At 49.4% G+C, this 121,896-nt stretch overlaps 1 protein-coding gene across 1 annotated transcript; it reads left to right on the top strand.

Annotated features, from left to right (window-relative positions):
- Positions 1-251: 251 nt before the first annotated feature.
- Positions 252-61,826, top strand: LOC147736712 (uncharacterized). Its single transcript, XM_086953436.1, has 4 exons — positions 252-1,497; positions 60,205-60,827; positions 61,248-61,486; positions 61,769-61,826. Exons 1-4 carry the CDS (start codon positions 252-254, stop codon positions 61,824-61,826), a joined length of 2,166 nt encoding a protein of 721 aa, XP_086809562.1.
- Positions 61,827-121,896: the final 60,070 nt, after the last annotated feature.

Below are 121,896 nucleotides of genomic sequence, written 5' to 3'. Positions count from 1 at the left end.
CGTATCACGTAAGGGCAGCACTGAGCGGGGTTTAGATGTGTAGCAGGGTAACTCCTGATGTCCTCGAGGACAGCCTGACCTTGAGCAGGGTAGATCCTCTCCAGCTCTTGAGACAGTTTAGTTCTTTCGAGCCTTAGCTGTGGTGAGACAGGAAGGAGTATTTTGACCTAATTGTCCTGTGATAATGTGTTGTCTTTTCTATTTTCTTCCCCTTCACAGACACCTGAGGACTTGAACATCAGAATTTCAGAATGGAGAAAAGGCAGATTCCAAGACAAAAAGGAGAAGTGCGGTGTCCACCTGAACCCGTAGGAGTTGCACTCCCTTCTTCTCTTACCCATAATGTGTCATCTTCAAGATCCCAAACTGATGCTCAGAGGGACTGTGAGATGGAAGCGCTATCGGGGAACCCGCCTAACATGATCCTTTTATCTATGTTGGAGCAGTTGGAAGCCAAACTGGATAACTTGCAGAATACCCTAGAGGACGTGCCGTCAAGAGTCGCTGGGCTCATGGAGCAAATCTGGATAGCAAAGGGTCTAGATCACCTTGAAAATGGGGGCGTGTCTTTGGAGAGGGTCAGTCCGGTGGTGGTTAGAGATTGTCCTCTCAGTAGGGCCCCTCCGATCAATCTTTCAGTCAGGGCCAAGGATGTGAACCCATGTCTTCAATCTACATCTTCACCTGGTCGTGATTCACAGCCGAATCCGTGTCTTCAACCTCTGTCTCCTCATGGGCATGAACCACAGCATAGCCAGTGCCTCCAACCTCTGTCTCCGGCTGGCCCTGGACCACAGCAGGATGGTACTGGCTCCAGGTGCCCTCCTCCAGATGCTCAAGTTATCCCAGGTCTTCCATCAGTGTTTGGTGATGGCCATGAACCACAGCAAGACCACTGCATGCAACAAGAACCAGAGGAACACATGAAGAAAGAACCATTGTATGCAGATAGTTGGGGAGCACAACAGAACGTCTGCCCGCAGCCACTGTTTTACAAGGGACATGAGCTACAGCAAAACCAGTGCAGACAACCAGTGCTCCCAGATGGGGAGAGACCAAGTGAACTCCTAAAGCAAGAGTTGTTGTGGTTTGAGGGTGAGGGTCAACGGCAAAACCTCTGCAGACTACCAGCATTTCAAGAAGACCAGAGTCTGCAGCTCAACACATGCCTGCAGGTTCTTTCTGATGCACATGAATCGCATCAGAACTGCAAGACCGAACCAATGCACCTTGAGGCACTCAGTCCAGATAGCGGCTATAAGCTAGAACCACTGAGTCCTGAGGACTACGATCAGAACTACAAGCAAGAACCACTGGGCCCTGAGAACCGAGATGGGAACTCTGACCTACAACCCACATGTGCTGATGCGCAGGGCCCATCTGGAGCCTCATCATTCCTGCCACAGAATGCTCCTTATACTGATGGAGCTATCGCTAGAGACCCATTGGAGAGAGGAAATACAGACGCAGATGGATTGCTGCTCAAAGCCATCCCAGGTATTTGTTTCGTACTGAATGACCATGCAGAATGTCTACTCACTTGTACAGTTCTGAGGGAATGTAACATAAAATATCTCCAAAGTGGATCTGCCCAGATTTTTAGTAAGACCTGCAGGGGCCCAAATCTGAGTTGTGTGGAGTGATATCTTTGGGGGCGGGGCCTTGAGTACACCAGAAGCGGTTATGTACCTGGTATCTCCTTTATTTTCGCAAAGGTGTTTTGCATTCCCGTTCAGTGATAGGCTAAGAATTGGGACTCTGCATATGAAAAATGACCTGAAATCTGGTCCATGCATGAGACACCCCATTCCGGGCTCAGGACCTCTGAGGAATTATGTGGCAGAATCTGTGATTTCAATCCAAGCTCCGCGATACTCACCATCCCCTAAGTGTGAGATGAAAGTGAGGTGTTATTCACCGAGAGTAACAGTGCCCTTTTTTGTTGCTAGTGCAGACTAAAGCACTTTAGAGATGGGGCTGGGTCCATGTGATGTGTGAGTGCACAGATTGTAGAAGGAATTCTGGGGCAGCCAGGGTCTGCCGCATAAAAGGGGAGGAAGGCAGTGTGAAGAGGAAAGGTGAGCTGTAAGTCAGGTCTGTAGTGGTGGGATGGGTGGGGATTAGGTCCGCTGCACCCCAGGGCCTCCGGTAACAAGTGGTCTATTTCTGTGGTGTGTAGGTACATGTACATAGAACTGGGGGGCCTGCAGGTCAGAGAGGGCTGGCTGTATTATAACATACTACATCATGTAGAACAACGTACAAGTTCAAAGAGGTTTCAAGATTAAGTGTTGTCTGTAGGGTTAGGTGCACAGTACAAGGTGGTCTGAATATCAAGCTGGGTTAGTTCTATTACAGTATACAGGATTGGGTGATCTATTTTCTTATGTGTATTTTATCTAATATGGGCCCCATTAAAAGGCCTTAGCTATGTCTGCCTTTATGTCTCCTATTACATTTCCCTCACTTTTTCCTTTCTCTAAGTCAGCAATATCAGCATTTAAAGAAACTCTGCTGGAGGGTGGGTGAAGTAAATGGTGATTGCTCTGAGATATGTGGAATTACTGTGGAAATTCAGCATCTGATTCCCCCAGTCATTTCAGAGTACTATGATTGCATAAGATTATTGGCTCTGTTATGATGCCTGTGCGAACAATAGCTTTACAATATCACATGCATCTTTTGAAGCCCAATTCATCTTTCTTCCTTCTTTATATAGCTATTGTGTCTCAGCCCCTCTTTAGACATTTCAGTGCACATTACGATGACCAAATCATGCAAATTTCCGCCTCTCGGTACAAAATGGTGCCATGCAGTGTGTTGCGATAAGCTGAAAGCATAGCCCTTGCAGCATCTTCCACTTTGATACCGGCCATGAAAAAACCCTGATTGACCAATCTGTTCATCCTCTCTGCTTGGCCATTACTCTGTGGGTGATGAAGACTAGCACATTTATGCTTGATACCAGTTCCATCCAAATACTGCTTCATCTCCCTCAAGACCAATTATACACCATTATCCGAAACCAATTCACCCTGAAAACCCTCTCTGACACGTACAAATCGTACTTGCAACCAATTCGACATGTAGTCTTCAAGCACAATGGCAAATTTCTGATGCACAGGAAGCATCTGAAACAGACCTAAAAAAATCATTACATTCATGGTCCCGTCCTGTCAGGAAAACCCACTTCTGTCATAAGCAGAACTGTGTACATCATCCTTTTATCATTTTGCAAATGTTGGACAGGCCACCAATGTTAGACGGGCCGGGAGGGTCGGCCGAGGACAAGGGGAGAGGTCTCCGGGGAGAGCCGTCTCCAGCGATCGTACAGATGAGTAACTTCCCCCCCACAGATGTACACCACACAGAGATAAGGTTTAACGTTCTTTATAAGCAATCTTAAGTACGGTGGAATGGTACAAGGAGGTCTGGACTCAGGGGTCCCCTCAATTCTAGTCTCTTGGTTTGGGGTAAAGGGGTAGCGGGACAGTCTTGTTACCAATCTGGTAGATGCGATGATAAGATGGATAGCTCACAATCCTCGAGCTCGGCGTTCTAGAGGATCGGGCCGTGGCGGAGCCAGCAGGTCCCGAGATGATCGATGATAGCGACGGTCCGCGGCGAAGCCAGCAGGTCCCGATGAAGGTGGTAGTTACAAACGGTCCGCGGCCACGCCAGCAGGTCCCGACGACGATGAAGGTTTCAGAAGGTTGCGGCAGCACCAGCAGGCAGGACGATAGTTCGCAAGGCAGGGCTACGGCAGCGCCAGTAGTCCGTCAAGGATGAGTTCCTCACTGCGTCTCTCGACTCCAGGATACAACTGCCTTCCTGCTCTGGAGCTGCCCCAGTTATAGGTCTGGCGCCCTTTGATGTCCGGACCCTCGCACTTGGAGGTCGGGAGGTCCGGGATGAGGGAGTCCAGACACCCAGCAGGGGGGTGGAGCCAGCGCCTGGGGGAGCTGGGGGCGATCGGCACCTGGCAGGGGAGAGCCATCGACACTTCTTTCTCCCATTGACCTGCCAAGTAGTCCGCTCACCTCCTGGGTAGAGGGTGGTGCCGGGATGTCGGGGTCTGGCCAGGCCCAGGGTTAGGGTCGATCGGAGGCCACGCGGCCTCGTGGTGCTGTGTCCAAGATGGCGTCCAGGCCGGGCGAGGGGGCCGGTAGGGATTCGGGCCCATGATGTGGAGATGTCCAGGGGCAGGGGTCCCATAGGAGACGGGAAACGGGTGGTTATTGCGTGTAACACCTGGAGGGCCGGGCTCGGGCCTGGTCATGCGGGGAGGGAGCAAGCCTTTCACGTGGCCTGTCCAACATGCGTCCCCCCCAGCTGAAGGCGGGGAGAGTCACCCATCCTCTTGGGGACTCTCTTCGTCGAGGCGGAAAAAGCGTGACAGGCCATCTGCGTTGGCGTGGTCTTGCCCGGGTCGATGTTCCACAGTGAAGTCCATCCCCTGCAGGGAGATGGACCAACGCAAGAGTTTTGGGTTTTCCCCCCGCATCTGCATTAGCCACTGCAGGGGCCGATGATCGGTCTGTACCCGGAAGTGGGTACCGAAGAGATAGGGCCGGAGCTTTTTGAGGGCCCACACCACTGCGAAGGCCTCCCTCTCGATGGTGCTCCAGCGTTGCTCTCGGGCCAGGAGACGTCTGCTGATGAAAGCCACTGGTTGGTCAAGTCCTTCGGGGTTCAGCTGGGAAAGGACTGCCCCAATGCCATGGTCGGAGGCATCCGTTTGGACGATAAATTCCCGACTGTAGTCGGGGGCCTGGAGCACCGGGGCGGAGCACATGGCGGCCTTCAGCTTCTGGAAGGCCGCTTGACAGTCTGGGGTCCAGTTGACCTTTGGTTGGTTTTTGGATGTGAGTTCCGTGAGGGGCCCCACCATGCTGCCATAGTCCCTCACGAACCGCCGGTAGTAGCCTGTGAGTCCCAAGAAGGCGCGGACCTCGGTCTGGGTGATGGGGGGCTGCGAAGACTGGATGGCAGCGATCTTGAGTTGCAGCGGGGCCACCAGACCGCTTCCCACCTGGTGCCCGAGATAGGTCACGGACCCCTGGCCAATTTGGCATTTGCTGGCCTTGATCGTGAGGCCGGCTCGTTGGAGGGCCTGCAGAACCTCTCGGAGGTGGTTGAGGTGGTCGGACCAGTGGCGGCTGTACACAGCGATATCGTCCAGGTAGGCGGCGCTGAATTCTTCGAGTCCCGCCAGGACCTGGTTTACTAGCCGCTGAAATGTTGCTGGGGCATTCTTCATGCCGAATGGCATGACCTTGAAGTGGTAGTGGCCATTAGGGGTGGAGAAGGCAGATCGTTCTTGGGACCGGGGTGTGAGACCGATCTGCCAGTAGCCCGCTGTCAGGTCGAAGATGCTGAGGTAGCGGGCAGCTCCCATGCGGTCGATTAGTTCATCTGCTCGGGGGATGGGATGTGCGTCGGTTCTGGTGACCGCATTCAAGCCCCGGTAGTCGACGCAGAACCGGAGCTCAGGAGTGGTGCCGGGGGCGGCCGCTTTGGGGACCAGTACCACTGGGCTGGCCCAGGGGCTGTCTGAGGGCTCGATGACCCCGAGCGTGAGCATCTTGGACACCTCCTCTTGGATGCAGGCCCGTACCCGATCTGGTACGCGGTAGGCCCGCTGTCGGATAGGGGGACTGTCTCCAGTGTCCACATCGTGCAAGCACCAGGGGGTGACCCCTGGGGTGAGTGAGAACAGGGTGGCGAACTGCAGTAGGAGGTCTCGGCAGCCTTGGCGCTGTTCCAGGGTGAGGGCCTCCGAGAGTCGGACCCCGTCCACGGAGCCGTCCTTCTCCCGAGTCCGTAGGAGGTCAGGGAGGGGCTCGGAATCCTCCTCGGCTCCGCTGTCTGTTGCCATCAGGAGGCTGAGCTCCGAGCGCACAAAGTGGGGTTTTAGTCTATTGGCGTGGAGGATCCGGAGGGGGTTCCGTGAAGATTCCATATCGATGAGATAGGTGACAGGGCTCTTGCGCTCGACCACTTTGAAGGGCCCGGTCCACTTGTCTTGCAAGGCGCAGGGTTCGGTGGGGGACAATACCCACACTTGTTGGCCTGGTTCAAATTCAATGGAGGAGGCATTTTGATCGTACCACCTTTTCATGTCTTCCTGACTGGCCTCCAAGTTTGCTTTTGCCATTTCTCTGAACCGTCTGGTCTGGTTGCGTAGGGTCAGGAGGTACTTAAAAACATCTGGAGGGTTCTTCAGAGGGGGCATTTCCCAACCTTCTTTGACTAGGCTGAGCGGCCCTCGCACAGGGTGTCCATATAAGAGTTCGAACGGGCTGAAGCCGAGGGACTTCTGGGGGACTTCTCGATAGGCAAAGAGGAGGCACGGCAGTAGCACATCCCACTGGCGACGGAGGGGCTCTTCCAACCCCCCAATCATCCCTTTGAGCGTGCGGTTGAACCGCTCGACTAGTCCGTTTCCTTGAGGGTGATAGGGGGTCGTGAATCGGTAGGTGACCCCACACTGTTGCCAGAGGGACTTCATGTATTTTGAAATAAAGTTTGTGCCCCGGTCGCTGACGACTTCTCGGGGGAAGCCCACCCGGGAGAAGATCCCCATCAAGGCCCGGCCGACTACCGGGGCTGTCACAGTTCGCAGGGGAACAGCCTCGGGGTAGCGGGTGGCGTGGTCCACCAGTACCAGGATGAACCGATGTCCTTGGGCTGTACGGGGGTCCAGGGGCCCCACAATGTCTATCCCCACCCTCTCGAACGGGGTGGTGACAACTGGTAAAGGTTGCAGAGGTGCTTTAAGCTTGCGGCCGCTCTTCCCGCTGGCCTGGCACGTGGGGCAAGACCGGCAGTGATGGAGTACGCCGTTCCTCATCTTGGGCCAGAAAAAGTGGGTCACCAGGCGACTGTAGGTTTTGTCCTGACCCAGGTGACCAGCCAGGGGGACATCGTGGGCCAGGTTTAGCAAGAAGTCTCTAAAGCGGAGGGGCACCACTAGCACTCGACTGGCCCCTAACTCTGCGATTCTCTGTTCGCTGTACAACAGGTCGTTGTCCCAATAGACCCAATGGGTTCCGGAGGTATCCCCTGCGCTCTGGGCGAGGGCTTGTTGGCGGAGTCCCTCGAGGGAGGGACAGGTCTTCTGCTCGTGGCGAAACTGTTCCTGACGCCACTGAGCCAGGTCGGGAAGGTCCTGGGGCTGAGCGAGCCCCTCTGGAGTTTGCTCTGGGGGGACAGCACGGTCGGTGTCTTCTACGGGAGCGACCGGGGGAGGAGGTGCCGGCCATTCAGGTTCTTCGGGTCGGGGGATGGTACGGGCAGCCATGGACCGGGTGGTTACGCACGCCCAGTCCGGGAGGCCCAACATCCCCAGGTGCTCTCTTCTCTCTACGGCGGCCCACGGGGAACTCTCAAGATCATTTCCCAGGAGACAGTCTACGGGGGCATCATCTCGGACCGTCACCTTCAACATGCCGGAGACTCCTCCCCACTCGAAGGGGACGCAGGCCATCCGACATAGACTCTCCGAATTGTCGGCTGAACGGACAGGGCAGAGAATGTTCGGCAGGATCTGTTCTGGGGTCACCAGGTGACAACGGACGGCTTTTACACTGGCCCCGGTGTCACGTAGGGCTTCGGCCCTGTGTCCATTAATGTTCACCCACTGACTGTACTTCCTGGTGTTGGCGGGTAGGGGGGCCTGCGGGACCATGTCTTTCCCCCCTAGGCACGCTAGAACCATGGCGGCTGGTTCCCACTCTTGGTGTTCTTGCTCACATTCCTCGTGTTCTTCGGAGATTTGTTCTTCTCCCAGGGCGGCGGCAGCCATCTGGCGGGGTCTCGGAGTCTGGCTCTGTGGACAATTCGGGTCATTTGCGTAGTGGCCGACTCGCTGGCATCGGTGACACGTGACATTGGCTCGGTACCCCGGGCGCGCCGGGGGGTTGCCCCGGTTGGCCGGGGGTGGGGTGCTGGCCGCGGGAGCGGCCGGGGCGTTGTCTCTTCCTCTTCCCTGGCCTCCTCCTCCTCCTCGGGGACGGTGCTGACCTTGGTTGTTCCTGTTCTGTTCATGTGACCCATTTCGGCCGACTCGGGTAATTTCCCACCGGTCAGCCTCGACGGCGAGCTGCCGTGGATCAGTCAATTTACTGTCGAGGAGGTGCTGCCTGAGCTCGACGAAGCAGTTGTTAGATAGATGCTCCCATACCATGAGATTGAAGAGTTGCTCGTAGGTCGTTACATTGCTTCCCTTGATCCAACCCTCGAAGGCTCGGCTGAAATAGTTCACGTACTCCACCCAAGTTGTACCCGGGATCCGGGTGCAGTCTCGGAACCTCTGGCGGTACATTTCGGGTGTGAGCCCATAGCGGGTGAGGAGGGTAGCTTTCATGTGGTCATAGGAGGTCATCAGATGGTCTGGGAGCTGTAACAGGGCATCGCGGCCCTCATTGACGAACCTCCCCCATAGGCCGGCTCCCCAGTCACTTCGATCGATCCGGTGGGAGGTCATAGCGATCTCGTAGTCCTTGAACCATTGTTGTATGTCGTCATCTCGGAAATATTCTCGAACGACATCCTTGGGGATGTGTACTTTCTTTTCTGTTGCTCCCGGGGTGCGCGGTTGCTCGGGCACCCCTAATTCTTTGTTCTGCTTACGTAAGTCTATCTCTGCTAGGTTGCGCTCGTGTTCATATGCCAGTCTCTTCTCTTCGAGCTCTCTTTGTCTCTGTTTCTCTTCCCGTTCTTCTCGGAGCCGCAGATGTTCTAGGTTCAGTTTTTGTTCGGCTAATTTGAGTTCGCCATCCATTTTGAGCCGGGCCATTTCTAATTCATGTAGTCTGCTTCTTTCTCGTTCTTGGATCTCATCTTGTGAGAGACCCGTTCTTCGCTCCTCGGGAGCCGCGGTGTTCTTCTCTGCTGCTGCAACATTTTGGTCCGGGGTCTGACGGCCCCGGTTTCCGCCCATGACTCAATGGCGTGCTTGAAATCGTCTTTAGTACTCAGACCGGTGGTAGCGATACCTAGTTCAATGCAGAATTGTTTCAACTCACGATGGCTGTACTCTTCCAATTTCTCCATCTGGAATTTCTCGGTGGATCCGCTCTCTTTGGTTGTCATTGTGGTTTCGTCGTGGGGTGAGCTACTCTCTGTAGGATTACACGTTGATTCGGATCGCGCCGCTGGCCACCAATGTTAGACGGACCGGGAGGGTCGGGCGAGAATAAGGGGAGAGGTCTCCGGGGAGAGCCGTCTCCAGCGATCGTACAGACCAGTAACTTCCCCCCCACAGATGTACACCACACAAGGATAAGGTTTAACGTTCTTTATAAGCAATCTTTAAGTACGGTGGAATGGTACAAGGAGGTCTGGACTCAGGGGTCCCCTCGGTTCTAGTCTCTTGGTTGGGAAAAGGGGTAGCGGGACAGTCTTGTTACCAATCTGGTAGGTACGGTGATAGATGGATAGCTCACAATCCTCGAGCTCGGCGTTCTAGATGATCGGGCCGCGGCGGAGCCAGCAGGTCCCGAGATGGTCAGGGTAGCGACGGTCCGCGGCGAAGCCAGCAGGTCCCGATGAAGGTGGTAGTTACAAACGGTCCGCGGACACGCCAGCAGGTCCCGACGACGATGAAGGTTTCAGAAGGTTGCGGCAGCGCCAGCAGGCAGGACGATAGTTCGCAAGGCAGGGCTACGGCAGCGCCAGTAGTCCGTCAAGGATGAGTTCCTCACTGCGTCTCTCGACTCCAGGATACAACTGCCTTCCTGCTCTGGAGCTGCCCCAGTTATAGGTCTGGCGCCCTTTGATGTCCGGACCCTCGCACTTGGAGGTCGGGAGGTCCGGGATGAGGGAGTCCAGACACCCAGCAGGGGGGGTGGAGCCAGCGCCTGGGGGAGCTGGGGGCGATCGGCACCTGGCGGGGGAGAGCCATCGACACTTCTTTCTCCCATTGACCTGCCAAGTAGTCCGCTCACCTCCTGGGTAGAGGGTGGTGCCGGGATCTCGGGCCTGGCCAGGCCCAGGGTTAGGGTCGATCGGAGGCCACGCGGCCTCGTGGTGCTGTGTCCAAGATGGCGCCCAGGCCGGCGAGGGGGCCGGTAGGGATTCGGGCCCATGATGTGGAGATGTCCAGGGGCAGGGGTCCCATAGGAGACGGGAAACGGGTGGTTATTGCGTGTAACACCTGGAGGGCCGGGCTCGGGCCTGGTCATGCGGGGAGGGAGCAAGCCTTTCACGTGGCCTGTCCAACAATGGGGATCTTCTCCCGGGTGGGCTTCCCCCGAGAAGTCGTCAGCGACCGGGGCACAAACTTTATTTCAAAATACATGAAGTCCCTCTGGCAACAGTGTGGGGTCACCTACCGATTCACGACCCCCTATCACCCTCAAGGAAACGGACTAGTCGAGCGGTTCAACCGCACGCTCAAAGGGATGATTGGGGGGTTGGAAGAGCCCCTCCGTCGCCAGTGGGATGTGCTACTGCCGTGCCTCCTCTTTGCCTATCGAGAAGTCCCCCAGAAGTCCCTCGGCTTCAGCCCGTTCGAACTCTTATACGGACACCCTGTGCGAGGGCCGCTCAGCCTAGTCAAAGAAGGTTGGGAAATGCCCCCCCTGAAGAACCCTCCAGATGTTTTCAAGTACCTCCTGACCCTACTCTCAGAGGCCCTCACCCCGGAACAGCGCCAAGGCTGCCGAGACCTCCTACTGCAGTTCGCCACCCTGTTCTCCCTCACCCCAGGGGTCACCCCCTGGTGCTTGCACGACGTGGACACTGGAGACAGTCCCCCTGTCCGACATCGGGCTTACCGCGTACCAGATCGGGTACGGGCCTGCATCCAAGAGGAGGTGTCCAGGATGCTCACGCTCGGGGTCATCGAGCCCTCAGACAGCCCCTGGGCCAGCCCAGTGGTACTGGTCCCTAAAGCGGCCGCCCCCGGCACCACTCCTGAGCTCCGGTTCTGCGTCGACTACCGGGGCTTGAACGCTGTCACCAGAACCGACGCACATCCCATCCCCCGAGCAGATGAACTAATCGACCGCATGGGAGCTGCCCGCTACCTCAGCATCTTCGACCTGACAGCGGGCTACTGGCAGATCGGCCTCACACCCCGGGCCCAAGAACGCTCTGCCTTCTCCACCCCTGATGGCCACTACCACTTCAAGGTCATGCCATTCGGCATGAAGAATGCCCCAGCAACATTTCAGCGGCTAGTGAACCAGGTCCTGGCGGGACTCGAAGAATTCAGCGCCGCCTACCTGGACGATATCGCTGTGTACAGCCGCCACTGGTCCGACCACCTCGACCACCTCCGAGAGGTTCTGCAGGCACTCCAACGAGCCAGCCTCATGATCAAGGCCAGCAAATGCCAAATTGGCCAGGGGTCCGTGACCTATCTCGGACACCAGGTGGGAAGCGGTCTGGTGGCCCCTCTGCAACTCAAGATCGCTGCCATCCAGTCTTGGCAGCCCCCCATCACCCAGACCGAGGTCCGCGCCTTCTTGGGACTCACAGGCTACTACCGGCGGTTCGTGAGGGACTATGGCAGCATTGTGGGGCCCCTCACGGAACTCACATCCAAAAACCACCCAAAGAAGGTCAACTGGACCCCAGACTGTCAAGCGGCCTTCGAGAAGCTGAAGGCCGCCATGTGCTCCGCCCCTGTGCTCCAGGCCCCCGACTACAGTCGGGAATTCATCGTCCAAACGGATGCCTCCGACCATGGCATTGGGGCAGTTCTTTCCCAGTTGAACCCCGAAGGACTTGACCAACCAGTGGCTTTCATCAGCAGACGTCTCCTGGCCCGAGAGCAACGCTGGAGCACCATCGAGAGGGAGGCATTCGCAGTGGTATGGGCCCTCAAAAAGCTCCGGCCTTATCTCTTCGGTACCCACTTCCGGGTGCAGACAGATCATCGGCCCCTGCAGTGGCTAATGCAGATGCGGGGGGAAAACCCAAAACGATTGCGTTGGTCCATCTCCCTACAGGGGATGGACTTCACTGTGGAACATCGACCGGGGCAAGACCACGCCAACGCAGATGGCCTGTCACGCTTTTTCCGCCTCGACGAGGAGAGTCCCCAAGAGGATGGGTGACTCTCCCCGCCTTCAGCTGGGGGGGACGCATGTTGGACAGGCCATGTGAAGGGCTTGCTCCCTCCCCGCATGACAAGGTCCAAGCCCGGCCCTCCAGGTGTTACACACAGAAACCACCCGCTCCCCGTCTCATATGGGACTCCTGCCCCCGGACATCTCTGCATCATGGGCCCGAATCACTACCGGCCCCCTCGCCCGGCCTGGGCGCCATCTTGGACACTGCACCACGAGGCCGCGTGGCCTCCGATCGACCCTAACCCTGGGCCTGGCCAGGCCCCGACATCCCGGCACCACCATCCACCCAGGAGGTGAGTGGACCACTTGGCAGGTCAATGGGAGAAAGAAGTGTCGATGGCTCTCCCCCGCCAGGTGCCGATCGCCCCCAGCTCCCCCAGGCGCTGGCTCCACCCCCCTGCTGGGTGTCTGGACTCCCTCATCCTGGACCTTCCGACCTCCAAGTGCGAGGGTCCGGACATCAAAGGGCGCCAGACCTATAACTGGGGCAGCTCCAGAGCAGGAAGGCAGTTGTATCCTGGAGTCGAGAGACGCAGTGAAGAACTCTTCCTTGACGGACTACTGCCGCTGCCGTAGCCCTGCCTTGCGAACTACTGTCTTGCCTGCTGGCGCTGCCGCAACCTTCTGAAACCTTCATCCTCGTCGGGACCTGCTGGCGTGGCCGCGGACCGTTTGTAACTACCACCTTCACCGGGACCTGCTGGCTCCGCCGCGGACCGTCGCTATCATCGATCATCTCGGGACCTGCTGGCTCCGCCGCGGCCCGATCCTCTAGAACGCCGAGCTCGAGGATTGTGAGCTATCCATCTTATCATCGCATCTACCAGATTGGTAACAAGACTGTCCCGCTACCCCTTTACCCCAAACCAAGAGACTAGAATCGAGGGGACCCCTGAGTCCAGACCTCCTTGTACCATTCCACCGTACTTAAGATTGCTTATAAAGAACGTTAAACCTTATCTCTGTGTGGTGTACATCTGTGGGGGGGAAGTTACTCGTCTGTACAATCGCTGGAGACGGCTCTCCCCGGAGACCTCAGCAAACAACTGGTAACTCTCTCTAATGAGTTTTTCCACATCCCTGTCGATGGCAGGCGACCAGTATTGTATTGTCAGTCGTTTGTTTTTCGATATCACAGCTAAATGTCTCACCTCTGACAGCATTAAATTTGCTATTGGTCTACAGTTTTCACAACAAATCGTTTTTCTTTTGGCCATTCTTTCCACATGAAATGAATCACTTTCAATAAAATAGAATCTTCATCCAATGTCTTTCTCTACCTTTGCCTCCACACACACACACAGACAGTCTTGACCCGGCCAACAAATACTTGCTGCAGTACATTCCACATCTTCACAGTCAATTTTCCATTTATAGTCTTTATTCGGTACTTAAAAAGACACCATAAAAGCACATATACAATATACACACAATATTACATACAAATTTTAGTTTAAAAGGAGATATAAGTGAAATGTAGCTAAAAACATATTTCATTAGACTAGTGGAAAAGGAGTAAATTTTAAGGGATTGAGTGATATTAAGGTCAATTTTCTCTGGTGTCCCTTAACCGCAGTGCTACCCGGATAAAATTTACAGTGCAAAATAGTGTATAGGCGTCTTCAGCTTCCTGTAAAAACTTTAGTGCCAGTTTTGCATGTCTGAGTTTTGATTCTTTCAGAATCCCCACTAAAAACTTACGTCTTGGGGCAGAATAAAAGGGACATAATAAAACAAAGTGAAGGGTATCCTGCGGAGACCTAGTGTCGCAGCCGCAGGTACCCTTCGCCTCCACTGTAAGGGTGAACCCTGAAGGAACCGCAAGTATGTGATGAAGCATATTGAGTCTGAAGCGGGTCATGTAATAACGATCCTGCGCATTATGCATGACCCTCAGATATGGTTCCATTCCTTGCTTTGCTGTAAGTTGACAATAGGATGAGACAGTGGGCTTGTGTCTTTCACTCTCTGCCCTAATCGTCCGTAACCGTTCTAAGAAAAGTTTTTTTACCATCGTTTTACTCTCAACAGTTATGGATTCTGGGGATGTGAAGAAGTTTGTACAGTCAATCTCTTCTAACGAGTCCTTAATATACTTCAACCAGGGAATATGGTGTCCTTTATCCCGTTTGAGGCAGTCTGTTATGATTTGTCTCGTTAGGTCCGCCTCGGGGTTAGTCCATATTTCAACCCAGGCCAGAAGGGGTTTAACTTTAATCCGGTCTTCGATAAAGGGCTCTCCCACTTCCTCGTGAATAATGTAGGCCGGGACACTCTGTGGTAGTTTCAGGATTCTTCTCAGGAATTTGTTTTCTTCCACCTGTATTTGTTGTAGTTTATTGTCTATATAACCCCATACTTCCGCACCATAGGTGACCTTCGCACAGCAGATCGATCTGTACAAATTTAATATTTGTTCTGGAGACCACCTTCCCAGTCTTTGACCATACCCCATAATGGCTCCTCATGACGCCGCCAATTTAGTTGCATGTTTCTCCACCAGGGGTTTAAAGTTCAAGTGGTTATCAAAGAGTACACCCAGGTATGAGAAGGTCTTGACCTGACCAATCTTGTGTGATCCGATGTTATAAGTGAAGTTTCCCTTTTTCTTTGCTCCTGTTGTCATGATATAAGATTTTTCAAGGTTTGTCAATAAATCAAGTTTGGCCATAAAATCGACAAAACCATCAATCAACTTTTGTAGACCTAAGGGAGTTCTGGCCAATAGTACCGCGTCATCGGCATAAAGTAATACCGGCACTGCGCGTTGGCCAATTTGTGGCGAGTCTACCTTTAGCTTTAGAAGCTCTTTTTCCAGGAGATTAATATATATAGAGAAAAGGAAGGGCGCTAAGATGCAGCCCTGCCTCACTCCACTGGTGCAGCAAAAGGGGTCGGTCTTACTTCCCTCTTGATTATACCTCACACTTGCAGATGTATTCCAGTGCAGGGTTTGTAGGGTGTCCACAAGGGGTTGATCCACTCCTAAATTTATCAGTAATGACCAAAGTTTTTCTCTGTTTACGCAGTCAAAGGCCGCCGAGAGGTCCATGAATCCCATAAATACATTCCCATTGCGAGCGATGGTATATTTTGCTGCCAGAAGGTACAGGTTCAGACATTGATCAGTGGTGGATCTACCTTCCCTGAAGCCGTATTGGACGTCTGAAAAAACCTGATGCTCCTCAGCCCAATCCTGCAGACGATGTAAGATAACTCGGCCCAGTACTTTCGCTGTCACATCTATAAGAGAGATGGGGCGATAGCATTGGGGGTCGTCACGGTTCCCCTTTTTGTAAATCGGAACTCTGGTTGCTGTTGACCAAGAACGAGGCAATCCTGCTACCACTGCCTCGTTCAGGACCCTCGTTAGTAGCGGGGCCCACAGTTCAATTTTGCTCAGGTAGAGATCAGGTGGTATTCCGTCCGGGCCTGGTGCTTTGTTTTTACTGAGCCCTGCTATTCCCAGTTCAACTTCTTTCAGGGAAAAGTCCAGTTTTAAGGGCTGTATTGGTCTTATCTTTTCCCCCTGGGTTAAATGTCCTGTGTGATTGTAAAGGCTCTTGAAGTGATTCTGCCATTGGTCGGGTAAAATAGTGTTCATTATTTTTGGTGCTCTTTGATCCTGGAAGCATGGGGTGTTGATGACCTTCCAGAAGCCTGATATATCTCGCCTTTCTGCAGCATCCCTTAAATCCTCCCAGGCTTGATTTTGTAAGCTCTTTTTACGACTGTTCAATGCTTTTTTATATTCAGCTCTATTCTGTGCAATCAAGAGCTTATCCCTGGGTACGGCGTGAAGGCTAAGTTTCAGTTTTTTATGCGCCTTAGTACAAAGGGAGTCGAACCAACGAGGGGTAGAGGGAACTTTACTTGATTTGTAGGTCGTCAGGAGATTGTTTACATGGCATGCGATTTCTTCAAATGCGCTGACCACTAGAGCTCCCTCCACCCTAGGATCAAGGCATGTGTTTATTGCGTTTAGACCCTCTGCGATCAATTTTTTGTAAAATCTATCCCCGTCAGTCCTAGCCCACTAGATTCTCCTTCCTTGATCCACTGCCTTTTCTATCACATCTGTTCTCTTTGAGACTGTTTTAAAATCAAACCCTTTTAATGTGAGTGTCACAGGGTTGTGGTCACTGAAGATGCTTGCATCTATGGCCATATTACTGATGTTTCTTTTTAATAGAGGCGAGACTAGAATATAGTCAATATAGGACTGGCAACCTCTGCCTCTAAATGTTGGGTTGAGGTCTCCGTTGTCGCCCAGTTTGGCAAGATCCAAAGTGTGGACCAAGTTATGCCTTTTGGTTAATTTCTCGAGATCCCGTCCCTCTCTTACATGAACAAAATGTGGCCCTTTCATTATGGTGCATCTAGACCAATCTTTATTAAATGGTTTTAATTTGTCACAAAGGTGACAATTTAAGTCCTCTAAAAGTATTAAACTTGGAGGGTTTGGTGTCTTATTTAAAGAAAACAGTTTTTCTAGACAGGAGTCCAATTCATTAACAGCGGCTCCCGTTGCCATTGAGTTGACAGCGTTATACCAATTGAGTAGGAGGAGGTTTAATCTTTTAGAACGAAACCTTACTACTTGTAAGTTATGTGAGTCCCAATTGAATTTTGACCATACTCCCTGAATATGTAAATTTACGTAAATTGTAAGTCCCCCACTGGCTCTCCCCGATGATACCTTTGTGGCCGGGACAGAAAAACATTTGTATCCCTCAAGACTGTAGTCATTTGGCTCGACCGCCCATGTTTCTTGCAAGCATACAATTTGAAATTTATTTATATAGTCGTGCCTTTCTTGAGATTCAAATTTGGCTGCTAGGCCTGCGATATTCCAGGATACAATTCGAAGGTTTTCGTGGGTATCCACTCTAGGTTGTTCTAGTAAGCCTCTTAATGGGTGTGCTTCCTGGTCTACTTCTGTAGTTGGTGTATTAGTGCGGGGTTGTGGGCTGATGTTGCTAGCCGGTGTACTTTGTTCAGTGGTTATCCTGTGATCTGGATGTTTTAACAATTTACACCTTCCCTTTTGAGTTTTTAGACTCTTTTTACCACCCCCTTTCCTGTCCGTGAGTCCTATACTATTCTCAGTGCCCATTCCTGTTATCTTCGGCCCTTCCTCCCTTGATCTTATGGGTGTATAAAAAAGGTATCCCCGGGCGTGTCAATCAACCTCTTCGAGTGCACTGAACCTATTCCAATGTGCATGCTGCATTAAAAAAGAATCATAATTTGGGGTCGCATGGTATGGCATTTGCCACTGGGCCGATCTATATTGGGGTTCCATCTGATAGAACCTGTTCATCGGGATTTTATTTCTCTGCACAGGTCTTTGGGGAGCATAAGGGTAAAAGTATGCTAGATGTACAGGGTGGATTTGTGAGTGGGCAGTGCTAGGGGGTGCATTGCAAATAAAGTTTACTGCTGCAATGTCTCTAAAGTTCACTGTTATTATGTCCCCTGCTATTGCTTTTGTTCCTCTCCCAATCCACTCCCCCCTTCTTACTGAAAGAATTTCTCCATGAATATTAGGGGGTAGCGGTCTATGTATTTGTAGCCACTGTGCACATTTGCATACCATCGGGTGACTCCTGAGCTGTTAGCCCAGGCCCTGGTGAACCATCCTCCTTCCTACACGGGTGATCTGGAGTGTGACCTGGACACCCTGCAGTCCTGGCTCTTAGCTAGACTGAATGAGTTGGCCCCTCTACAGCCACCCAGATCTCTCACTAAACGCACGTCGGCCCCCTGGTTTTCGGCGGAGTTGGCCCACTCCCGGAGACAATGTAAAGTCGCCGAACGGGCCTGGAGAGCCCAATACGATGCTGAGGCGAAACAGACTTATAAAACCAGGATGAAATCGTATCACGGTTTAATTCTAGAGGGAAAGAAGGACTACTTTGCTAAAAAAATTGAGGAAGCAGCTAACTCCTGTAAGGAGATCTTCTTCTCGATCGTGCGAGAATTTACTACCCCTCGCTCGAGCATAGATCAGGAGACTCCGGATGAAACCTGGGCTGACACTATTGCTAATTTTTTAACGACCAAAATTAGACAGATTCAGGACTCCTTTCTTCCGAGACCGACAGTTGCTCCTTGCGTATTGTCGAATGAGATAGTCCACCAGCCTACCTCTGGTCCGGTTCTGTTGAATTTTCCGCCTCTCACGATTTCCTCATCTTTAGCATTGATGAGGAATCTCAAATCTGGTTCACCTTGTGATCCCTGCCCGGCAAAATATTTAGCTAGAATGGCAGATGTTGTGAACCCCCTAGCTAACCCTACTCTCAACCTTTCCTTGAGTCAGGGGGTTCTGCCTTCATCCTGGAAACAGGCCATGGTGATCCCTCTCCTTAAAAAGCCCAACCTTGCCCCGGAAGCCCCGTCCAACTATCGACCAATTTCGCTCCTTCCTGCACTTACTAAAATCCTCGAGAAGCACGTTCATAGCGTGCTCTCCAACTTCCTGGAGTCGAATGAGCTTCTCCATGCGTCTCAATCGGGCTTTCGATCCAACCTAAGCACCGAGACGGCACTTTTGGAAGTCTCAGAGACTGTGAAGGAGGTGCTGGATGATGGAGGCAGGGTGATGTTAGTCATGTTAGATTTGTCGGCGGCTTTTGACACCGTTCCCCATGAGGATCTCCTCACAAGACTACATGACATCGGTCTAGGGGGGACGGTGCTCAATTGGTTTAGTTCCTTCTTAGCCAACCGCCGACAAACGGTCTGGGCCTCGCCTGGATCTGCCGAAATGCCGCCATTGGGAGTCGGAGTTCCTCAGGGCTCAGTTTTGAGCCCTACTTTATTTAACATCCTCATGACCCCTCTGGCGGATTTGGTGGAGTCCTACGGGGCCCGGATCGTCTCTTATGCTGACGACATCCAGCTCCTTTTTACCTGCTGCAAGAGCGAAGAATTCGATGGCAAAAGTATCCGTGAGTGCCTTGGGGCTGTTTTTAATTGGTTTCATCTGAACAGCCTCAAGTGTAACTCGGATAAATCCGAGATACTTTTCTTTGGATGCCCTGTGGAACCGGACTGGCATGGTTGGTGGCCTGCTGACAAGTTCCCTCCAGCCCAGTCTTCTAAATGGGCCAAGAACCTGGGAATTAAAATTGACAACGGGCTTTCGCTCAAATCCCAGGTGGCAACCTTGACTGGGACTTGCTTCGGGATTCTCAGGATGCTCCGAAAGTTTTTCCCTCTGCTGTCTGAGGAGCATCGGAGAATAACTGTGCAGGCTCTCATCGGATCCAGATTGGATTATGCCAACATTCTATATCTGGGTCTCCCAGAATACCTTTTACAGCGTATGCAGGTGACCCAGAACGCCGCTGCGCGAGCCATTTTCGGCCTGCACCGTCGAGCCAGTGTTTCAAACCTGCTGCAATCCCTCCATTGGCTCCCTATACGGAAGAGGATAATGTTCAAGGCCTTGACATTAGCCCACAAAGCACTGCATGCCACGGGTGCAAAATACCTTCAGAAGAGGCTAGAATTCTATCGTCCGACTCGATCTTTAAGATCGGAGTCTCTAGCTCTGGCTGCAGTTCCCCGTATAAAGAGGGCACGTCTGGGAGGGCGATCTTTCAGATTCCTGGCCCCTCAGTTATGGAACTCCCTACCACTGTTTTTACGTTCCACATCCAATCTGTTAGCCTTCAGGAAGGGTCTGAAGACTTGGTTATTCGCTAGGTAGAGTTCTGTTTCCTTTTCCTTTGTCTTCTTGTTTGCTGTTATGTTCTTCTTTAGTATCTTTTCTGGGTCTGGAGCACAAAGCGCCGGGACACTCCTTTGGAGTAGCCATTGCGCTATATAAGACCCATTAATAACATAACATAACATAACATAACATAACTGTGCACATTTGTTTTTTAATTCCACTTGTGTTTCCCTTTTACCCTCTCTTAGGGGAGGCACTCCTGCCTGTCAACACGACTACAAAGGGCAGAGCTTCAGGGGGTAGATTAATGGTCCTGAATCGAGATGAAGTTTTGTTTTCTGTGGCCTTTGCTGGTGGGGTGGAGTTTGCCTTAGATTTATCTTTTGAAGTTTGATCTTTGTTTCCGTGTGGTGTTTGGACAGTTCCTTGGCATGATTGTTTTATTTGGGCGTTTGTTTGCCTACTATTATTGCCAGTACTTTGCGATGTTGTGACATTTTGTACATCTTTTATATTCGTTTGTGGGGCTTTCGGGGGGTTATTTGATGCCAGTTCAGTTGTTGGGCTTGCCTTGTCTTTTATTGGTTTTTTGGTTGGGCCCCCGTCCTGTCTTGCTTTTGTAGAAGCATTATCTTGTGCTAGTTGGCTTTTTGGGCCAACGCCCTTATTATTTATCAAAGAGGTTAGCCTGTCAATTTTGGCCATGAGGGGTTTAATCGATGCCGTGATGGTCTCTTCTAGATCTGCTTTTAAATCAGCCACCATATTAGTAATCCAACAGGGTATTCCAGGTGTGAGTGGATTTACAGGTGTCACCAAGTTGTGATTTTTGGTATTACTTTGGCCTTTTTTCCCCCCGCGTTTCGAACATTCTTTGGGCCATTTGTTCTCCATGGTGTTTGATATCGTCTTTTTTGTGTGTGTGTCCATTGACTCCCTCCTGTTTTCGGTGGGGGCCTGGGCGCACGGGAGATCAACAAAGGAAGAGGAGGTAACAGCCAGACTAGTATTAAGATCCTCTGTGGGGTCTATGGTAACTACAGAGAGGTTGATAGCAGCTTCCTGTGTATCTTGAACAATAGTCATGGGTGGTAAAGACATCCTTCTCTCCGTATTAGCTATAGTGTTAGTTACAGCCCCTATTGTTTGCTTCAACATAATGTTAATGGCAGTTAGTGTAGGTACTGGTTGTGGGGGGTCTGATTTGGGTTTTGTGCTTGATCTCAATGTGGGCATTTTTGACTTTTTAGCCGGTTTCCTCATAATAGAGCACTAGGCAATGCGATATGAATAGTTTGTTGCACGAGCAGTTACCTTGTGAACTCGATGGTTTGATGGTTGTGCTGCCTTTTAGGGGGGTGGCCCAGCCCAGCCTCTTCTAGCCGATGAGGGCCGTAGAGGGCCCGCCCTTTTCCCGGGCTTCGCCCGGCGTCCCGCTCGCGTCCCGCTGAGCGTTGGTCTAAGCGTTATATAGGCGGCATTGCGAGCGTGGGGCGTGTCTCCCAGCGGGCGCGTCCAACAGCAACACCTGGTCAGCGCAGGGACTCCTGGTCTAGAGAGTCCCTGCTCGCGCTCCGCCTCCCAGGCTCCTCCGGTCTTCCTTTTACCACAAAGGCAGCCTCTGCCCCTCACCGCTAGCCGCGAAGTGGCACCCGCTAAGCGGGTGCTGCGAGTTGTAGCGCAAAAGCGGTGGTGTCCCCCAGCAAGGGGGAGAGGGCGGGCTGCACGGATTCAGTTCCTCCAACTGCAAAAAAGGTATCAGCGTCTCAGCGTTTGGTCGTTCAGTGTCCCGCTGAGCTCCGGGTGCTCCCGCCTTTTGGTCAAGCGTGGGGCGTGTCTCCCAGGGGGCGCGTCCAACAGCAACACCTGGTCAGCGCAGGGACTCCTGGTCTAGAGAGTCCCTGCTCGTGCTCCGGTCTTCCTTTTACCACAAAGGCAGCCTCTGCCCCTCACCGCTAGCCGCGAAGCGGCACTCGCGAAGCGGGTGCTGCGAGTTGTAGCGCGGAAGCGGCGGTGTCCCCCAGCAAGGGGGAGAGGGCGGGCTGCACGGATTCAGTTCCTCCAACTGCAAAAAAGGTATCAGCGTCTCAGCGTTTGGTCGTTCAGTGTCCCGCTGAGCTCCGGGTGCTCCCGCCTTTTGGTCAAGCGTGGGGCGTGTCTCCCAGGGGGCGCGTCCAACAGCAACACCTGGTCAGCGCAGGGACTCCTGGTCTAGAGAGTCCCTGCTCGTGCTCCGCCTCCCAGGCTCCTCCGGTCTTCCTTTTACCACAAAGGCAGCCTCTGCCCCTCACCGCTAGCCGCGAAGCGGGTGCTGCGAGTTGTAGCGCGGAAGCGGCGGTGTCCCCCAGCAAGGGGGAGAGGGCGGGCTGCACGGATTCAGTTCCTCCAACTGCAAAAAAGGTATCAGCGTCTCAGCGTTTGGTCATTCAGTGTCCCGCTGAGCTCCGGGTGCTCCCGCCTTTTGGTCAAGCGTGGGGCGTGTCTCCCAGGGGGCGCGTACAACAGCAACACCTGGTCAGCGCAGGGACTCCTGGTCTAGAGAGTCCCTGCTCGCGCTCCGCCTCCCAGGCTCCTCCGGTCTTCCTTTTACCACAAAGGCAGCCTCTGCCCCTCACCGCTAGCCGCGAAGCGGCACCCGCGAAGCGGGTGCTGCGAGTTGAAGCGCGGAAGCGGCGGTGTCCCCCAGCAAGGGGGAGAGCGCGGGCTGCACGCATTCAGTTCCTCCAACTGCAAAAAAGGTATCAGCGTCTCAGCGTTTGGTCGTTCAGTGTCCTCACAGTCATTCTCTTTGTTCTTATGTTCCACATCTTCCTGCCCTCAGGGCAGTCGGGGCAAGCAATCAGTATTTTTGTTTCTCTCTCCTGCAGTGTGTTCGACCTCAAAATGATGTTTCAAAAGTTTCAAACTTAACCTCACCAACCTGGCAGTAGCCTGCTGGTGTTCACATTATTACCATTCAAAAGAGGTTTATTATCTGTTCATATTCTGAACTTGGCCCCATATAAGGATGACTTGATCTTTTAAGTTGCCCACGTGCAGTCCTACATCCCACGCTCAATGGTCGAGTGTTTACGTTCACGTGGTCGCAGTGTGTGTGATGCCATTGCACATTCCTCATTTCCTTCGCCGTGAGTCACTCCAGTGCCAATGCCAATGGTACAAGTATCTTCAGTGATACAGCACTCATTGCCTGGTAGAAATAGACTCAGTAGTCCTGCGTTTTGCAGTTTTCCCCTAATCTCAGCAAATGCACCTTCCTGTCCCCAAATCCCTCAAGCATTCCTTTTGAAAAGGTTGTGAAGTGGTTCAGCAATCACCGCAACATTTTCAGTACATTTTGAATAAAATTCATACATCCCTGTGAGGAGGACCCCGAGAGTAGGGCCCTGAACCCCCGTTACCCATCCTGGAAACCGGAAATACCACGGAAAGCCGGGGGATGGCAAGGGTTAACCCGTTGCTCCCGACCTCCTCCTTGCAGGAAGAAGGAGGTGGCATTACGGAGAAGGACCAAGCAGGAAGGCCTACAAGAAAAGAAAAGGCGGAGATGGAAGATGCGGAGAGACCCAATGAGGAGGTGGCTTTACGGAGAAGGACCAATCAGGAAGGCCGACAAGAAAAGAAAAGGCGGAGACGGAAGACGCGGAGTGTGCATCGAGTTGTATTAGCAGGATGCCAGAGGAGAGAAGAGGGAAAAAACGTTGAGAAAACGGGACGATGACGGCAATGATAACCCGGACGAAGGAGAGGAGTGGAGCTAGGATTGGTGGATCCCCACCTCCCCCAGGAGGTGCGAAAACGCCACCGCAGCTCAGGAGAGCTGCAGCTAGGACGGTGAGTGAACCTGGCGAAGTGAGGGCATCAAGCTAGCAGGGGAGAGCATATTGAGGTACAGGGAGGCAGTCAAGGGGTGGTTGTACTGCACCAAAGTAAGCCACATATTTTCTTTTCTTTCATGAGGATATTTCCTTGGTGTCTGCCTTTATTTTTCTTTCACCGTTTACAGATGTCTTGGGCTAATACTCGTCTCTGGGGATTCCCTTCCTATAACTCCTGAGTGACTCGGCTTGAATTACCTACACGGGGGAGGGCCACGTTAATTAGGCGTTAACCACCTCTTCATGCACAACGTGGTGTGGTGACGGACACAATCCCATCTCCTGACCTAAGACTTTTCAGAGAATCCGAGTCTCACCATCCTTTTTTGTTCTTTTCCTTTCAAGCCATCTGGGTGACGGACAGCCGAAGTGGATATCGGGAATTACCACGAAACAGGAACACACACAAGAAGAGGCCCTCCGACCACCCACCATGGCAGCAGCTCAAGAACTTTTTTTTTTGTTGTTGTAAAAACCTTTATTGTACAGTTCAATAAAATTACCATCACAAGCCAACAACCGCAGGGGCCGGCCGCAACACAAGAATAAGATCCAATGTATTATCTAATGACCCAGCTCTTCAGCCGACAACCCTGAGGTCCGGCAGCAAATAAGGATAAACATTTTATTGAACTTACAACACGTTGCAGGAAAAGACAAAGGTTTCATTTTATGTTTAACCCCCCCCCCCCCCCCCAACCAAAAAAGCAAGGAAAAAGAAACAGACATATCTGGTGCCGTACCTTCAAACACTATGATAAAGTGAGCGGGTGAAAATAGAATAGTCACAGATCAATTTAAGGGAACGACCGAAACGCCGGTGCTAGTAAACACAAGACAGGATATACGGCTAAGCGATCTATAACACAACGCAGCCGCCCGCACACAGACCCCGCACACCCATTGACACCAGGATAGAAAAGGAAGTATGGTTACCAGATACTGGAATAAATACGTTCAGGATAATTCGCCCACGTTATGCATATAGAAGAGACCAAAAGAAAATAAAAGGACAAAGAAATCGCAAAAGAGGAACACAGACAAAATAATAAACCCATCCCCCCACCCTGCACCCCTGCATATGGCTCTCGCCTAACCCCAACTAGCAGTGTGCATGTCGCCCCAGCTAACTAAGTTCTAAAAGAAGAAAAGAGAAAGAGTGGAGGAGGATAGTTCCAAACAGTCTCCCGGTCCTCTTCCCCCCGCCAGAAACAGTAAGCCCAGGGATAAAGCTACAGTCTAACCAATAATAAAAAGAAAACAGATCAGGGGAGCACTTAAAAATACCGCCCGGCCTCCCGTGTGCCCAACAGTATAAATCCCACTTCCAGGAGGACCCTAATACTAACCCTAGGCCATACGTCTCAGCCCGGACCCTTCCGCACCTTCATAGGAACCCCTCCTGGTAGAACCACTGAGTCGACACAAGCAGCCGCATGCCAAGAGAGTTCAAAAAGTGTGTGACCGAGACAAATCCAAAACCTAGGATCCTGAACAACCCCATCAGCAGCTAAACTCTCCCTCAATGACAGGCAGTCTCGATGTTGCTTACTCCACAGCCACACCGCAGCCATGGGGGAACAGGATGAAGAGAAGGCACCAATATAGTCAGCGACAGGAAACTCAAGGAAAAGAACGTCAGTCAAGTCTCGAACCCGCAATGGAGACGATGCACACTGCAGAACGTTCCAAGCATTAGGGTCACAATCTTCCGATGCACTGACCAAGGGCTCCAAACACTCTTGTCACACAGGGTCCTCATTGGGAACCAACATGGCGGTCTCGGGTGTCGTAGCCGGGCGCAGGTCATGTAGCGAAGCAGTGTCCGGTCCCGCAAATCCTTTGTCCGTTAAGCCCGCAATCATTCCGCACATGAGGGCGTCCATACGAGCGTGAAACGCCCCGATGGCTGCCATTACTGTTGCAGGCGACACCTCACGCTCCGCCCGATTCATCACTCCACTTACAGAAATGGACATTTACGTACCCTCCAGAGACCCCGGGCTCTCCGGGGGAGCGGATAATGGCAGTGCGGACGGCTTTAGAGGGTGGCCGCACACTTCCTGCACCTGGAAATAGTACCCCGCTGCCGCAGGCGGAGACCCCGACCGCCGAGCCCCGGCGGGGGCCAAACCGGGTCCACGGGACGAGGACCTCCGCCCACAGACTCAGTATTGCCGCTGCACTCCTCTCACCAAAGTTGAACACTCCAAAGTGATTGCCGTCGAAATTGGGCTTACAATACTTCCACCGCTGTAGACCAGACCCTGGTCGCGACTGGCAGCCGATGTTGTTCAACTGCAGCCCGGCCAGACCAAAACTCGAGACCCCGGCTTTCCAGCTGAACTAGGCCTTCAACTCGACATAACTTCGTCAAATCAGCGAATTAAGTTTCCGGGATAGCACCATCGGAGCATACATAGATTCATACACCTTGAAGTCGGGCGCAAAATCAGGATTTTCATCAGAGTCAGCTGGCGGGGGACGGAGGTCGACGGAGCCGGCAGCCATCTTGTTTGCGAGCGTAGCTCCTCCTCTCAAGAAGAACTCTTGATTTCTCTACAAACTACAAATAAACTGGAACAATTGATAAACTCCTAAAGCCTCCTAGCTTCTATTTCCGCCCATCCCTCCCACAATTTCCTTAAACTCAAGTTGTTGGTCACAGTGTTTTGGAGCAGGTGTTTCAGTTACTGTCAACGGTCTGGCCATATTGAAATCTCTTTAGCTGAAACCACATGCCCAACATTTTCAACCAATCATACATGTATCTATTTTTTTAAAAAATCTCAAACCTCTTTCTTTTCAGGAAGGCTCTCAAGATATTCTAAGTGTACGCATATGCTTATCTAAATCTTTGCCGAAAATCAAAGCATTGTTTTGGAAAACCAAAACTTCAGAGAGACCATTCCCCTCCTCTGCCATCCTCCTTTGGAATATGGCTGCTGCAGGGGCGAGACCAGATGGCATCGTGTGAAACTGATGTACTCCATCAGGAGCCACAAATGTCCTCATCTGTCTTGACTCCTTGCTCAATAGCCCTTGATGATACCCTGAGGCCGAATCCAATTTTGAGAAGAGTTTTGCTCCAGCAGGTGTTGTCATTTCATCTTTTATGGGTAAAGGATGATGTAGGACAGTGCCCTTTTTGTATGGTAACCCCTGCGCCCCCACACCTTTTTCCCAGTGCTGATGGTTTTGACTCTGAAATTGCGTCGAGACCTGCTAACCAGACCCCTGAGCCTGTGCTCTCTCCCAAAAACTGTGACATGTGAATTGGTAACCCCAGTTGGCAAGGACTTTAACCCGCTTATAAGTCACTGGTACGTGGTACCTTTGGTACCCAGGGCAGAATGTGAAGATATCATCCCAGGCTCTCTTAAACAGAAAAACCTTACTAGCTATGTACTAAAATCAAAAAATGATAAGCATAAACTATAACACAACAATAAAAATTGATATCAAAAGGATTTTTTAATTTAAAAAGAGAAAGTAATTTCACATTTGTGTCTTATATACATAATAAATTGGTTTAAAACGTATATTTTTAAGCATAAAACATATTTGATTAAAAAAGCGTTCAATAGACAATGTTATTGTCTTGTGTATTAATGCTGCGGCTGTAGTCTGCCAACGCGTTTCGACACGGCGTGGTGTCTTCCTCAGGACAAGTTATTTTGCAGCCCAATACTCTAGAAAGAACAAAACATTTTCAGTTTTTGTTTATTTCTATAAAAAAGAAGTGTTATAGTGCATGATCACATTTTTAATACTTAACACATAAAAGAGGGAATTGCTATTGAAATACCGATTATTATTAAATTCTTTGTAAGCAATGCCTCTCTCTCTAAACATAGCATAGTCTTGGATTTATATAAAAGATATTCCATTGGAGGTACACAGGAAAAGGGGTTTTACGAATGTAGGTCCTAAAGGACTTGAATACATATTCATTTGATTTAACACCAAAACTAGATAGAACGGCATCTTTCTTCTATACAGTTATTTTCCATACAGTTATTTTCCCATATTTTGATACGATGTCTACTCTTAGTAACCATTTAGATGAAAACATATTGATAACGTTTTGGTCAAAAACTCATTCTAAGTTACATAAATGCTTTGCAACCCATACGAAAACCATACTCCAAAATGTAGGGTATTTTTTTCCCCCAAATTTATTAAGGAAAAGAAAGTTCAAATGGATAGTTTATGAAAAAATAGAACAAGAAATTCAGAGAAAAGAGAGGGTCTATTCGTGTTTTATCGGTGGCCAGTATAAGACGTGAAGTAAGGATGACTGAATTCTTGTTTCAATCTTTAAACTATATATTTATTTCTACTTTCTAATATCCCTGACTTTCCCTCTTCATCTATTTTTATTTATCATGTAACAATTTTATAATTTCCTAAATTTATATATTTGATGTTCTGTCTTTTTTACCTTATGTAAACTTTATTCGTAAAAACCTAGAAATCTCCGTGTAGTCGTAGCAAAGAGTGAGGCACCTTTGAATATATATTTCGTGGTATGTGAAATCTGAAAGGACAAGATCACAATTGTAGGTCTTTCTTCTATATTCAAGTATTATTTTGTGACACCTAAGTGCTTAATTTGTATAATCAGCCAATATAAAAAGAAATGAGACCCTGAATAATTAGAATAGGATTACATTGGAACATAGGTAGCCTTCTGACAACAATCGGCTTAGATAGGAGTATAACTTTAAATAGGGGCGGGGCCTAAAATGCCAGTCATCAGAAACTCAGAGTATAAATACCAATAGGAAGGTGTTTTACAAATCCCTTCCGTGGAACATATGACCGGTACCTGGTGGTAATACGAGAACAGAACATTTTGAAGGTAAGCGTTACTCTGCCCCTGACCCTCGCTTTTTAAGTAGTTGCTTTCGAGAATAGTGGGATACCACAATACTAATTTCCTGCTGTTATATTCTCATAGATCCCTTTAAGAAGAGCACTACGTCCTTTTGGACGTCAATGCAACGCTACGCAAGACGCGACAAGACGGGTTGTTTACAAACGCGAGAGACCCCGGAAATAGACGATACTGCGGATTATCTCCCGCGAAAAAAGTGTTTTTGTTAAGGTAGGAAGACGTGTCGCAACAGAATGAGAATAGCGTTAACGATAATCGTCCAAAATAAATAAGAAGACTCATTAGAGTTTTTTTCTCTATAGGGTTACAACAGGAATATCTATTTGGTTTGCAAACGTTTTGAGCGAACCATTTATCATCATTACCCAGTGTGTACCGGCTTCACTGACTGTTCCGCTTTATACTAAAAGCAAACCTCGAGGCGGTAAGAATTCTAGCAGCAATTTAAGCTGACAAACCTCTTTGAAATCTGATTTTAAAGTGTTATACCAGTCTGTAACCGAATATGTAATCATATTTCCCAACAGAGAACGCAGGTCTTTTAAAATAAGAAAAAGACGTTCCATTTTTTAACCGCATAGAGTGAGATGGGAGCAGTGAAATCTTAAACAAAAGGTAACGCGATATTATATAAATAAAAGATCGCGACTATACAAATTAAGCACTTAGGTGTCACAAAATAATACTTGAATAGAAGAAAGACCTACAATTGTGATCTTGTCCTTTCAGATTTCACATACCACGAAATATATATTCAAAGGTGCCTCACTCTTTGCTACGACTACACGGAGATTTCGAGGTTTTTACGAATAAAGTTTACATAAGGTAAAAAAGACAGAACATCAAATATATAAATTTAGGAAATTATAAAATTGTTACATGATAAATAAAAATAGATGAAGAGGGAAAGTCAGGGATATTAGAAAGTAGAAATAAATATATAGTTTAAAGATTGAAACAAGAATTCAGTCATCCTTACTTCACGTCTTATACTGGCCACCGATAAAACACGAATAGACCCTCTCTTTTCTCTGAATTTCTTGTTCTATTTTTTCGTAAACTATCCATTTGAACTATCTTTTCCTTAATAAATTTGGGGAAAAAAAATACCCTACGGTTTGGAGTATGGTTTTCGTATGGGTTGCAAAGCATTTATGTAACTTAGAATGAGTTTTTGACCAAAACGTTATCAATATGTTTTCATCTAAATGGTTACTAAGAGTAGACATCGTATCAAAATATGGGAAAATAACTGTATGGAAAATAACTGTATAGAAGAAAGATGCCGTTCTATCTAGTTTTGGTGTTAAATCAAATGAATATGTATTCAAGTCCTTTAGGACCTACATTCGTAAAACCCCTTTTCCTGTGTACCTCCAATGGAATATCTTTTATATAAATCCAAGACTATGCTGTGTTTAGAGAGAGAGGCATTGCTTACAAAGAATTTAATAATAATCGGTATTTCAATAGCAATTCCCTCTTTTATGTGTTAAGTATTAAAAATGTGATCATGCACTATAACACTTCTTTTTTATAGAAATAAACAAAAACTGAAAATGTTTTGTTCTTTCTAGAGTATTGGGCTGCAAAATAACTTGTCCTGAGGAAGACACCACGCTGTGTCGAAACGCGTTGGCAGACTACAGCCGCAGCATTAATACACAAGACAATAACATTGTCTATTGAACGCTTTTTTAATCAAATATGTTTTATGCTTAAAAATATACGTTTTATACCAATTTATTATGTATATAAGACACAAATGTGAAATCACTTTCTCTTTTTAAATTAAAAAATCCTTTTGATATCAATTTTTATTGTTGTGTTATAGTTTATGCTTATCATTTTTTGATTTTAGTTCATAGCTAGTAAGGTTTTTCTGTTTAAGATAGCCTGGGATGATATCTTCACATTGTACCTTTCCCTGACCCAGGATCTTTATCCTCACCAGGGGGCCCTTGATACACTACAAGAAGTACCCAGGGCAGAGCCATTAAAGGGATCATTAGGGCCTGAAGCTCTGTTTGTGCCACCCCGAGTGACCCAACTAATCCGATGTTAGCAGGTCTGGCATTACAGACTGGGGAAGCAGTACAAACGTCTCAGACTCGACTTTGTTTTCCATGGCATCTTTCTTTCTCTGTCTCTGTTAGTCTTTTCTGCTGTCTGTCCCTATGTTTTCCTCTAATTTTGTATCTCTATCTTTTCCATAACTTGTCTCTGCCTCTCTCTGTGCCCCAGAATCTGTCTTTTTAACTGCGCCAGTGTCTGCCTCTTTTCAGCTTTTCCACTCTCTCTCTTCCACTGATGGTGTCTGCCTCTTTCAATGCCCCAGTCTCTGCCTCTCTCTTTATCTTTTATTTATGGCCGTGGCGTAGCCTGCCAGATCTAAAAACAAACCACAGAAATATTTCCTTGCAGTTAAACAGCACTCCCATGCAGCAACTTCACGTCGCACAAACAAAAACACGCTGGGGTTATGTTAGAAACAGGTAGTGTGGTGCAGAGCGGGTGGGTCAAACTCCGGAGGAAATGTGTAAAGCATCATCGCAGCACACACAGGCGACACACAAGGCACACTACAAAAAGAGACTCCACACCAGGTTAGGTGAAAAACAGTATGTGTATTGTAAAATAAACACATCAGAAGGGAATCACAGGTGCAGATAAACTGTGCCAGCCTGCACCGGGGAATAATTCACAGGGGGACTATATAGAGGGCAGCGCCAATCGGGCCGCTGCCAGAACCATCAGAACTCCAAGGATAACTGAAAGTCCACAAGCAATAACGTCTCACCGGCCGTACCTCCTGGTAAGTAGACATGCACTTGGCATAAATCACTTTAAGCATTTGTCAAGGTAGGCCTAAACCAGCCACGTAGACATTAGGGAAAAACAGTAGCATAAAGGCATTAATCATGAAAACACATTACGCATAACTTCAGGCATAAGTCATCGTTGCCGTAGCCTGGAATGGTAACCTCATGTTAGGCATAGTATGCCGAACACCAGCATTGCAGCCTTAGGGGTAAAGAAACCATTCGCACTAGGCATGAAACACACAGTGGTCAGGCATAAAGCCTGAATCAACACCTTAGGCCTACCGTCACAGTGGACCTGAAAACACGAATACATTAGGCATAATGGGTGAGCATATTCTGCATATCATTAGGCACACCATACTCAGCTGGGGCCTAAACCATGGGAGCATTAAATCACCATAGATTTGGCACTTTACGCAGGACCCGCACAAGGTAGCATTAGGGTAAAAGCATTGCCAGCATTAATGCATTAGGCATACAAACAGAATGAATAACCTATTGGGTGGGAAAAGCATTAGGCATCAACCTGTGAGCATAAACATAGGAGGCATGAAGCCTTCTCATTAGGGTAAAAACGCTAGGCAACATCACCTTAGGCATTAGAGATGCATAAGGCACCTCCTGCGGTACATGGGGCCTAATCATACTAGAACGGGGCAAACACATGAGGCATTTCATCATGGCGCACATTAGGACAGAACATTAGCATAATGGTGCATCCCTAGTAACCCCCAAACATCCTGTAAGCATTAGGGGGGAAAGAAACCATTAGAGATATAACTACATGCATTAGGCATAAGCAACATTAACAGTACACTTTATGCAAATACACCTGGAATAGCTTCCCCAAGGTTGCAGATTCGCTTCAGGCGCTACTGCGCCTGGGGAGCCCCTACTCGGGGGCTCTCAAATTACCAATGGCCCAAAATCAGCACTGCACACCGGAGGGAAAAGCATTTGTTATCATCCTAGGTACAAATGCATTATGCAACAGTATTATGCAAGTAATCATATGGGGCAGTAGGCCTCGCCAGCATAAACACATTTCGCCCCAATCGGGGGCACAACACTATGAAACTGGCCCCAGGCCAACTGGCCTCTCTCCGGGGCTCAAATGCCCTATATCCCGCAAAGTCGGAGCTGGCTGCAAAAACAGCAAAAACAAAGTGCGCAAAGTACTGGGGCAGGGCAGGAGTGTCTCTCACTCCTCTCTCTCTTCTCCTGAGGAGTACAATGCCCCCCAAAATGTTGCAGCTGCCCACTGTCAACCAAGCAGGCGGGGGGGAATCCCACACACCGAGATCCCCTCGTAGCGCTTTAGAATCTCGGCACTGCAGACATCAGCTCCTCTTCTCCTGTGCACAGTTGTAGCGCCTTGGCAGCAAGCAGAGCACAGTCAATGTGAATAAGGCACTCTGGCAGCACCACAATGCAGCACACGCGCAGGGGAATTGAAATATAGCGCTTTGACAGCACAGCACTGAAGGCGTCCGCTCCTCTTGTAAATGTAAATGTAAATGTATTTGAGCTTATATAGCGCACAGCTACCCGCAGTGGGTTTCCCGGCGCTTGCTTAGAGAACCCGTCCTGGTATTCCCCTGTGAGATAACCCCAGCAGGGTATCCACAAGGTGAAAGCCAGGCATCCCGCCGCGAGGGGCCGTAGTGGAGATTAAGCAAGCTATTGCCCAGAGTCGCAGAGTGTGAACCCGTGAGTCGAGAAGGCACCGGAGCGAGAATTCTCGAGTCCGTGGAATTTTTTGAGCCCAAGACCCGCCGAGGCGGGGAATTGAACCCTGGTCCAGGGCCGATCTCAGCTTCCGGGTCTGCCGCCTCTAACCCCTGAGCCACACTTCACTTCTTCCCGTGGCACCTTGAATATAGCACTTAAGCTTCAGGGACAAGATCGCATAACTCTTCTGGTAATCAGGAAAACAGTGCCCCCCAGGCTCTAGAGAGCAGGAAGAGGAGCACAGCCACTGCGAGTATGGCACTCATCAGGCGCTAGGTGACTCACAGTTCCAGGGTCCCACCCGTGGGAGTAGCGCCCTCGCTCCTCATCTCCTTGGAGTGCAGGCAGTCAAAGTATAGCGCTCACGAGGCGCTAGGGCAGCAGAGCAGGCAGGCCAGGCTGGGCAAGATCAGCAGACAGTGGGCACTCATCAGTACAGGACAGCAGCTCCTAGAAGCAGTAATCTCCCATAAAGCGACACTCCTCCTAACATAGCAGTCTTCACTCCAGAAAAGGCTCTCACTGGCCCTGTGGACAGCAGAGGGGTACAGATGGGCTCAGGAGCCAGCACACAGGCTCTTGCGGCCGTACCTCCTGGCAGGGTGTCCCCTCTCATTCCAGTCCACCCTCAGTCTGAGCACATGGCATCTCTACTGCTCTACATATATCTCCCCACCTACCAGAAAGAGCTGGAAGCTTCTAGAAGGTCCCTGGCAGTTCCAGCCTCCACTGTCAACGTGGGGAAAGTGTAGAGCACCTTGTCACTTCAAACACTAGACAGCCAACCCACCACAGGCAGGCGGCACAAGCAGACAGAAATGGCGACCATTTTAAAAGTGACATTCCTGCAATGGTGAAAATAAAGGTGCGTACACTATTACACAGCATTTATTATTTTCCTCTCATACCACACATGGCATATACTTCGCTTCGTTAATCTTTATTTCGGCAATTTTGCCATAAAAGATACAGCATAAAATCAATACAGATGAAGAATCAGACATCACTGCTACATCAATAGCGGGGTAACACACAGGTACAGGCTAGTGGTTCTCAAAGACAAGGCCCCAATACACAACAATCTATACTGTTAAAACAGTCGGATGATTCAGTACTGATTAATTATTTAAGAACAATCTATAATATCTTATTTAACCTCTTTATCTCGGATCTCTCTGCGAAATTGAACCACTGCAATGCCCACCCACCGAAATTTGGCGATTTACAGCTCACGCATTTGGCTTATGCAGACGACATTGTCCTCCTGAGCCTAACAAAGGTGGGGTTAACCAGATTAGTAACGGAACTGTCGGACTTCTTGATGGCAAACAAGTTGTCATTAAACATTTCAAAAACTAAAACCATGTTGATTACTAATCGCCGTGGATTGCATCATGATATATGGTTAAAAGGAAAACCTCTAGAGAAAGTCTCGGTTTACAAATATCTGGGATTCTATATAGATGACAAACTTAACCTAAAAGAACAGAAGAACTATCTGACACAAAGAGCGGGTGCTCTGATATTTGGACTAAGTACTTTGGCAAAAAAATTGGAAGGGCCATCACTCAAACCCCTTCTAACCGTGATGGCAAACAAAATCCTCCCAACCCTGACCTATGCAAGTGTGGCGATGCACGGAAAGGATGCCGACCTCCTAAACATCCTGACAACTAAAATATACAAAAAAGTATTATGTCTCCCACGCACGACATCACCAGCGCAATTGCGACTTGAATTTGGACTAAAAAACGAAATACCGGGGAGACAATACTCGTATATTAAGGTCTGGTACCAGATCAAGCAAAAAGCAAGTAATAACAATCTGAATACCTACCTATGGCAAGAGTTTAAATCCCAAAAGAATTCCAAAGCAAATCAATTTCTCATGCAAGCTTTGGAGACAACTTGCTCAAAAACCCTATGGGATAATAATCTGTCATTTGTTGTCCTAAAAAAGACCCTAAATAAAGTGGCCAAACTTCATTAAGTAATCTTGGACAAAGAAATGTTCTCCCATCGTTCGCATTCATGGGCTGTGATAAATGGCTATAAGACATTGACAGCTGCAAAATACCTGGAAACAACTTATTCTATTTTTATTAAGAAAAAGCTGATGGCGTTGAGACTTGGGGACTTTCCCACACGAGCAAATGAACCTGCCTGGAAATTGCCTGACGACGTTTCTTGTCGACTGTGTGGTAGCCCTAAAGAGGATCTAATACACATAATTTGTCACTGTAAGATGCTATCCAAGGAACGGTCACACCTAAAGGAAAGTTATCGGTCCATGAAACTACGAACATGTAGATCAGCCATTATTGGAAGCCTGGATACTACTGCTCCAAGAATACACTGCAAGCTGGTGAAGTTCTTGCAGGCATTTGAGAAACGTATAAAAACAATATGAACAATTAATGCTTTGAATTTTTTTTTTAACATTGGTACATTTTTTTTTTTTTTAGCAACAAATTTATAAATTTTATAACTATGTGTGACATTCATCAAATTGTTATGGTTTTAAGTAACTAAACAATAAAGTTTAAATTTCAAAAATTTCAAATTTCCATGGGACCACCGGGCGAGACCAACGAAAGAATCAGCGCATTTTGATCGCTGTCAGTTCTTTGCACTACCGCAAAGTCAGAAACCTTGTTCCAGTCCGATGTCTGAACAAGGATATAGTCCAGGGGAGACTCCTGCCCTGGTTTATTAAAGGCGGGTTTCGAAGGAATGTCACCCTTAGTACGGCCATTACAAGCCCTCAGGGAATTGCTGAGGGTGAGTGCCAAGATTTGGGTTGCTAAGGGTGACCATGGCTTAGCTGGGGGCCCTCTAATTGCGGAATTCTCCACTGGTCATCCTCCTCCAGAAGTGCTCCCTCCAAAGTTAAGATTAGCGGCTCATACTGACAGTTGAAATCACCCCCCAGGAGGACCCTAGCACCCTGAGGTATTGTGGGCAGAAATAGAGAAAGCTCGTCGAAGGTGGGTGAGGGCTTTGTTATTCCCATCGGTCTGGAATACACATTTATCAGCGCGAGTTGAGTATGGTTTGGCCATTCCAGCAACACGCACTGAACATCCAGAGAGTTAGCTTTAAGGACCCTAGCCTTACATCCCAGATGGGATGCCACCCATATGCAGAGACCCCCCCGAAGGCCGTCCCTTCCCCTCCCACTTAGCTGGAATTGACAAGGCTGCATAGCCTGATCGCCATTTATCCTCCCTTGCCCATGTCTCCTGAAACAGGCATACATCCTGTGTGTCGATAAAAGACCCCCACTCGGGGGAGTCTAGTTTGCCCTGAAGTCCCGCCAAATTCCAGGAGAGAATGGACAAGCAAGATATATGCTCATTAGGAGAAATACCAGGGAAGTCGAGCGCGGTAGCAGCAGTGGTGTCCACCAGCTCGGTGGGAGGTTCAATAGGTTGGAGTTCCGCACAGGTAACACCCTCAGCGGGGGGAGAAGAGAGACAATATGAGGTTCCCCGTGTAGATCTAGTTGCCATATTTGGCCCCCGGGGCAAGGATGACATAGTTTGTGTTGGAACTACTTTGGGACTCTCATAATCTGTGCCTTCAGGGCCAATGGCGTTTGGTTGGCCACCCGTGCCCCGTTTAGACTGTAATCTTCAATCACAAACGTCCATACCTGTGAACGCATCAAACCTATTTACTGTCTCCAGTGGTGTAAAGGGTCTCAGGTGATCCATTCTCCTGTTGGTATTTCTAACCTAGGAGGTACCATGTTCCACCCAAAGGGATCAACAACAGGTGAAGGGTATGGTACATGTGACAAGTGCCTGGTATTGTACGGTATTGAAGGGATAGTCTGATTGGGTGCCTGACCACCGGTATAGATGGGGGTGAACACTAGGGATCTGGGGTAGAAATGGGTCAAAGGACGAGGGACGATGCAATTGCTGCCACTACCTAGAGGCCAGTTTAGTATATAGTTGACCGCTCGTGGGTCTCTGAAATTTACAACTACTAGGTCTCCCTCGATGTCTTTGGCCCTACTACCCAGCCAAGGGAGTCGCCGGACGTACACGATCTCACCGTTGATGTTGTGTGTGAGTGGTCTGAATTGGCTGAGCCAGTGCATAATTTTATTTTCTAGCTGAGGGAACCCTTCCCTCTAATTATCTGGCAATGTAGGGACCCCTGTCAGAACAACTACGAAGGGGACAGCTTCAGGGGGTAGTTCTACTTGGGGCCCTTTGTGCGTTGGTGCCCTGGCATGTCTGGTGCTTCCCCACTCCTCCCGTGTGTTTCCTACAGATACTTTTTCAGGTCCCCTCGGAACTTCACTAGCTGCATTTGCAACTGGCTTGTTTACCTGCTTAGGGGGTGGAGCCCTCTGCTGCTTGGGGTTTGTAAAATTAGCAGGTTGGGATGTAACTTTTGGGACATTGGGAGTATGCGAAGTCACCAAGGCTGTGGGTGGCACAACCCCACTCACCAGTGCCTTAGTTGGTCCATCGTTATTACAAATTGCCGACTCAATATCCTCAAGCCTTTTCTCGACCCTCTTTATTATGGGTAGGATAAAAGACCTTATTTGGTGTTCCATACTATCCAGTGAGACGGCAGAAGGTACTTCCTTTAGCAGGGAGTCAGCAGGGATAACAGTTGGAACAGTAGTGTGCGCAGCCTTTACAACTGGTGCCAGTGGTAGGGGAAGTGCCGAGTTTGACATATTAACTGGTGCGCCCATTGAGGCCGGGGCAATTCTGGTGCTATACTTTGAAGGTTTGCCAAAGTCGGAATGACTGATCTTTTGATTTTGCGGGTCCCCCACCCCTTCCGTCTTCTTTTGCTTGGTGGTGGACCATGGACCTTGGCAGGCACCGGTTTCTTCGGCTTGTTTTGAGCAGGTTTGCCCTGGACGGGAGTCCGGGTGGTCGGGTCGACATCTATGCTAATGAGACTGGGAAGAAGAGTATCACTTATAGGCTGGTCAGTAAGGACCAGGGGTGTGGGAGTGCAGTCTTGTAACAAGAGTGGGACACTCTCTAGGGATAGAAGGTCTTCTTTGCTACCAGTACATCCTACACGGGGGAAAGGGCATGGAGCGGGAGGACTATGGGAGCCCTGTTCTTCATACATTCGACAGAGCGCCGGCGCTCTGCCCGGCGCTCTGCCAGAGAATTTTCCCTGTCTAGGTCAGTGGGAACCCTTGTAAAATAATTGTCAAGTGTGCCATTATTTGTCCCCCCATCTTTTCTGGGAAAGCTTTGTCGGGACTCTGGGCTATAACGGACAAGTACACCTACTGTTAAGGTCAGTAAATGAGGTGAAAGAGCGTAGGCCCACTCGGCCTCTGAGGGCCTAGGAGGGCCCACCCTTTGCCCAGGCTTAGCCCCGGGCTATGTCCTGCGGCGTCCCGCTTCCGCGTGATCTGGATTAACAACAGGCAGAAGGCGGGGGCGGGAAGAGGACCAGCTGCGGCAGATGACCAGCCGCGCAGCAGGCTGGTCCTCGCAGTCCCGCAGATAGCCTGAATGCGTGAGGAACCCTCGAGACTCTGCATGAGCGGCACCCGCGAAGCTGGGGCCGCGAGGAGTGGGCTCGCAATCAGCAAAAGCAGGTCCTTGGAGGAAAACAGCAGTCCAAATGTCCAATTCCCGGCAGGAAACTGAGGGGCTCTGTGAAACGCTTGCTTCCACCAACTATTAACAGGCAGGGGGCGGGAAGAGGACCAGCTGCGGCAGATGACCAGCCGCGCAGCAGGCTGGTCCTCGCAGTCCCGCAGATAGCATGAATGCGTGAGCAGCCCTCGAGACTCTACAGGAGCGGCGTCCGCGAAGCGGGGGCTGCGAGGAGTGGGCTCACAATCAGCAAAAGCAGGTCCTTGGAGGAAAACAGCAGTCCAAATATCCGATTCCCAGCAGGAAACAGAGGGGCTCAGTGAAACGCTTGCTTCCACCAACTATTAACAGGCAGGAGGCGGGGCGGGAAGAGGACCAGCTGCGGCAGATGACCAGCCGCGCAGCAGGCTGGTCCTCGCAGTCCCGCAGATAGCATGAATGCGTGAGCAACCCTCGAGACTCTGCAGGAGCGGCGTCCGCGAAGCGGGGGCCGCGAGGAGTGGGCTCACAATCAGCAAAAGCAGGTCCTTGGAGGAAAACAGCAGTCCAAATGTCCGATTCCCGGCAGGGAGATGTCCCCTAAATGGGGGGTGGGGGGGGGGGTCCTCATATAACTATGTAAGGCAGAAAGCACACACACTTTGCACTGGTAACCAGCGCAAAAGTGGGCAACATCCTGAACCCTCCAATTCCATCACAGCAAAAGGGATAGGGGAAAGGCAAAAAAATTCGGGATGACCAAGCAGGGCCAAGTCCAACAGGTTAGTTCCAACAAACGAGAAGAATATCCTCCTGTCAAAATCAAGGCCTATTTATAATTCTTGGTTTGTGGATTTAGCACTTTATTTTTAAAATAATTAGGAAAGTAGCAATTTAGTGAAAATGCAATAAAAGCAGGGGGTGCAAAGTCTGATTTGCTGCCTGAAAATTAATTATTTTTAATACCCCGAACAGCTGTTTCAAAGCTTTTCCTGTTGAGCGAAGAGAAAATAAAATGTGAAGATCCATTTTTTTGTAAGTAACTTTTTTTAGTCTATGCTGACCAATATTAGTAAAGACTATTGGTCCAAACAGCAAGGCCTATTGTCTGTGCCAACGCTTGTTTTAATTAGGCTCTGGATCCGCGGATCTCCACCGATTCACGCGGGGGTGCGCGCAGAGCGGCGTGGTGGATCCTCCTGCGGCAAAAATACTATGTTTTTGGACAATTTCTTTCCCAAGAGGGGCCCCCCATAGACCCCTTCATCAGTCCCAGGGGGTCAGGATACCTCTATCCTGACCCCTCACATCCTATTTACACTTTATTGCCCCACCCCGAAACCCCTGTCTCAATTCACAAAATGGCGGCTGCAACTTTTCTCAAGGTTTCCAGCCAGACAATCACAGCATTGCTGTTGGCGCGTGGATCCGCTCCCAAGATATACATTAATCTTTTTTCTTAAAGAACTCCAAAACTACTGAACAGATTTACACCAAATTACAAAGAGCTCTTTCTGGTCCAAGATCTAGATTTCTGCCAAATGTGGTGTAATTCCGTTCAGCGGTTTGGGCTGTAGTCGAAAATCCCATGGGAATTTGCATGGGGAAAACGTGTTTTGGGTCCCCCCCCCACTCACTTTTTCGTTGGTCCCTGCTTGACGAATCACCCCGAACCTATCTCTCTCTTTCTCTCTGTCTTAGTTAGGTGTTGAAATAAGGTAAAAAGGAACAAAAAACAAACCTGAAGTTCGCCAGGTATAATTTACTGAGCTAACCATGACATGTGCCCCCACCATGCACTGCTTATACCCTCACATATTACATTAATCATGATATGTTAAATTACATCATTGATGAGATCACTTTTTACCTCTCAAACAGCATTACTGATGACATCACTGATGACATCATAGTCATATGCAGCATAAGGTGACTGAATGTACATGTGGAAATCAATAGCATGAAAATAGTCTAAGCCCAAGAGACACGTGTAAATATGCATTTTAAAAACTATACTGTGCGTGCTTTTCAAATCACTAAAGTTCAGATGGAAGAATTACTCCATGGTGAAAAAGGTAATAGCTGAGTGCACCTGACGTGGGTTACAGAGGTATATTTGAAAGTAGGTTGTGGCTTAACGTGCATTCTAAAGAAAATCTGTGAAAAAGGCCAAAGTAGCTGTTGACAATTCATTAACAACCTGGATTTCTGGCCCAAGTTAAGTAGTTGTGATCCAGTGGTCCAGAGACATTTTATAAGCTGTGCATATTTATTTCCAGAACTTAACTAAAGATTTTCAGGCATTACAGATTATTGAATAATATAACGTGTAGGGGTGTCCCACTTAGAGGTGCTTTATCTCCTTCTAGTGCTGTAGGCATGACTCTAAGGTCGCAGTTGTGATGCCCATCTCCAGACGTGTTCAGTGTATTTGACTCATCTTCTTAGCGCTGAGCCCAAGGAGCCCTACAGAAGCAAACGTATACTTGTCAACCTCTGGACTTAAAATTTGGATCCATCCGAAGTCTTTAAGTTGATAATAGAAAATTGTCAAGCATGTTGAATTACTTAAAGCCAACACACTCAATAGGACGGTGTCATAATGTCTGTATGGTGTCATCAGTGATGTCATCAATATTGTCAGATGTGATGTAATATATGAGGTCATAAGCAGTGCATGGCGGGGCTCAAGTTCTACTTTGGGTTATAGTTGTTAAATATTAGTGTTTGTTTTGGTTATTTAACATTAGTTTTTGTAGTACTTCAACACCGAACTATAATGTTACTTTTAACCTTAAGTCAAACGGGACTTGAGTTATTAGTGATACAAAAACACTCTTCCTATGGAAACTCAGACCTAAATATAACTGCTGCCACTGCGCTTTGTGTGCTCGTAACTCGTATTTCCTCAACTCCCCACAAAAGAGGTCCAAGCCAGTACTCCTGGACGCCTAATTTGTGTTCAGCAAGTGTCGTAGTGATGCGTTGTGGCTTAACAACAAGCCTTTCTCTACCCCAAGTGAACTGCCCTAATCTCCATAGATCTGCGTCTATTGGTCCGCGATAAACAATCAATACTCATTGGTACTCCTTTTCACATCATCAATCACAATCATTTTTAGGATGCATTTTTTGTGCACCAATGCACCATACTAAAAACAGGTTCATTATAATCCTCTTTGTTCATTCCTACAGTGTTTAGAGCTTTACATTCATTTTCAAGGTATTCGGTATCAGCTTTGGTTCTGTCATTAGTTAACATAGAAATGGGACTTAAACTCGACCTGTCACAAATGTATAATTAAACTATTGTTTCTATAGCATCCAGCAATTTGTTTCTACTATGTAAATGCATGTGGGTTCATCAGATGATGTCATTCTTTTGTGGTGGATCATAATGAGTCCAAGCAATAGAGCCTGGCCCTTAGCAGCTTAGCAAACTAGAGGGGAGGGGGTGAAATGAGAACTATGGCAGGCAAGTATCACAATGTATTATTCGATGCTCTGTTCCATTGCAGAAGAGTCGAACCCTATCTATGAATATATCGCTTGGGACTCGACAGTGAGGGTATAATTATACAATGCAAGTCATTGCGGTAATACTAGAGCGAGAACCCCAGTGGGCACATGCTTTCCTACAATCACATATTGGCCACGTGTACACAGTATTCATACTGGATCAGATCCTCTGATATATTCAGTTTCACAGACCCAGTGGGCTCTATTCTCAAAAGCGGGCATTGCTCAATTAATCTGGAGTTTGTATAGTGCAGCTACTCACCCCTGAGGGTCTTAAGGCGCTGAGCGGAGTGGGGGAGGGGTACTGATCCTCAGGGCGTGGAGGTTCAGTCGAAGAGCCGGGTCCTGAAGACCTTCCTGAACTGGATCAGCAACGGGGATTGCCTGAGGTGGAGGGGCCGGGTGTTCCATCTCTGGGCGGCAAGGTAGGAGAACCGCTCTTCCTCCGGTTTTGGTCTTGTGGATCCGTGGGACGGTGGCCAGGGCAGGTTGAACGGAGTGAAGTCGTCTGGCGGGTATGTGTAATGTTAGACGGTGGTTCAGGTATGCTGGTCCTATGTCGTGGAGAGCTTTGTAGGCATGTGTGAGGAGCTTGAAGGGGATTCTCTTGATGATTGGGAGCCAGTGGAGTTGTCTGAGGTGCTGTGTTATGTGGCTGCAGCAGGGAATGTCCAGTCTGGCTGTGGTGTTTTGGACGTTCTGTAGTTTATTGAGCGGTTTCTGAGTGACGCCGACGTAGAGTGCGTTGCCGTAGTCGACTCTGCTGGTGATGAGTGCATGGGTGAAGGTGTTTCTAGGTTCTGCGGGGATCCATCTAAATGTCTTTCAAAGCAGGATGAGGCTACAGCGATGATTTGACGGTTCATATTGTGAATGAGGAAACGAGTATAATGCAGAAGTTGTGTGCGTGGTCCATAAGGGTAGGAGGGGGTCCTAGTGTGGCAGACTACCAGGAGTTATCCCAGGCTGAGGGGGCGGGTCACATGATAAGTACTTCGGTCTTGTCTGAGTTGAGCTTAAGGGAGCTGTCTTTCTTTCAGGTGGCAACGGCCTTCATTCCGCTGTGAAAGTTGAATCAGGCGGCTGTGGGTTCATTCGTGAGGAAGAGGATCAGCTGGGTGTCATAGGCGTAGGACTCGATGTTGAGTCCGTGGTTTCTAACGATGGCCGTGAGGGGGGCCATGTAGACTTTGAAGAAGGTGGGGTTCAGGGAGGAGCCCTGGGGCACTCCACACCTGATTTCTGTAAGTTCTGAGAGCAACGGGATAGTCTGAGACACTGTGTTCGGCCTGTCAGGAAGGAGTGGATCCAGTCCAGTGCCTTGTCTTGTGATTAGGGAGCTTTGGGAGATGTTGCTGAAGGCCGCCATGAGGTCCAGTAGGAAGAGGGCGGCAGTTTCGCCCCAGTCAAGGAGGGAGAAGATGTAGTCGATGGCGGCGAGGAGTCCAGTCTCGTGCTGTGATTGCTTCGGAAGCCGGACTGGGAGGTGTTCTGGATGTGGTTCTCTTCGATTAACTTGGGGAGGTGGGCGTTGATGGCCTTTTCGATGACCTTGGTAAGAGAGGGGAAGAGGGAGATAGGTCTGAAGTACTAGAGGTCTGTCGGGTCGGCAGACGGCTTATGTAGCAGGGGGTTGATCTCTGCATGTTTCCAGTCCTCGGCGAAGGTGGCAGCTTTGATGGAGCAGTTGATGGTGCTGCAGCTGCTAAATGGAAGATGTGATATGGGCAAAGATCCAGTGGGACTCTGGAGTGGATGCTCTGCATTGTCTTGAGTGTGTAATCTGTGGTGAGTGGAGTCCAGTTGAGCACGATCTGTTTGGGTGAGGCTTCGTTGTGTGCGGTGGTGGCAGGCGTTATAGTAGAGTCTTGGGTGTCAAAGCTGTTGTAGATCTGCCTGATCTTGTGGTGGAAGAATGTGCTGAGTTTGTTGCAGAGGTCTTAGGGAGGGTGAAACATCTGTGGGCTCGCTGTTGGGGCTGGCCAACTCATTGACGATGGCGAAGACTTCTGTGCTGTTGTGTGCATAGGCATTGATTCTGTCTTTGAGGGGCCTTTTTCTTTGTGGTTTTGAAAAGAAGGTGGTGTGCGTTGACAGTGGTTTTGAAGGGTGCGTGGGTTTCTGGGATTTTGTTATTCCTCTATCTCTACTCGAGTTGTCTGCTGGTATGTATGGACTTGTGGAGGGCGGGAGTGAACCAGCTGGCTTTATTGAAGTTTTGCTTGTTTGGTGTCTTTTTGAGGGGTGCCGGCGCAGAGCGAGTTGGAGATCCATTGGTGAAGGTTGTGTGCTGCGGTATTGGCGTCTGCTGGTGGTGCGGTCATGCTGAGAAAGTTGACGAGAAGTTCTACGGTGGCCTTGTTCCAGCTACGGCCGATGGGGCGGGGGCAATGAGGGTGGTGGTGAACGGTGGGAATGTCGAAGGCGAAGTACACACAGTGCTGGTCGGTCCAGAGGATTTCGGTGGTGTGGCTCTAGATGATGATCCTGCTGATGGAGAAGACTAGGTCGAGCGTGTGTCTGGCTATGTGGCTCAGTGCGGTGACTTGCTGCTTGAGTCCGATGTTGGCGAGGTTCTCCAGTAGGGAGGAGGTGTTCTGGTCACCTGGGTTGTCCAATTGGAATTTGAGGTCTCCGAGTAGGAGAGTAGGAAGTAATCGGTGGATGCGAGAGCCTGGGGTGCAATGAGGTCTACAATGGCGTCGTTGAAGGCCGCGCTGGGGACTGTGCCTTGGAGGGTGGTGTTGGGGTTGCTCTGGATCTGGAAGGGGAGGTGTTTCATGGTAGTCATTGGGTCATTTGAATAAGTGGTCAGTTGGAGGTTGTTCTTGTGGACGATGGCTATGCCTCCTCCTGGTCAGTCGACGTGGTACTTGCGGGTGATTTTGTAGCCTTCGGGATGGCAGTGGCATCACTGATTTTAAGACAAACTTCTTGTGCCTTCGTGGTGAGCATTATCAATCTAGTATGGTTGTATGAGGTATATCCCCCTTACCCTAAGTAGTGCACTGAGAAATGTAAAGAAATTATATATTTTTAATCTTGCAAGGAAATGGTTGTTTTTTTAACATGTGTTCAAGAGTGTGTCATTAGTGGGAAAGTGTGCAGATTACCTAGCATGTGTACATATATGTCCTTTCGACATCAGTAAGCATTCTATGTGCGCGTGTAATTCCTCATCTTTATTCAGGCCCTTGGCTTCCCCGGGACCCAGGTCTGTATTATATCTTAAATCGATTCTTTTCAATTTCTTCTCTTGATCACCTCCTCTGATATAAGGCCAAAGAAACTGAGCGAGTCTACAATACTATCATGGCATTTTTCAAAATCTCCAGACACTGGGGAATTTTTGTCAGCGTGTTTGATGCCTCTCATGTGCTCCATCACTTAGCAATAGGGAAAATCAAGTTGATCTGTGCTACAGGTTATGAATTGATTGCTTTTCCTTCCTGTTCTGCAGAATAACCTCCTTTATTTTGACACCAGATTTGCAAGCCATACATTTCCCTCATTTTCTGAAACCTTTTAGGTTAGATGGCCCCTTTCTCTCATTGGACTATCTATATAGCTATGGTCTTGTTTGTCCTTTAAGGATAGGGCTTTACGATACGTGATAGAGCGATGTGAGGTAATATCATGTCCAGTCACCTGATCAGCTTTTAATATTTTCCAATGTTTAGAATTTGTCTTGCTGCTGTGTATCTCGTATTGTATGTAAGGATTAACCCGTCGGTAATATCAGGTCTTTCCTTTGGTGTCTCTGATTTGAAAGTAGTTTATTCATGTTCTGGGTTATCGCTTGGTTGCTGGCCATGTACTTTTTTCTTCCTTCTCATACACTTCTTGGCTTTCCCTTTTTCGACGGGTCCGTAGCGTTTCACCATAGGTGATACTTTCTATCAGTATCTGTGGATGCACGCTATTCACAACGCCCTGCTTTTTCCTTTCTATGTAGGCTTGTGACCATGTGTGCTTCTTTAGCTCAGTATGGATAGCCAGGTCATTTATAGATTTATTTCTGATCTAATGAGTGAATTTTAGGTTGAGATCAGTTTTTGTCTGTCTCTGGATTAATCTTTTAGACATTTCCCTACTTCCATCCCACAGCAGGGAAAGGTCATCTATATACCTAATCCAAATCAGCGCATGGTATGTCATGTTTTCATTTTGTGATGTCCAGACCACCTGTTATGTGCTCGGGTTAGGTCCATGTAGCGAAGTAGCTCATTTCATATGTTGTCCTATTTTTAGGTCTCGTCCTCGAGACCTATTGCTGCCGAGATGCCTCTCAAGGGAGACAAACTGGGGCACACGCAGTGATTCTGGTGTGTGGACGTGCACGTCCAGCCCGGCGCCGTGTCCTGTCCCACATTCACATCTGCAGCCTCTCGCCTCTCTCAATCACGGGGGCACACACACAGCCACACTCACGAATGCACACACACGCATGCACACAGACGCAGACACACACACGCAGGCACACAGACCCCCCCCAGTACTTACCTGACGATACCTAGATCTTACCTATTCAAGACTGCAATGGAAGTCCACGGTGCAATCCCTGAGTGTAGCTTCTCGTTTTTTGTAGCCCCATGTATCCAGAGTAGACTCCCTCTAGTCTCCTAGGGAACTCGGGGGTGAACTCTGGAGCTGCTTACTGGTTTAGGTAGAGCTAGCGTTGCAGCGCGCTGGCGATTCCTGTTGGGGTGGGGTGTAAAAAGGCGACAGGAGCTGGCCGCGCGCCGACAAGCGCTGTGAAGGCGTACGGCGCCGGCGTCAGCTTCTCTCGCGTTAGCACAGGACCTGTGCACGAGCCAGCCGACAAGCACTGTGAACGCATGCGGCGGCGTGCGCTTGTTTTAGGTATCCAGTCGGGTCTGCAGAATGGAATAACAGGTTGCATAAGGGAAGCAGCGTGCTTATCATTTTGACATGATCGTGTGAAGATTGACAAAGTAGACGACCGTGACGAAGAGACGTGGGGCAGAGCAGAAAGCAAACGCTAATCCGCTATGATCTGTGCAGTGGCGTAATCAAGAGGTCTCCGTATACTCGTGCACGTGGCAGTCAGTACCTGACTTTCTACCCACGTATACAAGTCCGGTGCAAATGACATGTAGGAAATGAGTAAAAAAAATGGATGGACTACTAAGGGAGACGTGATGCCGTTGTCATGTCTCACCAGTACAGGAACGATAGAACAAATGTCAGTTTGGAACTTTATAAACATATGTTAGCATTTATTAGCAGACCCGAGAAATTGAAGTTCCAGTCTCACTGGTATTGGCGGCACCTATTAGAAGGCTCATTCAAGAAGTAAGTGATAACACAGGAGTCTTTAAAGTAGACATCATAGGCTATCGTGCAGCAGCTACCTTGCAGCGAAGTAACCACTGACGGCAGGGAGGGCAAGTGCTAACTATAACTTGCAAAAGAGAAAGTTAGTTTTCAGCTCCTAGCAATACACCATCAACCTTCGCTACTTACATGAAGCCAGCTCCCCCAGTCACCAACACACGCTTTGTAAAGCTTCTGCTAGGAGTCGCCATCTCACTTTCAAAGTCAAGTCTGCAGCCCGGACTCAGTTCACCGTACTTATTAGAGCCGGGCATACTGGGACAAACCGCCCAGCCCATCCCACACTTACGTTCGCACTCAATACTTATAGGAGTACGAACTGTTCTGTTCCCAGCTCACTGTTCTACGGGGTAGGATGGAAAATGCGCTCAACGTCCCTTGAAAACACGACCAAAAAGAAAATGATCCCCGGCAAAAAAGGTCCGAAACAAGCTCAACCCAGAAATGACATCAATGGGTTAAACAAAGATGATTCCGAATGAAATTAACATAGGTAAGGATTGAACTTGATGTGACAAGTACCACAGTATATTCAAGAGCAGATGTTGGACGGCCAGAGCTGCAGACTTTGAACGTAGGAAATCGGGTTCCATTCTTAGCGTCGGCTCGACATCTTGTGATTCTGGCCAAATCTCGTTATTACTCCGTGCATACTAAAAACAAGCATTTGCAATGCAATAGGTCTCGCATTTACGCGAGTTTAAGATATTGGCATTATAAATGACAATGCCTTTTATTCATGTTTTAAAAACAAAAACATAAATAAAAGGCACTGTCATTTACAATGGCAATAGCTCAAACTCGAGTAAATGCGAGACATAGTGCATGAAAAATGCTTGTGTTCTCCTGGCTTTGTTTATCATGTTTCACTTTCTGCTTTATGTCAGTTTGTGTATATAAGCAGGGGCACTGGAATTATGCTGCAGTGGGGGAACCAAATGATGCAGGGTGGCTGCATAAATTATGCGGCACGGAAAGGCAAAATATATGGCACCTCTTTTCATTAACAGCTCTCAAAAACTCTAATGCCACTTATATTTTAATGCCCGTTTCCCTAAGAGATACTGAACGATTGAATGCTTGCGACCTAAAGTGATATGCAACATGCGTGTAGTGCTGCTAATGTCAGAGTGATCTGTTGAAGTACCTGCAGGTTCGAACCAGTGCCTGTGAAGTGAACATGACTCAAATGTGAAAAATGCATGGCAATAATGAACTCGTTCTGCCCTCTTAAATTATATTAGATTATTACATGTTTAGATAAATTCCGATCATTGGTCACCTCTTTAAATGTCTGATCATAGCAACCAACAGCTTAAGTTTAGTAATGAACTTTTTTAAAGCATAACTTTATTAACTTTTGAGCTGCTTTAGCTACAAAGAAGATTAATAAAACCTGCAAATTGTGCAGCAGATGAGGGGCTATGTGATGAAGGCAGTACATTCATTTTATTAATATATTTTTACTTCAGCTTGTGATAAATCAACTTTGACTTGAACTAGCCGCTTTTCGCATCAGCTGGGAGATTGAACACTCACCTTATTTTGCCCTCTGACCTGGACCTGGACGCTGGGCATTTGCAATCTTTCTGCGCCGAGGGAGAAGCTGCATATATTGCCGCTGGGGGACTACAATCCTCAACCTCACTTGCGCCTGGAGTCTGCCTAAAACACTGTCGCAGGCCTGCTGCGTGCGTAGCCGCTTTTCGCGTCAGCGGGGAGATTTAACACTCACCTCATTTTGCCTTCTGACCTGGACCTGGACGGTGGGCATTTGCAATCTTTCTGCGCCGAGGGAGAACCAGCAAATCTTGCCGCTAGGGGACCACAATCTCTAACATCCCTTGCGCCTGGAGTGTGCCCAAAACCCCGTTGCAGGTCCTGGCGCGTCCTGCGCCGCGGGCCGGGCAGGCCCGTCCATGCCCGTCCATGCCCATCGGAACCCAGAGGAGGCGGGCCTGGGCCCTCCCTCTAACTCCTGATATAAGAACCGGATCACTGAAATAATATCGAGGGACAAAATATCGACTTGCCAAAATATCGTGGACAAAATATCGACAGTCAAAATATCGAGTTTGTATCTACAAACAGGTAAGTACAAAAATATCGAGTAAAAAATATCGTTAACAATAATATAGATGTAAAAAATATCGACTTTATTAAAAACAGTGTTAAATTAAATTAATATTAAATTTTAATTACTAAAATATACTTAAAACTACTTAAATTAAATTATAATAATTAAATAATAAATGAAAATAATAAAAAAAAATTTACAATCTTATTTGTTGACCCTGAACCCTAAAAATACCCCTTTACCCAAAAACCCAAAACTGACCCTGAACCCTAAAAATACCCCTTTACCCAAAAACCCAAAACTGACCCTGAACCCTAAAAATGCCCCTTTACCCAAAAATTGAAAACTGACCCTGAACCCTAAAAATACCCCTTTACCCAAGAACTGAAAACTGACCCTGAACCCTAAAAATAGCCCTTTACCCATGAACTGAAAACTGACCCTGAACCCTAAAAATACCCCTTTACCCATGAACTGAAAACTGACCCTGAACCCTAAAAATACCCCTTTACCCTAAAACTGAAAACTGACCCTGAACCCTAAAAATGCCCCTTTACCCAAAAACTGAAAACTGACCCTAAAAATGCCCCTTTACCCAAAAACTGAAAACTGACCCTGAACCCCAAAAATACCACTTTACCCTAAAACTGAAAACTGACCTTGAACCCTAAAAATGCTCCTTTGCCCAAAATTTATCAATATTATTTAATTACCAATTAATTATTAATTAACAATAACAATAAAGTAAATATATTAGAACATTAGCTGTAATTATTTTAATAATTAATATTATTTTTTCCAAATTAATTACTTAAAAATAACACAAAATTATATATATTAAAAATGTACTCTAATTAATGTAATTAACTAATTACAATTAATTAATTAACAATTAATTACTAATACAAAATATGTTCAAAATTATATTAATTAATTAACTAATTAATATTAATTAATTATCAATTAATTATTAATTAAAAATATTAACAAACCTATATTAATTAATTATTATTAAATTACTTCCCACCCTATTCCCCTATAAACCCACAACCCGCTACAGAATTACATTACGCAATTATTATAAAAACAAAATTCATTTAATAAAATATTTTATAACATTAATACACACTATTCACACATATTATTACATAAAAATACACTATAAAATATTATATATTATTAAAAATTCGATATTTTTGCTATCTATATTTTATACAGTCGATATTACTTCACTTACCTGAAAAACGATATTTTTGTAGTCGATATTATGTCCAGTCGATATTTTGTCCAGTCTATATTTAAAACTCGATATTATGTCCAGTCGATATTTTGGAGTCGATATTTTGTCTGTACACCATAAGAACCTTCTGAAGACCGCATGGGGAAGAAAAAGGTAAATACACCAACAATTGAGGGAGGACATATTTCCACACTGGACTCCTTTTTAGGTCTCAGCCTGACGTGACAACGCATGCGCTGCTCTCGTCATACCAGAACTTCTTGGAATCAATACAGATTCCAAAGCTCTCTCAGGCGGAGTTGAAGCCCCGCCCATCTTCCTCATTTGCTGGCGTCATCCTGCATGCAAAACAAGGGTCACGATTAGAAAGGAGGCTTCTTAGTCCCTCCTTGTTGCCGCCTTGTCTCCTTTTGGCCCCGCCCACCGGGATTGGATCGTTTACTGGCGGCGTGTTACTATGTCCTTTGATTACAGGGTGAGGACTTTTTTCGTCATTCCTGCTGGAGCGAGGCTCTCGCTGTGTACTTATTGTCATTCACGCTTTGTCCATGTTACCTTTAGACCCTCCCTGCCCTCTTTGTCTCGTCGTGCTGCGGGTCGTTGGGATACCAATCCGGATCAGAGGGTCACATCGTGCTTCTGGTATCACACATGCATACTGAAAGTTTAGCAGATATGAAACAGTCATTGAAGTGAAGAAACAAACTTTTTAAATTCAGCAACATGTTGCTTTACTTCTATCCTTTAAAACTGTGCCAACCTCACTCGGAACCGACCCTACTACTTTCCACCCAAGACTTCGGGTCCAGGCCCGGAACATACAGACACCATCCGCCTGATGAACTCCATCCACTCTGGATCACCTACCGACCCCTTTCCCCACCACATTTTCAACAAAGCAGACTCCATCATCGCACCCCATCTCCGCGATGTCATCAACTGCTCCTTCGACTCCGCCACCTTCCCGGAAAGCTGGAAACATGCCAAACTCAGCGCACTTCTGAAGAAACCCACAGCAGACCCCTCAGAACTCAAGAACTACCGCCCCATCTCACTCCTCCCATTCCCTGCCAAAGTAATTGATAAAGCCATCAACAGTCAGCTCGCCGCCTTCCTTGAATCCAACAATTCCCTCGACCCCTCACAGTCTGGCTTCCGAGCCAAACACAGCACCGAAACCGCCCTCATCGCAGCTACAGACGACATCAGAACACTACTGGACAACGGAGAGACAGTCGCCCTCATCTTACTCGACCTCTCCGCCGCCTTCGACACAGTCTGTCGTAGCACCCTCATACAACGCCTCAACAACGTCGGAATACAAGGAAAAGCTCTGGATTGGATCGTCTCGTTCCTCACCGGGAGAACCCAGAGAGTACGCCTTCCCCCATTCAAATCAGAGGCCACCAAAGTCATCTGCGGCGTACCACAGGGATCATCACTCAGTCCCACCCTCTTCAACGTCTACATAAGTCCCCTCGCTTCCATCGCAAGACAACACAACCTCAACATCTTTTCCTACGCAGACGACACCCAGCTGATCCTCTCCCTTACCAAGGACCCAAACACCGCCAAAACCAATCTACACAAAGGAATGAAAGAAGTAGCCGAATGGATTAAGAACAGCCGTTTAAAACTGAATTCAGAGAAAATGGAAGTTCTCATCCTAGGATCATCCCCCTCATCCTGGGACAACTCATGGTGGCCACCGGCCCTAGGTACAGCACCCATACCTACAGATCACGCACGCAACCTGGGATTCATCCTGGACTCCTCCCTCTCGATGGCCAGACAAGTCAACGCCGTCTCATCTTCATGCTTCAACATCCTACGCATGCTCAGAAAAATCTTCCGTTGAATCCCCACCGAAACAAGAAAGACAATCACCCACGCACTGATCACTAGCCGACTGGACTACGGAAATACCCTTTACGCCGGAACCACTACCAAACTACAGAAAAAACTCAAAAGCATCCAAAGGCCTCAGCCAGACTCATACTGGACATCCCCCGTCAAGCTCACATCTCCGGTCACCTGAAAGACCTTCACTGGCTCCCCATCAACAAGAGAATAACGTTCCGTCTCCTCACCTACGCACACAAGGCCCTCTACGACCTAGGACCCGAATGCCTCAACACTAGACTGTCCTACTACACACCCACCAGCCAACTACGATCATCCAATCAGGCACTCGCCGCAATTCCGCACATCCACAAATCCACCATGGGAGGAAGATCCTTCTCCTACTTAGCGGCCAAGACCTGGAACTCTCTCCCCACTCACCTCCGCCTTACACAGAACCACCTCTCCTTCAGAAAACAACTAAAAACTTGGCTTTTCGATAAATAATTCACCTCCCTCCCTCAAGCGCCTTGAGACCCTCTGGGTGAGTAGCGCGCTATATAAATTCCTGAACTTGAACTTGAACTTGAACTACAGGCAGGCTCCAGACTGAGAACCTCTTCCAGCGCATGCATACCGAAGTAGCCGGCGACCCCTGGTCCCAGCCCGAGGAGAGCTGGTGTACTATAGAGCTCTGTACCCTATCGAGCTCTGTACCCCCTCCCGTTTTGCGCATGCGCAAGAATGGTGCGCATGCGCACATTACGACACATGACATCCCACCACGTCCACCATCATTCCGTGTACCCCCTAACGTTTTGCATTTGCGCATGCTCTATTGAAACATGCCCTGGCCTTGTGCGCTGCGGGTGCTGCTGCGCCGCTGTTCTGCAGAGCCCGCTTCGTGCCCAATGGAAAGTTCAAGGTGCCAGTAAGTTCAAGGTGCCACTGATGAGCTCGGCGTACTGTTGATCCCGAGCACGTGCAGTGCGAGCTGCGGAGGCACGGTGTGCAGACCCGCTTGGGACACCCCGGGCTCCTGCATCACTTTGTGCCAAAAAATGCATTTGCGGGGGCTGCAGACGAATGTCCGAGCATTTGGAAATACTCCAAGAAGGTTTAACATACAAGTGGTGCAGGACACCTTTTGTGCTTTTTTTCTCCCCCTGCACTTTGACTGTAAATACATGCTTGCTGTTTGATATATTTGTGAATATTAATGCTTCGTAAACTAAACAGCAGCCTAGTGCTGCTGTTCAACCGGGGGTGCAAAGCTTGATGGGGGAGCGGCGGCAGATAGGCCGATTCTATGGAAATCTGCCCCCCCCCCGTGACGTAGGGGGTACAGAGCTCTATGGGGGTACAGCGCTCGATGGAAGACCAGGAACAAGACTTGCCCAAAGCCAACCCCCTCTGAGTAACGGGGCTGCAGTGTGTCCTCACCGGCGCCGCCATGGAGCGCAGCCTCCCGACCCGCTGCCAGCAGCTGCTGCACACTTGCGATGAGGAAGACTGCGAAGGCGCCTGGCGGCTGCTGGAGCCAGAGGGCGGTGGCAGCAGCTCGTCCCAGTTCGGCGGGCGTCTTCCTCAGGAGGTCCAGCCGGAGGGTTTGTCAAGCTCCATCCTGCTGCCGCCAGTGGACTGCATCGACGAGGACGGCAACACAGCGCTGAAGCTGGAGGCTGCCGGGGGCTGGGAGCCCCTGGTGCGCTTCCTCCTGCGCAAGGGGGCAGCCATGGAGAGCAGGAACCACTGCGGCCTCAGCCCGCTAATGCAGGCGGCCAGGCACTAACTATCCCTGGGGGTGGTGAGGGCCACAGACCCGCTTGTCGTCTGGGAAACCGTCCTGGGATGCGCTTTACTTTCTTTCCCCTTGAGTTGTCTCTCCGTGGCCCAAAGTCCTCACTTGCATTCATTGGACTTGAGCGTATAGGGGGGTGGCCGACTTTATTGTGAGTCGCTCGCTTACAGTTTGTACAAATATCTGAGACAGCAAAACTACAAATACGAGGGTGCAAAGAAAGTTCAGGAGTGGAGGAGTTGGTTACTTGTAGCTAAAACTGGACAGCTTGAAATCTCAGAGACTGTATATGTTCCTGAATTTCGAAGATAGTAGCAGGTTGTCGTCGACTTCCTAAGTGTCTTTTTCCCTGAACATTCCACATATGCAGTACAATTCACGTTAAACTAGGTGGTTTAGCGGGCGCGTAAAAGAGTGGCACCGAGTCATCCAAATTGTAGCAGATCGTATCACATATTTGCACAATGACACTCATGAATGCTGACTTCGACACGTTTCAGAAAGGTGCTTATAGATTTAAAACCATTTTCAAAAGCGCTGTGGGATGGATTTATCTGATGTATCAATGATAAAAGTAGCCTGTCAACTCCAGCTCCTTGTATGCAGGAGGGCGACTTTACTTTTAGAAGCCTGCATCTTTGACGTTTTATTTCTGAGCAACACACTTACTAATTCTGTTTCTTTTAAGGTTGCATCAAAAATCTGCAGTGATCAGGAAAAATGTAAATCATATAATATTGAATACAATGGGATTTATTTGGTACATGTCTTTCCCAACACAACTAAGTGAGAACACAAATGAGTCAATGTGGCATACTGTCGGACAAAGTAAGCGGTATGAAAGGTTTTGACTACACCATTTCCTGCTGAAAGGCAATATTTCTCTTCATGTGTTCCCAGTTTGGTGCTTACTTTCCCTCAATGTTAAAGAACAGTAGATGTTTAGCACCCAGGCTAATGTGCTGCATAGCTAAATACACATGAGGTTCCAAAGGCGAGACCGATGCATTGCAAATGCTTGTTTATGTTAACATTTCTGCTGTGACCTTTTGCACATATTTGCATGCACGACAATGTTGGAGTAGTTTCTCTGAGACTACTTTGTTTACACATCTAGCTTCACACAAAATTATCACGATGCCTCTAACACCATGTACAAGGCCTCTTGACGCACTATGTACAAATGTTGTATCTTCATCCACAGGGTGACAGGGCTATCTACATATCTAGAACACAGACAAATCTATACGTACATCACAAAGATGCTTTCTATTATAAATAATGAGCATCCCAATTGATTAGTAGAGGAGGCGCTACAGCTGACACCGAGGATCCGTGCAGGCTGAGACTTCACTCTGCAGCGGGCTGGCATCTCCGTGAGGGGGAGTTTAGTTTGTAACCCATTCGTGGCCTGCATTCTCTCCTGTCATGTCCCTTAGTGGGGATTCTTGGCTTCACACCCACCCACATTCTAGGTACACGCAGAGTAGGGAGTGCATAGTAGGAGTCCGCCTGATTACTGCCTTGCTTATATGCCTGCATATATACACTGTTTTAGCACCATGATTGAACTATATCTACTATTTACGTGTTTGTAATCACTTTCAACTGCTTCAATCTTCTGATTATTGCAGCTTATGTATTCTATACAAGAATAACGTTGGTTCAATAAATAATTGAAAACGTCCCACTGTGTATTCTTTGTATATTTCTCTGAGAGCAAGTAAGTTTGCGTGACTGAGCAAAAGGTTCTGTTCTGTTTCCACGATCCATGAGGGGTCAGGGTTGTCTCGTTCAGTGGTTGCCAGAAACCATTGGCTTCCTGGTAAGGTTAGGGAGTCTTATGGTGGCCCTGTGAGCTAGCTGGTCTCTAGGCCAACCCATCCTGCGGAGGTGCCCGGAGCCAGTCTAGGCACCTCATCCAAAGTTTATGTTGTCCAACAAACGCGCAGGTCCTACGGATTAGTGGGAACTACACGACACACCTGTTCCTTCCACCAGACCACAAATACATTTGCATAGCTGGGAGAACAGGTGCCCATTGCTGTCCCTGAGATTTGTCTGTAATATCTATCTTTAAATATGAAAATATTGTTATTTAGGCAAAAGTCATGGTCCTAAGCATCCATGTATAGTCATATGGAGATATTGGTCTATTGCAAAAAGCGTGTTCGTATGCTCTTAGATCTTGCGTGTGTTTTGTACATAATTAGCAAGATCACATCCTAGGTAATTGTCAAATATGATTGTCTCCTGTGTATATCTTTTGTAGAAAATTCTCTCTATCTATACAATATGATTGGAGGCTCTCCACAAGAATCAGCAATAAATGGTTTTAGTTTATTGCTGTGTTTTCCAGTGAGCTATTGTTGGAGGGCACTAAACGCCCCCCCTGTTCTTGCATACATTTGTTAGAAGGTAAAAGCATGGTACAGTAGAGGGTAGTGTTTTACACAAATGAAAATGTTGCCATTCCCATTTCACAACAATCCGTATTTAATTATTATTGAAAAGCCTTTTGTTCATAATTGCAAACAATCATTAAAACCACATTCTTGCCCCTTATCGGATGACATTGGTACTTATGTTGTCATTACGGAATGTGTTAATGGCCTCCCTTTGTCCGTTACTCAAGTTGGATCTGATTCTTTCCTTCTTGCCTTGACTGGTGAACAATTTATTTGAACAAGTCGTTGGCGACCGAGTCACTAAAGACACCCAGATTATCATGAGGCAAGGAGGAGTTGTATGTAGCTTGCTTTTTGAAGCGAGTTAGGCTTCCCTGATCTATCTGTGCCTCCTTTCCGAGCAACGCTTCCCGCTCTTTCGTTGCACATATATTTCCATCATCCAGACCAGCCGATGTCATGAAGTATCAGCGTCTCTTGAACTCAAGTCATGTTTTCTGTATTGGGCTCCTCTATTCTCATGTTCATTGGCTTGGGTCTGATTTTATGTTGATATCTTGGAAATGGAAATATGTCAATTCTACATGAACTGCAATCTAAGTTCCTCCTGGGGCAGAAATTTAAGCCAAGGTTCTGGATATTTAGTTCATCCACTGTCAGTTAATGTTGTGATGATTTAATAATGGAGATTTAATTCATATCTCGTCTTGCTCTATCACCTTTCTCTTCCTATGGGGTGTTATCTTTTTGTCTTCCATTTGCTCTTTCCTGTCTTTCTCTTCCTCTGTTTGTGCCTCTTGCTTTTGTTTTTCCTTTTTTATGATATTCCATTGTCCATCCTTGTCTGTCAAGTAGTTTTTTTTCTAGGTAGTTGCTAGCAGAGTCGTCTGAGTCACCTTCTGAGCTTGATTCATCTGTCAGAAGTTCATGTGTTTTTTGTGTCAATCAAATTGTGACTGCTCTCCTTACTTATTCGTATCATCTTACAAAGTTTAAGACTCTTCCAGGACAGTAGTCTTGCTTTTCCCTTTAAAATGTCCTCTTTAGTAGCTATTGCCTCTTTCTTATCACTTGTTCATCATTCTCGTTGTCCTTAAGTTCAGCTCTTATTTTCAAGTGCAACAAATGTGAGGTTGGAGAACTCCATCGGACTGCAGACTTAGAACTGTAACAAAGAAAAAAAACAAGTTAGCAGGCCTTTCCCATCTATGAACTCATGATCTGGAACAACATCCCTGTATCCATCAGGACCGCCCGACATTGCTCTCGTTTAGGAAAGAGTTAAGGACTCACTTCTCTAAAAATAACTTATGCTCATCTTTGGCCCTAGCTGCAGGCTTGGTTTGTAGTATAGAAATAACATATACATACATACATAAAGAAGCTGGCCTAGCCTACACAAACGTTTGAATACTTTCGAAAAAACTCTTGTGAAAATGTTCATGGGAGAGTTGAGAATGGTTATCCTACCAGAGCACCCCTGGCATCCAGTTAAGATTTTAATGTTGTCTTATCAAGAGTAACAAGTCTACCTTTTAAGCCACTACATGACTGCAAGCCTTATCTACCTAGTAGCAGTCACTTCCTCAACCAGTTAGCAAATTACACGCCCCATCAGTAGATGAACAGTTCCTGCAAGTTTACAAAGACAAAGTTAAATATGCATCCAGTGTTGAACATGCACTCCTGCTCTACATTACCAGAATTGAAAAATAAGACCGTTTTTTGCACCGGCACAATTTGGCATATGGTTTTCTACTCGTACGGAGACTAGGGGTGAGCGGAATTTCCGTAGTCGAGTTACCCAAAGCTCAGCGAAACTGTAAAAAATCTCTGAGAGCCCGCAGAATTCTGCGAACACGCGGAATTGTTTGTTCCGCCCGTTCACGATGCTTTTTTCCTGTTTGCGTGCTCGGGGGGAAATATCTCATGAACACGCATTTTAAAAGCGTGAAGAAGCAAAAAATTCCACGGATCGTGGAAGTTTTGGCAATTCGGTGTTCTCCGCGGAGCGCAAAATTACCCAAATTCCGTAAGCGGAACTTCATTTACTGCCCCGGCCTAGCGGAGACACCACATAGAAATAACACAGGCTGAGTCCATGTGTGATAAAGATGCACCCATGGCTTTTCTACCCAAAATACCTCTAGTAGATATTTGTAAAGCAGAAACATGTGGTTCTGTGCATCCTTTCATAAGATATTTCTCTGGTGACATCAATGCAAGGAAGATACCCAAAAGTGCTTAATTGTTCTAAGCATATTAGTAACTCAATTAGCCATTCTTTCCTTTCAATCAATCAATCAGCGGTTTATAGAGCACGCTACTCACCTGTGAGGGTCTCAAGGCGCTGGGGGGGAGGGGGAGGAGGAGGAGCAGCTCTGGATCAGTCGAAAAGCCAGGTCTTGAGGTCCTTCCTGAACGTGTGGAGGCTTGGGGAGCGTCTGATGTTGACCGGGAGCTCATTCCAGGATTTGGCTGCGATGTAGGGGAAGGCTCTCCCGCAGGATCTGTTTCTTCGGATGCGAGGGACCTCTGCCAGGGCGAGGTCAGTGGAGCAGAGGTTCCTCTTGGGTACGTGGACATCATACTCAGTCGTTGTGGTATGTGGGTCCGATGTTGTTGAGGGATTTGTAGGCGTGGGTGAGGAGTTTGAAGGTGATCCTCTTCTCGACGGGGAGCAAGTGGAGGCTTCGTAGGGGTTGGGTCATATGTTTGTGGCGTGGTGTCCCTAGAATGAGCCTGGCTGCGGCGTTCTGGATCATACAGATTCTTTTAAGTTATTGCACAACCTGTGATGTGCCACAGCTTGCTGCAAATGGAAAATGTTACTCTCTTGCAAATACTATCAGCTTGTCATATTGCAGGCTCACATGCATCACCCACTTGCTGTATGGTTGCAAAGTATACAGGTTGCTTAGATTAAGTAGTTTATTTTTTATATTTTACACAGATAAGCAGTCGTACTCCAATGGAAAAAAAACACAATGATTTTAATTGGAGTCTGCGCGCTGATGCATTATGCCTTTCTGGTATGGGTTTACGAGTCGTTCTCCAGATCAAAACTCAATCTTAAATTAATTTTTTTTTAGTAGTCAGAACCCAACCCATGAGAGGTCACCACATGTGAACTGTAGAACTACAAGCAGCAAATGATTGTTTACAGGTAGTAACATTTTCCTTCCTTCCTAGATATTGCTGTCCACCTTTCTCATATTATAACCGTGCATTTCTTTCAAGAAATATTTCCCGTGTGTAATTCTCGGTGTTCATTTCATTCTGCAGCCCAGCAGCCGACGACAGAAAGTACGGATGGGAAAGAGAAACGTAAAGCTTCCGGAGGAAGGAAGAATTTTTCTTGTAAAATCAATGAAGGAAAACACCAAGGAATACACAGGACGGAGAATTTTAACAATAAAACACTACTTGCAAGGCAGAAAAGAATAGGCACCGGCCTAAGAGCGTATGTCTGTGCTGAGTGTAAGAAGACATTTGCTGGAAAGACGCATCTTTTACTGCACGAACAAACACACACAGATCGGTATCCCTACACTGAGCATGAAATGAGGTTTGCTGATAAGGCAACACATGAAAAAACTCACAGTGGAGAGCGGCCCTTTCACTGCAATGTCTGTGAGAAAAGCTTTACTCAGAAGGGACATCTTCTACAACATCAAAGCGTACACACAGGAGAGAAGCCTTATCACTGCACTGTGTGTTCCAAACCCTTTTCTCAGAAGGCACACCTTGTACTGCATCAAAGAACTCACACAGGAGAGAGACCTTATCACTGCAAAGTGTGTTCCAAACCCTTTTCTGATAAGGAATCCCTTGTACGGCATCAAAGAACACACACAGGAGAGAGGCCTTATCACTGCACTGTGTGTTCCAAACCCTTTTCTCATAAGGCAAACCTTGTACTGCATCAAAGAACTCACACAGGAGAGCGGCCTTATCACTGCGCTCTGTGTTCCAAACCCTTTTCTCAGAAGGCGACCCTTGTACGGCATCAAAGCGTACACACAGGAGAGAGGCCTTATCACTGCACTGTGTGTTCCAAACCCTTTTCTCGGAAGGCAAACCTTGTACGGCATCAAAGAACACACACCGGAGAGAGGCCTTAACACTGCACTGTGTGTTCCAAGGGGTTTACTCTTAAGGCCGCCCTTGTACGCCATCAAAGCGTACACACAGGACAGAGGCCTCATCACTGCACTGTGTGTTCCAAACCCTTTTCTCATAAGGCAAACCTTGTACTGCATCAAAAAACTCACACAGGAGAGCGGCCTTATCACTGCGCTCTGTGTTCCAAACCCTTTTCTCAGAAGGCGACCCTTGTACGGCATCAAAGCATACACACAGGAGAGAGGCCTTATCACTGCACTGTGTGTTCCAAACCCTTTTCTCGGAAGGCAAACCTTGTACGGCATCAAAGAACACACACCGGAGAGAGGCCTTATCACTGCACTGTGTGTTCCAAGGGGTTTACTCTTAAGGCCGCCCTTGTACGCCATCAAAGCGTACACACAGGAGAGAGGCCTTATCACTGCACCGTGTGTTCCAAGGGGTTTACTCTCAAGGCAGACCTTGCACGCCATCAAGTCACACACACAGGACAGAGGCTTTATAACTGCACTGTGTGTGAGAAGAGGTTTTCTCGGAAGGCGACCCTTTTACTGCATCAAAGGGTACACACAGGACAGAGGCTTTATCACTGCACTGTGACCCTTGTACGGCATCAAAGCGTACACACAGGACAGAGGCTTTATCACTGCACTGTGACCCTTGTACGGCATCAAAGCGTACACACAGGACAGAGGCTTTATCACTGCACTGTGTGTAGCAAGAGCTTTAATCTTAAGGCAAGCCTTGTACGCCATCAAAGAGCACACAGGCGACAGCCATGACGCTGCACAGGGCATGGAAACTGCTGTAAACAAAAGGTGGTGCTCAGCAACCTCAAGTAACACATACAAGATGGAAGCCTTCTCAAATCACTGCCAAAAAACCTTCATTTAAAAAAAAGAAATGTGATCTTTTACATCATCTAAGAATCTACAGCTGAAGTTAAACCTCCCATGACATCTAACGATCCTTCGGGGCAGAGATCCTCCCTTTCCTCTGAATGTCAGAGGAGCTTTGAGTTAAAGGACAAACTCCAACGTTCGCAGCGTCTCCAAACAGAATGTAGGTTCTTCAACGTCACTAACGTCCCTTCACCAAGCAACGAACTTCACAGAGGCTGCTTCACTGCGAAATAAACCTGTCCGACTCTCATGAAATGTATGCAGTGTTGAGGACCTGTTACCAAGTGTGGATCATAAACTATCCTGATAGACATAACTTCTGGGATTCAACAAAAAAATATTGAAAGACCTGAGCACATGGGAAAAAGAAACTAGGAGAAGAAATGGGAATCAAAAACCACTTGAGGACAAAAAATATCAACTCCTTTCATCACTAAAGCAGGAGCATCTACTCCCCATCAGTATCTTCAGACCGGCTGTGTAAATATTCTGTACAACCCATCCAGGCTGAGAGATCAAAAGAGGATTCATGGCTGTCCAGATTCGAACAACTTACAAAGGTGGCACCAACCATATCATTCTGCAGTTTCAACAGCCGAGACCGTTACACAATTCATAATGTTTTGAGATGGTTTATTCTGGTGAGAAGATAAATCAATTTTATTATCATTTTGAGAAAAAAAAGACAGCATACATCTTATACAGTAAAGCCAATTCCATCTCCAACAGACAGTAAAAAAAACACTGTGTAGGTAGAAGTATTTATGCAAGCCACCCAAGCTGGAAGCAGCACCCCGTTACACGGGAGAGCCAAAGCTGGCAATTTAAAACCGTAGGATCAGCCATTTGCCCCAAGCCCTATGGAACCTCTCAGGACAACCATGTGTCTCAAAGAGGGGTTCCTCTTGGGCCGTGCACCAATCCACCCAGGCCGCTGCAATATCTTGTTTAGCCACAGCGACCGCCGTTCCTAGCCTAGGCTTTGAGTGAGGCTCCTCTTGGGTCACTCGGACACCAGTGCCCAGGTCGCCACCCACATTTGTGCGAATGCTCGGAGCTTGCTGTAGCTGGTAGCAAGCCCTGGATCTGCAGTGACGTGTGTAGGAGAGTAGGATCTGCTTCTTATAGTTACCCCCACTTTTTGCTGATGTTTCAATGTTTTTCGACTTTAGTCTGGCTGGGGCCCTGCTATCCAGGACCACAGCCTAGCTGCTTCCTCTATAAAATGATTCCAAGTACTTTAGGTACACTCCAGTGTTGTGTATCGATTTAGATTCCGTATGAATTTCCCGATTCATACCCTTATATAGGTACATTTCACATTGCCCTTATATAGGCATAGAAATCCAGTCCTTATTTAGACATAGTCCATGCTACCCAAATACAGTCATGGCTACTTACTTCCATTCATCCACGTCACAACAGGTTCCTGAAAAACCAGACACTGAAGCCTTTAGGACCTCCCCTTGCTTGGATATTGATTTCTCCAAAAACTCATTTATTATGCATAAACATCTATTCCTTAGGTGTTCATTCATGACGTTCTTTTGCCTGACTTTTAAGTCAATACTGGCATTCCTAAACACCTTCAAGGTATAAATATACCTTCACTTGCTATGGCAAGGCAGAGTGCGGTTCGGCTACCTACTTGCATGACGCGGCTCGCCACAGCAAGTCCGGAAGGAAGTCAACTCCCCAACTGACGCGCTGACCAGACGCTGTCATCCTCCTCGCCGAGAATCCAGCTCCAGTGTTTCTGACTCCCCTTGCGGTGTGTTAGAGATCGAGTCCTGGGAAAGAGATACCAAGCTCTCTCATTGTAAGGTATGGAGCTGATTGGGACCTAGAGAAATCTTTGGCAATTCTTGGCACAACTGAACTAAATTATAGCTAAAACAGCACCTACTTCTTCCCTCGTACTAGACGTAGGTTAGGTACACTGTGGTAGGATTATTTTAGAAGCACCAGTTGAGTATTTTAGCCTGTTATTTCTGTATGTATTTTTATATATGTCGTAGTTACAGACCATGCTATTACAGTATTATTTTATATTACTGTTCACGCTGTACGTATTATGCTTCGCATTCTGTCTTACGATTGTAGCAGTTCATATCTCTTGCATGAGAAAGAAGACTATTCAATAAACTCTTTTTATTGAAACGCCCGTCTCACTGTTTCTGTGCAACACTGTAGAAACGAAACATGCACAATTAACTGAGTGAAACAGTTATCTGTTGTTTCCACGACTCCGAAGATATTATTCAGACTCTAGGGGGAAACAAAGTTGCGGTTGTCAGAAACAAATCCCTTCTTGTTCATTTCAGAAAGTTTCTAGTGACCTCTGAGTTAGCTGGCGCACACAAGTAATTAAGTTTAATATACTCAATAGAGACATACCGACCTCAGTCCTATGTCAAAACTATAGTGTATATTATTCCGATCCGCAGAGCCTATTTGGGATATAGAAACTACACTACATGGCGCCCAACGGTTTGGTAAGGCACTAATTTAACACTAGATACTGAAGTAACTCAGTTGTGCTTTTCTCGGAGAACCCTAGTCATAAAACTCCAATAGACGTCTGGAGTGGGTAAGGGATAATATTTGCCATAGCTGAGTAGGACTGAAAATCCTATGTATTAGCTTTTTGGTTTGTTCAACGTTGAAGGATACAGTGTTTTCCAACCCCTCGGCCAACTCCAACGACATCACCCCCTCTCAAACCCTCTGCGATTCCCTAGCCTCTTTTTTCCACAACAAGATTGCTGACATCCACAACAGCTTTGACAACCAACCCGGAAGCCAACCCACCCCACCATCAGCCGACCATCTTCCCCTCGTTAACACCCTTAACGCCTGGAACCCAATCTCCACTGAGGACACCATCCGCCTGATGAATTCCATCCACTCTGGATCCCCCACAGACCCATGCCCTCACCACATCTTCAACAAAGTCGACTCCGTCATAGCTCCGCACCTCCGAGACGTCATCAACTGTTCCTTCAACTCCGCTACCTTCCCAGAAGACTGGAAACACGCTGAACTCACCGCCCTTCTGAAAAAACCAACAGCAGACCCCACCGAACTCAAAAACTACCGCCCCATCTCGCTTCTTCCATTCCCGGCCAAAGTCATCGAGAAAGCTGTCAACAACCAGCTCGCCGCCTTCATCGAAGCCAACAAATCTCTCGACCCCTCACAATCTGGCTTCCGAGCCAAACACAGCACTGAGACCGCCCTCATCGCAGCAACAGACGACATTCGAACTCTACTGGACAATGGAGACACAGTCGCCCTCATCCTCCTCGACCTCTCTGCAGCCTTCGACACAGTCTGCCACAGCACCCTTTTACAACGCCTCAGAAACATCGGAATCCAAGGAAAGGCACTGGAATGGATCACCTCGTTCCTCACCGGAAGAACCCAGAGAGTCCGCCTCCCACCATTCAAATCCGAGGCCTCTGAAATCATCTGCGGCGTACCACAAGGATCCTCACTCAGTCCCACCCTCTTCAACGTATACATGAGCCCCCTCGCGGCCATCGCCCGCCAACACAACCTCAACATCATCTCTTACGCGGATGACACTCAACTGATCCTATCTCTCACCAAGGACCCCAGCACCGCCAAAACTAACCTACACGAAGGAATGAAAGAAGTCGCCGAATGGATGAAACAAAGCCGTCTGAAACTGAACTCAGACAAAACAGAAGTCCTCATTTTAGGTAAATCCCCCTCTGCATGGGACGACTCCTGGTGGCCGGAAGCCCTCGGAAACGCACCCATCCCGACAGACCACGCACGGAACCTTGGCGTCATCCTGGATTCTTCACTCTCTATGAACAAACAAGTCAGCGCCGTATCCTCTTCCTGCTTTAACATTCTTCGCATGCTCAGAAAAACTTTTCGCTGGATACCCACCGAAACAAGGAAAACAGTCACCCATGCCCTGGTCACGAGCCGACTGGACTACGGAAACACCCTCTACGCAGGTACCACTGCTAAACTTCAGAAGAAACTACAACGAATCCAAAACGCCTCAGCCAGGCTCATATTAGACATCCCACGCAACGAACACATCTCTGGTCACCTCAAAGACCTCCACTGGCTACCCGTCAATAAGAGAATTACTTTCCGTCTGCTTACCCACGCACACAAATCACTCTACGACATCGGACCAGATTGCCTCAACTCTCGACTGTCCTTCTACACCCCCTCCCGCCAACTTCGCTCTTCCAGCCAAGCCCTCGCCACTGTACCTCGCATCAACAAGACCACCATGGGAGGCAGATCCTTTTCTTACCTGGCTGCCAGAACATGGAACTCACTCCCCGCTTACCTTCGCCTCACCCAGAATCACCTAGCGTTCAGAAAACAGCTTAAAACGTGGATTTTTGACAAATAATCATCCTCCCCCTCCTAAGCGCCTTGAAACCCTCTGGGTATGTAGTGCGCTATATAAATTTTATGACTTGACTTGACTTGACTTGACTTCCCAGAAGCAAATCCAGTAACATGTATGTTTCACTTCTACAAAGAAGATGATCCACCAGGGGAATATATTCCTTTCGAGGATATTGAAATTCCATTCGCATACCAGGAGCATAAGCTCTGGTTTAAAGGCGTCCTAAAACATTTAAATAACATTACCAGGCTCGGTCCACTAGGTAGATAAGGAGCAACATGGCCAGTTTTAGCAGTTTATTTATTTAGTTATCCATTTGTAGAGCGCCTGGTTACACCGACGGTGTGTCCCCGCGCTAAGACTCAGAACTGAGGACAAGGTGAAGAGGAGAAGATGCCGTCGTCTGTTACACCTGTTGATCGTGCGTCTGCTGGTCCGCCTAATCGTCTTTCTTTTCAAATAGCCAAGTTTTAAGCTGTTTGTGGAATTTGCTTTCACATGTCTCTGTTCTCATATTTATTGGAAGGGTGTTCCAGATCTTGGCCGCACGGTATCTGAAGGAACAACCCCCATCCTGTCTCTGTAGATTCTTGGTATGGTGACCATGGATTTGTCCGTAGATCTTAGATTTCGTCCAGGGATATAGTGAGTTAGTAAAGGCTGCAAGTATTTAGGGCTGTTAAGTGTCAAGATCCGGTGGCAGTAGCACATTGCCTTGAAAGGCACCCTTTTTTCAATTGGCAGCCAGTGCAGGCTTACCAGTGCTTTCTTCATGTTAGTTTTTTTCTTTGGTAGTCTAAGCACCAACCGGGCAGCTGCATTTTGAACTCTCTGCAGTTTTCCTAGACCTTTTTTTGTGGCTTCCAGGTATAGCACATTGCCGTAGTCCAGTTGGGAGGTGACTACGGCATGTACTATTGTTTTTCTTGCTTCGGGCGGGAGGAGATCAGTGATCTTTTTCAGGATTTTTATGGCTCCATAGCATTTTCCGGCTACATTCCTGATCTGGTTATCAAAAGTCATCTTCTCATCTAACCAGATTCCCAGGTTTTTGACTTCTGCCTTGGGTGTGGGTGCTATGCCTAGGGATTCGGGCCACCATGTGGAGGACCAGATGGATGGTGCCTTACCCACAATCATTACCTCTGTTTTGCTTCCGTTTAATCTAAGGCAGTGGTTAGACATCCACTCTCCACATGCCTCAGACATTCGGAGAAACGGGCTGCGGCTTGTTCTTGGTTCTGGGACGGCAATACAATCAACTGCGTATCGTCCGCATACGATACGATTGACACATTATATTGCTGTACTTGTTCTGCCAGTGGAGCCACATACAGATTGAAGAGTGTCGGGCTCAAGATTGAGCCCTGTGGTACTCCCCGTTCTAGTGGGAAGGACTTAGATAAGTGTGTATGTTGTGATACCTGAAAACTCCTTCCAGAAAGGAACGATGTCATCCATTTCAGTGCCCTGTGTCTGATACCACAGACTTCGAGTCTTTGTAGAAGCAGTTTATGAGATACGGTATCAAACGCCGCACTAAGGTCCAACAGGATCAGTGCTGCTGTTTGTCCCTCGTCTGCCATCTTTCTCAGTTCTTCTGTAGCTATTAGAAGGGCAGCTTTGGTCGAATGGGCCCTTCTAAAACCTGACTGAGAGGGGTGTAACGAGTTATTAGCGTTAATATGTTCTGTCAGTTGTTTATTAACAGTTTTTTCTGCGATTTTGGCTACAAAAGGAAGCAGTGAGATAGGCCATAAGTTCTCAAGCACGGTACTAGCAACTGCAGTTTTTTTTTAGGGGTTTAACAACCGCCTGTTTCCATTTAATGGGAACCACGCCTATGTTGGAAGGATCGGGAGACAATTTTCGAGATCCGTGGCATAACCACAGCTTCTGCCTGCATTATTATTCCTGGTTGGGCTGGGTCCCTGGTGAGCCTGATTTTAGGCCCTTAGCTATCGCTGTTAGTTCTGGAATACAGAATTCATCTAAAGTAGTCCCTGTAGTATTTGTTAGCTCAACAGATATTTGGCTAGTCCCTTGTCTCGCTTCTGCTGGGAAGGAATCATATATATTTTTTACCTTCTCTGAGAAGAAAGCTGCTATCTTGTTGCAGCTTTCTACCGATGATTTAGTGTCGTCGTTCTCTATTGGAGTTTTTAAGGATTTCAAAATAGTGAACATTTCTTTTGGGGCGTTGTCAGCTTTCTTTATGTTGTCTGTGTACAAGGTGCATCTGCATTGCTTAATCAGTGCGTGATGGTCTTTTAGCTCCTCCCTGTCGATCTTTTTTGCCTGGCTACAGTATTGCTTCCTCCATTGGCGTTTGAGTTTCTTCCACTTTGATTTAGCTGTCTTCAGCTCGTCACTAAACCATGGTGCCGTTGCCTGTTGTCTCCTAGGTATCCTCGTGCTCCAAGGGGCTATCTTGTCTAGTGCCTCTGTGATCCACAAATCTAACTCGTTATTTGCTCTGTTAGCTTCCTCGTCTAAAATGGGGGGGTTCTACATAATAGCAGGTTGGAAAGTGGTGGAATTAATGTTATTCGATTTCTTGGTGGTAATCGCCTTTGTTTGTGGGTGTGACTTTTTCCTAGGAAGCGGTGTTTTAAAGGGCACTAGGTGGTGCTCTGACCATGGTGTAGGCCATGGTTGCTCCACTTCTAATTCTATAATATTGGAGAAGATAGGATCTAGAATGTGGCCCTTTTGATGTGTTGGATTTTCAACTTTTTGTGCCAAGTTTAGTATTAAAAGGTCTTTGCAAAGTGCATTTATAATCTTATCCAGTTTGTTATCAAAGTGTATATTCAGGTCGCCCAGTATTAGAAATGATTGATATCTTAAGGCGGGGGATACTATCTTCTCTTCCAGACTCGCTATGAATTGTGTAGCTGGGCCTGGTGGTCTATATATGAGGAATCCAGTTATTGGGGGGTCTTCTGCGGCCCTGATCGTGAAAAAGAATGCCTCACCCTTTTCTAAGTGTGCTTGTTTTATTTCACATTTTATCGTGGAAACGTGGATTATGGCAATCCCACCTCCCACTTGGCTGATCCTATCCTGTTTTACTAGTCTGTATTCTCTTTGAATAGCATCCAAAATGTCTGGTGTGGAGTTTTCGTTCAGCCAGGTTTCGGTTAGGAATAGGACATCCAACGATCTTTCTCTTAATAGGTCGTGGATCTCGTATTTGTGTTTGGCCAGTGAACGACAGTTTAGGAGCGCCATTTGCAGATAGCTTATCTTTATCTTATTGGCTGCTCCAGGTAACGACATATAGCAATTCCCGCATGTGAGTCTTTTCCCCTCGGCAGATATTTCATGTTTGCATGCTTCCTCCATAGGTCTGGATAGTGCCCTCAGTACATCACCTGAGTAGTGGACTCTGCCTTGTAGCTCGAGATTGAAACAGCCAGGGGTCTTGGCCTCTGGGCTCGGTCGGGCGTGGATGGGCGCAGACGGGCATGCCTCTGTTGTTATATGGGGAGTGAGCGTAAGGCTCCGCCTCTGCCCCTCCCACCGGAAGTGAGGTTCTCCAAGCCCTGACCTGTGCTTTCCTCAGCCACGCCCTCCACACAAATGGCACACAGCCGGGGTGGACCGGGGCGGTGAGTCAGCCAGGAAGTCAGGAAATACAGGTACAAGGTTGTCCCAGTGCTCTATTACCTTTGTGTGCAGTAATAATAGCTTTCGCTTTGCTTAGTTAAAAAACGGCGATTTTAAAAACAGCGTGTCAGCGTGTGCCTCTTACTGCTGGTTACACACCTCATCCTGAAATCGAAGACATGACAGACGTAGAATTACTTGCTCAACTCAAAGAGGTATTCAAAATCTACAGACAATTGGTCCAATATGTCATGCAGACTTTCACAGTCCAACCTCCAATAGTTATTCCAAAACAAACCTCTCACCAGGGGAATACTCTAAAAATCACTCCACAGACTTTACACGCAGTCATGGGTAAATTGTCCGCAAAACGTGAACAAATTCCATTCTGGATAGGTAAAACAATTACTCAAATCAAAGCAGTATTTCCTGATACTAGCCATTATGAGAAACATAGAATCTTAACGATCTGCTTACCAATGGGGATCACACCACACCTGGAAGACTGACCACTTGGGGCACAGTCTTTGCTGCAATCTACACTAAAACACTGGGTGTTCCGTCTATGACGGTAATACCTGACGTCCTGAAACAGATTCAGAATGAATACGGGGCAGCGCCTGCTTTAAATTTAGGTATGAAACTACTGAAAATTTTCAACCAGGTCTCAACAATATTATTATCTAATTTTAAAGGAGAAGCAGCATCAGTGGCGATCCGCCAGAAATTAAGGGAATTTGATGTAATAGAACAACAACAAGCACTAGCCAGAATAATTAAAAAATCTGATGAAGAATTAGGCAGAGACAGTTTGGGTGGAAAACCAGTTAAACCGCAACTGTCCAAAAGTCCTGAAAAGGCCTTTACAAAAAACAATCCTACCTCTTCTAAAAAAAAGTGGATAAATAGCAAACAACATTCAAAAGAGAAATGTTCCCCATCCCGAGGTTGGTCTCCTCAAAAGGAGCCCTCTGAAAAGAGGTATAACCTCAGGAATAGGGATAATTTGAGAAAACCTGACAGGTATCAAGATTCTGATACAAGTTCCTCTCGTACCTTTCAGATATTGTCACAGGCATCCGAAAGAAGAGGACAGTCAGACCACAAAGAGGAACGCGTGAAGTCCAAAGACGATCAACACGTTCAGAAAAACAAACCAAAACCTCAATTCTCCAAAAAGAAGGTAGCTGGTCTGAAAATCAGACATGCCGAGAATTCTGAGGACACAACTCAAGAACGGAGAATGGGCTCAGACAATGCTGGCCAGTGCAGCAGAAGTAACAATAGCTCGCCAGAACCTCAAGGGACTTCTGGAGACAGTGGACCTGAATGAATCAATCAATCATAGCATTTGTAAAGCGCACTACTCACCCGGGAGCGTCTCAAGGCGCTGGGGGTGGGGGTGCTGCTACTGCTCGAAGATCCAGGTCTTGATGAGTCTTCTGAAGGTCAGCAGATCTTGGGTCTGCCGTAGGTGGGTGGGGAGGGTGTTCCAGGTCTTGGTGGCGAGGTGGGAGAAAGATCTGCCGCCGAAGGTTGCTCTTTGGATGAGGGGGACTACGGCGAGAGCGAGGCCAGCAGAGCGGAGCTGGTGGGTGGGGGTATAGAAGCTGAGTTGTCTGTTGAGGTTTGCTGGTCCGGTGTTGTGGAGTGCTTTGTGTGCATGGGTGAGGAGCTTGAAGGTCATCCTCTTGTTGACGGGGAGCCAGTGCAGGTCTTTCATGTGGGGTGTGACGTGGCTGCGGCAGGGGATGTCGAGGATCAGACGTGCGAAAGCGAATGCGTTTTAGCTGGAGTTTTGCCGAGGCTCCAGTGGAGAGTGCGTTTCCGTAGTCCAACCTGCTGCTGACGAGGGCCTGGGTGACAGTTTTTCTCGTTGTGGTGGGGATCCACGTGTAGATCCTGCGGAGCATGCGGAGGGTGTTGGAGCAGGAGGAGGAGACCGCGTTGACCTGCTTAGTCATGGAGAGGTTGGAGCCGAGGATGACCCCTAGGTTGCGTGCATGGTCGGTGGGTGTTGGAGCTGTTTCCAGTGCGGTCAGCCACCAGGAGTCGTCCTAGGCCGAAGGGGTTGATCCGAGGATGAGGACCTCCGTCTTGTCCGAGTTCAGCTTCAACCAGCTGTTCCTCATCCATTCGGCGACGGCCTTCATTCCTTTGTGTAAGGAGGTTTTGGCGGTGTGGGGGTCTTTGGTGAGCGAGAGGTTCAGCTGGGTGTCATCGGCGTAGGAGATGATATTGAGGTCGTGCTGTCGGGCAATATGGACGAGAGGTGCCATGTAGATGTTGAACAGTGTTGGGCTGATGGATGAGCCCTGGCGTACGCAGCAGATGATCTCGGTGGCCTCATAGCGGAAGGGGGGAGGCGGACGCTCTGTCTTCTGCCGGACAGAAACGAGGTGGTCCAGTCCAGGGCCTTCTCTTGGATCCCGGTGTCGTGGAGGCGTGTTTGTAGTGTGCGGTGGCAGACCGTGTTGAAGGCGGCTGACAGGTCCAGGAGGATGAGGGCCGCTGTTTCTCCGTTATCCAGCAGGGTCCTGATGTCATCAGTGGCGGCAATGAGGGCAGTTTCAGTGCTGTGGTTGCTGCAGAACCCGGACTAGGACGGGTCCAGGATGCTGTTCTCCTCGAGGTAGCGGGTTAATTGTTTGTTAACGGTTTTCTCAATGACCTTCGCCGGCAGCAGGGAGATGGGGCGGAAGTTCTTGAGGTCCTTGGGGTCCGCCTTGGGTTTCTTGAGTAAGGCGTTGATCTCAGCATGTTTCTAGCTTTTCGGGAAGGTTGCAGTGTTGAGGGAGATGTTGATTACTTTCCGGAGATGGGGGGCGATGGCTGTGCTGGCTTTGTTGAAGAAGTGGTGTGGGCATCGGTCTGACGGTGATCCGGAGTGGATGGTGTTCATGATATTGCAGGTTTCATCGTCGTTGTTGTTGGTCTAGGAAAGCAGGCGGTTGGTGCGGGTGGTGGAGGTCTCAGTGGCTGTCGGGGTGGTCATGGCGTTGAAGCTGTCATGGATGTCGGCGATCTTGTGGTGAAAGAGGGTGGCCAACGAGTTGCACAGGTCTTGCGAGGGTGTGATGTTGTTGGTGTTGGAACTGGGGTTAGAGAGTTCCATCACAATGTTGAATAACTCTTTGCTGTTGTGTGCGTTGTTGTCAATGCGCTCTTTGAATGAGGCCCTTCACCCTTGGTGAAGGTGTCTGCGGGTGGCGTTCTTGTGGGCTGCGTAGCTGTCCGGTGTTTGTTCGCGGAGCCAGTTCTTCTCCAGTTTTTAGCATGTCCATTTGGAGGCCTGGAGGTCTTCGGTGAACCAACTGGCTTTCTTGCTGGTGTGACTGTTGGAGGGTTTCTTGAGTGGGGCGAGGGTGTTGGCGCAGTCTTGGGACCATTGTCTGATGTTGCGGCGGCGGCGTCTGGGTCGGAGGCATTGGCAGGTGGGCTCTGGGCAAGGGTGGTGGTTAGCTGGTCATTGGTGACTTTGCTCCAGCAGCGGCGAGGCATCTGTTGGATGCAGTGGTGCGTGGTGGGCTTCCTGAAGGTGAAGTGGATGCAGCGAGGGTCGTTACAGTGGAGTACGGTGGTGTGGCTCAAGGAGACGTGGGGGCTTGCAGACAAGATGGGGTTGAGCGTGTGGCCGGCGGCGTGGGTGGGTGTTGAGATGAGTTGTTTGAGTCCAAGGTAGGCGAGGTTGTCAATCAGGGTGGTGGAGTTTGTGACGTTGTTGCTCGCGAGGTGGAAGTCCCGAGGAGGATGTAGTCCGTGGAGGCAAGGCCGTGTGTACTGACAAAGTCGGCGAACTGTGGTCGGGGTCTGTAGACTAGGGTTCCTCTGAGGGTGGTGATGGGGTCGGTGTGGATCTGGGAGTGCAGGTGTTCGGCGGTGCTGAGGGTGTCGTCGGTGTTGGTCAAGACTCTGAGGGTGTTTCTGTGGTGTTCCTGTGGATGATGGCAATTCCTCCTCCTACTCCGTTGGTGTGATCCCTGTGGGTGATCTTGTAGCCTTCCGGCATGGCTATGGCGATGTCGGGTGCTGAGGTGGGGTTCAGACAGGTCTCCGCCAGGAAGGTGACGTCTGGGGAGGTAGAGTCTAGTAGGTCCCAGAGTGAATGAAGACATTCATGTTGAAACTGCGGACCCCACGGTTAGTTCTCCACATAGGTTATATGTAATAGCACTCCGGATGGAGGGAGACTTACCAAGAAAAGTGAAAGCCATCTTCTGGGACCGACTTTGCAAGGGTTATGATCACTATTCCCAGGAGGGTGCGTTGCAGTGCGGTGTGTGTAGCCCGCACACACAGCACATCCCAGGAGAGCATTCCCGCCGCCGCTTTTAAAACGAGAGCAGCGCGAAAAATGCTTATTTCCTTTCTGCTGTTTGCCTGTGCAAGCAGTGGCTCCTCCTGCAAGTGCTGCATTCATTTCCCAATGGAGCGCGGCCGGAGGCTGTTGGGGACCCATTGTGAAAATATTTGTTAATTACAGCACCGTCATGCGCTACAATGAACAAATATTTTCACAATGGCCCACAATCGGCCCCCAGCTGCGCTCCTTTAAGATAAGAAATGCAGCTTTCCAGTCGGCAACAGTACAAGAGCGGGACAGGACACTCTTCTCTCTCATCCAGGCATTACCTGCAGCCAGCCAGCCACAAAAAAACCAGAGGATATTTTATTTACGCCCAGCTTCATTTATTTGCCCCTGTTGCATTGTCACAGGAGAGTTTACAGGTTAAATCTACATCTACATCTAAATCTACAGCTTTCGTGGGACAGTGTGGAACTGGTTTAAGTCATTTCTGACCGGCCGCCGACAAGTGGCCTTGGCACCTCCGTTCTCCGCGGAAATGCCGCCGCTGGAGGTGGGGGTTCCTCAGGGGTCTATCCTGAGCCCCACCCTCTTTAATATCTATATGGCCCCTCTGGCGGCGGTGGCGGAATCTTTTGGTGCCCAGATCATATCTTATGCTGACGACACCCAGCTCCTTTTTACGTGTAATAAGGGTAAGGCCTTCGAGGGTAGTCGGATCAAAGAATGCCTGGGCGCTGTTTTTGACTGGTTTCAGCGGCACAGTCTGAAATGCAACTCCGATAAATCGGAGTTGCTTTTCTTCGGATGTCCGCCTGATCCCAGCTGGAAGACATGGTGGCCTCAGGACATGTTTCCTCCTGACGATGCCTCTTCAAAAGCCACAAATATTGGTATTCTGTTCGATGATGGCCTTTCGTTCAGACCCCAGATCATTGGGCTGTCCGGGAAATGCTTCGGCATTTTGAAAATGCTGCGGAAGTTTCTCCCGTTGTTGTCTCTGCAACATAAAAAAATCATTGTTCAGGCCTTGATAGGCTTGTGTTTGGACTACGTGAATGCCCTCTACCTCGGTCTGCCCAAATATCTTCTGGCACGTCTGCAGATCGTGCAGAATTCTGCTGCTAGAGCCATTTTTGGTCTTCAGCGCAGGGCAAAAGCCTCGGAGCTGCTCAAGAGACTGCACTGGCTTCCTGTCTCTAAGAGAATTACTTTCAAGGTTTTGACCCTTGCTTTTAAGGCCCTTCATTCGATTGGCCCTAAATACATCGGGAAGCGCATGGCCTTCTACGCTCCTAGGAGGACTCTACGGTCGGCCTTGTTGGCCAAAGCCGTTGTTCCCCCATCAGATGCGCACGTATTGGAGGTCGCTCCTTTCGATACCTGGCACCTCGGTGCTGGAATGAGCTCCCCGTTTCCCTAAGCAAAGCCAACAGTCTGTTCTCTTTCCGAAAGGAGTTGAAGACCTGGCTTTTCTCTCAATAATATTCTTTCGGCCCTCTGTGAGTTGCTGTGTTGTGTACTTTTTTCCAGTTCTCTTTGCCAAAGCGCCGGGACACTCCTCGGAGTAGCCGTGCGCTATAAAAGAGACCATATAACATAACATAACATCTATCTGATCCCTAGGTCTGGAAACCCGCAAACCCTTGGCATTTAATCAACACTACGGCACTGTTTTCAGAATTCAATTTCACTGATAAACAGATCAACTGCCACAAAGGGGAGCAGAGTAGACGGTGCTGAGCATTGAAAAACGGGGAAAATTACCATTCACAGTGGCAGAGAAACCAGCTACTGGGTGGATCATACATGGTAAAATTGCTCTGCCTATTACAATTTTCCATTTTCAGTATTGCCTAAAACATATACCAGCAGGCAAATATGAAAAGTTGGGTAAAGAATACATCAAGACATCCTGGGTTTTACCTTACACACACAGATGTTGGAGTGGGGGGCGAGAAGTGTTTCATAGCCATACTAACTGTAAAAACGCACAAAGCGGTTCTCTCCTTTGTCAGGATATAAACTAACAAGGGGCCTGTGATGGTTCCACTACAAACGTATCCTGTCACCTGCAAGGCTCACCAGCTGCAGTGATTAATCCAATTTGTGGCCAACTTTCGAATGGACGTTACCTTATGTTGAATGATCACAGCTGATGTGGCATGTTGCAAGGTATCCCATAGCTAGTAACGGTTACATCCAGGGTCACTTGCTGTATGCAAGTCTTGTTTCCACAAATCAACATGTTCAGGGAGTCGCCTTCATGGCCTTCACTAAACATCTCTTCTATATGAATTGACACTCTAAGCAGAATGAAAGCCATTCTTTTGCAACAAACAGTGCCACTGACCTCGGCCAAAGAAACCTATGATCTACAAGTCGCTAGGACTTCTGCCGAGATACATGCCCTTTTGAATACAAACTGCCCTATACATTTCGCAGAAATATTTGGACGGATCTTAAACATGTCTGATACGAACGGTATTGTACATGTATTTAAGATCATGTGTTCAGAACTGTTAGCACCTTCTCAAGCAGTCCTCAGAATCATTCCAAACTTCGTGTTTGGCGGACTGCCGCTCCTTTTAGAACTCGTTGCAGGGGTCCTGTTTTTATTCCTACTGCTACAATATAGCAAGCCAAATCACCAGCGACACCCAATTCACCGTGGAGAGAGCTCTGCTGGAGATGAAGTGTTGTGAGTGCATCGTCCAAATTTTGGGTTTACCTCGTCTACGAGAACTAAATACCACATGGTTTCTGTCATTCAGACCAATCTGGCAAGATTGCATCTTACCTGTTCTACGCTGCCTGCTTTGTGGTAAAGAATGTGTGCTAGACATCTGTCTAACACTCCCATCAGTCATGCCTATGGATGTCGATACTCTGCTGGACCCGGTAACGGCCCATGCTCTGTGCTGTCCCCAGCGGCTACCAATCCTGATGACGGCATTCATTGAGATCTCACAGACGCAAATTGCTGCTGCTGAGGTACGAGAGGAAACAACATGTACGCAGGTAACATCCAATACGAGCATTGCTGATGCTTTCAATGCTGAAGGCGATCACATCTATGTGCAGTTAGTCTTCTAAATGAGGTATTCCAACTCTCACCAATAACGGTAGACAACTTTTTGTTTACAGAAATAGAAGATTTCGGGCCAGATGTAGGTGGCCGTTTCAGGCCATTTACCGACCGGTAACGGCCGATTTTGGCCATTACCGATCGGTAAATGGGTGACAGGCATGTAGGGGGCATTTTTTTACCGAATCGGTAAAATTACCGATTCGGTAATTTTACCGATTCGGTAAAATAAAAAAAATCGGTAAATTTACCGAATCTGAGGCACCCAGATGTAGGTGGGACTCTTCTGAGTCCCAGAGGCCTTACCGAATCGGTAATTTACCATCAAATCCAATTTGACGGTAAAATACCGATTCCGGTCTGCATGCACGTGTGCATGCACGCCTATGCCATGTGACAGGCAGACCTGCCCTTAGGGCATGTATGCCTGCCACATGGCACCCAAGCCTGTTTTGGGGGTGCCAGAGGGTGTCACCCCCTGCACCCTTGTGAAAATAGGTATTTACCGATTCGGTAAATACCGAATCGGTAAATACCGTTCATTCCTATGGGCTTCAAAGCCCATAGGAATGAATGGGCATTACCGATTCGGTATTTACCGAATCGGTAAATACCGAATGTTTCCGATTCGGTATTCCAGCACATCTGGAATACCTACATATCCACCCCTCAGATTTACCGATTATTAATTACCGATTCGGTAAAATTCGGTAATTTTCGGTAATTAATAATCGGTAAATCTATTTTACCTACATCTGGCCCTTCGTGTTTTATCCAAGCCCCGACACTGACTTTTGATCTAGCACACACTGTCCTGAGAAACTCTGAATTTGACCTTCAATTTTTCACAACAAGGGACTGACTTTGGAACTTTTTCCTATGGTTATTTGTTTTTTTTCCACATTTGTATTCTTCATTTTTTTTTTTTTTTTAATTTTTAAAACCTTTATTCAAAACAGTGCACACAGCTATTCAGCCTGACATCCCGGAGGCAAGGCAGCATTGTGAATCAGGAAAACAATAGTGCAAGAATTAATACAGCAGAACGATGAAGGTTGATTTTACTTTTTATAAGAAAAAACACAGAGAAAGTAAGAAGTAAGAAGAAGCGCCAGACCAGGCGCAAAGATAGGCAATGGAGTGTGAGAAATAGTGAGGCGTTGTAGAGGGGTCAGGAGGGTATATCGAGCACCAATGTGACCAAATGAAATGGAACCATGAGTGGGGAGGGAGGAAAACGCAGGATAGCTCATATACAATATTGCAGTTGGTGTCACAGGCTACGGCGACAAGTGTTCCTCCAGCGGAGCGGATTCCGGGGGTATGCAGATGTCCCCCCTGTATGCATTCCAGGCCCCCCACAATTTCTGCCACTTTTTAGGCTTGCCCCTGGCAACATACACGGTCTTCTCCCTAAACATACACCAATCCATGTTGGCTTTCCATTGTACCATCTTAGGAGCTGCTGCAGCACCCCATTTCTGCGCGATATCACGTTTAGCCACCATGTTGCCAAGGGTTACCCATTGAGTCTGGGCGACGTTGTGGTCCGTCGGATCCCAGATGTTAAGGAGGCATCTCCTGGCTTCCGCATGCACCACTACACCAGTCACCTCATTCATAATGGAGTGCACGCGTTGCCAGTAGGAGACTATCGCGGGACATTCCCAAAGGATGTGCAGAAAAGTGGCAAGGGCACCGCAGCCACGACGGCAAAGCCCATCCACGGAGTAGCCCATATGCACGAGTCGGGGACCAGTGACGTAAACCCTGTGCAGGATCTTAAGCTGCACCAGTCTGAGACGGGAGGAGATGGCAACCTCCTTAGGGGAGGATACCGCACTCTGCCAGTCCTCATCGTCAATTTCCAACCCGTCACGCGTCCACTGGTCCCTCACACCCAGGAGGCGGTCGGTGCGAACATTTATAAGTTTTTTTATAGGACAGTGAGATGGCACTGTCCGGCATGTGGCCGTCCAGCACCCTATCCTCCAATGGGGAGCTGTCAGGAATCGCCCCCTCCGGTTTAGCAGACAGCAATGCATGCCGTAGCTGGGCATACCGGAAAAATTCCGTGTCGCCCAGTTGGAATTCCTCCTGCAGCTGGGGAAAGGTCTTAATCTCGCCTCGCGACAACATGTCCTCCACCCTGGAGATACCGATTAGATCCCACTTGTCAAAACCCTTGGTATGCCACAGCGTGCCCAGGATGTCCGAATCGTACAATGGGGTCAATTTAGTCAATCTACCTTTCCATCCCTGAGCCTTGGTAATTGCCCTCCAAATATGGACCGCGGTTTTCGTTGGACCTGACATCCGCCTGTCGAGAGACCTCGAGTAGAGCGCCCTGTAGTAGTTCCCGTCGCCCAGAAGCCATCTATCCATGGCGTATCCAGGGTTGTTCTCCGGACCATACAGACCGTGGTTGATAGCCGCTAGCTGGGAGGCCCAATAATACCTTCGCACGTCGGGTAACGCTATTCCTCCATCGTACCACGGAAGCGTGAGCTTCGTGACGGCGATGCGGGGTCGGCCATCCCAGAGCAGGGCACGTTGCAGGCTCTCGATCTCCCGGAAGTATCGGGCTGGGACCGGATCCTGAGTATTTTGCAAAGCGTAAAGGAACCTGGGCAAGGACATCATCTTAAACAACGCCGCGCGCCCAAGCAAAGAAAGCGGGAGCTTACGCCATCCCTCCACGTCTCGCCGAAGGCAGAGAAGAGGGGGAAGCAAATTGTGTTCGTAGCGCGCCTTCGCATTGCTGGAGATATAAATCCCCAAGTACTTGAAGCCCTGGCTCGCCACCTGGATGCCGCAGCCTCTAGGGAGGCGCGGTGTTCCTCCTTTCAGGACGTACAGGTGCAATTTGGTCCAGTTGATGACAAGGCCAGAGTACCTACCAAAAAGCCGCAGCACATCACAGGCTACAATAAGGGACGTGCATGGGGAGGTGAGGTACAGCAGAATATCGTCTGCGTACAGAGAGACTCTGTCCTCGAAACTAGGGGCCCACCTGATACCATGCAGATCAGGATGAGTCCGCAACAGGGCCGCAAGTGGTTCAAGCGCAAGCGCGAACAGGAGAGGCGACAAAGGACAGCCCTGCCTGGTGCCTCTGTGAAGAGCAAAAGACGCTGAAACACAGCCATTAACGGCGATGTTAGCCAGCGGTTCGGCATATAATAGTTTAACCCACCCCACGAATTCCGGGCCAAAACCGAGCTTCGCCAACACTGCCCACAGGTAACCCCACTCGAGGGAGTCAAAAGCCATCGTTGCGTCCAAGGACGCCAGGACAGCCGGCTCCTCAAGCGTGTGGGCCCTGGCCAGGGCACCGTGAAGTCGACGCAAGTTAAGGGCAGTGTTACGGTGTGGAATAAAGCCCGACTGGTCCGGATGCACTAAGTCGCTGATAACGCCAATTAAGAGATTGGCGAGCATCTTGGCTAAAATCTTAGGCTCTGCGTTTAAGAGAGAGATGGGACGGTACGACCGGCACAAATCCCTCGGCTTCCCTTCCTTATGGATGACCACAATGGTGGCCAACCTCTGGTCAGGGGGAAGTAGGCCAGTTTCCCGCGCCTCCAGGAACATATTGCGCAAATGTGGGGACACCACATCCGGTTTAATCTTGTACAATTCAACCGGAATACCGTTGGGACCAGGCGCCTTGAAAGACCTCAAAGATCGAATCGCAAGTGCGACCTCATCCACGGAAACGTCTCTGTCCAGATCATCTCGATCCGCGTCTGACAAGCACGGAAGATCGATGTCAGAAAGGAAAGCAGTAGAGTCGGCCTCAGACCGGTCAGAGACAGAGGTGTAAACACCCCGAAAGTGATCCGCAAAGGACTCAGCAATGGCGCTCGGGTCAGTGACCACCATTCCGTCCTCTCCCAGGATCTCGGGGACGACGCGGCTGGCCCTCTCCTTCTTGTCCAGCCAGGCCAGCAACTTCCCGGCCTTGTCGCCGACGTCGTAAATCCAACCCTGCTGTTCCTTACCCAGGACAAGAGCAGCATCAGTGGTGAGGTCACGGTACTCCGATTGTTTAAGGGAGAGGCTGTGCAGTAGGGCAGGCTCAGGTCCCGCCTCTAACCGGGAGTCAAGCTCCATGATCTCCTCCTCAACTCGCACCATTTCGGCATCTCTGATTCTACGGGCCTCTGCAATGAGAGTAAAGGCCTCTCCCCTCAAGACTGCTTTAAAGGCTTCCCACAGAGAGGCGGCCGACATAACCGACCCCACGTTTTCAGTAAAATAAAGGTCGATGGCTTTGGCCAGGATGCCACGAGTCTTGGGGTTCCGGAACCACAGGTCTTTCCGACACAACGATATTAAAATCGAATGAGACCCACAGCGGGGAATGGTCAGAAATGCCCCGCGCCAAAAAAACGGGCCTCGGAAACCGCCAGCGCGTGAGCCGCCAGGGTAAGGACGTAGTCGATTCTGGAAAGGCTACCGTGAGCGCCCGAATGGAAGGAGTATTGGCTTTGGGTGGGATGCAGAAGTCGCCAACTATCGACCAGCCCCAGCGTCTCAAGAAAGGTGGGCAACCACAGTTGGGTATTACGGAGGTCTCTAGGCGGATGTCGGTCCAAGGATCCGGAGCAAACCGAGTTGAAATCACCCCCCATAATCAACAACCCCGCGGGCAGTTGCAAAATGGCGCCACCAAGGTCCTGAAAGGTGCCAGTCTGTAAGCCCGGAGGAACATAAACTGAAACTAATGTCAGGGCCCGCCCCTCCCATCTCCCCGCAACAGCGGCATACCGCCCCCTCTCATCAATCACAGTAGAGTCAATCTCAAACGGAAGGGACGTACGCACCAGAACTCCCGCCCCCCGAGATCCCGAAGAGAACCCCGAATGGGCCACCATTTTAAACCCCTTACGATTGAGCGCTCTACACGTGTTACCAACCAAGTGTGTTTCCTGCAAGAGAACAATATCCGGCATGTGTCTTTTAAGCAACTGCAGCACCACCCCTCTCTTAATACGGTCACCCAAGCCATTGACATTCCAACTGAGTACTTGTAATTTCCTACCCCCCATCGTCGTGCCTCAAGTCCCGCCCAGCCCCAAAAAGCCTCAACAACAAGCGAAACATAGCAGAACATACGACCCATTGCCTGAGAAATAGAAGAAAAGAACAAAGAAAACACACGTAACAAACCCCACCACCACCCCCCACCCTGCACCCCTGCAGCAGACTAGAAAGCCCCCCCAACCAGCAGTGTGCCTGTCGCCCCATAAACTAAGCTACAAGAAAGACCCTAGAGGAGTAAGGAAACGCTGCGGTCCCCCCTTGCCACCCTCCATGGAACGATAGGAGAAACAAAAGTGCAAAAACTTTGGCATTAACAGTCACAGTCAACGGGAGCACCAACCGCTTAAGCTAGCACAACAGGCACTATTCTTGAGGATCAGGGCCCCCAGAGGCGCCTTCGGAGTGTTCCTCTTGCTCTTCTCGGCGTTGTGGCAAAGTGTCCAGCCAGTCACTCGCAGACTCAGGCATGTCGAAGAATAGGGCTCGGCCATCGCGCTCAACCCGCAGTTTAGCGGGGAACAGCATGGAGTACTTGAGCCCCATATCTCTGAGGCGCCGTTTCACCCCCGCAAAGTTCTGACGCTGTCTCTGAACGGCCCTTGTGAAGTCCGGGTAGAAGTTCACTTCAGCATTGTGGAATTTGAGCGGCCCATGTCGCCTAGAATCTTGAAGGATCACATCACGGTCCCTAAAGTTAAAGAGCCTAGCGATGATGGGTCTTGGCGCGACACCCGTCTTCGGAGGGCCGCCAGGTATTCGGTGAGCCCATTCAACTGAGAAAAAGTGGCTGAGTCCAGCTGGTGCAAGATGAGTCTTCACCAAGTCCTCCACAAAGAGGTCAACAGCCGCATCCTCCGCTCCCTCCGGTACTCCGATGATGCGGACGTTCTGTCGTCTTGCACGCCCTTCGAAGTCCTCCAACCTTCTGGAGAACTGGTCATTAACCGATCGTAGGGTCCGGACCTCCGCTTGCAGGTCCGAGACATCGGTCGTTAGGCTGGAGGTCTTGATGTCAAGGGATTTCACCCGATCATTAGTTTTGCCCAAATCGGCCCTGATCAGGTTGAGATCAATGGCCAGGGTGTCCACCTTATGTGCCAGGACCTCGTGCTGTTTTTGCATCTCAGTCCTGATGCTTGAAATGGCCCCCATGATGTCTCTTAATGTGGGCTCCGAGCCTTCGGGCGAGCCCGTACGTAGGGAGTCTTTGGACTGGGCCACCACAGAAGGCGAGGTCCTTTGCTGGGCATATCGGTCGATCTTATTTGTCTGCGGCTGAGTCGTCTTCCTGTTGCCCCGGTTCGACGTCCTGTCGGGGTCACCCCTGCCGGCCATGATGGGCTCCAGGAGAACAAAAGGCTACACAGCGAAACCAAAGTAGACACTAGCGCAGGAACAAGGTGATGCTACCAAGAAGGCCAAGCCGGCAACAGGCGATTCCGCAGCTTCGCACACTCCGCCAGTTGGAATCGGAGGTTGTCGCTTCGCATTTCAATCATGCTTCGCGTCGTCACGATCACCAGCCGCCCACAAGACAATGGCGCATCCCTGGCACAAAGTTCAACACGACGTTACTCTGTCCAGAAACGTCGGATTTGGAAGCGGAAAGCGGTTCCCGCGTCTGCGACCATTCATCAGTTGAAATCCACAGCTGTGGAACAGGATAGCCTCCAGGATATTTGCGGAGGGTCGGAGGGTCCGCGGAGCTCCGAGCTTACGCGGCCATCTTGTAAAAGGTGAGCCCATACTAGTATCGATGTCCGGGCTGCTGGCCCAAGACGCCTCTTAGTTCCCATTCTGAATAATTACCAAATAAAGAAACGGGCGCTGGAAGCAGGAATCAAGAACAGAGTTTATTACTCATGAGGAGAGCCTGTCATGTCGGATACGAAACACAGTGTCTTTCGGGAGGTGCTCTAACAAGTGAGCTGAGGCGTCGTCTTTTATACTTTACAAAACACTTGGCATTACAATCGTGACATTGTGCAACAAGAAAAAGACATCCTCATAATCCTCGTGTCAATCCTACCCCACATATGTTTACAATAGAGACCCTTGAACTGTCGATAAGAGAAGGGGCAATCACGCAACTGAGTGTTCTGCTGATTATCAGGATGTGTGCGCCTGATCGTAGCCCAGGGGTGGGGTGGCCAGGATCAATAGTAGGCCCTTTGAAGAGGAACGACTCCATACAATAGGGGCAGTAAACAGTATCTTCTGGCTTAGGCGATGACTTCAGACATGTGTGGACAGTCAATCGCGGAAGGAGAGTTTACTAACAGAGGGGTCATTCATGAAAGGAGAGGAGGTGCTGGTCAGGCGCGGCCATGACTCCCAAGGACAGGGTCTTGCAGAAGAAGAAGGTTTATGACTTGCCCGTGTGAGGGAGAAGGGGAGGGGGGAAGAGCCAGGGTGTGCATGGGGACTGAGTCGCACAGAGAGAGAGGTCTTATGACCCGTACATGAGAGAGAGCGGGGGCAGTCAGGTGCAACTGGGGAGGGCTATGTCAGTCGAGGCGAAGGATGCTTCTTCAAGAGGAAATGGGGGGGTTGAAATACGTGCAGAAGAGAAACTGGTGATTCTAATGAGCGGGCAAAAGGCCAGGGTGCCTAAAATGGCTGTCATGTACATATGGGTACGGGCTTTTACTGGCGGAGTGACGCGGCCAATATTTTATGGTATTCATGGTGCTTACAGGGAGAGGAGTGAGAAAAGGGAAATGAACGTTGCTTATGTACATCAAATTTCCTAATTTTCCACAGTCGCCCCTTTTTACATAACATAGTTCATTTTTGTAATTGATGGGGGTACATATAAACAGGTGCGGTCGAAGAATTAGCATTTGTCAATACTAACATTTTGCATATAATCATGGACAGTTGATGTGATTGGCAGAATGCAGCACATAGGAAATTGCATTTGTCGAGTTCCTAATATTCAAACGCACTACATAGCATAAATGCTTCTGACTTTAAAATGTAACCAATGAGCATTTTGACCAAGTAGTTGAGGGCGGTATTCAGTTCAATACACAAGATCTCTTCGTCACAGTGTCTTTTTAGCAGTGAGCCATCACTGGTAGGCTCTAGTCCGTGTCCTTTAGTTGGCGCTGTTGAGCACCGGCGGTGGAGCTATAGGTCCAGCTCGGATTTAACCTTTCGCGTTGCAAGGTGCGGTCTGTCCTCTGCTGTTAGACCACAGTCCTGTTCCCTAACCAATCCTTTTAGTTGCGCCTTATGCTCGGCGCCTATATTTCCGCTGCAACACCCTATTCCCACCTGAATGCTGTTCTTCCTTTTGGCAAGAAGTCATATGGAAAGGAGGGTGTGGTTCAAATAGTCGATAGGAGAGAGGGCGGAGTGGGGTCAGATTTCCTGGGACACACCAAAGGGACCAAGGGAGCAAAGGATAACAAGCAGGCAGGCCCATCAATCGGGCCCCAAAAAGGGGGACGGAGACTTCAGGCACACGTGAGTTAGCAGACGGAGGGCTTCAGAGCAGCCCGTCAAGTTTCATTTTCCACGTCTGAAATTGCTGTCTCGTCCCGCATCTTGTCGCTCTGCAGCTCCACCTTTGGTCGAGGTCACATGTGTCTCAAGATCTGCAGCCAGGCTGTACGTCACGTCCGACCCTTCTCCTCCGGTGATCATATATCTTTGAATAGGTACAAAACAAGTTTTAGAGAACTGGCAGAAGAAGACATTTATGCATGTGAATTCCTCCCTCAATCCTACGCACTTGGGAGATACGTTCATTGGTCACAGTCAGAAGTTTATTACCAAGCAGTGCATATGTCGGCATTCTTACTGAGTTCATGCTAGGCTTATTCATAGTCTATTCATGCCATATATGGAGAAAAGTCAGACTCTTATCAACTGTGCACTTCATCAGACTCAACACTTCAGAACCTCCATGGAGACTCGTCGTTCTAACCTGAGCCTTAACAGTCTAACATTTCCCTTCAAGGCTGGCTAACCTTTTCAAACAGGGCGGGTGCGCTACCATCGAGAGTCAGGGTAAAACAGGTTTTTCTCGAGGGACGACAGTTACTCATGGTCATCATTTTTATATCCGGGACAGCAGCTGGGGTCAATCAAGTGGGGCGGGGATGCTTCGGGCATTCGCGCTTGGGTGCAAAGGGGTGGGGCAATCTGGGCATTGGGGGTAAATGTAGACGTTGGCGTTCGTCTCTTGATGAACAAAAAAGAAAAATAAGGGGCCATTGACATACAGTTCCCCTATAAAAGGCCAGATTGGGGGACCTTAGTCGTCTTACCTGTCCTTTCCTTCTCAGCCAATTCGAGTTCATTCATTTTGCAGAAAGGAGAGGTAGTAATATGGCGAGATACGATCATTTTAGTTTCGGTCAATTTCGTCGAACACCTTCGCGTTCAATAAGTATCCAATCAGACTGGTGCCGGTGGGGCACAATTTTACCACAAAAAGGAAGATGGAACAGGGGGACTCTCACAGAGAGTGAGAGTCGTCTGCATCCTAAACGAGCCATTCGGTACACGTATGACATGTAGAGACAGAGATAGAGAGAGAGAGAGATAGATAGAGGGGGGACAGAGAGAGAAAGAGAGATAGAGAGACGTGTACAAAAATAGGTCATTTAGTGTGCTTATAACACAGAACAACAGGGGTCAGGCAACAAAGAGACACAAACAGAGGGAGGACACAAACCCCTACAGTACGTACGCACAAACTCAGACGAAGGAGGACAGTACATGTATTACATACAATGATTTTTATGACAAAACACAGGACAGTTATTGGCCAAAAAAGAAAAAGAAAGATCTCCTTGTGCATGCTCCATATCTTTAATATCCTATTTGTCTATGTGCTGAGCTCTTTTTACCTTTTCCTCCTTCTTCCTCTTGCTTGCTACGAGCGTTCTCGATTGTCAATACTTACACCTCGGTCAGCCGGTCAGAAGTTAACCTGGTCGGGCTATTGCCCACGGTTGGACCTTTAAACCACCTTTGATTTTCTTCTTTTGGTGGGAAGATCTCCAGGTTGAGGCAACAGAGGGCATTGATCAGGAGGACAGTCAGGCAGCTTGGTTATATCTATAAGAGTGTGAGAAGGAGGTGGTATATTTCGAACATCAACAACGTTTCTAACTTCCCAGACGGGTGGTGCCTGGGAACCCTTACCCCAGGACTCTCCTTTGTCCTTTCCCTATCTAGTTAACCGTCATAGTTACATTATCTAACGTGCTAATTCGAGTCAATTTCCGTCATACAGTACCCGTCAAGTTTCTATGTCAGTCCATCCTCCCAGTCGCTACGTTCTAAAGAGGAACAGTCATCTCTAAGTCTAGCATAAGCACTATGCTCAAATCCCCTCCTTCCCTTTCCGTCGGTTTGTTCGGTCGTCACTCCTTCATACTTCAGCCGACGTTCCGACGTTACCTGCAGAAGGGAGGAGAAGGAAGGGGGGGGGGGGGGGGGTGGGGGCAACATTCAAAATACATCAACTTGCATAAATCCGAAAATGTTTTTACCTACCACATACTCGACCTATCTCTACTGGCCGCATTCTCTACCATCTCGGCGTTTAAGCCCAGAGGGATCAGTAGCGTCAGATAGATAATCATTGATGGTCTGCGTATCTACATGAATCACATGATCGTGGCCTTATAGGTCGTGTGCAAGGGTGGTGGTCCGGTGGTATTTCTGTGGTATAGCTCAAAAGGCGTCTAAAAACACTTTTCCGGCTGTCTGTGATACATAGTGTAGCTGCTAAATATCAGGCCTTTTTACCCTTCAACCTTAATAAGGCTGCTTAATTTTCGCTTATTTAGATACAGTAGTAACACATTAAAAAACTCATTAATGCAACGGCTACAATTCATACTTCCTTTTTCGAAATACCTTTAATCAACAATGTTGGTGCACAAATACGATCTTACAACCCAGTGGGCCGGCCACGGAGCAGACTGGAACTGTGCATAAGGGAAAGAGGTCGGTGATCATTTATTTCAGAAAAGTACGGCAGTGTCATAAAATTATATCGATCTATCCTACACTTCAAGTATTATTCATTACAATAATTCAGATTTTCAATAATTTTATCTCATTGTCCAATTATTACTCAAACCTAATATTTACCAATTCATTGTCCAAATGCTCAATCAGTTCCTATTTCATACCAATTCATGTCTTCCCAAACGTATCTAGTACCCACCCTAAATCAGTTCATTGTCTCAACACATAATCAATATCCATCTTATCTACTTTCATTGTCCAAAACTGCATACACATCTAGGAGCATCGAGGTTTGAGCGATCAAGGTGAACAAGGAGTTTGAAAGGTTTCATTTTCGTATCGGCGCCATTTTTGGGCGAGGTCAAGCAGGTCCCATTATAGTCAGGATGTCTCCAATGACTCGTGGTTGGACCGGAACCTCTTTGGTCAGTTCGAAAAGTTTATCGCAATGGGGCAACAGACTAGCAGCATAAACCATCAGTCAAAAAGTGGGGTGGGCGGCAATGTTCTTTCCTACCGGGTCATTCTGATGTTCCACCGGAACTGAACAAATCTGTATCCTTGCTGAATTTTGGTCATTTCCAAACTGAGGCTGGCGCCGGCAGGAGTGCGCCGACGTCGCTGTTCCCGGCGAGGGGGACGGGGGCGCCCATGTGGAGGGGTCGGGGCCCCCCGGCTCTCATAGAATCTTCAAAGTTGAGGAGAGAAGGTACAGGACGGGCGCCCGTCCCGGGCAAAGGACCGTTTTTTCATATGGACCCTCTTTAAGCAGGAGCGTTGGGGTGTCGCTGGAAGCCTCCACCTGGAGGGAGGTGGGGGAGGCTCGTTCGCGCCGTCTCCCCCTTCCAACGACCCCGCGCCGCTTTCCGGCTCCAGCGTTTCGGTACGGCCGTGCCAGGCAATGAAGATGGGGGGGGGGGTCGGTGGCTGATGCAAGACATCCCCCCCCTTTGACATGTGGCGGGACTACCTGTAATTGTCAGGCGCTGACATGTGGCGGGACTACCTGCAACTGTCAGGCGCCGAGTGCAGTTGCAGCCATTATTGCGCAAAGAGGCGCCGCCATCCTCGCCTTGGCTTCGGCCTTCGACGAGAGCCGGATCAGGTGAGAAAGGGGGGGGGTTGGTGGCTGAGGCAAGACATCCCCCCCCGTGGCCTGCAGGGCAGCAGAAGAAGGAAGAAAGGAGAGATCATTTGTGATTTGCGGGCCGTCCGCCCCACAGCCTCCCCTTCCGACTGCGGCCAGCCGAGCCCTGCACGCATCGAGGCCTCGCCTTCCGGATGGGCGTAACCGCGGACCTGTTGCACTTCGGGAGCTTCCGGAATGGGGGTAGGTACCTATTGGTTCGTTCCTATTTCATGTGACCGTTATTTTGGGCGTGGTGGGCAATGAGGCAGACATGTTTGGAGCAGGAGTAGGCAGCGGAACCTTGCTACCTCGTGGCTGCCTTGTTGTCAAGTTTCTCTCTATTTTATGTTTCTTATTACAAACTGCTTCTAAGGTTTCTTATTTTTAGTGAAGTCTAAAGCTCATCAGGGGGTTACTGACTTAGCCCGATTTCTTTTTATTTTTCCTTCTTTTCCTTAGCGTGTTTCGAGCTAAGGTTTCTGTTAATAGGGTACGGTGATCACTTCATGTTTTATATGTCCTTTTCATCAGGGGTACTCATGGACGGACCAGATGAGTTCCCTCCAATAAATGGTCCGGGGTGGAACTAGATTATCGATCAGAGGGGAACACATACCCCTTCGTTAGGGTATCATCCTGGACGGACCAAATGATGTGCCTCCACTTACTAGGGTAGCCTCCTGGACGGACCAGATGGGTCACTTCCAATAAATGGCCAACAAGTGGGGGCATGTGTCCTCCATTAGGGTAGTCTCCTGGACGGACCAGGTGAGCTACCCCCCAAATAATAGTCAATCAGTGGCGAGTGGGTAGGACTGACGAATCATAAAGGGGCATAACCTACCCTTTACTATTTGCAAAGACTAGACAGAATATTTCTATTCCACGTTGTTTGCAAACAGAAAATACCTCAAACAAACAATTCCTTGGACAACAATGTCCAGTCAATCAATCAATCAGTGGGGAGAAAAACAGGCATGACGGATTACAACGGGGACAAACGTCTGCATTACCTGCCCTTCGCTATCTGCAAAGGAAGACAGAACATTTCTATTCGTCTCTGTTTGAGGACAGGGAAGATCTCAAAGAGCAACAATCGATTATTAATCGATATCAAACAATCAGTGGGGAGAAAGGTAGGCATGACGGATTACAACGGGGACAAAAGTCTGCATTACCCACCCTTCTCTATCTGCAAAGAGAGACGAACGTTCCTATTCGCCGCTGTTTGCAAACAGAGAATGTCTCGTTCTCAATAAGAGAACCAATATTTCAAGTAGCATCCAAAGCTAAATGAACCAATAACAACAATATCAGTATTCAAATACCGATTCCAATACAATCAATCAATCAATCAGATGGATAAAACCATCCTACCAATCAGGCGCAAAACGCCCTACTTAATCTTACCCGGACCGGACCATGCAGACAGTTCTTCGTCTTCCTCCTCCAGCGCCCGATTGTTCTCTTACTCCATGCAGCATTCCTGTGGGATTCCAGTCAGGACAATAGGTCACTCGAGAGAGGTCCGTTCAGAATCGGTGAAGTTCGTTCAATCGGCAGCCGGACGAGGGCCCTCTCAAGGCAGGTATACTCCGATCATTTAGATATTCACCTCATCGTCTGGATCTCTCTTACTGGACCTTATGTCACTGATGGACCCCGCGTTGGGACGCCAATTGTAAAAGGTGAGCCCATACTAGTATCGATGTCCGGGCTGCTGGCCCAAGACGCCTCTTAGTTCCCATTCTGAATAATTACCAAATAAAGAGACGGGCGCTGGAAGCAGGAATCAAGAACAGAGTTTATTACTCATGAGGAGAGCCTGTCATGTCGGACACGAAACACAGTGTCTTTCGGGAGGTGCTCTAACAAGTGAGCTGAGGCGTCGTCTTTTATACTTTACAAAACACTTGGCATTACAATCGTGACATTGTGCAACAAGAAAAAGACATCCTCATAATCCTCGTGTCAATCCTACCCCACATATGTTTACAATAGAGACCCTTGAACTATCGATAAGAGAAGGGGCAATCACGCAACTGAGTGTTCTGCTGATTATCAGGATGTGTGCGCCTGATCGTAGCCCAGGGGTGGGGTGGCCGGGATCAATAGTAGGCCCTTTGAAGAGGAACGACTCCATACAATAGGGGCAGTAAACAGTATCTTCTGGCTTAGGCGATGACTTCAGACATGTGTGGACAGTCAATCGCGGAAGGAGAGTTTACTAACAGAGGGGTCATTCATGAAAGGAGAGGAGGTGCTGGTCAGGCGCGGCCATGACTCCCAAGGACAGGGTCTTGCAGAAGAAGAAGGTTTATGACTTGCCCGTGTGAGGGAGAAGGGGAGGGGGGAAGAGCCAGGGTGTGCACGGGGACTGAGTCGCACAGAGAGAGAGGTCTTATGACCCGTACATGAGAGAGAGCGGGGGCAGTCAGGTGCAACTGGGGAGGGCTATGTCAGTCGAGGCGAAGGATGCTTCTTCAAGAGGAAATGGGGGGGTTGAAATACGTGCAGAAGAGAAACTGGTGATTCTAATGAGCGGGCAAAAGGCCAGGGTGCCTAAAATGGCTGTCATGTACATATGGGTACGGGCTTTTACTGGCGGAGTGACGCGGTCAATATTTTATGGTATTCATGGTGCTTACAGGGAGAGGAGTGAGAAAAGAGAAATGAACGTTGCTTATGTACATCAAATTTCCTAATTTTCCACAATCTTGCTTGCCCGCGAAGCTCCTCCTCCCGTATTCTTCATTTTTGGCACAGTAATCTTCTTATAGTAGAATTATTCATAAAGAACGTAATTCTTTGAAATACTTTCAGAGACAATATGTCTTCAAGAGACGCATGTAGTGTGGTCTAAACAGATTTTTTTTACTGAATCTATACTACTATTATAAAGAGAGAACTTGCACCTTTGAGCCAGGTAAACTCGGGAACCACAGCGCCAATCTACACACCTGATACACCGTTGAAATCGGCAGGGTGTGTAGATGGTCATAGGCTTTAAAATTTTAAAAAATAAACGTTATATAAAAAGTAAAATTTTTACAAAAAGTAGTTCCCCCAAAGTAGCGCCGACCGCGACATGCGTCGTCACGTCAGGAGCAGCGTCCCAGGAGTGGCGGACATGGCGCGCAGGGGAGGAGCGGTGAAGTGAGGCCAGCGGCGGAGCGGAGAGGCGGACATGGCGCGGGGAGGAGCGGTGGCGGACAGGTGGTGAGTGGCAGAGCGGCGGATCGGAGAAATATGGACTGGCGGTGTGAGCAGCAGAGGCAAGGTAAGAATTCGGGGCAGCCAGGGTCGGGCGGCCGGGGGCACGGGCTGCTGGGGAATGTCAGGGCAGGCGGGGGTAGGGGAAGCCAGCATTTCAGGCTTGCGTGCTCTCCCGCCCCGGCCCCTGCCCGCCACAACATTGTCCGGGACACAGACAATGTCGTGGCGGGCGGGGGCCTGGGCGGGAGAGCACGCAAACCTGAAATGCAGCCCCCAGCCCCCTTCTACCCCAGGCAACGCTGGGGCGGGCTGCTAGTTGGGGTATAATGTCTTAGTATGTACTAAACAAACTTGTACTGCTCGTGGGGTAGCTATTCTGGCAAAGAAACATGTTATCAGTACCGGTCGGATTTTAGAGGACAGCGGCGGTAGATGGGCAATCACTGCATGGTCTATAGGTTCTTTCAAATGCGCATTATGTTCTAAATATGGTTCTTATTTTGACAAGTCAGTCATGTTAGACTACCTTAATGTTGAGCTAGCTATGTGGCCTACTCCAGTAATAATATGTGGGGATTTGAACATAAATCTGCAACCGGATTCATTATGTAATGACAGCTACGTGTATACTGGAAGAAAACCAAAAGTATTTAGGTCACTACAAGCACTTCTGACAGCACATGGATTGGTTGATTCTTGGTCTTATCTCAGGGGTGGCAATCCTGGCTACACTTTTTTTTCTGCACCTCACCAGAAGCTAGTTCGGCTGGATTACTTTTTCACGCCACAATATATGCTTTCTGGTGCACAAGTACAGGTTTACCCGAGAGCCACATCTGATCACGGCCCTGTCGTCCTCTCTTTAATATCTAATTGTCTCTCCAGTAAGCCCTGGGAATTTTCCTTCGATCGTAAATTGTTGTTAGATTTAAACTTTCAGGAGCATGTAATGAATTGGATGACAGAGTTCTTTAATTATAACAGGGGGAGCGCTGAGATGGGGATAGTGTGGGATTAAAGCCGCTTTTAGGGTGGAGGTTCTCAACTACGGGCTACATGTGCAAAAGCTAGCACGTGTACAACTGCAGGAGTCATATAGAGCTCTAGGGGAAGCTGAAGAACGGCTGGTGCAGGATATACATCTAAGTACAGACAGTCAGGGCTCGGTAGCAGAAGTGGCACGCGCAAGGCGAAGGTAAATTATCAATGGAGCCAAGAGGCGGCTAAAACATATATTATTAAACGACAGCTCCACTATGAGTATGGGGAGGCAAGTGGCAGGTGCCTGCCCCAGAAAAAGAGATCGAGGGAAGCCGCACAAAGAATCAACAGCAGTATGGATCCAGCTGGGCAACTGGTTGAGAGCGAGACTGAAATAGTTGAAGTATTCAGGCAGTTCTATGTTAGATTATATGCTAGAGAAGAGTATGATATCAATAAAGCTATAATATTGTTAGCTCAATATTGTAAACGTGATTTGGATAGTGAAACAGCAATAAAATTAGAGGCGCCGATAAGGATGTCGGAACTTGAAGCGGCGATTAAAGGGCTTCCGGTGGGTAAGGCAGCGGGCCCTGACAAGCTCCCACTAGAGATTTACTAGTGCTTTTTTCAAACTCTGAAACATGACATGTTAGCTACGTTCAGGCTGGCGCAGACTGGACTATATCCTAAATCATGGGACAAGGCAAGTATAGTGGTCTTTAGGAAAAAGGGGAAACCTGCGGATCAGCCAGCCTCATATCGACCTATCTCATTGCTAAATACTGATGGAAAGATTTATTCTAAAATTCTAGCGGCAAGGCAAATCAGGAGTGATTTCTTCGCTTGTGTCTTTTCGCCAGCACAGGTTTATCCCCAAACGTGGAACAACAGATCATGTGAGCCGGGTGATTGCTTTAATAGACTATGCAAACGGTATGGAAGAAGCTATGAGACTTATTCTTTTGGATGCCGAGAAGGCCTTTGACCAAGTTTCGTGGGCTTTCTTATGGGATGTGATGAAATCCCGAGGGTTTGGGCCAAAATATATAAAATCTATACAGACACTATATCAACAACCAAGTGCACGGATCTACACAATGGGGTTATAATCGGCGTCGGTTTTAATACAAAGGGGGACAAGGCAAGGGTGCCCGTGTTCCCCTTTGTTATTTGCTCTCTATATTGACCCATTTCTAAAGATGATTGAGAATAGCTCCCGGATTCCGCCGGTCATAATACATCAGCAACAATATCGGGTACTTGTGTATGCTGATGATGTCGCTGTAGTTTCTCCGAAGCCTGCTGTGGCGATGCCCGAGATTGAACATCTTGCAGCCGTATATGGCTTGGTATCCGGGTACAAATTGAACACTGCTAAGACCCAGATTCTATGTGTAAATATTAGATCTTTTATAGACCCCAGGGTTCTCCCTGAGGTTACGTATTTGGGGGTACAGATAAGAGCCTCTACTATGGTGCAATCCAATTGGCAAAGGTTGCTGACCGGGATCCGCAAACAATTGGACCAGTCCGAATGTCTTCATTTAACTTTGGTTGGCAGATGCAACATTTTAAAAATGATGGTATTACCAAAAATCCTGTATTTTTTTCGGTGTGCACCATTAAAGATCCCCCAGGCCAGTCTCACACAATTACAGTCGATTTGTATGAAATTTTTATGGTCGCGGGGGAAAAGAGCGAAGTGCAAAAAAATACTTGGTCTTACCAAAGGCTGTAGGAGGGTGGGCTGTACCTGACTTCGTGTTATACTATTATGCTTGCATGCTCCAGCACATGAATATCCTGCTTCCTGGGGTCGGGCCCTTAGACTCCGCTCTACAACCCTCAATATACAGTTTGCTCCGGGCACTGAAGCCAGAAATCGTCTTTTGCTTAATATGGACGGGAATTATTACAAACGCACAAGGTTCAAGGTGGCTGCCGCTGCCTTTAAAGTGTGGAAGGCTATCAAAAAATTATATAAAATAGAGAAGGTTTCTAGGTTTACCCCACTGACTGCCCCAATTTTTTCCCCAGTATCTTTTGGGATTGTGTAGTGGTGAGCTGTCGTTCGAAAGGCCTAATCACTCTGGGTGACCGATACATAGCAGGTGGGTTAAAATAGTTTGCCCAGCTTAAGAAACAATATCAACTCCCAACCTCACATTTTTTAAATACTTGCAAATACGTGATTATCTGTTGAAAACCCGCCCGTGCATCCAATCCAACCCTCTCATTGAGGCCAATAAGAGAGCCGCTCTGATAGGGGTACTTTATAACTTAATGTTAGATGCTATGCATAACGATTTAGAAACACATGTGAGTAAATGGGAGAATAGATTCGGATGCCAAGGGATCTTGCTTGAGAATTCAATTGAGTTAGCAGGACGAGTGCTTATGTCTGCTAACCTGGTCACCCAACACTATAAGACCTTATTGTATTTGTATCATACGCCAGATAAAATCTCAAAGTGGGGCGGTGATCCGGATGGGAAATGTTTTAGATGCGGTGCTCAGCAGGCGGACTTGATGCATATTTTTGGTACTTGTGTTGAATTGAGGAATCTGTTTGGACATGTGAATAAGTTTCTATCTGAGACTTTAGGTACTCCTTTTCAGCTATCATTAATGCAGATCTTACTGGGTATAGATATGGGGGCTGATGTGGTCACGGCCTTTAATAATAATATGGTCTATTTGGTATTTGTAGCTACAGCTGTACTTGGGTTATGTATAGCCGCGTGTTGGTTGCAAAGAGATGCTCCCTCATTTGAAGCGTGGTGGACGCGGTTTCTTTTTACTTACAATACTGAATACAGTCTGTATGCTTTAAAAGGGAGGCGGAAAAGGATACTGGGTCAGCAAATCTGGGGTTTGGTTAGCACAAATATGGATGCAGATGGTTGATTATCTCGGACTTTCTTTGTACTGAGGTGCCGGGTTTTTAGGAACCCGGTGGTGCCAGGGGATAACACCGAAGACCTCTGAGTTCTCCCTGTTCAGGACCACAGAAACCAAGAGTCTTCTAGGTGAAGTCAGAGATCGAGTTTTATTGGTTGCAACCAAGTACCACGTGTCCTAGAATTACAACAGCACGGGCTGTAAGTTCTCAGGAGACTGTTCGTTTTTACAGAACCAGCCTTCTCCTTTTATACACAGTATTACACTTCGGCCAAGAATTCTTGAGTTTATGATATGGTTATACACATATTTCTACAATAATACAAAGAGCGAAGTCATGCTGGTCAACACATATTTTAGATGTCCGGATCGTGATGGATGACCCAGCTCGGCCCAGAACTACCATCAGATATCGACAAAACCCCAATAAAACAGGGCACCTCCTTGTCATAAAACTGGCCATAAACAAAGAACATGGACAGGTGTATGTGTGTAGAAAACATGGTCTGTATGTGGTGAATGGTTTATGGCATGTTGTACTTTGATGATATCTTACTCGGCCACTGGGCGAGGAGCTGCCCAATCAGGTTTGGCTGGAGGCGGTGGAGTCAGTTCGGCCAGGTCATGGGGAAGTCAGCTAAGGTGGACGTGTCCTTTCAGATCAAGCTCAACCTTAATCAATTGACTTACATGAGGGCAAGGCATAAGATGGATGCCGTTCACAAAATGGAGTCCGAGGGTTCAGAACGGAAGCCACGATTTGAGGGTGTTGGCATCGCTCTATCACGACGCAAATGCACAGGGATAATGTCCTAATCATTACCGGTCTGCCGATACCAAATTCGTCATGGTACGATGATATTTTGTGACACGGGTGTTGGACCTCGATACCATATCACAGCAGGGTCCAGAATTTCGGAACCACAGACCTCCTTTTGCCCTCATATTAGGCAATAACTCATGCTAATCTGAGTCCAAATCTGTATTAATACATTCATGGAGATGCTGCTGTAGCATCATTCTGTTGCTCAATTCGTCCCTTGACACAGGCTTCCTTACACACGAAGTGGCGCAGAGGCCACATATTGCACGAGCGCACTGTACAAACAGGCAGAACATAAACAGAACGGCTATGATCATCCCAATGAAGATCAGAGTCTTCCATCCCCAGGCAGAGATCAGTTCCCAGAACCACCCTAGCAGGGACCAGTCCCCTTTGTCTACATGAAGGGAATCGGAGATTTTGTGCAGTTTGGAGATGGCCTGATACACTGTCGGAGCATTATCAGGGATGAAAATGCAGCAACTAGATTGGATCACCCTACATACACCACCACGGTCTGCAAGTATGACATCTAGGGCAACCCGGTTCTGAAGAGTCATAAGCCGGTCCGACTGGAGCTCAGCTGTCAAATTACTAAGGGCACCGGCCGTTTCGGTCACGGCGGATTTGACTACCCTTGTTAACTGGCGAATGTTCCTGCTGTTCACCATAGGCCCCCAAAAGGGCAGAAAACCCTTTGCGAAGTCCCCAAACTCTTGACCCGCAGTGTCGTCTTGACTCACGACACCCCTAACTGTCCTTGTCCGATGGTAATCTGCCCCGGCCGTATAGGTGGGTGGCAGCAGAAACGAGATAAAACATGTGCCGGAGAAGTCAGAGGGCAACCAAGTGTATGCTTTGTCATGGCAGATGAAGTATGTACCCTTGGCTGCCAAAAATGGAGGGGAAGTTCGAGATGCAAACACGTACGTTTCTGTGCATACGCTTTTCCCCAACTGTGCTTTGGGATCCCTGCCAATACCTTGCAGACATAGGCGACCTCGGTGAGGTACTACCCTAACTGGGGAGGATTTCTTCGATTTCTGGCTCTCACTTAAGGAAATCCCATACTTGGTGATGTTCCACCTACTGTATGGGGTAAACTCATCTTTGGGAGTTGCTCTAACCGTGTCAATATCTCTACTCATATTTCGGATTCCTGCCACTAGTGCCTTATTGTTTGAGTTCTCCCCTCGAACGTATGGTTCAAGGGAAAACAGGAACATGGTCTGGAAAGCCCACAGAGAACCGAAATAACTAAATGGCAGGACAAAGTAAGGGATGCCCTTATCTGTAGTGTGTGGCATGAGTCCGCATATCCAGCAGTTCGTAGTGTTCATTACAGATTGGTGCTTGTGGAGGAGTTGGACAAATGAGTTGTTTACAAATTCTAGTCTTCTGGCAGACTCGTGTTCAGGTAGAGGGTGAAAGGAGTGTGTGGGAACAGTAGGAGGAGGTGCGAGCTGTGTGTTGTGCATGAATGGAACTCTAAAAATGGACAGAGCATAGCCAGTTAAAAACATTATTATACTACACAACATTGAGATGCTTAATACTAGAGATCATCTTTTTGCCATTACAGTACATATTATCTTTTCAAAGGTCATGGGTCTAGCAGGTCTCTCTACCCTCGGAAACTACATCCTCTAGTTGCTGCCCGCGGTGGGAGTTTGATTCTGCCAAGGAGTGCGCTCTGTTCAGTCCGGGGTAATTCCCTCAGACCGACCAGAACCATTGACCTAGGCGTCCCCAGCTGCACTCCTCAGACTTCAACCGCGGCCCTAGCAGCAGAACCGGATGGCGGTTCGAAAATCAAAAATGAGCAATTTCCCTGGGCGAGAGAGCTGTAAAATCAAAAATAGTTCTTAGGGGAAAGAGTCGCATAAATTTGCTTTTATTAGTCCCTTTTTCTCGACCTCAGATCATATCGTTGTTTCCCAGGTACAGTGTGGTCTTCGAACAATGTTTCAGGTTCTGTAGTGTCCAACTGCATTGACGGTGGTACAAATCCTTGCAAAATGCGATCACTCTCCTTTTCCGTACCAGTTCCTTTCAGTCGTGCATCGCTGAAGAGTGCAAAGCGAGGTACAGATTCGGTCTCAGAGTCAGCAATCCCGTCCTGGACCCAACGGTCATATGGAAGAGGCAGAGGGACCCGCTTACAATGGGTCCCGTGGATCCAGTTCTTTTTTCCTTCCACCCGAACGGCTGATCTTGTGGAAAGAAGGACGAGGTTTGGTCCGGTCCACCTGGGCTGCTCGTTCTTTGTTCGCTGAAAATTCCGCACCAAAACCCAGGTGCCGGGTTCAATGGGGTGACCTGGATCACTGGAGGCTGGCGGAGAGGAGCTGTGAACCTGTTGGTGCAAAACACGCAATTTAGTTGTCAATTCGTGTAAATAGTCAAGCAGTACGGGATGCTCTATCTCACTGAGCCTTTTGGGCCTTGGCACGCTCCAAATGTTAGCTGGGCGGCCAAATACGATCTCATGGGGGCTAAGTCCTAATCTGGAATGGACAGTCATTCTGGTAGACAGGAGTGCTAAAGGCAGGGCGTCAGGCCATTTAAGACCTGTGCTGGCTTGGATCTTGGCTAATTTCAGTTTTAACGTACCGTTGTAGCACTCTACTAATCCTGCTGATTGGGGGTGATTCGCAGCGTGAAATTTCTGGTGGATGCCTAGACATTCGCACACTCTCTTCATCACCCGTCCCACGAATTCACTTCCATTATCACTCCAGACTATTCTAGGCATCCCAAACCTAGGGAAGAATTCCTTGACAAGGGCTTTGGCAGTTGACAAGGCAGTGTTGTCCTTGAGGGGATACGCTTCCACCCACCTGGAGAAGGCACAAACAACAACAAGCACGTATTTCAGATTGTTGCACCTCTCCATGTGGATGAAATCGAGCTGCAATACCTCGAACGGATACGTTGGAGGCGCAAAATGAACAGCTGGAGTTGGGGTCCCCCTACCGGGATTGTACTTCAAACACACCATACAGTTCCTGACCAAATTCTCTGCGCATTTCGGGATACAACTATTCTGCCATACTGGGGCCAACAGTTTACAGATTCCTTTTACACTCATGTGCGCCATTCCATGGGCCCTTGTCACCACTGCGAGTACATATGCGTCAGGTATTAGCCATCGTTGGTGTTCTGACAATTCGACCCAACAGCCATTCGCATCCAATCTTCCCTTGTTTTCTCTCCATTCATTCACCTCTTTCTCAGTGGCATCCGATTGTATAGACTTCACACTTTCAATAGTGTCCTCACACATACCCACATCAGTAATCTATCTCGCAGGACCCACAACATACATCTGACTCATTGTGTTCCTTGCAGTCTCTTTCGCAACCTCGTCTGCAAATGCATTTTCGCGACCAACATCATCTTGAATCTTTCTGTGTGCACTGCATTTTACAATCGCAACTTGTAGCGGTAAGGTCAGGGACTCGAGGAGGTCGTTAACTAGCTGACCATGTTGGATTTTTGCACCATGTGACGTCAGGAACCCACGTTCACGCCACAATCGTCCAAAACTATGGGCTACGCCAAAGGCGTATTGGCTATCTGTATACACATTCACTCGCTTTCCTTTTGCCAACACACATGCTCTTGTAAGTGCTATTAACTCTGCTGCTTGCGCAGAATTCTGGGGGATACGAGCTGTCTCTACAATCTGTGCAATGTTGTCACAGCATATGCTGCAGTCGTATCACCATTTGGCAACTTGAAGCATGAACCATCGACGCATAAATTATCATTACATTCAGGAAGGGGTGTGTCCTGCAAGTCTACTCTCCCTTTTGTCTCTTCTTCTGTCCTAAAACAGCAATCATGTTTTTCAAACTCGTCTGTCTCTGCCGGAATAGGTAATAACGTAGCGGGGTTGAGTGTATCACACCTCTTTATGTGTATGTGGCTAGCTAACAGTGTCAGCTCATAGCTGGACAGTCGAGCACTAGTTAAATGCTGCGTTTTCGTTCTGTTCAGTAAAATGTCTACTGCATGTGGGACCTCAACGATCAGAGTATTATTCATGACTAATCCTGCAGACTGTCGAATACAGACAGCTGCTGCAGCAGTGGCCCTCAGGCAACTTGGTAATGCCTTAGCTACAGGATATAGAGTCGCTGAGAAATACGCACATGGGCGCTGTTTGTCTCCAAAGTATTGTGTCAGGACTGATAATGCGCAACCTTCCTTCTCATGGACATATAATGTAAAAGGCTTGCTGTAGTCGGGGTTGCCCAACACAGGAGCCGAACACAATGCTTCGCGCAACTCATGGAAACTTGTCTGACAATCTTCAGACCAAGGCATAGGATTGGGTGTGTCTTTACGTATTAATGCCAGCAAAGGTTTAGCCAGTAGTGAAAAATTCGGTATCCATTGTCTACAGTACGATGTAATGCCCAAGAAGGCCCGAGCTTCTCTCTGTGTCCTTGGGGCACTCAATCCTGCGACTACCTGTATTCTTTCTGGGGTCAGTCTCCTTCCCTCCTTCGATAAGATGTGACCTAGGTAGGTCACTTCTTGTCGGCAAAATTGTAATTTTGAGAGAGAGACTTTATGCTTCATGTCACATAAATGACGCAACATCGACAGTGTAGCTTGCTTGCAAATCTCTTCAGTATCTGCAGCGATCAGCAGATCGTCTACATACTGAATCAGAGTCGCACCATCAGGTAGAACAATCTTATCAAGTTGTGTTTTCAGAGCCTGACTGAATATGGATGGACTCTCACAGAAGCTCTGAGAAGCGCGTTTGAAGCGGAAGCTTCGTCCTCCTAAATTGAAGCCAAAAATATCTCTGCTCTCCTCGGCAATCGTGATGCTGAAGAAAGCGTTCTTCAGGTCAATCACCGGAAACCAAGTGGCTGAAGCTGGAACCATTGTCAATAAGGCAGTAATGCCAGGGACAACTGGAAACTGTGGTATAACGATCTTATTCACTTCTCTGAGATCAATCACGAATCTGTATACAGGGGGTTGTGAAAGATCAGTACGCTTTAAGACCGGCAAAATAGGACTGTTACAAATGTTGCCTGTTGTCTCTTCGACGACATCTTTCTCGATCAGGTCGTAGATGATCGCTAACAACGCCTTTTCACATTCGCTAGAGATCTTGTATTGGGGAATACGTGGCAAATCAACATTGGCTTTCAATGTTATGACATACGGCGCTATCTCCAAACGACCCACATCATTAGAACCAGTAGCCCAGAGTATATTTGGAAGAGATGACAATTCAGTGGGAATATCTTCCTTTGACAAGTACATTGGAGAAACCACCTTCTTACCAAGGGTAAGTTGTACTCCCGAAGAAGAACAGTACAAAGTTGCATATAATCTCTTTAACAAATCCAAACCTAACAAGTTTTCGCCACAACCTGTCGTAAGAATGAGGGGGGCTTCTAATTCGCAGGGGCCAACAGAAAGGGGCATAGGACTAGAGATCGGGTTCATAACGGGGGCGCCAGAAAAACCCACTGAAACATTCATTTCGCCAGACAAAGGTGCGCCAGGAAGTTTTGAGTGCATAATAGAACTTTTTGTAGCACCAGTATCCAGCAGAAATGGCTCTGACACTCCTGATGTAATCACCTCGACATAAGGTCCATTCTGATCTACTGGAACTGAAACAACTCCCTCTCTTTGTCCATGGCTGTCCTAGCAATTATTACCCTCATTCTCGTTTTCTGCGTAATAGTCATCGGCATAGTACTGAGCTGACCTAGAAGATGCATTATTCTGTTGGTCAAAGCTATTCATAGAATTCTGAGGTGGGAAAGAAGTGGTGTTCTGGGGGAAATTTCCTCGGCCCCTACCCCTTGGAGCCTGTTGAACACCTCTACCTCTTGCACCAGACACACCAGAAACACCATTCAGACGTCGTGCCAAAGCTGGGCAATTATTCTTGAAATGACCCTCTTCTTTGCAATAGGCACACTGATTCGGGCCGTACGGTAAACGCTGATGGGAAAACTCGTTCCCTTGCGCGTTTCTCGAATACTGCTGTGGTTGCTGATAATTGGGCTGACTAGGAGTACGAGGCGGATAGGCTTGCTGGAGAAGAATTTTAGTTTTCAAATCTTTGGTCTTTTTGTCTGCGTTATCTAGCTCGTCTTTGCGCCTATTTTCGTAGTACTGGGCTGTGGCTAAGATCTGCGCTGACGTGGAAACAGCCCAAGCACTCTCTGAATCTTTCAATTTATTGCACAGTTCAGGAAGCAAATTATGTACGAATTTGTCTACAAACAATCTTTGGCCACCCTCGGTAGCCATATCCTGACCACTATGATCGACGAAAGTCTCTTCAAATATCGTGAAAAAGTCAGACACATTCTCATCTTTCTTTTGCTTGCACGCAGACAACTTATCCCAATTTACACGCAATTCAGGCATTAACGTTTTCATGTACGTGATAATTCTACCAGGAAGTTCAGCTACTAAAGGCTCGGGTTTAGAACCACCAATTTGTCTAGCATCTGTAGCAGTAATATTAGCCCACGTGTCACCTAGTTCTTGATCATGATCTGTATGACGAATCTTACTCCATAAAGGCTGTGGAACGACGTTCCCAAACAACATGTCTACATCCGCTAAATTCATTATACATGAGCTGGCAGTCTGTGATAATTCCTTATAATACCCTGCGGGATTTTTACGTGGATCAGGTAATGTCTGCTTGAGTGCTAAAACTTCAGATCTTTTCCAGGGGACATGTACCCATACACGCTGGAAATGCGTTGGAACAGGTGGATGCACATTCGCATCACCTTCCCTCCAAACGGGAGGAACTTCTCTCATAGGGTACTGTCGTGCCTTTTTCCTACCTGACACGTCATCCTCATACAATGATCTAGAGACTTTTCCTTTACTCCTGTACGATAATAACAGATCTATCGCTTTTTCAACATCTGCACCTACGATCATGCCTTCGTAGAACTTAAAACGCATACGAAATAATTCCTGCATTTTGCGCTTTGGATCATTTGTCTCTAAATCTTCACAAAGATATACACACATCTCTTCAAATACATATCTCTGAGTGGGTACGTCCCATTGTCGGAAGACTTCCATAACAGACTGAACATCATATCTAACAGTGTCAGTAACCCATTTGCGTGCCAACTCATTTAGTACTTCTCTTTCCTCATAATCAGGCAGTTGACTACGCAACTGTCTACGTCCTGTTTTAGGGGTCGTCTTAGGCGACCCAAAGAAAGGTGAGAACAGACCAGTAACAGTACTTGCTACTCTCTGTCGAATGGAAGGGGAAGCTTGTGGAGAGGCAGATGCGCCAGAAAAGACAGGCTGATGTAAAGAAGAAGTCGAAGCAACAGCAGAAGAAGTCGAGGCAGTGGCAGAAGTAGTATCAGGATAAACAGGTGGAGCGGTAGGTAAAGTTGTAGAAGAAGTAGACGGAGTATGTAGCAAAGGCGGCGGCCCTTGAGAAGGCTGCGCCGGAGAAGTAGGAACCAGCTGAAGAGGAGCTGGTGCTTGTGCAAGAGCTGCTTTTCGTGCGCCAGGGCGCAGTATAACGAAGCGCTTCGGGGGTCCAACAATACTCGATGTATATGGGGGTGGTGAATTCAATAAATGGGACATTAATGGATCTTTCTCGGATGTTCCCTTTGAATCTTGTCCTTCATGGGGCAACATCGGGTAACATTTATCTATTGCTAGTTTCTTGCTTCTGAGCATTTGTTCATTTTCCTGCTCTTCCTCATTATCCCTGTATGCGATGGCAGCTTGTACCATCGACATACCTCTTTTATTCTTCTTTGCTAGTCTCATTTCTTTCTGTTTGGCTTCTTTGCGCCATAAGCGAAAAGAGTCAAACATCGCCGGCCGGGCTTTCTTCTTGAACAATTTGACCTCGAGGTTGTCTAATACTTCTGAGTCAAAACTACCATATTGGGGCCATTTTAAAACACCATCCTTGCGGGTGTATTTTATCCATACCTCATTATATATATGATAGGGCCTACTCCGTGCTTGATATATAACTCATATATTGGAATTCCAATCGGAGGAACTGGACACGAATCCTCTAACCGGGAGTCCTTACTACAACCAAGACAAAACAAGTTTCCAAGTCTGCTAAGACCAGGCATCTTTGCTCGCTAGTCTAGCTTCAAACTTCAAGGGATTATCTAACTATGATATTTTCGTGAATACACGAATCCCTTGGTTTTGGCGCTTGCAAGTACCAAACAAACCGTATCTCAAGGATACCAAAACTAAGAACCAAACTAAGGACTGGGAGACGCTCCACTTATACTTAACTGAAGTATTGAAGATCGATGACGTCACTAGAAGACTCGTCTATCGTTTCGCTCTACCAAGGATCACTGGGTCCAAAACAGGGCGATAGTCAGGGCAGCAGTCCTTCGTAGCCGTCGGGACGCGGGGAACCTCGCAGCAAAGACCTTCGGAACCACGTCGACATACAGGGGTCGCTGAAGTGGCTGGCCGTCCTCTGGAATTTTCACACGAAGCTCCTCACATCTGGCTTGGACCGTCACCGCTTGATACCGCCCCGAGTTGGGCGCCAAACTGAGGTGCCGGGTTTTTAGGAACCAGGTGGTGCCAGGGGATAACACCCGAAGACCTCTGAGTTCTCCCTGTTCAGGACCACAGAAACCAAGAGTCTTCTAGGTGAAGTCAGAGATCGAGTTTTATTGGTTGCAACCAAGTAACACGTGTCCTAGAATTACAACAGCACGGGCTGTAAGTTCTCAGGAGACTGTTCGTTTTTACAGAACCAGCCTTCTCCTTTTATACACAGTATTACACTTCGGCCAAGAATTCTTGAGTTTATGATATGGTTATACACATATTTCTACAATAATACAAAGAGCGAAGTCATGCTGGTCAACACATATTTTAGATGTCCGGATCGTGATGGATGACCCAGCTCGGCCCAGAACTACCATCAGATATCGACAAAACCCCAATGAAACAGGGCACCTCCTTGTCATAAAACTGGCCATAAACAAGGAACATGGACAGGTGTATGTGTGTAGAAAACATGGTCTGTATGTGGTGAATGGTTTATGGCATGTTGTGCTTTGATGATATCTTACTCGGCCACTGGGCGAGGAGCTGCCCAATCAGGTTTGGCTGGAGGCGGTGGAGTCAGTTCGGCCAGGTCATGGGGAAGTCAGCTAAGGTGGACGTGTCCTTTCAGATCAAGCTCGACCTTAATCAATTGACTTATATGAGGGCAAGGCATAAGATGGATGCCGTTCACAAAATGGAGTCCGAGGGTTCAGAACGGAAGCCACGATTTGAGGGTGTTGGCATCCCTCAATCATGACGCAAATGCACAGGGATAATGTCCTAATCATTACCGGTCTGCCGATACCAAATTCGTCATGGTACGATGATATTTTGTGACACGGGTGTTGGACCTCGATACCATATCACAGCAGGGTCCAGAATTTTGGAACCACAGTACCTTGATATATATTTCCAGTGCAGGTAACGCTATGACGTATTTTTGCTTTGTATAGATCTATAATGTCAGTCATAGCGGAATTCTCTTATGTTTATAATTTCTGATCATTGTATTATCTGAACCGTCCTTGCAATTTCTTGTTGAGAAGTCTATATGTGTTATTTTGTGCTCATGTACAACACCTTCGTAAAAAAAAAAAAAAAAAAAGTAAAGGTTGTTTCCCATTGTGGATATAAAGGAGTTAAGCACACACATCGAGGCCATACTAAATCTTTGATGTATTATAACAAGGACACAAAGGGACCCCCTTGCACAGTACACCTCAAGCCCTGAATTTCAGCAAGGATACATAGCATTCTGGGACATGTAGCTTGGATCTAAACACTGTTAATATGGGTGCTTAAATATCATAATGCAATGTTCTTTAAAGAGCCATGGCTAAATTAAGGGATTCATATATAACAGTGGGCCATGGAGTCTCACAATTATTAAACATTACACATACACCTGCAGGCTGCATCCCCTGATGATGATGTGAGGCCAGTACACCTGCAGGCTGCATCCCCTGATGATGGTGTGAGGTCAGTACACCTGCAGGCTGCGCCCCCTGATGATGATGTGAGGCCAGTACACCTGCCCCCTGCACCCCCTGATGATGGTGTGAGGTCAGTACACCTGCAGGCTGCATCCCCTGATGATGGTGTGAGGCCAGTACACCTGCAGGCTACATCCCCTGATGATGGTGTGAGGCCAGTACACCTGCAAGCTGCATCCCCTGATGATGGTGCGAGGTCAGTACACCTGCAGGCTGGATCCCCTGATGATGGTGTGAGGCCAGTACACCTGCCCCCTGCACTCCCTGATGATGGTGTGAGGTCAGTACACCCTCAGGCTGCACCCCCTGATGGTGGTGTGAGGTCACTACACCTGCCCCTGCACCACCCGATGATGGTGTGAGGCCAGTACACCTGCCCCCCTCCCCCCTGATGATGGTGTGAGGTCAGAACACCTGCCCCCTGCACCCCTTGATGATGGTGTGAGGTCAGTACACCTGCCCCCTGCACTCCTTGATGATGGTGTGAGGTCAGTACACCTGCCCTCTGCACCCCCTGATGATGGTGTGAGGTCAGTACACTTGCCCCCTGCACCCCCTGATGATGGTGTGAGGTCAGTGCACCTGCCCCCTGCATCCCCTGATGATGGTGTGAGGTCAGTGCACCTGCCCCCTGCATCCCCTGATGATGGTGTGAGGTCAGTACACCTGCCCCCTGCACTCCCTGATGATGGTGTGAGGTCAGTACACCTGCCCACTCTGAAGATGGTGTGAGGTCAGTACGCCTGCCCCCTGCACCCCCTGATGATGGTGTGAGGTCAGTACACCCTCAGGCTGCATCCCCTGATGATGGTGTGAGGTCAGTACACCTGCCCCCTGCACCCCTGATGATGGTGTGAGGTCAGTACACCCTCAGGCTGACCCCCCGATGGTGGTGTGAGGTCAGTACACCTGCAGGCTGCACCCCCTGATGGTGGTGTGAGGTCAGTACACTTGTCCCCTGCACCCCCTGTTGATGGTGTGAGACCAGTACACCTGCCCTCTGCACCCCCTGTTGATGGTGTGAGGCCAGTACACCTGCAGGCTGCACCACCTGATGATGGTGTGAGGTCAGAACACCTGCCCCCTGCACCCCCTGATGATGGTGTGAGGTCAGAACACCTGCCCCCTGCACCCCCTGATGATGGTGTGAGGTCACTACACCTGCAGGCTGCACCCCCTGATGATGTTGTGAGGCCAGTACACCTACCCCCTGCACCCCCTGATGAAGGTGTGAGGTCAGTACACCTGCCCCCTGCTCCTGAGTATTCGCTACTGCTCCTGAGTATTTTGCATTTATTGTTGTTATTGTGCCCATTGCATTTGCTGTGCCATCTGTTGTGTTTCTGTGACTTCGCTCCTCCGTTGCACTCCCCGGGATTGTTTTTTCCCGCTCTGTGCCCTCCCTGCTCCCCGCCTCTGCTCCCCTGCAGCCCCGCCCCTCTTCTCTTCTGCGCGCCAAGGGCAAGCCCGTCTTTGCCTGTCTGCGTCCGGGCCGCGCCCAGCGCGAGAACCCCTGGACCTCGTCGGACCCATGCCAACCGTCTGAAATAGAACACCGCCACCCTCAAGGCACTCAACACCGGACGAGCGCCCGCCTGCTATCAAGCCACCCCCAGACGCACTCACGGACCCTTCACCTGTCAAGCCTACAAATTCACCTGCCTCAAACCCCGTCCCCCGCCTGACAAAGCAAACAGCAACACTCGCTCCGTGCACAAGCACACCATCGAACTCTGGGACCTCCTCGACTCAACAACACCTGACGTCGCCTTCCTCACGGAAACCTGGATGAACGCCTCCTCAGCCCCCGACATCGCCATAGCCATCCCGGACAGCTACAAAATCACCCGGAAGGACCGCATCAACAAAACAGGAGGAGGGATCGCCATCATCTACAGCAGGGTCTCCAACCTGTAGTGAGAGCTACTTCTGATCAGTGAAAATCGATGTGAGCTACTAAAGACCGAGCAACTCGCGAATTGTTCCTAGAGTCCCCCTACGCACAGCTTCATTGACTAAAGGGCCACTACAGAGAAAGAGCTGCCTATTTAATATATGCAAAGCACAACATGAAACCAGAAAACCTATTCCCGCTTCTCACTTCAACAGATTGTGTGATCCTGGCCTCTGCACACTACACTCATACAATGATAGGGGCTTGCAGAGCTGTGAAAAGCTACCAGCACGTTGAAAGCCATAAACTGAATGTCTGTCTCTCATACCTGGTCATCCACTACACTGCTCCGTCCCATAGCACAGTAAAGGCACCATGGTGGTCATCACGTATGACACGGAAACGCTGCCACGTAGGATCACAAGACAGTGACAACACTCTACATGGCATAGCTTGCTGGCCATGTATTCAAGTACCTCAGTGCCCCACAAAGGGGTAATAAGCTCTAAATATAAATGCTGCGATACAACTTTATTATCACACATAACTGTAACTTGAAATGCTTGAGGTCAGTGTGTGCACTGTGCAAAAATCTCACCCAAGAGGATTTAAAGCTGTTACACGTGCATGTATCTTATTGTCATAACACAAGGGACGGTGGCAGTCCATGACTTGAAATGCTTCCCCATGTTGGAGACATAAAAGAACGTCATTTTTTAATGGATACCATTTTTGTATGACTTTTGTGTCCTCATTTGCAATATTTTAAAACATGTGCTAGTGCAAGGAAGGGGTCATACACCTAAGCTTGATTCATGTTTCAGCTTTCCTTGTTCATTGGTCACTGCGGGGGTTAGGTACTTTTTTCAAATGGGATACTTTAAAAAAAAAAAGTGAGGTGTTGAGCCTAATGCTCATTGTGCCATGAAATTTAAACTTGATTTTACATTTCTTCCATTATTTCATTAAATTAAAGCAGTGTTTTTTAGGGATTTTTATTTTTTAAATAAGGTAGCTCTTGTAAGTTGTCCCTAGGCACAAACCGAAGCCAGGAAGTTATTATACCTTTCTCTCATCATTTCATTACATTTTAATGAAAAGAAATGTAAAATGGTGTTCCTGAGACCGGTTTGTGGCCAGAAACAACTTCACAGCTGTCCAGTTTTCAGGTTGCTTATGTATGACATTTAAGCAGAATATCCATGGAAACAAATATCACAGATTGCCCACTTCTGAAACATGAAAAGTTCTGAAACTGATATAAAACTTCACAAATGGAAGGTCACGAACCACAGTGTCTGACCTTAAAACAGAGCAGGCCTCAGAAATGAGTTCAAATAACTTCACTTATATGCTCACCATAAGCATATTTTTTATTTAGTGTCAAAATAAAGCAGTTTGGTCATAGACTTAAAAACTAACCGCACAAAATGCATGATCTTATGGACATTACTAGAAGGCGTCACTGTCTATTTTCTTTTTTTTTAAATCTAGGATAAATTAAGGGTGAGATGCATACTTTACTCTCTTATTGTTTAATTTATACAGATACAGACGCCCCTCTATGCAATACTACACAGCGACCTCCGGCCAAGCATAAATCAAAAACGATTACACATGTAGGAAGTACCAAGGTATTTTGAACTACTTAAGACTTGTTATAAACTAAGCATATGACTTCCTTATTTGGCTCTCCACAAAGTGCACCCAGATGATTATTTAATGTAGAGTAATGTTGGACAGGCCTCGTGGAAGGCCCGCTGCCTCCCCGCATGGCGGGGCCCGGACCCCTGCTCCCCCTGTATCCAAGACCAGAACCATCCCGGCAACCCACCGGGGCAACCCCCGGCCCGTCCACAACGGGACCCCAACTCCTGAACACCCCGATATCGGCTGGCCCGGGCCCCCGTCAGTACCACTGCCCCGGCCCAGCCGCCATTTTTTGGACACTACACGACAAGGCCGCGTGGCCTCGGATCGACCCCAACCCTGGGCCTGGCCAGGCCCCAACATCGAGGCACCACCATCCACCCAGGAGGTGAAGAGACAACTTGGCAGGTCAATGGGAGAAGTAGTGTCAATGGCTCCCCTCCGCCAGGTGCCGATCGCCCCCGGCCTCCCCGGGCGCTGGCTCCACCCCCCTGCTGGGTGTCTGGACTCCCTCATCCCGGACCTCCCGACCTCCAAGTGCGAGGGTCCGGACATCAAAGGAGGCCAGACCTATAACTGGGGCAGCTCCAGAGCAGGAAGGCAGTTGTATCCTGGAGTCAAGAGACACTGAGACGAACTCATCCTTGGAGGCCTGCTGGCGCTGCCGCGGCCCTTTCTTGTGAACCATCTTCGAAGCCTGCTGGCGCTGCCGCGGCCCTCTCCCTCGTGAACCGTCGTCCAGGCCTGCTGGCGCTGCCACGGCCCTCTCCATCGTGAACCATCGTCCCGGCCTACTGGCGCTGCCGCGGCCCTCCCCTGTGTGAACCATCCTCGGAGCCTGCTGGCGCTGCCGCGGCCCTCACCACCTCGAACCATCTTCGTAGCCTGCTGGCGCTGCCGCGGCCCACCTTTGCGAACCCTCCAGCTCGAGGATTGTGAGCTCCATCGATTGCTGTTCCAGTACCGGCCCGGTATTAAGACTGTCCCGCTACCCCTTTTCCCCAAAGAGACTAGAATTGGCAGGATCCTCGTATCCTGGTCCCACTGTATCGTTATCCCCTTGCCTCAAGATTCGTATATAAAGTGTGTTGAACTCATCCTGGTGTGGTGTCCATCTGTGGGGGGGAAGTTACTTGTCTGTACGATCATCGGAGACGGCCCTCACCAGAGGCCTCTCCCCCCTGTACTCGGCCGACCCTCCGGGTCTCCGTCTAACATTGGTGGCCAGCGGCGCGATCCGAGCCGACGCATAATCGTACAGAGAGTAACTCACCCCACGACACACAGCCACCATGACGACAAAGGAGAGTGGAACAACGGAAAAATTCCTGATGGAAAAACTAGAAGAATACAGCCACAAAGAACTAAAACAATTCTGCATCGAAATGGGCATTGCTACCACAGGACTGAGCACGAAAGAGGACCTCAAACACACCTTGGAATCTTGGGCGGAGACGGGTACGGCCGTACCTCAAGACCAAAGCCTCGAGACCACCGAAACAAGCACCGCTCCTACAGAAGAAAGAAGACCGGGTCTCTCACCGAAGGAGGCCCGAGAACGGGAGAAGAGCCGGCTCCACGAATTAGAACTGGCTCGACTTCGCTTAGATGGAGAACTCAAATTGGCAGAACAAAAAATAACTTTAGAACACTTACGGCTCCGAGAGGAGCGAGAAAAGAAACAGAGGCAGAGAGAGCTGGAAGAGAAAAAACTAGCCTACGAGCATGAGCGCAACTTGAAGGAACTAGAGATTCGGAGGCAGAACAAAGACCTCGGAGTCCCCGGGCACCAGAGCCCCCCTGTCACTACGGACCCCAAGGTCCACATCCCCAAGGATGTCGTCAGAGAATATTACCGGAACGATGATATCCAGCAATGGTTCAAAGCCTACGAAGTAGCAATGACCTCCCACCGGATCCCACGGAGCGACTGGGGAGCCGGGTTATGGGGGAGGTTTGTCAACGAAGGGCGAGACGCCCTGCTGCAACTCCCGGACCATCAGATGACGTCCTACGACCACATGAAAGCCGCCCTCCTCACTCGATACGGACTCACGCCCGAGATGTACCGCCAGAGGTTCCGCGACTGCAAACGGATCCCGGGTACGACTTGGGTGGAGTACGTGAACTTCTTTAGCCGAGCCTTCGAGGGGTGGATCAAGGGCAGCAAGGTGACCACTTACGAGCAGCTCTTCGACCTTATTGTATGGGAGCACCTCTCTAATAACTGCTTCGTCGAGCTTAGGCAGCACCTCCTTGACAGTAAACTGACTGAACCTCGGCAACTCGCCATCGAGGCAGACCGATGGGAGAGCACCCGAGTTTCCCGAAATTGGCCCAGCGGACAGAACCGAGCCTCCCAAGGGCCCCATCGCCCCCGGGGGGGGGAGGAGGCCAGGGTCGGGGCAGAGACACCGTCCCGGTGCCCACCACCAGCAACACCCCGCCCCCGGCCGGAAGAGGAAGCCCGCCGACGCGACCAGGATTCCGCGCCGTTACCTGCCACCGATGCCAACGACCCGGCCACTACGCCAATGATCCCACCTGCCCGAAAAACCAGAGTCCCATGCCCCGCCAGGTCGCTGCCGCCGCCCTGGGGGAAGAACAAGCCCAAGAAAACACCGAAGAGTACGAGCCAGAACCACCCGAGTGGGAACCAGCCGCCATGTCCCTGGTCTGCCTAGGGGAAAGAGACCTGATTCCGCGGGCACCCCTTCCCGCCAACACGCAGAAGTACAGCCAGTGGGTCAACATTAATGGGCACCGGGCTGAAGCCCTCCGTGACACAGGGGCCAGTTTGACCGCAGTCCACTGCCACCTGGTGACCCCGGACCAGATCTTACCGAACATCCTCTGCCCAGTACGGTCGGCCGATAACTCCGAGAGCCTGTGTCGGATGGCCTGCATCCCCTTCGAGTGGGGAGGGGTATCCGGCATCCTAAAAGTGACTGTCCGCGACGATGCCCCCGTGGACTGCCTCCTGGGGAACGACCTTGAAAGTTCTCCCTGGGCAGCCGTTGAGCGAAGAGAACACCTGGGGATGCTGGGCCTCCCGGAATGGGTCTGCGTGACGACCCGGTCCATGGCCGCCCGCGCCATCCCCAGTCCCGAAGAACCAGAATGGCCGGAACCCCCTCCACCGATCGTCCAAGAAGGAGCAACCCTGGAATCCAGTTCCCCGGAGTCCAGCAAAGAAGGACTTGATCGGCTCCGGGACCTTCCCGAACTGGCCCAGTGGCGTCAAGAGGGTGGCCCCACTCAGGAACAATTTCGACAGGAACAGAGAACATGTCCCTCCCTCGAGGGACTCCGACAGCAAGCCCTCGCCCAGAGCTCAGGAGACACCTCGGGGGCCCACTGGATTTATTGGGACAATGACCTGCTCTACAGTGAGCAAAAGATTGCTGAGCTGGGGGCCAGCCGGGTGTTGGTGGTCCCCCTCCTCTTCAGAGACTTCCTCTTGAACCTAGCACACGATGTGCCTCTTGCCGGGCACCTGGGGCAAGACAAAACGTACAGCCGCCTGGTGACCCACTTCTACTGGCCCAAGATGCGGAATGATGTAACAAACCACTGCCGGGCCTGCCCTACCTGCCAGGCCAGTGGGAAGAGTGGCCGAAAACTCAAAGCATCCTTGCAGCCTTTTCCCATCGTCACCACCCCGTTTGAACAGGTGGGAATAGACATTGTGGGGCCCCTGGAGCCCAGAACAGCACAAGGACACCGGTTCATCCTGGTCCTGGTGGACCACGCCACCCGCTATCCCGAGGCCATTCCTCTTCGGACCGTGACGGCGCCCGTGGTAGGCCGAGCCCTGATGGGGATCTTCTCACGGGTGGGCTTCCCCTGGGAAGTCGTCAGCGACAGGGGCACGAACTTTATCTCTAAATACATGAGGTCCCTCTGGCAACAGTGCGGGGTCACCTACAAATTCACGACCCCCTATCACCCACAAGGAAATGGACTAGTCGAGCGGTTTAACCGCACCCTCAAGGGGATGATCATGGGCCTGGAAGAACCCCTACGTCGCCAATGGGATGTGCTGCTCCCGTGCCTCCTGTTCGCATACCGAGAAGTCCCCCAGAAATCCCTGGGCTTCAGCCCATTCGAGCTACTGTATGGACACCCCGTCCGGGGTCCCCTCAGCCTAGTCAAAGAGGGATGGGAGGTGGCCCCTCAGAAGACTCCTCCGGATGTATACAAGTATCTCCTGACCCTCCGTAACCAGACCCGGCGATTCAGGGAAATCGCCAAGGCCAACCTTGAAGCCAGTCAGGAGGACATGAAGCGATGGTATGATCAGCATGCCTCCTCCATCGAGTTCGAGCCGGGACAACAGGTCTGGGTGATGTCCCCGGTTGAACCCTGCGCCCTACAGGACAAATGGACGGGGCCCTTCAAGGTGGTAGAGCGCAAGGGTCCAGTCACCTACCTGATCGACATGGAGTCACCCCGGAACCCCCTACGGGTCCTCCACGCCAATAGACTCAAACCCCACTTCGTGCGCTCGGAACTCAGCCTCCTGATGGCTACCGATAGTGGGACGGAAGAAGACTCCGAGCCCCTTCCCGACCTGCTGAGAACGCTCGAAAAGGACGGCTCCGTGGAAGGGGTCAGACTCTCCGATGCCTTATCCTCAGAGCAACGCCAAGACTGTTGAGACCTTCTGCTCCAATTCGCCGACCTGTTCTCCCTCATCCCCGGGGTCACCCCCTGGTGCCTTCACGACGTGGATACCGGGGATAGCCCCCCTATTCGACACAGGGCGTACCGAGTGCCGGATCGAGTGCGCGCCTGCATCCAGACAGAAGTCTCCAAAATGCTGGCTCCGGGAGTGATCGAACCATCTGACAGCCCCTGGGCCAGCCCAGTCGTGCTGGTCCCCAAGGCGGCCGCCCCGGGCGCCGCCCCTGAGCTCAGGTTCTGTGTGGACTATCGGGGTCTGAACGCCGTTACCAGAAGCGACGCTCACCCCATCCCCCGGGCGGATGAGCTGGTTGACCGCATGGGGGCCGCCCGCTACCTGAGCATCTTCGATCTAACAGCGGGCTACTGGCAGATCGGCCTCAACCCCGGGGCCCAAGAGCGATCCGCCTTCTCTACCCCGGATGGCCACTACCACTTCAAGGTGATGCCATTCGGCATGAAAAACGCCCCAGCTACCTTCCAGAGACTCGTGAACCAGGTACTGGCGGGCCTCGAGGAATTCAGCGCCGCCTATCTGGACGATATTGCTGTGTACAGTCGCCACTGGGCAGAACACCTCCAACATCTCCGAGAGGTCCTGAACGCCCTCCGGCAGGCCGGGCTCACCATCAAAGCCAGCAAATGTCAGATCGGCCAGGGGTCCGTGACCTACCTGGGACACCAAGTGGGGAGCGGTCTGGTGGCCCCCCTCCAGCTCAAGATCGCTGCCATCCAAGCCTGGGAACCTCCGGTCACCCAAACAGAGGTCCGAGCCTTCTTGGGGCTCACCGGGTACTACCGGCGGTTTGTAAAAGACTATGGCAGCATTGTGGGGCCCCTCACAGAACTCACCTCCAAGAAAAACCCCAAAACAGTCAACTGGACTCCGGAATGTCAGGCGGCCTTTGAGAAATTGAAGTCCGCCATGTGCACCACCTCCGTGCTCCAGGCCCCCGACTACAGCCGGGAGTTCATAGTACAGACGGACGCCTCAGATCAGGGCATTGGGGCCGTCCTCTCCCAACTCATCTCCGAGGGAGTCGATCAGCCAGTGGCCTTCATCAGCCGACGCCTGCTGGCCCGAGAACAGCGCTGGAGCACCATCGAGCGGGAGGCCTTCGCCGTAGTGTGGGCCCTCAAGAAGCTCCGGCCCTATCTCTTCGGTACCCACTTCCGGGTGCAAACAGATCACCGACCCCTGCAATGGCTGATGCAGATGCGGGGAGAAAACCCAAAACTGTTGCGCTGGTCCATCTCCCTGCAGGGGATGGACTTCACCGTGGAGCATCGTCCAGGCCAAGATCACGCCAATGCAGACGGCCTGTCCCGCTTCTTCCGCCTCGGCGAGGAGAGTACCCAAGAGGATGGGTGACTCTCCCTGCCTTCAGCTGGGGGGGACGCATGTTGGACAGGCCTCGTGAAAGGCCCGCTCCCTCCCCGCATGGCGGGGCCCGGACCCCTGCTCCCCCTGTATCCAAGACAAGAACCATCCCGGCAACCCAACGGGGCAACCCCTGGCCCGTCCACAACGGAACCCCAACTCCTGAACACCCCGATATCGGCTGGCCCGGGCCCCCGTCAGTACCACTGCCCCGGCCCAGCCGCCATTTTTTGGACACTACACGAGAAGGCCGCGTGGCCTCGGATCGACCCCAACCCTGGGCCTGGCCAGGCCCCGACATCGAGGCACCACCATCCACCCAGGAGGTGAAGAGACCACTTGGCAGGTCAATGGGAGAAGGAGTGTCAATGGCTCCCCTCTGCCAGGTGCCGATCGCCCCCGGCCTCCCCGGGCGCTGGCTCCACCCCCCTGCTGGGTGTCTGGACTCCCTCATCCCGGACCTCCCGACCTCCAAGTGCGAGGGTCCGGACATCAAAGGAGGCCAGACCTATAACTGGGGCAGCTCCAGAGCAGGAAGGCAGTTGTATCCTGGAGTCGAGAGACACCGAGACAAACTCATCCTTGGAGGCCTGCTGGCGCTGCCGCGGCCCTTTCTTGTGAACCATCTTCGAAGCCTGCTGGCGCTGCCGCGGCCCTCTCCCTCGTGAACCGTCGTCCAGGCCTGCTGGCGCTGCCGCGGCCCTCTCCATCGTGAACCATCGTCCCGGCCTGCTGGCGCTGCCGCGGCCCTTCACAGCGTGAACCATCCTCGGAGCCTGCTGGCGCTGCCGCAGCCCTCACCACCTCGAACCATCTTCGTAGCCTGCTGGCGCTGCCGCGGCCCACCTTTGCGAACCCTCCAGCTCGAGGATTGTGAGCTCCATCGATTGCTGTTCCAGTACCGGCCCGGTATTAAGACTGTCCCGCTACCCCTTTTCCCCAAAGAGACTAGAATTGGCAGGATCCTCGTATCCTGGTCCCACTGTATCGTTATCCCCTTGCCTCAAGATTCGTATATAAAGTGTGTTGAACTCATCCTGGTGTGGTGTCCATCTGTGGGGGGGAAGTTACTTGTCTGTACGATCATCGGAGACGGCCCTCACCAGAGGCCTCTCCCCCCTGTACTCGGCCGACCCTCCGGGTCTCCGTCAAACAAGTATACTTACCATAAATTGGTCTTCCTGCTGGTGGTTGCGGTGCTCATCTGCTGGCATCACACGTACAACAGAGGCAGAGGTGCCCTCTCTGAAGGGGGCATGCTCCCGCAGGTGGAGGGGCAGAGGCGCCCTCTCTGAAGGGGGCATGCTCCTGCAGGTGGAGGGGCACAGGCGCCCTCTCTGAAGGGGGCATGCTCCTGCAGGTGGAGTGGCACCGGCACCCTCTCTGAAGGGGGCATGCTCCTGCAGGTGGAGGGGCATAGGCGCCCTCTCTGAAGGGGGCATGCTCCTGCAGGCGGAGTGGCAGAGGCGCCCTCTCTGAAGGGGGCATGCTCCCGCAGGTGGAGTGGCACAGGCGCTCTCTCTGAAGGGGGCATGCTCCCGCAGGTCGAGTGGCAGAGGCGCCCTCTCTGAAGGGGGCATGCTCCTGCAGTTCGAGGGGCAGAGGCGCCCTCTCTGAAGGGGGCATGCTCCCGCAGGTGGAGTGGCACAGGCGCCCTCTCTGAAGGGGGCATGCTCCTGCAGGTGGAGGGGCAGAGGCGCCCTCTCTGAAGGGGGCATGCTCCCGCAGGTGGAGGGGCAGAGGCGCCCTCTCTGAAGGGGGCATGCTCCTGCAGGTGGAGGGGCAGAAGCGCCCTCTCTGAAGGGGCATGCTCCTGCAGGTCGAGTGGCAGAGGCGCTCTCTCTGAAGGGGGCATGCTCCCGCAGGTCGAGTGGCAGAGGCGCCCTCTCTGAAGGGGGCATGCTCCTGCAGGTCGATGGGCAGAGGCGCCCTCTCTGAAGGGGGCATGCTCCCGCAGGTGGAGTGGCACAGGCGCCCTCTCTGAAGGGGGCATGCTCCTGCAGGTGGAGGGGCAGAGGCACCCTCTCTGAAGGGGGCATGCTCCCGCAGGTGGAGGGGCAGAGGCGCCCTCTCTGAAGGGGGCATGCTCCCGCAGGTGGAGGGGTACATGCGCCCTCTCTGAAGGGGGCATGCTCCCACAGGTGGAGGGGCAGAGGCGCTCTCTCTGAAGGGGGCATGCTCCTGCAGGTCGAGTAGCAGAGGCGCCCTCTCTGAAGGGGGCACGCTCCTGCAGGTGGAGTGGCGGAGGCGCTCTCTCTGAAGGGGGCATGCTCCCGCAGGTGGAGTGGCAGAGGCGCCCTCTCTGAAGGGGGCATGCTCCTGCAGGTGGAGTGGTAGAGGCGCTCTCTCTGAAGGGGGCATGCTCCTGCAGGTCGAGTGGCAGAGGCGCCCTCTCTGAAGGGGGCATGCTCCTGCAGGTCGAGTGGCAGAGGCGCCCTCTCTGAAGGGGGTATGCTCCTGCAGGTGGAGTGGCAGAGGCGCTCTAAGGGGCATGCTCCTGCAGGTCGAGTGGCAGAGGCGCTCTCTCTGAAGGGGCCTGCTCCTGCAGGTGGAGTGGTAGAGGCGCTCTCTCTGAAGGGGGCATGCTCCCGCAGGTGGGATGGCAGAGCCGCCCTCTCTGAAGGGGGCATGCTCCCGCAGGTGAAGTGGCAGAGCCGCCCTCTCTGAAGGGGGCATGCTCCTGCAGGTGGAGTTGCAGAGGCACCCTCTCTGGAGGGGGCATGCTCCCGCAGGTGGAGTGGCAGAGGCGCTCTCTCTGAAGGGGGCATGCTCCTGCAGGTGGAGTGGCAGAGGCGCTCTCTCTGAAGGGGGCATGCTCCCTCAGGTGGAGTGGCAGAGCCGCCCTCTCTGAAGGTGGCATGCTCCCGCAGGTGGAGTGGCAGAGGCGCCCTCTCTGAAGGGGGCATGCTCCCGCAGGTGGAGTGGCAGAGGCGCCCTCTCTGAAGGGGGCATACTCCTGCAGGTGGAGGGGCATAGGCGCCATCTCTGAAGGGGGCATGCTCATGCAGGTGGAGGGGCAGAGGCGCTCTCTCTGAAGGGGGCATGCTCCCACAGGTGGAGGGGCAGAGCCGCCCTCTCTGAAGGGGGCATGCTCCTGCAGGTCGAGTGGCAGAGGCGCCCTCTCTGAAGGGGGCATGCTCCCGCGGGTGGAGTGGCAGAGGCGCCCTCTCTGAAGGGGGCATGCTCCCGCAGGTGGAGTGGCAGAGGCGCCCTCTCTGAAGGCGGTATGCTCCCGCAGGTCGAGTGGCAGAGGCGCCCTCTCTGAAGGGGGCATGCTCCTGCAGGTGAAGGGGCAGAGGCACCCTCTCTGAAGGGGGCATGCTCCTGCAGGTCGAGTGGCAGAGCCGCCCTCTCTGAAGGGGGCATGCTCCTGCAGGTGGAGTGGCAGAGGCGCTCTCTCTGAAGGGGGCATGCTCCTGCAGGTCGAGTGGCAGAGGCGCCCTCTCTGAAGGGGGCATGCTCCTGCAGGTGGAGGGGCAGAGGCGCCCTCTCTGAAGGGGGCATGCTCCTGCAGGTCGAGTGGCAGAGCCGCCCTCTCTGAAGGGGGCATGCTCCCGCAGGTGGAGTGGAAGAGGCGCCCTCTCTGAAGGGGGCATACTCCTGCAGGTGGAGGGGCACAGGCGCCCTCTCTGAAGGGGGCATGCTCTCGCAGGTGGAGTGGCGGAGGCGCTCTCTCTGAAGGGGGCATACTCCTGCAGGTGGAGGGGCACAGGCGCCCTCTCTGAAGGGGGCATGCTCTCGCAGGTGGAGTGGCGGAGGCGCTCTCTCTGAAGGGGGCATGCTCCCGCAGGTGGAGTGGCAGAGGCGCCCTCTCTGAAGGGGGCATGCTCCTCGATCTGGGGCCACAGTGTGCCCTATGCACCCTCCAACCCCCACAGGAAGTCTTAGGTCAGTGCTCCTCCTGTTTTCACTGGGCGGCAATCATTGTCTGCTAGTGCTTGCCCCAGAAATAAAACACACATTTTCCGCTGCATAGTACATCCGGCACCCAAGAGCAAAGTTAAAAGGTGCTACTTGAGCCTAGCAGCAGCTGGCACCAGGAATGGCAACTTTAAGCTATTATTGACATTGTCCAGACACCCTGCATGGTCTTGGGGGTTAGGCAGGCGCCCCTTGCCAGAAATAGGCAAAGCACCGCCCCTCTGATTCATGAGGGCACTGCTCCGTGATGCTCATGCTGTGGCGGGCCACATGGTATTAAGGAGGCCGCAGCAGGGCTCTGTGAGTCTCCATCTGTTTTCTGGAATCACGCAGCCAGCCCCAATGCCACAGCGAGGTGCAAATTGTGCATTGTAGGTCCCCGTAGAGCTGCAAACTAACCCTGCTTCTGCCAGGTCGACATCACCCACTTCTCCCCGCCCCTGCTAACTTATAAGCCAATAGCAGCCATGTGATACCGGAAGAACCACCGACAAGAACAGACAAGAAGCCAAAAAGGCCTAAAAAAGACATAATGACAGTGATAGAGTACTAAAGTGGGCATCAGACCGCGAGCTACTGGTAGGCTGATGGCGAGCTAACGGTAGCTCGCGATCGACTGGTTGGAGACCCCTGATCTACAGGAACACCATCAGCATCACGACCAACGCCGAAGACACCATCTCCTCCGCCGAACACCTACATTTCCAGTTCCACACCGACCCCCAGACCACCCTCAGAGGAACACTCATCTATAGACCCCCGGGCCCAAGCACACAATTCAGCGAAACCATCTCCGACGCCATCAACCCGCACGCCCTAGCCTCACCAGAATACATCC

Source organism: Lissotriton vulgaris, chromosome 1_2 (genome assembly GCF_964263255.1).
Source record: "Lissotriton vulgaris chromosome 1_2, aLisVul1.2, whole genome shotgun sequence".
NCBI lineage: Eukaryota > Metazoa > Chordata > Amphibia > Caudata > Salamandridae > Lissotriton > Lissotriton vulgaris.
This window is presented reverse-complemented; position numbering and strand designations above follow the sequence as displayed.

Coding starts and splice junctions, on each gene's coding strand:
- LOC147736712 (XM_086953436.1), top strand. CDS start 252: ATGGAGAAAAGGCAGATTCCAAGACAAAAAGGAGAAGTGCGGTGTCCA. Junction 60,828..61,247: donor CCAAACCCTTTTCTCATAAG/GCAAACCTTGTA, acceptor TTTTCTCAGAAG/GCGACCCTTGTACGGCATCA. Junction 61,487..61,768: donor TGCACCGTGTGTTCCAAGGG/GTTTACTCTCAA, acceptor GTGTAGCAAGAG/CTTTAATCTTAAGGCAAGCC.